Source organism: Larimichthys crocea, chromosome XXIII (genome assembly GCF_000972845.2).
Source record: "Larimichthys crocea isolate SSNF chromosome XXIII, L_crocea_2.0, whole genome shotgun sequence".
Classification (NCBI taxonomy): Eukaryota; Metazoa; Chordata; class Actinopteri; family Sciaenidae; genus Larimichthys; species Larimichthys crocea.
Genome location: NC_040033.1, coordinates 19,501,448 through 19,630,153, shown reverse-complemented (window position 1 = coordinate 19,630,153; position 128,706 = coordinate 19,501,448). Strand labels below are relative to the sequence as shown.

The 128,706-nt window shown below is 42.4% G+C and overlaps 3 protein-coding genes across 3 annotated transcripts in view; 2 read left to right on the top strand and 1 right to left on the bottom strand.

Annotated features, from left to right (window-relative positions):
• The first annotated feature begins 24,150 nt into the window (after positions 1–24,150).
• Positions 24,151–78,614, top strand: tgfbr1b (transforming growth factor, beta receptor 1 b). Its single transcript, XM_027274176.1, has 9 exons — positions 24,151–24,242; positions 54,848–55,099; positions 60,140–60,406; positions 62,742–62,972; positions 63,784–63,951; positions 64,590–64,746; positions 69,194–69,318; positions 69,534–69,664; positions 75,607–78,614. Exons 1-9 carry the CDS (start codon positions 24,179–24,181, stop codon positions 75,730–75,732), a joined length of 1,521 nt encoding a protein of 506 aa, XP_027129977.1. The 5' UTR covers positions 24,151–24,178; the 3' UTR covers positions 75,733–78,614.
• A 27,779-nt stretch (positions 78,615–106,393) lies between these two features.
• LOC113744487 (uncharacterized) lies at positions 106,394–107,859 on the bottom strand. The gene is made up of 2 exons (XM_027274283.1): positions 107,535–107,859; positions 106,394–107,418 (listed from the first exon to the last, which is right to left on the bottom strand). Exons 1-2 carry the CDS (start codon positions 107,624–107,626, stop codon positions 106,413–106,415), a joined length of 1,098 nt encoding a protein of 365 aa, XP_027130084.1. The 5' UTR covers positions 107,627–107,859; the 3' UTR covers positions 106,394–106,412.
• A 6,547-nt stretch (positions 107,860–114,406) lies between these two features.
• The window catches only part of lancl2 (LanC lantibiotic synthetase component C-like 2 (bacterial)), a 31,076-nt gene continuing 16,776 nt past the window's right edge, over positions 114,407–128,706 (top strand). The window contains exons 1-5 of the mRNA XM_019275621.2: positions 114,407–114,940; positions 115,931–116,136; positions 123,120–123,237; positions 123,315–123,522; positions 124,401–124,548. Of these exons, the coding sequence (XP_019131166.1) occupies positions 115,972–116,136; positions 123,120–123,237; positions 123,315–123,522; positions 124,401–124,548 (639 nt within the window). The 5' untranslated portion in view covers positions 114,407–114,940; positions 115,931–115,971. The remainder of the gene's footprint in view (positions 114,941–115,930; positions 116,137–123,119; positions 123,238–123,314; positions 123,523–124,400; positions 124,549–128,706) is intronic.

The following is a 128,706-nucleotide window of genomic DNA, read 5'->3' as shown; positions in this document are numbered from 1 at the left end:
GGCACAAAAAGGATGGAAAAATATACTGCACCAAAACAATGGGGAGCATTTGACAGTTAATTAGGTTAATTGGCAACAGGTCAGTAACATGAGTGGGTATAAAAGGAGCATTTCAGAGAGGCAGAGCCCAGTGTTGCAGTACTTGAGATCGGTCTTGCGTCTCGGTCTCATCTTGGAATGGGACTGCATTTTTACTCTTTTGTCTCGGTCTCGGACAAAGCGGACTCAGGATTTTATTTTAATCGGTCAAGACCCAAACTGTGGGGTATGAATTATGCCTGTGCATTTTTGGATTAACTTGTTAATACATTACTGTGATTTGCGTAATTCGTATTGCTTAGAGTACAACCAATAACTTGACTCATTTATCGTTTGAATTTTTTGTCACCGTTAACGGCTGTCACCCCTCCCGCCCCTTTCACACGCCCCCCACAAAAGTGCATGTGAGTGACAGGGAGAAGAGGCCGTGAGATGCTGTAAGATGTCAGGCCAACTCTTCGATAATAAAATTTGGTTCCTGAACCATAAAGACTTTATGTGCACAAATACATTTAAAGAAAAAACAGTGCAACTTGTAAATTCTGCAACGGAGCGGCTGGGACCACGCCACTTTTGGGCACTTAGAGAGAAAGCATAAAGAAAGGTAAGCTAAGTGTAAGAAGATTTAGTGAATACTAGCTGAACACATTGCTAACAATGTGTATGACTGTAGACTTCAGGAACGGTTACCTCACTGCATTACCTTTGTGTGAGGTCTTCGATCAACTATATACGTAAACGATACACGCCACGCTCCCTCTCCTGGTGAGATAGCCGTCTCCAGATGGAGACAGAGTAACATAATGCTCCACGTCTATGAGAAGTTACACATAAATATGCTTGCCTGGCTATAAGCATATTTCACATACTTTAAGAGGGCTAATTTGGGGATTGAATACACAAACAATAATAACTTCATGTAGTCAAACACTAGAGCTTATGTGTGTTTAAGTGTTGTAAGCTACTCTCTCTGGCTCGCTCAATCACTCAAGTTTTCTCTGTGTTAGTGGGTGTTTAGAAAATACAGTACACATCTGTCCCTTTTATCCCTTTTCCATGGACACTTCACATTAAAGATGATTTTATTTTCGGTATTATGGTAACACCATTGACTGGTTTGGCCATATTGTACCATGTCAACCATACGTTGTGTAACTTGTTTGTTATTTGAAAAAACTATTTGGTTGCCTTAATGCCCATGCTGTATTGATCCCCACATTTGTGTTCTAATCCATACACAGATTTTACATTCTAGTTATGAGTTTTGTACTTTACTTTCTGTACATCTTTATTCATTATTTTTAAGATTGCTATATGATGTAATTGTTTCAATGTCACCAATATCTTACGGATTCTTTCGCCTTATATTGTAGGTTCCTGGAGTACAAGGCGGACAAACACACAGTGTCACGCAGCCATCTATTGCATCTTTTGCCCAGAAAATGCAGGTCTAGGGTCTGCATTCACCAAGGCAACAAGCCATCATTGAAGCCATCATCCAGGATTTGGTAATTGGGTGTTGCCTGCTTCTGTCACTTGCAGAAAATAAACATTTTAAACACTTTCTTAAGATATGGACAGTAAGTACACACCAATCACTAGAAGAACAATTTCTGAGAAACGGATACCAGATGTTGGTAAGGAAGGTAAGGAAACTGTTTTGAAGAAAGCTGGAGACCCGGTTGTCTGTGTCCTTAACAACAGATCTCTGGTCTGATCGCAGGCTTTGCTCTTTTCTTGGAGTGACTGCCCATGTGTGCTCTGAATCAAAGGATTCCTGGTGCAGTTAAATCTTACCTGTTGGACTGTAGGCATTTTACACATAGTCATAGTGCAGAAAAATTGCTTCTGCTTTTGAGGAGATAACAGAGGAATATGCTATCACCAGAAGATAAGCCATATCATCACAGACAATGCTGCCAATATGAAATGCGTCTTCAAAGTTCACATGCCACAACAACCAGTCTGATGAGTGAGATGAGGAGGAGAATCGAGATGATGAGCAGGTGAACGGCTTCTCTGTCTTGCCCACCCCCTGCAGTTAAATGTCAATGACGGCCTGAAGGAGGTGAGGTCAATCTCCCGCTCCATAGCCAAAACATCATGGTTCACAACTCTGTTACATAATAGCTCACCGTTTGAGGCTATGTTTGACGCAAATAAGACTATCCAGCAGCAAACACCACTCGTTGAACAGCACGTTCAACATTTACAGGCCCTCACAGCTCTGGCACCCAAAGCGCCAACGCTCATCTATCCAACAACAAGGCAGCTGTCTATCCTCATGGCAGCTGATTCTGGTTTTTCTCCCTCCTCATCCTCCTCGACCTGACTGCAGCCTTGACACCATCTGTCACACCACCCTCATCAATAGACTTTCTTCCTTTGGCATCACTCAGACTCCTCTAAAATGGTTCAAAGGACAAGGTCAAAGGTCAAAACTTACTAATGATACTAACTAAAAACAGGCATGATTCTCGACTGGAAATCACTGCACGGGCTTAGGAACACTTCCAGGAATCACTGTCTATAAACACAATTCGTCGTACAATCCACAAATGGAAGTTAAAGCTGCCTCATGTAAAGAAGAAGTCATATGTGAACTGCAGAAATGCCTCCATTCTCTGGCCAAAGCTCATTTAAAATGGTCTGAGGAAAAATGAAAAACTGTTCTGAGGTCAGATCAATCAAAATTTTGATTTTTTTGTAAACCATGGTGAGCTGTTTACTCATTTTGGTATCGTGACAACTCTAGTCCTGTGCACTAAAGAGGAGAAGGACCATACAGCCTGTTATCAGCGGACAGTACAAAACTCTTCATCTCTGATGGTATGTGGTTGTATTAGTGCCTATGTCGTCAGTAGCTTACACATCTGGAAAGGTACCATCAATGCTGAAAAGTACATAGAGGTTTTAGACCAACATATGCCGTATGTATGATGTATCTTTCAGGGAAGGCCTTACGTATTTCAGCAAGACAATGCTAAACCACATACTGCATCCTTCACAACATCATGGCTTTGCAGGAAAAGAGTATGGGTGTTGAACTGACCTGCCTGCAGTCCAGACCTTTGACCAATAGAAAACATTTGGTCTATCATAAAACAAAAAATCCAGCAACGAAGGCCCAGGACTGCTGAGCAGCGAGAATCCTGCATTAGACAAGAAAGGGACAACATTCTTCTTCCAAAACTCCAGGAAGTGATCTCCTCACTTCACAGACATGTACAGATAGTTGTTAAAAGAAGAGGGGATGCTACACAATGGTTAACATCACTCTGTCCCAACTTTTTTGAGATGTGTTGCTGCCATCAATTTCAAAATGAGCTAATATTTTCCATGAAATGATCAAATGTTTCAGTTTCAACACGATATGTTGTTTATGTTCTATTGGGAATAAAATGTGGGTTTGTGAGATTTGCAAATCATTGAATTCTGTTTTTATTTACATTTTACACAATGTCACAACTTCATTGGAATTGGGGTTGTACAATCAGATGGATTTAAAATAGGAATGAGTCAAAGCAAGCCACCAAGATCTTTATGAGTCTTCTCTCAACATGCCTGGACAAAAAATAAAAACAAAGCAAGTGAGGCAAGTCAGTTCATGACTGGAAATAAATGTGAATCAGATTAATTCATAATCAATTGCTGAGACGCAGACAATCCATAATCCGCTGTAGGCATAGGCAGATGCGAAAACAAAATGCACGCAAATAACACAAACCAACAAAATCAAAACTCTGCACACACAATGTGCCAATTAAAAAATGCCTGTCCTGTCACATATTTAAAATTAGTTTATAAAAGTGAGCTAAGTAATCCAAAAAATATATATACCATTAAAAACAATACAGGTTTGTGCAGTGACCTGAAGGGTGTTGAAGTGGGTTTGTGACCTGTTTATTGACACTCAACTTCAGAGGGCAACATACTGGAAAGTAAAGATATCCAGTGGAATAACACAACAGTACATTTATACAGCAGCTTTGTGTTACCTACTCCTCACATTATGTAAATGAAATGTGCTTCCTGGCTTTAGTTTAGTTGATCTGGTACAATCATAGAAGAAAAATATAAAATGGAGACGTGGTGAGGATGTAGAGGGAACATACGAGAGGTTTTGTCAGTGTGGGTATGAACAAATATAAATCATCCAAGAAGAACATTTATATAAAGCATCTTCAAGATTGATCAGATTGGTCACTGATGATGTCACTGATAATTCTACATCATTACAAGTAATCATTTGATTCATAATTGTTAAAAAAGGTTGAGTCGGCGTGGCGTTTAGCTCAGTAGAGCAGCCGCCACATATGTGAAGGCTTGCTGCAGAGGCACAGGTTCGAATCCTGACCTGTGTAGCCCTTTCCCGCATGTCATTCCCCATCTCTCCCCCCACGTTTCCTGTCGATCTCCAGCTGTCCTATCAATAAAGGCAAAAGGCAAAAAAAAAAAAAAAGGTTGAGTCAACAAGAAAAACTAACAAAAAATAATCCTGAATTGTACTGACTAATGTACTTCCATATGCTCATGATTAATGTACATAAAATGTGCTAGTTTACTGTATTTACATTGTACTTTCTGTATTGATACATGTAATATATAATGTATATGCTACAATAATATATATATTGGGTGTGGAGCTTGGACATCCAGATGGAGCTCAGAGGTGCCAGCTGAGGTGCATCGGGCCTCTGATTAGGATGCCTCCTGGGCACCTTCCCTTGGAGGTGTTCTGGGTACATCCAGCTGGCAGGAAACCCTGGATTAGACCCAGAACCCGCTGGAGGGACTATATAGCCCATCTGGCCTGGTACACCCACGAGGAGCTGAAAGTGTTGCTGTAGAGAGGGATGTCTGGAACAACCTGCTGACCACAGGTACAAGTACAGTACAACTTCATATATGCTACACTGAAGTGTACTTGGCTGTCCTGTTTAAGTATACTTAAGTATGCTTTCTGGCTGTTTTTACCACATACTATCAACTTTAAATATGAGAAGCTGTTAGCTAGTCTTCAGCTTTATCTCAAGGCTTCCACCTTCATTTCAGAGCTGCAGATCTTAAAAAGCAGTTGTGCCAAATTTAACTGAACTGTTGGCACATCAAAATCAGTTTTAACTATGAGAGATGAACATATTTGGTAGTATGTTGTGGTGACTGTACGGTGTAGTATATATTTCAAGTATGTCTAAAGTACAATAAGTGTACTTTTACACATCTACAGGAACTTTGTTAACAGGGTCAAGTCAAAGTCACTTTTCTCAGCAGTAAGTTACATTATAACTGTTATGATTGCTCTTTTACCTGAAAGTGAGGAGTGTGGGATTGAATGTGATGCAGTGTGAGTGTCTAATCAAGTCCAAACACGTAGAGATTACTTCCAGATAGACCATAAACCCTAAACAATGCCAGCTTGAGACTAATGTTTTGAAACCAGCAGTGAGTCACAGTGGCCCAGACATGACACCAGCTCCAAAATCACAAAAGAAATTCCCCAAGGTCATCTATCAATGATAAATGCATCACTTAGAGTCGACCAATGAAAAGGTCACAGCTGTCTGCAAATAATGGTAGGCTGGATTAAACCATGCTGTTTGTTTATGTTAACAGGATGTGTCGTTCCTCAGAGGATATTACAGCTGAAAGGAAGTTATTGTCCAGCGAGGGTAAATACAGACGGCGGGACATCCTACCAGAAGCCTTTGGGTGACATCACCAAAGCTATTTAATGTTTTCCTCCTTCTGCCTGTTGCCACTTTATCTAATCCTCATTAACTGCATCTGCATCTTTCTGGTTGGTTGGCTTGTGCTGTGGTGTGGTCCAAAGAAAGCTTTACCACTGAATATACAGATATATGTTTGTACATGAACCCAACAGGTTATAAGAAAGCTTCTGTCTCTTCTTTTTGGTGATTGAATTTTTCATTTTGAATGAGATGAATAGATTGCGTCAGCCTTCTCTTTAGAAACCTCTCCAACACATTTGGACAAGGTCAGAAATGCAGGAATTCACTGAGACATTTCTTTCTTCGAAGCATATAGAAATATTACCTTCAACTCCCAACAAGTACATTTTTCTCATCCATTCCAGCCTCATGTCACATTACAACGAGCACAATTCAAAGAGTAATAATAAATGCTCAACACTGAACAAAAGACACGACTCACATCAACAAAACAGATACTGAAAAGACACATGATGACCTTCAAGCTGTGACTGTACACTAAAAAAAAAATTGGCAAAAATGCAGGACTTTTCAATTACATAGAAAGTTTCCATCCATTTGAAAGACATAGTTTAAATATAAATTAACTAATAAACTTTATGTGAAGCAAATAATAGGATTTATGTAATAATGATCAGAGATAACATCTTTGGTCTTGGTTCTCTCCTCGTATGACTGCAGATACTAAAGCTGCTGCTACTATGCTAGAGGTGCACATGTTTGCAAATCTACCATCAGGAAATGACCCATTTTGACTGTACTCAGACTTACTGCAATAATACATGTGTACTTAATACACGTGTGTATTGATAGCTGATATGCAGCATGTACAGACAGCTGGATAATTTAAAAAATACAAAAAAAATAAACAGAAATGACAACCCTTCACCCAGCTGAGGAGAGTCAGTCTGTTGTACTAGAGTAAGATATGGACACTGGGAAGATAATGTAGAAGTGCCTTGTCTGAGGACACAGGCTTCATTCAGCCCACCACAGGTCCACTGATGTGTGGACCTGTGGACCCCCCCGAGGCGAAGTTTTTTTTTTTCGGTCGCTCATGCGGAGATTGCGCCCTGGGCGGTCGCCCACATTGCCCATAGCTAAGACCGGCCCTGGCATTTAGTATAAAATCCACAAGTTGTTCTTAAATACAGCATGACAATCATTTCATTTCTTTATCCCTCCATAAACTTGGACTGTGGTGTAGATGCCCATTTCCATCAAAAACATACATACAATCTTCAGTGTTATTCTGGTTATTTCAACAATGTAAGATACACTAAACCAGAGGGAGTTCTGATTTCAGGAGGTCCGGATAGAGAACATTTGCTCATGTTCAGGTCTGCAGCATCATCATGTTGAAGTTGCATAATTTAGTTATACATAACAATTATTTATTATTATTATTTATTTATTTTTATATATATATAAATATATATATATATATATATATATATATATATATATATATATATATTATATATATAATATATATAATATATATATAGATATAATATATACACACATATATATAATATATATATATATCACACATACATAACACCACACACACACACCCCTTTATATTTTTCTCTCTCGTGTCTCCTCACACCTTTATATTTTTCTCTGCGTCACTGTTACTGCCACTCTAATCAGTGAAGGCCCACCCTACCCTGCCTGTGATTGGTTGACATTCTTGACCTCACCTTGACCAATCTCAGTCCTTGTGCCTAAACCCAACCAACTCCAACCCAACCAATCTCAGTCCTTGTGCCTAAACCCAACCAACTCCAACCCATAAAAACAACAAGTACTGGCCAATCAGAGACAGGTAGGATGTCCCTTTCGCTGAGTAGCGGTGTCAGAAAAAAAGAGTCGACAGTCAAAATGTAATCTTCAACAAAACTGAATAAAACTCAGTGATATGTTGTTTCCGGCTCTGGGTCTGGACAGGACAGAGACTGCAGTCTGCCTATTAGTGACCTGTGCACTGAACTAAATGAAAATCAGGTTCCAAAATGAACACCATCCTTTAATCAAGCATGGACAGAATTCATCTTGGCAGTTGCATGCCATCATGGTCCAAACCTACAGTTTTTCATAACCGACAAACATTGCAACAGTTGATTTCATGAAGGGGAAATTACCTCTACAATCAGCTGCTGTAGGGTCTTGGCAAGAAACTTGCTGACTCATGGGTCAGTGTAGCGCATAGCTGCCATGTGCATTTTTTTTGCATTTTACGCTCTTTAATAAACTGCCAAGAAAAGCTCAGATGAGAGAAAATGAGGCTGAAATCCCAACAGAGAGAGGAGGACATGATTGGAGTAGTATTTGGCTGCAGGGACGTGGGTGGAAGGCCTTTCTATTATCAGCCTCCCACAAGGCTTGTCTCTGTGGGAAGCAAAACAAAACCTTGCTGTTGGATACTCTCATTACCAAGAGTGATCATATCGACTTTTGTTTATTTGCTTTTTGATTCATGAGGAACACACTGTACGGGCACTTTGTGGGCCAAACAGGCAGGGACTTTTCCACTTGGAGATAAGAGCATGGATAATAGCTGCTGAAGCTGTCCTATGTGCTGTATGCCACAGACTGCTCTGCCACTATAATTAATGATCTGATGTTTGAAATAAATGGAAAAACTGCTGGTGGAGAAAAATGTCACAAATTTCCTGTAAATGGAGTTAAAGTTCTGACCATCTTCTTAAACTCAAGAAAAGATATCTAGAATCAGAATTAAGGTGTCTGCCGTCATGGCAACAGCTGTCTTCCTTTTTTCTACCTCGGGCTCACCTGATTAATGTATGTGCTGTGCTCATCAGCTGACAGTCCTGTCATATCTCCTTGTTTGTCTCTTTTGTTTCAGAGGTTGTTCTCATAAATTGTGCTTACCTTTTCACTGCTGCCTCCCCATCATAGTCCTCTCATCTTGCCTCCCCAGATTTAAAATTTCTTGCTTGTCCATACCTATTTGTCCTGAGACGTGGGCGGGCTGGAATATATCCCCAGCACACACTGATTGAGAGACAGTTTAAACCCTGGACAGGTCATGGAGTCGCAGGCCTGACATAAATAGACACAGTTTAGTATAACCATGAACACTTTGCATTGGAAACCGTGTATCGCTCCTGATGAGCAGTTTGCATGGCAGCTTCTGCCATCAGTGTGTGAATGTGTGTGTGAATATGACAAGTGTTGAGTGTTCAGTTACAAGTTACACCTACAGGGACTCTGAATCTCCAATTCTCATAACCTGCATGTCTTTGGACTACCTTACATCAACTCGCTGCCTCCCAAATGATAATTAACAATTCTTTGGTTGAGTGTGAAAACTCATTGGGAGTTTCAGGAAAGTGAGGAAAGACTACAGCTAACCTGGTAATGCAGATGAATCTGCCAAGCTCATCACCGAGGTCTGACCACTATTTTATTCAAACTGAATTCCTCCAGCTTTGGATCTATTTAGACCACCATCACAACGGTTTATTTAATATAGTGTGGGTTTTATATGATGGTTGACAGCGGACTTTCACAGGTCCAAATCTGAAAAGTCACACAAAACTCAGACAGAACTGTCAAACTAGGCAGTGCTGATCAAATGTGAATAAAGATTCTGTTATTGCACCATTTCTCACCTCAAATGTTTAATTGAGTTACATTTATTTCATTCAATTTGAGAATTAATTACTGCAACAGCATCCTCTACAACATATAAACTACAGTACATCCAAAACTCGGCTGCACGTCCGCTCACTCACACCCGCACATGTGACCACATCACTCCAGTCCTCCAGAACCTCCACTGGCTCCCAGTTCCACAGCGTATACAGTTCAAACCTCCTGACTCCACCACTCAGGACCAAGCACCGAACCTGGAGCGAAAGGGCCTTCTCTGCAGCTGCCCTCCTCCCTCTGAAACTCTCTCCCCAAACACATCCGTGACTGTACTGATTTGCCCAGCTTTAAAATCACTTAATCAAAATCACTCTCAAGGAGAAAAATCAAAAGGCTGCAAAACATTAACTTAAATCTCTACTAGAATAAACGGGGAAGAAACAAAAACTCTCCTGTAAGGTGGAGGCTAGACAATACTATACACTAAAAACCAAGAACAGAAAATCTCTCCAAGAGAGTCTGACAATAATTTAACTAAAATAAACACTATGGAACCAAAAGCAAGACTAGAAAAGTTACAACAACAAAAAAAAATCATTCTGGGACACACTGGGACTACAATCAAGGCTATGGAGCTGGCTTGGGTGAACGAACAGAAGACGAAACACAGAACCTATATAGACACACACAGATGGGTAATGGGGAACAGGTGGAGACAATCAGGAATCACGGCAACAGGTGACACACAAGGGAAGGGCAAGTGATCTGAAACCAGAGGGCAGGTACATTTCAAAATAAAACAGGAAATGACGAGACAGATCAAAAACCCAGCTTGACTTCACGTGACAACATCACACGTTTTGTTGCTCTAAATCTGATCCAGGCTACCATCTCCTGCTCCTGAGCTGATTCCACAAAGACACACATTGGCTTCCTCTCAAACTGTGCACACTAGATTTACACAGTCGGCATTATGAAGCCTTTTTGCACAAAGCTGCAACAGTGTAAAATTTTACTGCTCACATAAACAGGTTTAGAAAGAAAATTACTAGTCTTGATCATCTGCAGCCTTACACAAAATTCAGTTGAACTAATTAATCTCTGGAATCACTGAATTCCATCCAGCAATATTGATGAAATACATTTTTTTCTTTTAGCAGGCCCCACATTTCCATTCTATTCCTCTTCCTGTTTTTTTTTCATTTACTGTGTTCACTATATTTCTATATTTATTTGTTTGTATGCTGTTGCCAGTCTTCCCTCATGTATTGTATTTTATACACTGTACGTGCTTTTATATCTGTGCGTCTGCTCTGCATGTTTCAGTTAGTATTGTCTTCAATTTATAGTTTATATGTGCATAAGAATTGTGAGCCTCTGTGTTGAATGTTTTAAACAGGACAATGTCTGATGCTTCTATTAACATCAGTCATTTATTGGATCTTATTATTGTTCTGCATTTCTTTCCACTGTATGTCACACTTGAAACAGAGGATGCATACACACATCGTGTCATTTTAATGTGAATTTCTTTTAGTTTAACGTTTAAAGTGCAATATGAATATGAATCTTAGTATGTAGAGATTTGAACAAATACAGTTTTCAAAGTAACCTCAGCACCTTGAAATTATTCATCAAAAATCTGCTTTGCTGTGACAGCAAAGCAGCAAAGCAGATTGCTCTTTTAAAAGTGTTTAGCATTAATCTGGACACAAAATAGATGACAGTCTCTGTAAAAAGGCATAAATGATAGAGTAACTGATTAATTCTACAATACTAACTTTGTCTGCTGAAAGGAAGAGAATTCATAATGCAAGAACAGGCTGGTCTTTCAATAAGGCTTTTTACACTGTGTCTCTGACTCTACATCACTGTCAAACTTTCTGCTATGACACCAGCACTGAGGGGAGAGCTGATTAACACTAAACGAGAAATAATTTGATATGAATATTAAAGGTGGGGTCAGTCAAACTGGAGATAGACAAGTTTAATTCCCAAGTCCTTCCATATATAATTCTTTAGGTTGTCAAAGCGATAGTATCCCAGTACAACCTGGGAATGAGACTCAATAGTAAACTCTCTCTGCAGAATGACTGACTTCAACCTAGAGCCTTGACCTTATTTCCCCATGTTTTTGTGTCTAAGGCACTAATGGGAACACTTCTTAAAATTTTACTGGTCCAGTATGAGTGACAGTGTTGCAGCCAGCAGCTGTAAAAAACAACATGAAAAAAACTGTAATTTTACATGGCAGAACTTATGTAAAGTTACAGTTTTTGTCACTGGACTCTGGCAGCTTTGAACAGAGTGATATAACATCTAGTCGGACATTTACTTTGAAATAACAGTTTCAAAGTTAGATTTTTTCATAAAGGACATATAATATGTCTTCTTCAAGAGTCTGTCCAGTCTAAAAAAGTTAAACTACTAAAAGGAACAAATCCGCAGTCCAGCAACAAAACTCAAATTTAGCCTGACAAGCAACACCAAATGACGTGTGATGAAGATGGGGGATAAAATTTTCCCCTGAAAAGAAACAAGAATTTGGAAATAGTTGTCTGACTTGAAATTAGCATTGCACAGAGAACTGAGGATATATCGTCAGACATTAAGAGACAAGTGGGTAACATGGAAGTGAATTTAGACTTTTGTCTCTTTAGACTGCGATGAAAGCACAGACACATCTGACACTGCCCAGCTGCTCATTTTAAGAGCAGTTGATGATGAAAGTAAGATAAGAGCTGCTTGAGCTCCAGAAAAGAGCAGTGGATTCATTTGCATTGTCTGTTCAGCTGTTGATGAAATGAAATGAAACTACCATGGAATAAATTTAGCAGAATTGTTACCGAAGAAGTAGATTATCCACTCTGATGTGTTCTCTGACAGTGTATTATTCTGTTATAACCACCAAGGGTTCAAGAAATATAGCAGAAATGAAAAGTAACAAAGGCAATCCTTGACGTACATTGTCATCAACGTGTGTCATCATTTCTTGTCTTCCACATAATAAGCAACAGTCTCAGTAGTGAAACCACCTTCCAATCTAGTTGATAAGACTTTGATTTTTTTTTTTAAATCCACATTAATTAGAGCCACAGGATTAGAAATCAACACATTTCTGTGGATCTCTACCCTCCTTTACGCAATAAGGTAATAACCACCGACCTCTTTGTGGAGCATTTTAATAGATGACCAATAGTATTGGGGCAATACCATCTACGTTTTTCCTATGAACATCTACTGAAAAGCCATCATTCCCTGTGGCCTTTCCTATCCTGTGTTCACAGATTGCTTTGTGGATTGCTTCTAGATATATTCCTCCTGGAGTTCTTTTACATCCTGTGCTAAAACTAGAAGTTCAACTGAGGAGAAAAAACTTTCTAATTTGTTCTCAGCTAACCCCCCTGAGACATACAGTTATTGGTATAAAAAATGTACTGTTGTAAAGTATTTGTATCTCTTTGGTTTGTTATAAGGTTATCAACTTTTTCAGAAATGTGTAGAACAATATTTTGAGTAGTTCCGTAAACCACTACACCACCGAATGGGATGGAATGTTTTCTAATCATTTTTTTATTTCTTATTACATCAAATCTTTTCATTCTGGCTTGTCGTAGCATGACAGTAAAAAGGGTTTAAATGACTTACGATGTGTGAGGGGATGGCAAGTCAGCTCTGGTATGTCTGTTCTGTAGTCTTTTCAAAATACATTGATGTTGGGGTATGATTATGTTTGTGACAAAAAACTTCATTTGATTTGGTTTGAACTCTCCTGCTTCTTCCACTTTTCCTAAACCCCAGACACGGACAGGTTCAGCCTGAAGCTCCCAGACACATCAAAGACTACCTTTGTTGTCTCTGGGAGGTTCTCTTCAGAGAGGTCAGTCTCCTCTAGAGGTTTGGTGGTAGATGCGTTTTCACTCCTCTGGGACTTTCTGACTTTCCTTTTCACACAATGACTGTTTGACCCAGAGAAAAGCTGCTGTAGACCATAGACTCTATGAAACATGGACGTAGTCTCTGTGACATCAATCACAGGTTTCTCAAGAGCTGTTGTGAAGCTCGTAGTATGGTTGCCCTGGTCTTTTCCATCTTGGCACTCCTGTCTCCTCTGGTTACCAGCTAATTCAAAAATGGGTAAAGACGTGGAGCCTCGGTGGACCAAAGTCTTGGTAAAGACCAAGACTTAGAATAAAAATAAGACCAGACAGCATGTAGCCGTCTAGGTAGCTAAGGTGGCTACACGCTAACCAAATTATGTTCTTGAACTATTTTTAACAACACATTAAATATTAAAATTAAGAAATGATTAAGTATCCTGAATTGACAAACTGTTAACAGTTTATTCCTGAGCAGGCAACATGTGCAACTCTCAGTTTAAACCAGAGCAACATAAACTGTCCTAAAACTGAACTAGTAAACATTCATTTCTTTTTTTTAACAAGCTGCTTTAAAAAGTTTGAGTTTGAGTTTGATTTGTTTGACTTTGCAGCTGTTGTTGGCTCGTGGTTGTATGGTTAAACCTCGACCGAAAGTAAAACTGAAACTTAAGTTCAACCATAAATGTCAAAGCATTTACTGAAACTGTGGGGACAAACTATTGTTAAGTGAATAAAGGTAAACATTGGTGCAGGTGATTCTGAGAGCAGCTTGAGGTACTATACAGTGCTTAAATCCAGTGGTTCCCAACAAAGGGAACAGGCTCCTCTCAGATAAATCTGAGGGATTGTGAGATGATTAACGAGGGAGGAGAGAAGAGATGCTCAAACATTTAGTTCATCTTCTCTCTAATATTTGCTTTTTGTGTGTATTATTGAATCATTTGATCTCGTTTGATCTCAAATGCGAGACGTTCAGAGGGGAAATGTCTCGTCTTAGAAGTGTCTTATTATATGTTTGTCTCATAAATAAATATAAATGAATAACTGTTGTGGCCAGATAAATGTAGAGGAGTAAAAAGTACAATATTTACAAAGAATTATGAAATAGATGTAAAATGTGGCGTACTAAAATTAAATACTTCAAAACTGTATATGAGCACAGTACCAGAGTAAATTTACTCAGTTACCTTCCACAGTGCTGACCATAGCACGAGCTGGAGAGCAGAGGTTTCCTCTGTTTCTACTGATTAGGAATGTAAGCTGCTTATTGACATCACAAAAGCAGGCTTGTGACCTTAAGTGAGAACAGGCTAAAGTTAACATGGCAGTTATATTTCTTAGTAACCTCCTTCAACAATGTTCCAAAAACACAAAGCCTAAATGTTGTCTAGACTCAAATATGGCAAACTCACTTAAGCAGTCATAAGACATCAGACTATAATCAGCCACAGTGTGAATATAATTATTTATGCCCTACCATGTAATTCTCAAAACAGGCAGAATCAAAGCAGCTCTTTGTAGTTTGCATATTTCCCCCTGCCATCCTCACGCAGACTGATTACCCCCACTGCTGTCTCATCTGCTAAAAGTGGTGTTAGGCATGATATGCCACTTATAGCTTCAGAGAAAACGACATCTGGAGAAAAGCAAAGGTGCTTTTAGTCTTCCCTCCATCCACACACTCTTAATATTTGTCTTCAGAATCAGCACAGAGATTCTTGAGAGTGTCATTTAGCAGGTTTTTAAAGCTCCTACCACTCAGTGAGGTTATTAGTCATGAGGAGAAGTGTGGAAGACGATTCCATATATCAGTTTCTCTTCAAAGCAACTAACTGCGAAGGCAGCATACAAAGAACATGATCCGATGGGCAAGGGCATTGCCAGGGAATTAATGCTGTGCCATAAAAAGGTGTTAATTGCTCCGCCTTAAGCCTGAAGCCTACTTTGGTACAGGACTGCTTTACTGCCCGGTACAATATTACACAACACTGCTGGATTAAATATGGCAGGAGCTACTGTATCTGGTCAGAGCTGTGGCTGAAGAAACAAGTCAACAAATGAAGTCCTGTAACAGCTTATAATAATCATTACCGTGAGAGCAAACGCTGTGAATTTGAATTATATACAGTAGCACTCAAAAGTTTGGAAACACCCTCTCATTATTATTATTTTTCATTATTTGTATTACTTTCTACATTGTGAAAATATGAAGTAACCCATATGGAATTATAGTATGTGGTCAGTATGGCACATGTGCAGGTCATCACCTCGTATGATTTGAGGAGTTTGAATATATGCTGAGCACTTGTTGGTTGCTGTGTTCCAGCTCATCCCAAACTCTCTCAAAGTGTGTAAACTACGAGATTATGGAGACAACGTTACCTGACGCAGCACCGTCCTTCTTGGGCAAACCACTAGTTAAGTGGTTAAATGTGCCTTGAGTTTTAAATAAATCACCAGCAGTGGACAAGTGAACAGAACATATACCCTGGATTACATTTTCTATTAACATGAAGTGTATATATACAGTGTGTCTATAAAGTACAGTAAAGTCACAGATACTGAACTTATCAGTATAATGTTCACTGAAAACGAATCCTTGCTGTGGACCAGTTTATAAATGCAGTGCTTCATTTGCTCTTTCTCAGGGCTGTAAGTGTTGGTCATGTGTTAACTTTTGGCTTGATTGCAGGTGACAGAGAAAAGCTCAGGGGGTACCATGAATGTTCATACCAAAATCTCAAAGCAGTTTCCCTGTGGTTGTCAAAATGTCAAGATGCCCTCAACAAAACTGTTGGACTGACAGAAGCACCAACTGGGAGACTCTTGATGGACCGCTATGACCTGAAGGTAAGGGTCACATGACTGACAAGGATAGACAACTTAGCACGGCCTGTAGCGAGTCAGTCTCATAGGACATTTACTACCAGCTAACCACTTTCCATTTGCAATGTTGACTGTTGGCCTGACAACGCTGACATTTTGGGAGTTCATTGTTAAAACTCTTGTTGCCTTTTTACTTTTGTAGCACTCTGCTTTCTTGATTAAACGACACTTCTGCAGCCAGAGCTGATGGAAGTCATTTGCTGGTCAACAGACCCACACAGTGTGATAATACAGATGTAATATGCAAGTAACCTATAGCTAATAGCAACAGACATAATAAAGTATATCTTAAATTCATTTTTTAAGATTGGATTCAATTAGAAATTATGTTTGAATGAATATTCTGCAAGTTATTTTGTTTTATTAATATTTTTTGAATCAGCAAGGTCTTTAATCAAAACTAAATAGTAAGTTTTATTGCCTTTTCCACTCTGCCGTAGTAGTTGTAAAGATAACTGTGTCTGCACAACTTCCAAATTCACTGATACTTTTCTTACAATAAAAGTAGCAAGGTTATGGAAAAAAAATGCTGCCTTCAGGTGTCTCAGGTCTGTTGCATTTCTCTTGCTTTGTAAGTGATAGCGGTTCCACCCTCACACACATTTTTCAGCAGCTCTCTGTGATTTCAACTGCATCTCTGGGGTCATTAGGTTGTTTTTTTGTGTGTAGCGGGTGGAATGAAGTTTGATGACATAACATTTCAGATATCCGAAACATGACTTGTAACTGTCAGATTTTGGGGTCAGGTCTGACGAATTGACAGGTCCGTCTTTCTAGAGCCCTCATGTTCCAATCGCACATGCACATTCTCAACACTGCTGTGTCCTTCAGTAAAGAACACTGTTACCAAAAATACAGACTAGTTGTTTAGTGAGCATACTGTCAATTCATAGCATCAATTAAAGCAGCAGTCTCGGTCAGTTTGAGGGAAGAAAACTGCATTACTATACAAAAAGCATTCACTGAGCATTACAGATTGATGCTATCTAACAGGGAGGATTTTTACAGTTGATACATTCCAGCTCTTCTTGTCATTATGCACAACAATTACATTGAGGCAGTCTTTGGCAATGAAATTCTGTTTTCAGGCTCCCTATAACAATACTCATACAATATGTATGAAAAGAAAATCACACAGATAGAAATGTGAATCTCAGATATAAAGACCAAATAGTGCAGAAATTAAAATATAGAAAGAAGATATTTTTGTCTGTTTATACAAACGTGGTATATAATATACAAACAGTGCATACGTACTGTGCCATATGGATATCACATCTCCTATTATAAGCTGGCAGGGTGAAAGGCTGTACAGACTGTAGAGCTCTTTGAGACAAATTTATGATTTTAGGCTGTACAAATAAAATGATTTCAATCAATCAATCAATAGATAGATAGATAGATAGATAGATAGATAGATAGATAGATAGATGAGAGCTATAATATAATAATTACACTGAAAACTATATTTAGGCTATCTTTGAGAGTTTGAAAGTCTAAAGCCAAACTACAATAGATTGTTTCTTTAAAATTGGCAGAACGGCTCATATCTCTAAGTGCTCTGGTGCCTGTGTTGCCTGTTGTTTGGATAGAGCTGGTGCCAGACTCTTTTGTAGAGTCAAGACAGTCTAAAATAAAAGCAGAGGGGTGGTATGACTGCCTGAGCTCCATCCACACCACCAGATATCAGGGTAGGGTCATAGAATGATCCCTGGACATGGTCTGTTCTCTTTGGTTAAAGACTACATGACATAGTGTGTATGTGTGTGTGTGTGTGTGTGTGTGTGTGTGTGTGTGTGTGTATTTTAGTCTACCAAGTAATACTCATCCAGACATAAAGACTTGCATATGTTGGAAACAGCACATATGACACTGCAGTTCAGAAGAGTTTTAACCATTACACATAGAGTGAAATATTCATCTAACTGACTGATTATTTATTAACATGGACTGAGGCTTGAACAACCAAGAGGCATTCATTACGCAACCCAGTTTGACCGAGATCTGTACTTCACAAGGCTGGCAGATACTTTTCCTGTGGTTAGAGTTTAGAGATAAAATAGCATTTTCTGTATTTGATGATTTCGACTGAAAGTCCGCTCCACCAACAGAAAAAAACCTTTCGAATAAAATATACTTAATGAAAGCGCCCCAAATCAATCAAAAACTAATTCACAGCAGTTCATGTTGATTCCAATTATTCAACACAATAATATACTTCAAATCATCTGGCAACAAATTGGAACTGAAAAATTAAAATAAGCATTAGATTAAAGTGCACAGTACAAATAAACAGAAATGATGATTTTCCTATTCATTTAAAAAAAAAAGATAAATAAGAAACAGTGATTAAACCAAATGTTTACTTTGATGCTTGCTATCAAAATGCTGAAATAAAACAGATTAATGCAGTCAAGATAAAAAAAAAACAGCATATTCTTGATTTCTTTGCCAAAGCTCCAAGTTCAAATTCAGTTTAAATGTCACATATCCCAGCAGTGGTACAATGGAGTTAAAGCATTGATAATTCAACGTCAACTCCTCTGCCAGCTCTCTTTGTCCTCCCAGTCATTTCAGTGCATGTATTAATTTTCAAGAAATATGTGTTGTCTCCAGCCTGATAATGTAGTGAATCAAATATGCTTTCTATGTGAAAGATGAATGATGCCAGTTCCAGGCCCGGTCCTGTGCAGGAACTGATCTAAGGAGCTTAAAATACACAAGACCAAGAAGAGATACTTGATTGAATGAGCAGTGACATCCCATCAGAGTACACCTCTTCTCTCTCTCTCTCTTGCACATCATCTCTTGACAAGTTAGCTAAAGGTCAGCTGCATAGACATGTTAGCATAGACATGTAGGCAACATAAGAGGGTGACAGCATGTCCACAATCACAATAGATACAATATTTATATACTCTTTTCTATTGACACCATCTTAATTCAGCATGTTAGCACCAAAGAATTGACCTGATGATTGTGCTAGATGAAAAGTCAGAGGATGAGTTATTCTTCATATGTGTGTACCTATTTCTTTGGCAATCTATCCAATAGATACAACACAAATGCCAGCATCATGAAGGAGCAAGGGGAATGATCAATAGACCATCCAAACTCATTAGGATTTATCTTATCTGCAGTCAAAGAGTGATCAAAACCATCGACTGTGGCTGGTCAGATGTTCAGGTGGTAGGATCTGGGAGCAGCACTACAACAGTTTAGAAGAAAGCTGCAGCAGTGAGAGGGCCCTAATCGTATTACATTCTTTGCCATTGGACCTTGTCCTTCTTACCGTCAAGGACTGCGTGGTGACTAACTGTGCACCAGTCTCTTCATGTAAAAAGATCCCATGCACAGACATTCTCCTAAAGGTCTTTTCCCACTACCAATATAATAATACCAATGATAAACTTGATTTATATAGCACCTTTCAAAACACAGTTACAAAGTGCTTTAAATAAAGCAGAACACATTAAGTAAGTAAGAAGGGACATGGGGTATGAAATGATCAGCTAAACAGCTTGGGGCAAGACATCTTAAGCCTTTATAAGTAATCACTAAAATCTTTAAATCAACTCCATAAGCAACAGACAGCCAGTGTAAGGAAGCCAAAATCAGTGTGATGTGATCATGTTTCTTTGTCTGAGTTAAAATCCTGGCAGCAGAGTTTTGAATGGAGTAAGGAAAGGGTAAAAAAATATAATTTAAGGAACCAAGCCAACCTGAGGTGTTTGAAAGCTTGAATGACAATATCCAGATTTCTGGCAGTCAGAAATGGTCTGATCCTTGAAATCTTTGGTTAAAGTTTTGATTTTTTTTTAAATGACACCAAGGTTTCTGCAATGCTGAGTTATTGGATGGGATAGACACCTGATACTGTTTGATGACATTTGATAATTTGCACAATCTTGACCTCAGACCAAAATACTGTTATTATCAGCATTTAGCTGCAGGAACTTTTGTGAAATCCACCATTGGATATCATGAAGGCGTTCTGGTTGTGATATCACACAGTGATCACAGCTTATTGATCATCTGCAAACTAGAAACTGGAAATGGAATCAAACATAAAAATATGTCTGATGAATAATGTGGCAAAGCAGGAGCATGTAAATGGAAAATAGAATTTTGGACCCAGCACTGAACCCTGGGGCACCCCACAGTGAACACCTGTTGTAGCTGACCGAGCATTAACAATGACAAAGCAGAAATGCCAGTCTTTCAGGGAGAACTCAGGTTTCCAGACAGTCCAAGAGAATCTTATGCTCAATAGTATCAAATGCTACACATAAATCCAAGAGGACCATAACCAGATTTATGGCCATCATTGTTGGCCAGCAGTAAGTCATTTGTGCACTGTCTCCTATATTCTATTGCAATCAAGAAATAGTGATGGGAGCAGGACAGTGCTCCTTGACATGCATAGCCATGCCCATAGGTGGTGGGTGTTTGCAAAAGTCATCTTGATGTCTGAACGCAGTCACAGCGAGCATGACTCCCAGCAGCCTTATTCAGCGTCTACTCTGCTAACCCCACATGGAGAAGGGGCTAAAAGGGGGGGCTATTAAAGTCTGCCTCATCAAAACCTGACTGGTATGATGCAGCTAGTGGGTTCACTATTCACGGTTCATAATCATCAAAAACAAAAAAACTATGAATGGACAGTACCTCTAGTGATCAACCTGAACGCAAAACTGTGACTATTGCAAGGGAGCTGAGGAGGTTTACGATTGACCTTGTTGCCCTAACAGAAACCCACCTTTCCAGAATGGCAAAGTAGTGGACGAAAAGTAAGGTATGGGAAAAAAAAACACTAAAATGAGTAGCTCATGTATTTGCTTCTGAGGTTAATGAGCACCCAGATCACTACGAGTGCCCATGCCACATAGGATGACTCACAGAATGAGAGTATGCATCACTGGACATTGTACTAACAAACATCCTAAAAGAGGACAAGACCCTCTTACTCTGTGATCTCAATGCCAATGTAGGCAAAGATCACAAGATCAGGAAAGGTATGATTGGTGAGGACCAACAATGGTTTTTAAAATGACCATGTCCACATCATTTCCATACATCCATCCATTCATTATCTGTAACCACTCATCCTCACTGTCTGGAGCCTATTCCATCTGACTTTGGACAAGTTGCCAGCTCATCACACGGCACATAGAGACAACCAATGATTCACCAATTTACCTATTAAGTGCTCGTCCTTGGACGGAGAGAGTTCCCAGAGAGAACCCATGCAGACACAGGGAGAGCATGCAACTCCATGCAGAAGTCGAAGTTTGAACCAGGAACCATCTTGCTGTGAGGTGACAGTGCTTACCACTGTACCACCGACCCACCAACACTCTTTTCCAGCAGAGAAATTCGGTCAAGACATCATGGATATATCCCTGATCCAAGTGCTGGTATCTTATCTCGTTGTCATTCTGCTGTGTTATGTTGGCATGTGTGATATATATTAATAACACATTAATATATGCCAACAACAACAAAGTTAAATCACAACATGCTGTAAGTGTTTTATCATTTATATTTCTACAATTATTAAAGTTTCCTGGGGCGGTGGAGCAGCCGCCTTATGTTCAAAGGCTCCTTGCTGTGGAAGCCCAGGCTTTGAATCCGACCTGTGGCTCTTTCCCGCATGTCATTCCTCATCACTCTCTCCCCACATTCCTGTCACTCTTCAGCTGTCTCTATCAAATAAAGCTTGAAAAGGCCAAAAAAAATAATCTTAAAAAAAAAAAGGATTAAAGTTTCCTGACTCAGTCAGAACAATTAGGGACAGACCAGCACCTGAAATGGAATATACTTGGCCAAAACAGTTAACAGCAATCCATGTATATTGTGTGATAAAATATTGCAAATGTATTTGAATACGTTCTCTAATGGGTTGTTATTCATGGGAAATAATGAATAAATAGTGTGTATATGCATTCTGGGCAAGATTCACTAATGACACACACTTGGCTTTGAAGGTTGTGTCTCAAGTAAGTTGAGCCGAGGTTTCAGACTAATGGAAGAGCACTTAAGAGTGCAGCAGAGATTCTACTGAATGAGAGTGCCAAAAGGAAGTGAATGAGGACATATAAAAATGACTGATGAAATAGAGCTTTAGTCATCTGGACTCTCTTCTGTCCTTCCCAGAGATGGGGAGACCCTTGGCCTTCTCACTCCAGACAGAACCAAAGAGGGGGTGAAAATATATTTACTGACGGCATATTCACCCGCCTAACTGAATCTCCAATCGTTGATTTTGTCCTGAAAAAAACAAACAAATTTATCTCTGTCCTTGACTTATTTTCCTTGCACCATTTTTTGTTATTTTGGAACATCATTCTGTGCTCATATCAGACTGACCTTTACACTCCTTACTGTTGGTTACTTGTAATTTTGTGATTAAAAATCTGAGCTTTTTTCTTCTGCTCCACACATTGCAAGTCACTCTGGATGAATGCGTCAGCTAAATGCCGAAATTGTAAATGCAAATGAGACAGGTTCAAACGCTAAAACACGAACAGAATTTGATTATTGCTAAGAGCAGGTGGTGCCTTTGTGTGTGTGTGTGTGTGTGTGTGTATACGATGTGTGTATGTTTAAGGGGGATGGGGTGTCAGAGGTGCCTCTGGATTTAGCAACATCGCTTAAGTGAATATATTCTTGAGGATTTTCAATTTCCTACATATTTTGTCTTTTGTATCACATGATACATCTATCTTAGTGTTACTCAGCTCATTTAACCAGCAGTATAATCTTTATTCCCCGTCATTTAGGCAAAAGTACAATAAATATGCATGAGTGTGTGTGTGTGTGTGTCTGTGAGTGAGTGCGTGCGTGTTTTAGCAAATGAGCGTGTATGTGAGTGTGTGTGTGCGCGTGTGCGGGGCTGTGCAGTGCTCAGTTGGACATGAAATAATAGGCCATCATCAATCTCTGTCACACTCTCTAGGGACTAGGGAGTGTGTGTGTGTGTGTGTGTGTGTATCAGTGTGTGTGTGGGAGTGGGAGTGCGGTTTAGAAGGAGGGGGAACGGGGGCCAGGTCAAGTGTATGTGTGTGTGTGTGTGTGTGTGTGTGTGTGTGGGTGGGTGGGTGGGTGTGGGTGGGTGCGCCTACTCCAGAGATGGAGTAAATGTGGACCAGACAAAGAAAGGGTTATGAGCTTTAGAACAATGTACGAGGGATATGTTTTTGTGTGTGTGTATGGTGCGGTGATTGTGTCAGGCATCTGTCTGTGTGTGTGTGTGTGTGTGTGTGTGTGTGTGTGTGTGTGTGTGAAAGACTGACATATGGACAATGAACACGGGTCTAGCCACAGCATGTCATTGAGGATATCTTATCAGGGAAGTGTGGCAGCAGTAAGAATGTTATCTGTGTTTGCTGATGTTATTATTATGATATGTTCCTTCAGTCAGAACCACGGTGACACCATCTCTCTGTCTGTCCAACAAAACCACACATCTGTCACCTATCTCTCTGTCTTCCTCTGGCACAAAATAGTTTTCCCCTTGCATACATACATTTTGGATTCTATTTAAACTGTAAGAGAGATGTGAAAATACATCATACATGTGCCATCTGTTTAGCCTTTGACCAAGTGGAGTTTGTGTTCAGGCTGAACATGAAATAATTGAGCTGAAATAGTTAAAAGTATGGAAGTTATACGCAGTGATAGGTTCATTGAGGTTATCAGTTTTGTTTTTAATATGTTATCAAAAGATTATACTTGAACTAATCATCTACTAAATCAAAATGTATCTTCTTATCAAAGTGCAACCTGAAAAAATGTATAAATGATTATAAAGTGAATAGCAACAGTGTTTGTTTACAGCAGGGGTCGAGTCGCTACAGTGGGGCGGGGTGTGGCAGGTCTCTCCGCCAATCATTATCGCTCTTCCGCCGAGAAAACGCTGGAGAGGCGGGACTCGTGGCTCTATCGGCCAATCAACGGGTACCTTCCTCAGCTCTGGGAGAAGTTAGCATTCGGCAGTCAGTCTGGTCCGTAGCCACGATGGATGCAATACCATGCCTTCTGGTCGTCCTCCTATTCTGGACAAGGATACAAGAAAATACCGGTAAGTCCTCTTAAACGGACAGCATTGGGTTGTGTTTTGTGTTTCTCGCGTGTTTCCAGAAAGTTCCACTGTCGTGTCCGGACAGTTTCGCTCGAAAAAAGCTCTTTGTTCAAGAAGCCTGAAGAACAGAGTGTGTCTAACTAAGATGGCGCAGGGTCGGTGGCCAGGCTTCTGCTGCCTGTCTGAGGAATGTTTATTGTCTGTGGGGGGAAAAAAAGGAGCAGGGAGCTAAAAAGTCACATTGGGCTTAAAAGGGGCCAACGGCCATAGCTCAGGATCAAAGCTGGCGTCTGTTCGGCTTGCAGCTTTTACATTCCGCTCTGCCAACAAAGAAGAGAGCAGAGAGGAGGTCTGTCCGGAGGAACAGTCCCCAGTTTCGCAAACCCAAAGTTGGCAGCATCATAAGTGGATGTTTGCTTTTTGCCGAGCGCTGGTTGTTCATTTACCCTGTGCTTGAAGCGTGTTTTTTTAGGGCGCATAGCTTCAGTTGAAGTGAAGTTTGTGTTGCCCTGGGGCTGTCGTTTTCCAGGTGGCCGTTATCTCTCGCCGTTTCACATCACGTTTGTCCATCACTTACTGTTTTATCATGTCAGATAACAAATGACAATGACCGCCCGGCTCAGACACGTTGGACTCTCGGGGGGGGGAAAAAAGTGGGCAACTTAAAATTCCTGACTTCTTCTCACGGGCTAACATTGGTTGTGGAGTATGGTGAACGTATGTTACACCGTGTTTACTCCGCGGTGTAGTCCGTTAGCTCACTAACAGCCCGGTAACTGCTGCTTTAACTTGTTGTTGGACGCTAACATCCTGACAGACACACCGCGTTAGCCTGTTAGCTTTGTTGGACTGTGACAGAGTTTGTCCGTACCTCACACACGGTGTAGTGTGTGAGCAGTGACGGTGTTTTCTAGTAAGAAGTGTTCACGTCGGTCGTATTCGTGAGGGGTTTGCCCCGCAGACATTCGCGGTTAAACAGCTCGCTGTCAGGAGATGTTCGGTACTTGTTTATCCTCCCGGTTTAACGGCACCCAGCGTTCAGTGTACGCCAAACTCCGTTTAAATATGCCGGTTCGCTGCTACCGTGAAGGTATTTCTCACCGTGTTCTGGCGCATTGGACTAAAGAAAAGTCCACTTTGAAGGCGGCTTCGCGCTCTGAAGTGGACTGCGTGTGGTTGCAGTGCAGGCAGACTGCAGCTGAAACGTTAAAGAGCCGCTCGGTGTCTTTTTCATTCACGCTGAAGCGACGGGAGCCTCCTGAAGACTCTCTCGGTAGAATCCCGTGTCGTGTGTGATTGTCTTTGTGGTGACCGATGAGCGCTGCTGAATTCCCCGCAAGCTTTTGTGAATCGGATCGGGCGTTTTGTAGCTCCTCGTTAGAGAACGGACTGATGGAGCTGCTGCCTGCATGCTGCTGAGATTTTTTTTCTTATCGTTGAGCAGCGGAACTCTGTTCTAGTGGTCAGCATATTGCAAAAGGAGAAGGCTTTGATTTTCCACGTACACAAACAGCAAATAGTGTTGTTTCCTCTATTGACTGGCGGACTCATGCGTTTCCTTTGTGTGACATTCCTTTGTGTGTGTGTGTGTGTGTGTATGAGTGGAGGAGCATGCTTCTCAAACAGCATACATAAAGATCTCACGCCAAAAGCACCACCGTGTCCTCACATACCCCACCGCTGCCTCAGATGAAGGCTGGTTATTAAATTGATATGTTGGCTCAGGCACACACACGAAGGCTGGGAATTCCGCTTTCTTTGTCCGGCAATGGGATTGTCATGGCGTGGGTCCACGGCTGAGCAGCATCATTTACATCTGAAAAGAATCCAATATTTTCGATGCAGATAATCTGACCCAGAGATTAGAATCAAAGAGTCAGAGAGCCGGCGTGCGGTGCAGCTGTTATGCATGTAACATGAATATCCAGGCTTGTGTATGAGACGTACAGATGTGATTTTATTATGATTATTATCTGTTATTTACACCTTCTCGTGTCACGTTGCTGCTCAGTGTTCAGGAACCACACCCCTGCAGCTCGCACACACTTGCTTCAGCAGCATTCACACACACACACAGCAGTGCACAACACAAAAGCATCCACACACATCCGACTGCTGGCAGTGGGCTGAAATAGGTGGTGTCACCATTCCTCTCCCCATCCTCCCGCCTAATAGCCTCTGTCCTCACGCTCTGTCACCCCCCCCTTCCCCTTCCCCTCTATCCATTTCCAGCCATCCCACCCTCCAGTTTCATTTGTCCGCTCTGAGTCTTGTGCTTCTCCCCCTGCCCCCTTCAGGCATAGTAAGTAAACGGGCCACATTTAGCTGGAGTGGCTGCTATCGTGTGTGTCAGCACTCTCAGTCAAATGCAAGCCACTGTCAAGGGAGAGTCCAAATCAACTATGACTGTCCCTGACAACAGAGGGTGTGTGGAATCAGTTTATGATGTTATCTCGGCTTTTCTTGCCCCAGGGTGGTGGCTGCTGGTTCTAACATTCATGAAATAAGCATGAATGTCCAGAGGTGTACCAGCCGTGTGGAGATAACAACAGTTTGGAGCAGGAAGAAGCTAATAGCCAATTCATTCTGAGGCCTGATGATATTATAAGATACAGTGATGACTGTGATGGACTGTAGCAGTTTAACTAGCAGTCAGGGTGTAAGTCTGACAAAAAGGCCATGCTGAAAGGCATGGGCTCTTATTAAAGCCCACGTATTTCAAAAAGCACCGAATGCTCTGTGTAACACACAATGAGTGTCCCTTTATCTCAACAAAAAAACTCCTTTGGGATCTCAGGAAGCAAACAAAAGTACTCAGTTTGAGACTGTAAGCCAGCGAAAATGATCCCGAGTAATGCCATCATATGTCACGCTCAGTGATTCTGCAGTAACCTCATGTAGTCGGGCTGGTGTGCTGCCGTCAGCTCAATATAGGAGACACGCTCTGCCAATAAAGTGCTCATTCACTGTTTGGTAGGGAAGTTCCAGTGTTTCTGGCACTTTGAATGGATTAAATAACAGGAAATGATACAAGGCATGAGCTGGAGCTGAAACTGCAACACACTTTGTCATCAGAATACACCTTCTCATTTCTGATATGAGCTATGTCTGTCTTTCATTTGTCTGTGTGTCATTCTCGTGATTTGAGAGCTGTCTTACGTGTCCACAGCTTGTCTCTGAGCAGCTCCATAATGATATCCCAGAACAACATAACCATCACCTCAGAGTAGGGGTGGGCGATATATCGAATATACTCGATATATCGCGGCTTGTTCTACGTGAGATGTATGAAATGACTATATCGCGACCATCGAGTACTTAAAGCACGTAAATGTTTTAAGCCGTCTGCATTTAATTCTCCGGAGTTTCGCCTGTCACTCACTCCTGGTGCTCCTCACAGCACGCAGCACACTACCCCGCCCACCCAGAAAAATCCCCTGCGCGCATGCGTACTTTCTGTATCAAGTGAGGAGAGAAGTGAAGAGCCCAAGCGAGTTAATTGAAGATGGAGACGGACGACTTGGTTCCGAAGAAAAACAACTGCGGTCACGCCAGCCGTCTCTCGTTTTCCCGTGGTCACGTCAGCTGCTCCAATATTTTCAAGTGCGCCCTTATTGCGACTTTATGTCAAATACTTTGAGAAAACTGGGAAAGTCAGCGCGAGCTTACTGCAGCGTGTGGACACTTCCGGTTTTCAAAATAAGACGTGGGTGTTAAATGTATTAAAGGTTTATTTATAAAATATGAAGAATGGTTAAAATTTGATTTAAAAAAGTGTGTCTCATAAGCCAAGTATGATCCTGCACTGCTTCAGTGCTCATATGTACATTATGAAATATATTAAAAATTCATAAAAAATATGACAAGTGTTAAAATGCTATAAAAAGAGGTGTGTCTCATACAGTAAGTGTAAATCTACTGTTCTACATTGATTCTGAGCAATTACAATGCTATCAAGGTAATAATGACATTATTATTTATTAGAAATAAACAAAACAAATATATATCGAGATATATATCATGTATTGCGATATAGCTTAAAAATATCGAGATATTGGTCACAGGCCATATCGTGCAGCCCTACCTCAGAGTTTAGAAAAAACACGTATAGAGAAATGATGAATCAATAAATGATTGTCAGGTTAGTCAGTGATGAAAATAATAAGTTGCAGTCCTACTCCAGCAGAAAGGAGGATGATGTGGCAGGTAAAACATGTTAGTGTTGTCAGTTCATGTAATTAGCCAGTAAAGTCAAAAATGGAACCAACGAGAAATGTGAAAACATGAAGCCTGGCGGTCACACGTGTTTGGTTTGTGGCTGCATTAACATGGTTCATCATCAGCCTGTAGTGAAATGAGGTGCCGTTGTGTTGAGGAATTAACATAGACCCAATTTAAAACCACACCGAAAAATGAAACATTCTTATTTTTGTCATTTTCCACTACCACTCAAAGCAGGTCAGAGCCAGTTTAAAGCGTCCTCTGGGGGTCATTGCCAATCATTGAAACTTTAAATTGATGCACTAAAATTCATTGAAAGTCCCAGGGATGTTGGAACCCACTGAAATTGTAGTTGAGACCCGAGTGTTCACTTCTTTAGAGAAAATAAATCAGGGAGGAATATTTTTCAGTGCACGGATGGTCATGGGACCTTCCATCAAGGCCACTCCCTTTCACAAGGTTCAACAGATGTAGAGCTGTTTTTTATTTCCACACTGTAAAAACTGTATGGAAATACAGTATTGAGAGTTCACGCACCTTCACCCCCTCCAGCCGTTGGGACATTTTTCTGTGCGTCTGTTGTGTGTTTTCTACGAAATGCTTGTGCAGCGTTGTTTTTCTGGGTGCTGTCGCTGCCGCTGTCAGTACTAGCGGTGGAGGAATGCCAGGCATGCGGGTGACCCTGGACGCCCGTTGTCCCGGCGCAAGGAACCACGACTAATTTGAGAGGTTGTAGCCATGCCAGTGGCCAACGGATTCAAAGGCACCAATGCGTTAATGAAAGGCCCCCCACTCTGCTCTCCTTCACGGGGAGGCCAGGGAATCACAAGCTCTACTGCTGATTCTGTGTTTGTGAGAGGCAAACGTTATGCTTGGACATGTCAGGTGGGAGTAAGAATGAGAGCGACTCTGGTAGACCTGATCAGCTTCTGTTACTTATACTTCGAGGTGTATTAGTTTGAAGAAGTTCAGAGCTGGTGAACAGTATTTTCATGCAGTGCTTGTATCCATCAGGTACAAAGAAATTGGCACGCCGTCTTTCCCGTGTGTATTGAATGCACCATTACTCCAGCGAAAATACAAGCGAAGCCCCACCTCAGTGAAGTGATATATTGTTTCACTCCTGTCACAGTGAGGTGCTTTGAATTAAGGCAGAGGTGAGGCGGCAGCAGAACTCTTTGGAGCATTTCTTTTCCAGCCTCGGCTTTGTGTCAGAAAAAAAGCCTCCATCTCAAACACCAAGCCTCTGCCCAAAGCCTCTTCCACAGAGCCGGAGCGCGCCGTATTAACCCGGCGTTTGCTCTGTCAAAGAAATGGAGCGACTTTGACTGAATGTCATTATGTAGTTCTGTCTGATGTGTTTGTGCAGGCATTTCAGTAAAGTGACTGTGCCTCTAATGAGGGACCATTTTGAAGGCAAATGGAAGTCAGTGTCTGTATTTTTTTGTAAAGGTCACAGTGGACTAAATTTAGTTTTTTCCCTGTCACCAACAAACTAGGTGACCAGTTTTTTTTTCCCAGCATGGCAGGACTGAACATTAATGTTTAAAAGTGGCGGCCAGTCATCAGTCTTTGGTTGCTTAAACTGAAAATATAGTTGCCATCTTTAGTCACAGCAGTTCTAGTCACTGTCCAAAAGTGCTGCCCGGGGGGCTTTTGGCATTATACATCATCTTAATAATGACATCAAAGAATGTTACAATTAGGGTGGCAAAATTCAGGGAATTTTCAAAGTTGGATGGTTTTCATAGGAATTAACAGATTTATGGGAAGGAATTAGTATATAAAATATATTTGAGCATCATCTTGACTAAAACAACCAGATTTCATGCAGGTCCACTTGAATATCTCCTGTTCCTCCATCACATGCACATAGCACACCAGACTGCAGGGCAATTGAGGCCACGCCCCCTACCTGCACAGGTGATTTCTGTACCTGGACCACACTTTAGAGCCCCGAGCACACAGAGACTATTGAAGACACACAACTGAGCTACATGAAGTGAAGTATATTTTATGGTATTATGGGGTAAATATATGTAATGTATGGTATTAATGTTTAACCTGCAAACAGCACATGAAAATGTATTCATACAGTAGATGGCTAGCTGATAAGTTAGATGTTAAATAAGCTCTAGTTTTGTCAAACTTCCTTCTGTTTATCTATGTTCAGATCATTCCAGGAACTTGTCTTCTTTGTCAGAAATCTACAAATGATTCATCATGTAATGTGGAAATGCAGAATATTTCAACTGTGCAAGATATTAATCCAAACAAGGCCGATTTCTAAAGATGGCCATTACTGTGGAGCCCTGCATTGTTCAATGGGATCAGCAGCAATGATTTTTACTGCAGGGCTCACCCATGGGATTCTACTGGTCTATTATTGCACTGAGGTTTTGTGATTGTTGGAGGCTTTCTGTAGGAACACCATTTGTGAGATGTCAGAATCATGAGAAACCTTGACAGGGACCCACAGATAATGCAGCTGTATCTCTGCAAAGTTTATTTCATGGAGTTCAGATGGAGAGTGGAGGCTCACTGTGACAGCCATGCAAAGGGTTAAAGGTGCAACCTCGTATCAAAAATAGTCCAAATAAAGCTTAAAATGAACCAATAAGCTGAAGTCTGAAATAGATGGCTTCCACAGCTGAATACTAGGTTATCTGTCAGAAGCATGCTCACAATGTATAGTGTGATCTCCATCCAGGGCCTGTATTCTCACCGCACCACCAATCCGAATGTTAAGTCCAGTGTAATATCTCACCAAAATATAATGACAGGAAGAAGTTTAATTTGATTTGTGTCCGATGATTACAGACAGACAGACAGACAATAACAGTGAGCGAGCACCGGCCTCGATAAAGCTGTCATTAATCAGAGAAATAAAATGTTATTTCCTGATTGTTTCATAGCGGTTACATTCAGCAGGTATAGACACGCCCACCACCAGCTCCCCCTAGCCTTTATTATTATTTTGGTGATAGATTTGTAGTCAGAAAGATTAGGCTGAATTGGTGTTTATCTATGGTTGTTTTTATCGTTACTGTGATAAATATCAGAAATGATGGTGATAAATATTTTAGTCTATAACGCCCTTCCCTAGTGGTGAGGGAGACAGCACTCTGATTTCAGTCTATAAGATTCTTCACCTTCACGTGTTTGTGTTTTCTTCTGTCAGAGGGAAAAAACAGCTGACAGCTCGAGCACGGAGAGAGAAAAACAAACCTCTTCAACCTTTTAGCAGACACTTTGTATCAAGAAACTTGGAGATGGTTGTCTTTCTGCAGCGTCTCACATTATTCTACTTTGTGATGACTGTGCTGCCTTCATATGCGGCGGGTTAATGAATAATGGTTGGACAAATACAAGGCTGGTGACTGCTTCTGACACCAATTCTTTGAGTATGTTTGGTTTGATACGTCATGGCTCAACTGAAAGTGTATTGATGGTGTGTTTGTCTATCATGTCTAGACTTGTATTTGCTAGTCAGATGGTTTCAGATCTGGATGTGAAGTGGCCGTTTGACTCTTCATATGAATGGAGGGTAATAAAACGGTGTGGAACAAACGTCTTTCCTGTTGTCGGGCAGGGTTTGGATACAGGAATGTGTGTGTCGGAGGTAGAGACAGGGTCGTGATGATGGTGAAGTCAGGTACATTTTGGGAACTTTAGCAACAATGTGGTGTACGGCTGGTGCTAGAACACAACAGACAGGAACCTGTGTTTGTTCTGTTTCTGCTGCTGAGGAAAGTTATCTGCCCAGGTGGACCCATCATTCCAAATCCAATCACAGCATTGAAGGAGGCATGACCCTAAAAGACGAGCATGCGTTACCTCTAAAATACACTGCATGCGAAACAGCTGCAGAACGGCTCCGCTCTGGAACGACAGGAAACTCCGCCGTCCGCCAACTCACACGTAATGTGTTTGTGATGTGCACTGGTGCCGCTCCGGCAGCCACCGAGCGTCGCAAGAATTCACGCATAATCGTGTGATATTGCTGGCTGTAGTCTCTTTGACTCCTGCAATGGCATTCCACACCGCATCTTTTTTCTGGTGTCCTTATAAAAAGGATGTGAGGTGTCATAAATGATAGGTTGATTTTGGACCTCCAGAATCAACTTCTCCTTATCCATGGTGTCGATGGGGTGAAAAGACACCTGAAAACCTCTGACCTGTTGACTTCAGGTCGGCCCTGCCCATTATGACGTGTTCTTGTAATGAACACGGAGTATTTTATTTTGAAAATCAACCAGGGTTTTATTTTGTATTCTGTAGCTGATTTCCTTCCCCGCACAATCTGCTCTGCTGAATTTATGCGCTGTGAGACTGTGTGAGCTGACACATTGACTAACATTGAAACGTACGCCACGGCGACGGAGCATAAAAGGATGACACTTCTCCTCACATACCTGTTGGATCTAACTAAAATTTCCAATATCTTTTTTTGCTTTCTGTTTCCAACCATGTCAGATAATTATTTTTCTTTCTAGTAAACATTATGAGGTGTAATGTGATACACACCACAGAAGACCTCCATCAACAGCTGTGGATATGTTGTTGTTGTTAATAAAGTAGGCATACAGACAGATGGCAACATCGATAGCTGAAGACTACCAATTTTCACACAAGTACTGTATTTTCTTCTTGCTTTGGTATTTCTGTGTCACGGCGCATTGATTGAAATTCTAAGACGGCGTGCAGAACAGTGAAGCCCAACATCAGCTGCGTGATGAAAATGCGACCTCTGGAGTTATTTGGGCGCAGAGCTCATAGCGTAGCAGAGCTGCCTGTAAAAACCCCGGCGTGTGGTGGAGGTAGGATGTGGGGGCCCAGGCACCAGAGCAGCCAACCAGACAGTCAGCAGGTTGAGCCTGAGCTGTGAGTCAGCTGCTTCAAACAGCACCACCCCTCTCTCTCTGGCCTCCATTAACTTCCACCCCCGCCTCTTCCATTATCCCCGTCTCACCCTGGAAGTGACGTAGTCGTTTGTTTGGACCGCCCAGGCTCAGACGAAGCTGAGTGAAAGGAGAAAGGTGTGCGGTAAACACAGATTGTAAAGGCACAGAAAGGAAGATCTGTTGTTGCACCTGCAGTCCTGCATACACGTCCTGTGTCATAATATATATTGATATTATGTTTGCAGAAACATCTCACACTACTCTTTCTCTGCCCGTGTGAATCGTGCTTGGGTATAAACCAGGCCCTCCTCTCCGTGGTGCCGAAACGATGAGTTGCACGATCTTTTCTGCTGGAGTGGATTGGACTCCACAACAAAGACAGCCTTGCCTTGTCTAGAAGTGTGACCTCTGTGGCCAAACACTGAAGATGACGAGGGCGTGTAGACCACTGATTATTTTATTGGACTCAGTGATCAAGGGCTTTACCTTGAGGTCTGTCTATCGCAAATGACTCTGTGTGTTTGTGTGTGTGTGGACACGGTGTCTGGGTCGGAGCAGCTGCCAGGGTGCAGCCTGTCTAACCTTTGAGATCAAGCTGCTGCATATTTATGCGAGCAGAGGCGGAGACAGATGCACTGCCTCCCGCTCCCCTCCCGTCCTCACCCTGCACAGCCGTCCACACCTTCCTCTTTGTTTTGTGGGAACAAAAAAACCTGCATCAGCTTTATTTCATGTTGTGTGATGAAGCAGGCAGCTCGCACGGCTCATGCAGCTGTCAGCAAATGCAACACAGAGATACAACCTCTTTCCCTGTTTTCAGCACGGGATTCTTGCGCCAATGGATAGCTAATATAACGTAGAGAACCAGTGCGTGCGCACACACACACACACACACACACACACACACACACACACACACACACACACAGGGGAATGCTAATCTCTGTGTATCAGATGGTGCTGCCTTTGTGGACCTCTCAGGTCGATGCAGATCGGGCAGAGTGTGGCATGTCGCTTCACTTCCTCATCAGGCTACCTCCCAGCAAGCCTTCTTGTCCAAAAACTGACAATCGATCTCCACCTCGCCCCACGCTAAGGACAATTGTGTGTGTTTGTGTGTTACAGTGTGAACCACAGCTCGGTTTACACCGCATCGTGAGCCGCGGCTCCAGCCTCCACCTACAAGGACAAACAGTTCAGCGGGGCAGATAGCAGCCATGCTGCTCTGCTCTGTGTTTGTACGAGAGGGAGGTTCACCCGGGTCTGGGCCGGTGGGCCCCTTTCTCTCACACACACACACACACACACACACACACAAAGAGAGCACATCTGGTATGGACAAAAGGCCGGCCATAATGGAGCTGGATGGGGGGATAGGGTGGATGGGGCGGGTCGGGCCATGACCTATGGAAATGACTCTGGGAGCTGAAAGGTCCCACTGAATAAGGGGGAATATACACACACACACACACACATACACAAAAGATCTAAGGAATGGAGTGGGGGCAGGGCAACATGTGGATGGTAACATGTCGGCCCATGGGGGTGTGATGTCTATGTGCAATTGAGCCTAAACTCTAGCAGCGTGCTTGTACCAGGCTCTAATAATGCTGGCAGTGATTGGCTGTCTAACGCAGAGCAGAGAGGGGGCTCACTGCTTACCTGCACAGATAACTATGTGAACTTTGTGCAGCTTGTTAGTTAGCCGGTGCAGCTAACCTGTGTCTGCTCGGCTGCCAGTGTGTTCACCACGCCATCCACCAGGAGGGCGGCGTCCTCTCTTCACCACCTCGCCAACACAACGATGATAACCTGGAGCCGAGGCATGCAGAAGAGTGTTTCTGACTGCAAACATGCTGCAGATAAAAGAAGAGCCTGGAGTTCCACAGCAGATGCTTGTCAGAGCCGCAGAGACAATAAGAGGTCTCACTCTGCTGCTATTTCCCAGTACCACAAATGTAGTCTTTGTTTGTCCACCATGCCACCACAAATGTAGTGATAGGAATGAATGCCAATGGCGTTGATTCCGTCACTGATTCCTGACACATCTTCAGTGTGGGGGGAAAGTGGGCACAGTTACTACTGTTGTCATGTTTTTGTGATTTCTCACAAAAACATGTCAGCATGGATAAAAAAGAATGGCACATTGCTGCCATACTGTTTGTAATAGTGTTCCTTTAGACAGTTCTTTATATGTTCTACACAGTAGTCGATGCTGTAGAGATATCCCATTGGTTTGCTCATTTTAGTCCACTTCTCCAGTTTGAGTAAAACTCTTGCTGCAGCTCTTAGGGCAGCCTCATCCTTTGAACTCTTTGGATTGGATTTTATAAAACTGGTGTTCAGGAGCTGGTGTCAGTACTGGTATTGAAATCTTTGAACGATACCCAGCGCTTGTTTGATGTGTTGTCTCGTGGCGATGCCTGCCCTTCTGGTCCCAGCTGGATCAGAAAACCCTACACAGCCTCTCTTGACTGTTTCAGGATGGCTTTATCTTTCTCAAGTAAAGTCTCAGATGACACACACAGTTTTGGGAAATCAATGTACATAAAGTAGATGTCATGCCGCTGCAGCATGTTCTCTTAGCTCATCAAAGGAGGGGGGGCAGTTCCACTTAAAATAAAGTATTGATTTAATAATAATAAAAACAACAACAATTGGGTTTCTCAGAGTAATACCGTACCGTACAGGAGAGCCAATCTCGTTACAGAGATTGGGGTCGCCATGGTGATAAAAGCAGTTAATTCAGCACCCGACTGGGCTGAGGAGAGAGCGCTCATGTGACTGCAAAATCACCAAGGTGTTGTTGGTAAAGCAGATAATAGCACGCTGTGGGTGGGGGTAGGGGTGGGCGATATATCGAATATACTCGATATATCGTGGCTTGTTCTACGTGAGATGTATGAAATGACTATATCGCGACCATCGAGTACTTGTCACGTAAATGTTTTAAGCCGTCGGCATTTAATTCTCTGGTGTTTTGCCTGTGTCACTCACTCCTGGTGCTCTTCACAGCACGCAGCACACTTCCCCGCCCACCCAGAAAAATCCCCTGCACGCATGCGTACTTTTTGTATCAAGTGAGGAGAGACAAGGCCCACTGGCCCACTCCGGAGGCATATGTGCCAAACGGCTGCACCACGGTCACCGGAGCAGACAGCTGCCAATCTAGTCAATAAGAGCACTCACACAGGGCGCGTCGCGGAGCGTCCCAGAAGTGTCTCTCCGCGCCACGGCGCGAGCATTCCGTAGCATTTCTATTTTTGACACGAGCCGCTGCTAAACCTCATAAATTTCAACAGAGCACTTCTCACCAGACAGGAAATCCGACACAGGAATCAACATAATAAACTTCCGCCCCCTTTCAAAATAAAACACAGTACGCAGTTCATGTAGCTTATCACTACTTCACATCAACGTTACGTCATGACCGCTGGCAGGTGAGCAGTCAATCGATTAAAGGGTCTCAACATGGACAATGAGACTAATTGTTGGAGTGGAAAAACACACAATCATTTATGACACAACAGATGCTTTTTATAATCTCCACGTCGGAGAAGCAAAGTCAGCTGTTTGTTGTTGTTTTCTTTATACACAGTTTATTGCGTGGTCTCATGTACGCCCAGGATTCTCGCATGATCTCGTGATCTTGCGTGAATACGGCCGGCTTGCTACACTGCCAAGACGTGCCCGGTGTGAGTTGACGCAGGGCAGAGGACGCAGCTAAAACGCAGCACAGCCGTTACTAATCTAATAGAAGGGTCTACTTGAATCATCCTACTGATGTTATTTTTTGCATCAAAGGGTTAAATTTAACCTTCATGGTGATTTACAGGAGAAATAAAAATATCGAGATGTATATCGTGTATCGCGATATAGCTTAAAAAATATCGAGATATTGGTTATAGACCATATCGTGCAGCCGTAGTTGGGGGCGCTGCACCCCTTTCCCCTCCACTTTGATTAAAGGCATCATTATGTGACATCACCATTACGCATCTTTCACATGCAGGTGATGACTCACCTGGTAGGGTACGCACCTGATGTACAAAGGTTAAGTCCTTCCCACAGCTGGCCAGGATTTGTTTCCAACCTGTGACTCTCTGCAGCATGCCGACCCCCTCGCTGACCCCACTTTCTTGTCGCTCTTTGGACGTTTCTATCAAATGAAGGTTCAAAAGCCATGGTTGCTGCCATGTTTGTAGTCCTGCCTCTCACCTCCCAGCTAATCTAAAAGACGTGGATCTTCGATCACTCGAGGAGCTGCCGTTTTTGGCACTTCCACATCTTCTTCATGGACACAGGTTTCGGCTTGGTACAGTGTTAGGAAGTAAGTTCTGGAGACATGTGCCTCGTACTTGTACTGGCTGATTCAGGCCAAATCAGGTGTTGCGACAAAAACACAGATCCTCAACTGGGGGTAGTTAATGGAGGCTTTGGCGGTGGAGGTCGCAGGGTATGTCAACTTAAAGTGTGAACTATTGGAGCGGGACTGGAAAACTTTGCTCTAGCACCCTTATTTCCTTTTGTGTATATTGTGCAATAAGAGGCTTTGGTTGCTGCAAACACAAACTCTGATTCCAGACACAGCAAGAGACAGAGTTTTTAAAAAAATACCAAAAAATGATTTTTTTCATGCCCATCAGGGACAAGTTGCCTCACTTTTATTTCTGTTTGGTTAGAAGCTTCAGTGACGTGCTGTCTTTTATCTGCCTGTGTTTCATAATAAAAACTGTCAGTCTGTATTATTTGCCCTCATCGGCAGAGACTTTCCTGACAGCAGCTTCATCTACAGGGGAGATGTTTTCCTCAAAAGGTTTGTCGAGTTCAGAGGCATCCTGCTTGCTGATGAAGTGAGTCTGTGATGTGAGCTGGGTGACGGTTCAGCCGGGACTGTTGTTAAATTCAGGACGGGTGTTTGAAATGTCTAACAGCGATGCTCTTACAGATCCCAGGGAAGCAAAGCACTGAACATTTTGATTATCATTCAAAGTGCCTCATGTCAAACTTTTGTATTTGTAGAGCCTGGAAACAGGACTTTACTCCTGAGTGGCACAGAGAAACATTCTCCACGGAGGGAGGACTAAACGCTTGAAAAGCGTGCTTTCATTAAAATCATAACTGTCATCCCGACGGTTTGAGACTGATTATCTTACCCTCCAGGAATTCTTGATGTTGCGATTTGCAATTGCGAGTTCAACGCAACTTCAGTAAATCCCCGTGTATTCAGGGCGGTGCAATTTTAACCGATCACCGCGATTTTTCAGCAACTTCCGTGCAACTCGGCGGGTCAGGGACAGCCGCACGATGCGGAGGATCCCCTCGTGGGACCTCTCCCCGGCGCTGGCTGCCGCCTGTAGGGTGCCTTTCCTCCCCGGCGGTGCGCCGTGGCCAGCTCTGGGTCGGCTTGGAAAGGCCGGAGTCGCGAGCTTTACAGTGCCCGGTCCGCGCTGCTTTCCGCGGCTATGGACTTAGTGCTCACTGTGCCCTCTCCTGGCCCCTGGCACGGCTGTCGAATCGCAACTTATCGCAACTTTCACTTCCTCCCGCAACAAAATCGCAACAAAAATGTAAAAAGCACCACAACTTTCAAGGCAGTTTTTTTTTAACCCTCATGCAACATCAGGCATTTCAGGCCGCAACTATTTTTTTAACCCTCATGCAACATCAGGCATTTCAGGCCGCAACTATTCCAAAAAAGGCTTGTGAAATCCTGGTGGGACTGGATTATACTGTGGAGTGGACCCCATTGAAACAAACTGCCTTCATGTCCTCACAGTGCTCGCCCGTACCTCCTGTCGCAGGCTATAAAGTGTAACTGAATCCACACCCTGAAAGATGCACTCTGAGAATTGGCATGTTTTGTTTTGACTGCTACACGGGGGCTAAAAGGGCAAATCAAGAATGCACGAGATCACATGAGGATGTTGGCCTATTTGTCGAACACAAAGAAGAACAAGACCGAGTGGAAACTCTGCAAACAGTTCCTCAAGTGTTCTCCACTGTATGAAATAAAGGAGCCTTTAACATTCACAGTCATTAGTTTTACAATAAATCTGACAAGACATGAACATGACCAGAATCAGGTTTGTTACACAGAGGGAATTTGCCTATGCAAATGTATGTACAATGTTTTTAAGTGGAAAGGGCTGTACAGTAGGGCTGTAAACGAATATTCTAAATTCAAAAATATATTGGAATATAAAAAAAAGGAGATTCGATTGTGAAAATTACCGTATTTTCTGGACTATAAGACGCTACTTTTTCCCCACGCTTTTCTTCAGCTGCCACGGAGCGCTCTAACAGGGAGTGCAAAAACGAGACAAACAGGGGAAGCTTATAGTCCGGCTTATATATGTAATTTTATTTAATTAAAAATATATATATATTTTAAAAAATATTCAGGTGTGCCCTATAGTCCGGAAATTGCGTTAATATTCGAATGTCATTTTGGAGCAATCTTGACAGCCCTCTACAGTACAGGAATGTGCACAGGATTCACCAGCAGTGTGCTAAAGTGGACAGTATGCAGAGTATTTAACAGTACACATACCTGCACATGCCTTCATAATGACGTGTGGCACGCGATGACAGTGAATCTGTCAGCTGCATGTGCTCCACATTACCACCCAGGTGTTCCGCTAAGCTTTGTACAATCTGTGTTTGAGCTCCTCGATGATGAACCACACCTGGTCCCAGGTACAAGCTGTACCAGACCAGGCAGGCTCATTAGTTGTCAGCTAGGAAGACACCTGGGATTTTAATGACACTACAGAAATGCACACTGTAGTTTATATAGTGTGCAGTGACAGGTGCAACGCACGGTCTCACTCCACTCCCACACCTTCCAGCATGGGTCTGCTGAGACGCCTGACAGCAGAGGAGCAGGCTCGCAGCTTCCAGTAGACTGCTGGTAGAAGAGGAAAGTCTAAACGTCTTAATAATGCAGAGACAAAACAGTGTAGTAGTTTTTAGTTTTCCACTGCAGGGAGAGCGTGGCTGAGCGAGTGACGGTGAACAAAGGGAATGGGGAGCTGTGAAGTCAGTCTGACAGTGGATGTTTCAGGATGTCTGCGAATACAAGCTGCAGCTTCTCAAGCCCAAAGCAACACTTCCATGCGTCTTAGTGTCGCCATGACGATCAGCTCCATCTGTGTACCAGAGGTGTATCTGCAGTGGAGAATGAAGTGGAGTCGTAGCAGGTAGTGGAAAAAACATCTTCTTTCAAAGACAGATGGTTTATTCACACTCTGGATGTTATTTCCGTTTATTTTTTCCTCCACAGTGACTCATTGTCTGCTCAAGGCTGGACCAGGTAGATGTCCATTGTCAACCCACTGACACACAACAGTGGACTGGTCTCCGCGTTTTGCCGTTTAAGACACCTTTAATTAAAGCTCAGGCTTCAGAGACACACTGTCAGAAGAGATGATCGTAATCATAAATTCTTGCTGACAGTTGGCTGAGAGACGTGACAGATTACACGTTGGACCTCGACCAATCATAACCTGCTATCTTTCGAATACTGCAGAATTTATAGCCGAATGTAGCGTAGCCAAGCCACACAAGGAGAACACACAAAATGAAGCATTGCATCCGTTACCGACACACGTAAACTTCAGTTTAAGGACCACCTAAAAAATCTGGACTGAAAACATGTTTTCAGCAACTATTGTCCAACATATTTCTTGTGTTTTTAAGAAAACATTTTACCCAGACTTTAATTAATGCACACAATCATTTGAAATGATTCTGAATGGACTGATAACCTTTCTGCTCTAGAGAACACTTGAAGCTCTCTTACAACACTTGTCACATTCACCTATCCACACACACACACACACACACACACACACACATTCAGACAGTGCTGTCATGGCCATCCGGATCAGTTTGCTTCACTATCTTAACTCAAGCACACTTAGACTGGACCGGGAGAGCCCGAATGGAACCAGGCGCCCGATAACTAGACGACCCGTTTGACCAGCTGAGCCACAGCTGCCCCTTTATCAACAATACGGCATCGCCATAGCAACGCAACTGGTTGGCTTTGCTGTCCTGCTATTCAGTCGGACAGTTTGTTGTTTTTCCTATGCTGTCCGTGTGCATGTGAATGCAGCACGGGCCTTTTGTAGTGTCTTTATCGAAAAGAAGTATCACACACTCTGCAGACTCTGGAGGCATGACTCAGATTAACTTCAGAACAATATTAAAATGATGATGATGATGATGTAGCAGTGTGTCTCTGTTTGAAAGAGTGTGGATGAATGGATTTTGGTGGAGTTTTCATCCTCCTCTCCTCTGTGCTGTATAGAGCCCAGCTCTCAATGCTAGATAATTCAATTACTGCCTTTCAAGGCTGTGTGTGTGTGTGTGTGTGTGTGTGTGTGTGTGTGTGTGTGTGTGTGTGTGTGTTTGCCCAGGTATGTGTAACTTTGTTTTTTGCGTAGGGGCTGTGGAATTGAATTGCTATTGATTTGTGCTATATGAAGCCATTGTCTTTGGTGTCACCCCCCCGCCCTCTGCTGTGAGTCGATGTATTAGATTAAACTTTATCCTCTCTTTTCATTTGAGCGTCTCTCGGGGCTTCTTCCACATGAAGCTCAGCCACGGCAATCCGTCTTCTCCTCTCCCTCACTTTTCCTCCCCCCTCTCGTCATTCTCCCAACACTGTGAGGATAATAGCTTCTGTAGCTCCAACCAGACTGTCCAGAGTGGCATCAGGTTCATTTAGAGGATCTATAGATGTTCACTGACTGCACAACACACGCCTCCCAGGACCTGTACAGACCTCATGTTTGGATCTGGATCCATGCAGACTGTTTGAAATGAATTGAGTCAGGTTTCAGTCGACACCTGCTCATGCATGCGTTGTGTCTGTCTGAACAAAATCATATTGTAATTTGTTGGCATACTTCTTATCCTCCACAAAGTACCTGGCATGCCATGGCACGGCACTCTTTTTTTTTTTTGTTATGCTTTGGCTCACAGTATACTTGTGCGATCCATCCATGTATTGGTAACCTCCAACTGAGTGAACGCGCTCTCACATGAACATACTACCATGTTTTCAATGTGTGTAGCTCCAGCAGTTGGACTATTATTATTTAGCTCTCAGCAGATATGGTTTAAGTGCTGTCTTCAGATGTCACCATGCAAATGTTTTAGTAAAGGCAAGTGTTCCACGGGTCACTCATTTAACATAATTCATAATTGCACTCCAGCGGCGTTAAGCTCAGACTCCGGTGAAAAGGTGACACATAATGGACTGCAGTGAGCATTCTGTGCTGTTTTAGAAAGCAGTAATGTGTAAACCATTTCTGACTTTGGATGTAGCCACTGTGCCCACTGCTACTACCATTAGCATTCTGCTCTTTTATTCAAACAGCTAATCAGAGCAGCTGGAGGTCAGAGTGTTTCTACATGGAAACATTTTCAACCAAAAGCTCTCCACAGGTCAAAGAGTGGCACATTTACACACTGTGGAAGAAATGTGAAGCAGGATAATAACACTTCTCATTATTAATTACTCTAATTATGTTTGTGATCGGTCAATCAATATTATGGCCTGTGAAATATCATAAAATAGTGAAGCTGTTCCCCACACGTGCTCACACAGTGACATCTCCTGTCAGATCTCAAACACATTCAGTTGCTGTGGTGCTGGAGCTGAAACAAAAAGGTGGTGTTACTTTCTTTGCTTGCATAATGAGAGTTCATGGACACTGCAGGGCCTGCTGTGTTACGCTGGATGTTTCCTGTCAGACAGTCACTGTGTTTTTTTCACGTTCTTCCTCCACTTCTTCCTGTACTTGTGTATTTATTCACCTCAACAGGAGGTGGACTTGCTTTGCATAGAGGCAGACATTTGTCTGGTTGTTTTTGATAATCACTGTCATCATGTGAGGAAAGTGTGTGGAAGCTCTGCTGGAGATACAGTGTCTTCACTGTAAGGGGAGCGTATGTATGTAGTCTTCAGAGCTGTGATGAGAAGCCCGTGAAGGCGTGGGCGCAACATCACTCTACATTTACTTCACCACTTCCACCGGCCGTGTGATTCATCTGACCCGTGGAGACCTGCTTTCTGATTGGCCGGCTGCTCCCACGGAGTATAAAGAGCAACCGAGATGTGATTTTAAATATCTTTAAAGGCTTTTAAGCTCATGCTTATTTCCATCCAACCCTTTGAACACACTCTGGACACTGTAATCGACACCACTCAGCTTTTGTGCATCGAGGTGAACTCGTTGAGGTGTGTTCAGAATTTGGATGTGACTGTGGCATCTTTGTGAAGGCCGACTTTGGTGTGTGTTCACATTAGACACAGGTCACACTCCAGCCTTCCTACATACAAGGGCCCCCTTTATACCGTAGACCTGACACCACAAAAGCAAACCTTGTGAAGTATTGCAAGGCTACTCCAAGGCTGTTTCCATTGCTGTTCCGTGGACGTATGGCCCTTTCCTCATCTCATCCGTACACAGCGGTATCAGCCTCAGCGCAGTGCTTTCCCCTTGGCTCTCAGGGTGTGTCTGCAGTACGCGGCGTTCCTTTACCTCAAGAAATGCTCCATTGTTTCATGCAGACACAGGAACACTTTGCTTTGTTTTTCATTAAAAACATTGCCTGGATTTTCAACCCCCCACCCCACCTGTGTCAGAATGGTGCTCCAACCCATTTGCACAATTAAAATGCTATATTTAATCTCAGATCAGCACACCTGCCCCACATACACTGTGATTATCTGTTCCTCTCAGCACAGGGAGCTTCATTAGAGATGTGGCAGACGACGTGTTTGACACCAGCCTGACGACTGACGGCTCATCTCTCTGTCAGCTCTTTGCACACATTACATACCCATGTTCTCCACTCTGCAGTGTGACGCTGCAGCTAACTGACACGCTGGCACATGTTGTCAAGGTGTGAGGATGATCAGAACTACGGCCCGGCGCTCAAAGAAGCCATCTGTAACAGCACCCACCTGTCAATCAAAGCGTCCATGCTCTTAACTCTGCAGAACTTTAAGCCTTCATATCATTTGCACATTTGTTTTTTTGGTTCATGTTTCCACCATGAAAGAATGGTTGAACCACACAGCCTTCACATTCTTTCGTCTTTGCTGAATCTGCTCTTACTGTAAACAGCACGAGACGGAAGCAGTGTGAGACGGGTGTGGTGCTCAACAACCGCAGCCACGTGACTACCAAGACGCTGCAGTCTGCAGTTATCTGATAAACAGCAGAGACATGAAAACACACTGGCAGACAGATGTGAAGTGATCAGTACTGACTGACTGATATCTGCAGCTCAGTCAGGGCGATAAAGCCTGAAACACGTCACATCTGAAGCGGTGGTTGGAGGTTGAGGTTAGAATGTGTTACCACGATCTGGTGGTGTGCACAACCTGCGTCTCATAATGGAAAATGAAAGTGCCCTGTCATTGGCTTCCATCGTGGAAGCAGTCTTTGCGTGTTAATGTGGTACAGTCTTCTCAGACTCGAGTACAATACGATCCTCCAGTCGGAGAGCTGCATGTAAAACCTCAGGAGCTAATCTCCACCTAAATGATGGTGTGTATGAAGTCATTCATCATGTGTAGTAGAATTGAGGGCAGTCTCAGTCAACAGTGGATGAGGACTTGATTACAGGAGGAAACGTACTGACATGTTCGGTCTAGACCAGAACGAATTCATGGGGGGCCTCAGGTCTAATTACTGTCACCAGACCTCCTATGATATAGACAGACAAGTTTAAAGTGCAACAGGAAGACGCTCTTGAATCAATTTCTCCCCTCAGAGAAGTTTCTCAGCCCCCAGATAGAATCCTGTGGAGGAAAACCAATTAATTATTGATACAAACTTTGATCCAGCAGACTAATTTTGTTCACCCAGCCTGTTTTAAATGCCTCAGCCTCTGGCTCCCTCATCCCTGCCTCATATGAAGCAGATAGGAGCGAGACGCACCGAGACATGATAATCATTAAAACGGCTCTTGAAGTTGGCCTGATAAGACTAATCAAAAGTGTGTGTGTGTGTGTGTGTGAGGGGGAGCCGGAGGGAGAGGCAGCCGGGAACGGGCTAGATAAGGACAGGCTTTTTTTTTTTCCAGTCATTTGATTTCACTTCATTGGTCCACACCACAAACTGGTCTCCATCACGTGTCCGCGTGGTCTGAAACTGAGTCGAGCAAACCACCTGAGCAGATGATGGCAGAGCTGCAGTTGTTCAGGGCTGATCATTCCAATGAATTCAATTATTCAGAGTCTGTCTTTGCATGACGTGCCAGCGTGCACGTTGAGTCATACGATAGCTGCTGTGTTGAGCCAGGACCTAGCCCTGCAGGTCATTAAAAAACTAAGAAATGAACGTGAGCTTGTTCTTTTGAATCTGTGTTTTTTCCTCACAGGAAATAACTCAAAAGTCCAGCTCATAAACACATGGATGACATTAATAACACTGGGGAACACAATAGTTGTTGAGTTAGGTCTGACAGCTGTTTTGAACTCATTTTTGGATGCAGAATCCAAAACTGATCTCAGATTTTCTCTATCACATCAAGTTTTTGAACTATGGGATCCTGTTTTCTTAAAAAATCAGAAAAATACTGTACTTAACAGATATGTGCTTGTTTGTTGAATCCTCGTCAATTTCAAAATCTGCATCATTGTCACTGCGTTCTTCAACATCACTCAGATCTTCCAGAGCAGCGGTCCCCAACCTTTTCTGCGCCACCGACCGGTCTCATGTAAGACAATATTTTCACGGACCGGCCTTCAAGGTGTGGGGGGTAAATACGACGAAATAAAATGATGCGACCGGCATAAAAACAAATATAAAGTGCATAAAAATACAGCTCACCATTACACTGAATTAGTGGGAGCCCTGAGCTTGTTTCTCCCCAATGAACCGGTCCCAGTAATGGCAGACAATGACACCCGAAGTGTGTTCCTTATGTCCAGACTATTCCGTAATTTAGTTTTGGTCGCTGAAGAAGCTTTCCAAAGATGTTTGTTTTTTACTAATTTTTGCTACCTTTGAGGGCTTAACTGGGGTAACGTATCACGTTACCACGATGAGCGTCTTGACCTGTCTTAGCCTGTGTCAAGAGGCACAGACGGATGGAGTTGGGAGAGAATACAGCCATTTTTCAAATAAACCAAAGCAACAGTCTGTGCAATGATCTTTTTGGGGATACCAAATGCCAACTTTACATGTGTTCCTTTGGTCCACATCCGTAAACTCTCCACACACTGCTTGCACACTTTGTGAGGGGCCTATGGCTTGTCTTGATCACAGAGTTTTACTTTAAAATATGCAAAATATGCTTGTTTGACAAATGCACTGATGTTTGCTTTCCTCTGACTTGGAATGGTTAAACTAGCACAAATAAAGCAAAAGGAGTCAGGGTTGTTTAGGCATTTACGACGAGAAGTATCAGGAGCAGACATGATTTGGAACAAAGGAAATATATACCTATGGAAATCAAACACTAAGATGGAATAGTTACAGGCTTTGAAAACTACAAAAACAGCATCAAACCAAATAGAACTTACAGCGGTATGCCCATGGTGACAAGGTGAAGAGAACAGCCAGCACAAATCCTCTTCATTCTACTATGCCAGCTTTCTGTGTGCAGATGTTGATAGTACTGACCTATTGGGAGCTGCACACACCTCTCACCACACTGTCTCAATGTGACTGCACAAACAAGTTGCCACGTAGTTGTAGATGAGTCCAATCGTTATCAGTGCTAGAAAAAAAAAAAGTTATCTGGTATAATGTTGCAGATGATCACAAGACCAGATAAAAGAACAGCAAACACACCTGTCATTGGTTTCTGATTTTTGCTACGTCATCAATGACATGCCTCCTCCGCCTGCAGCTCACCTGTGGAAACAAAAAAATGTGAGTTTTGATTTTTGGGCGATTTCATAAAAATACAGCTGTTCCAGTTTGGAACAGAGGATGGCTGCGTGTGTGTGTGTGTGTGTGTGTGTGTGTGCAGTAAGAGACAAGCAAAAGCAAGGTCATCGGTGAGAATGAAATAGTAACATGAGAAATAAAGTCAAATCTCCCGTGTGGGGACCACTGAAACTGGGCAGATTGTTCGTTTCAAACATGTTTGTGGAGAGCACTGGACTTGTTTCTGCCACAGTATCCAGAATTGTTTTCTAATACTGGTTGTATTGACGTTTCAGATTCCGCTATGGTGACAGCTGTACTGTACCCAGCGTGTTGCCTCGTCTCTGTGTTTTTCTGTCAGCGGAGTGTATTCTCAGAAAGAGAAGGACAACATTCCATCCCCTGCGTGTTTCTGCAGTAAACGTATTGATTTGAACGAAGGCTGCACAGCTTTTTGTCTGCTGATAACTCAGGCCATCCCAATGACCTTTCCAAGAGTCTCTCTCTCTTTAGCAAATTTAAACCTGTACACCAGCACGGCTCTACAGATCCAGTCGGCCCACCCTAATTAATAGACTTTTTTTTCACTTCACAGCAGACATTTTGAGTCGTCGGAGCAAGGAAAGCACAACAGCACGTTTTTGGTTAACAATGGCTCAGTTCCATCAAGTGTCCCAAAATACCAGGCCTGTGCGGCTAGCTCACCTCAGTGGAATGCAGCTGATGTTAACGCTACCTGAACGTCTGCGGTGGAAACAACAGGACCAGTTTTTGTGTTTCAATGTTCACAACATGAACAAGATTAGAAGCATGTCTCTGGTCAAGCTGAACTGTTGCCCACAGTCATCAAGGTTCCCTCAAGGTTGAGTTTGCACTTTAAACATGCACACACACCCAACACCACTGCATCCTTTACAAATCCCAATCACCCAGGCCCATTCACTGCGAGGTGATTTACATGAACAGCCTCCAGAACAATGTGGAGTCCCACACCAGGAGCAGGAGCAGCCTGAAGCACAGCTAGGCAGATTACACGCAGTTCATTTCATGCTCGTGTCCTGAAATATTGACTCGCACTGTCCGCAGCTTGTAGGCTCCTGTTTTGTTTTATTTGTTCTTGACACCTGCCTCTGTGATTTCCCTTCTATTGTTGTGGGGATGAGAGGGAAGGAGGGAGGGGGGGTAAAAAGAAAAAAGGATGGAGGGGAGGGAGGGGGATGTTATTAAGAAGAGAGGAGGGGCAGGTTAGAGCGGTGACTGTGGTCCGGCTGCTGGCTGCTGACATAGGCTTTGTAATGTATTGTTCCTGTGTTGCCTGGCTACTACACTGCCCACAATGCACAGTGCCTAACGTGTCTATAAAATAGTGTTTCATGGATCAATGCGGAGGCCATGATGGGAGGCAGGTCCAGCATCAATTCAATACTGTGATATTTTAGCAGGTAATGAATGAAATGACTATAAATAAAAAGAATTCTTTTCAGACTTCAAGATTCATTCTTGACCGAAGAAAACGTAGATTGACCAAACATTAGGGATGCACAAAATCTATGGAGAAACAATCCATTGATGAGATATGTTGAATTTTAGATCTTCACTTATTTAGAATTTTTATGCAAAACACTTTCTATGTTCTGTAAAAAATATGTATGTTGTATGTTTGAAGTTTTTGTGATGCATAACATAACATAAAATCTGTCTGTCTGCGCACACACACACACACAGCTGATTTTCATAATAACATCATGAATTGTGCAACAGTGAAGTTCAAAGGAGCAGCGCCCCGTGTGATGCTCTGCAGTGAGGGAAGAGCGGGGTTGGCAGCACGGGGTGCATATTTCATCAGTTCAGAATCGGATCCTTTACGTCTTCCATAATATAGCATTTCTATCATTTCTAATAGATTATCAGTGTTCTCAGGCCGGACTTGCTCAGGCGCACATAGAGTTGAAATATGGCCCCACAGCTAGGCGCAGAGCTCTGCTTCACAGCCTCTGTGTGGACATCCTGTTTGGTTAACGTGGGCAGAACGGAAGAGGCGGGTCCAGTGTGCTAGAGTTAGCGGTGTTTGTGCATGAAACATGCAGAACGCAGAAGGTGCCATCTCAAGCCAGTGTTACATGGTGGTTCAACATACAAACATCAGCTGATAGATTTGTTAGAGAGTGTAGAGATGTCCTTCAGCTTTAGGATTCAGACAGTCATCTTCTGAATGACTGGAAATGGTCTGGCTTCCACTTGAAGTGTGAACAACTGGCCTACTTTTCCCACTCTCTGCTTTTTTTGCACTACTCTATTTCACAGCCTAGTGAACTTTAAACATGAAGGGAGAGGAGCTGGTTGTAAGCTTCAGGGCTCCACAATAATCCATTCCAAATGGAAAGGCTGGCAAACGATAAAATGAAAGATGACGTGAGAATAAAATCTGAACGCCCCCTGCTCGATTTCATCCCATCTCAAAGTCCTACAAAGATCTCCACCTGATCCAGACTTTAAAGGTGACGTAGCAGTACCCTGCCACAAGGCTGGGGAGTGGCCTGCTACATTTATTCAGCTGATGCTTTTATCCAAAGCAGCTTACTATAAGTAAGTTCAACCATGAGGATCCGGTCCGAAATCTGTCAGAATCACGGGAAGCGTGTTACACCATTCATGATATTCACGCTGAGCAGGAGCTGAGCCGCCTTCAGGGCCAGGAAGCGAGGACGGCGTAGATGGGCTGAGGTGTCTGGATTGACCACACAAGATTTTAAATGAGTCCAATCAAAGCATGCTCCAGACACACTGGATACTACACTTCCCATGATGTAGCTTGATCACTCTTGACCCCCTCCACAGAATTAGAGTGGCCAGGAGGACACACACACACACACACACAGTGACAAACGGTCTGCCTTCACACCTCACTGACTTGTTGATGGGCAGAAACTTCTCTCAGGTGCATGCTGTGTAACTACAGATCCACTCTGTGCAAGCACCTTCACCTCCCTTTGGAACACACAGTCACTCACACACACACACACACACACACACACACACACACACACAACACTTCACCCTCTTCAGTTCATATGGCACGTCTCACGGGGGAATTCATTTCCTCATGTGTGCACCGTGAGATGTTCAGCCTGCCTCAGTCTGTCACAGTTCACACACTAAGTCACATTCTTTCAACTCCAAAGTGAGGAAATGAAACCAAATCTGCATTTTATTTCACTTTCCTATGTTCAAGCTGCAGGCCTCTCAAGTCAACCACACACACCGCTTACGTGTGTGTGTGTGTGTGTGTGTGTGTTCAGGAAGGAATGGAGAGACTGAGACGTTACATCACTCCAGCCGTACTTAACACACATACAAACAAACACAAGCCTACTGACTCACTTCTCTCCAAAAGTCTATTTATTACTGACAGGAGACACACAGACACACACACACACACACAGCTGTAGTACAGCTGGAGGAGACACACAGCTGATGTCAGAATCAGCCCTTTAGTCCATTAAATTCTGTCTCACTCACAGCAGATGGAAATATTCATTTCTTTGAATAGTTTGATTTCATTTTAGTAACAAACTGTCGATTGTGTAGGCTAGACTTTATTCTAAAATGAACGGCTACTTTTAGTCAAGTGTTGATGTAGAAAAGATCATTGAAACTCTTCACACACATCAGAACAATATGACAGATTAACGTGAAAGTTTCCTAGCCTGTCTGCACACACACACACACACACACACACACACACACACACACACACACACACACACACACACACACACAGAGGCTACAATGATATTATGTTGTCACAGCTCACAGGTACATTTGTGGATTCGAGGGGGCAAACAGCAGTGCTGATTAGGGTTGCAAAATTCAGGGACTTTTGAAAGTTGGAAACTTTCAATGGGAATTTATGAAAATAAACAGGAATAAACTGTGAATTTAGAAAATTAAGGGTTGGCCCATTAACAGTAAACTTAATTATAGTTGGTGAAAATATATTTGAGCATCATCTTGACTAAAACAACCAGATTTCATGCAGGTCCACTTGAATATCTCCTGTTCCTCCATCACATGCACATAGCACACCAGACTGCAGGGCTATTGAGGCCACGCCCCCTACCTGCACAGGTGATTTCTGTACCTGGACCACACTTTAGAGCACACAGAGACTATTGAAGACACAAAACTGAGCTCATGGACTACATAATATTGTTCAATAAAATAATTCAAGTTTGATAAAGTACTATTTACAAATAAATCTGTTGGGAATGTTTTTTTTATTGTTTTTTTATTGTTCTATTATTATTTTTGTTTTATTATGACAAAACTAAATGTTTGGACATCAATTCACATTAATTCCCATAAATTTCCAGAATTCACATCTTCACACATCTTCTGATTTGGAATATTTCCAAAAATCCCAAGCTTAACTTATCATTGAAAATTTCCATAAACTTCATTTCCTCATGAGGATAAAGTTCATTTAGTCAACAGCAGCCGACAGGTCTGCTGATTCACTGAACTTCGTGAAGCCAAGTTGGCTGAAAGAGGAACTCACTGTTTATAACTGAATCTGAGAAATGTTGAGAAATGTATTGTGCTGGGCCTTGGACCAGCCAATTACACACTCCCTTATCTTCTGCATTGCTAATTAAAGCTAACCGCTAAATATCACACACACACACACACACACACACACACACACACACACACACGATTGGTTGAAATATGTTTCAACTCAGCTGAACTCCGTGGGCTGCCACTCACTCATTCAGACACATGTAGAGAAGTGGGTGTGTGTTGAGGAGCCACAGGTCGTCACCTCTCCACCCTGACAGACAACAGGCCAGACACCAGCACAGCCGGGAATGTGCTTAACGTAAGGGAAGTCTACTTATCCATCCCCTTGGCTTCAAACCGTTAGTAATGCTGTTATGGAGAGCTATGAATAAACCAGGTCACTCCCTCCCTCTCTCACTGTGCATCTCTCCACAGTGTCCTTGCCCCCAAACACAGGCCAGACACAGCGATCAGAGTCTGCTATCATTATGCAGCTCATGCACAGCTGGCCAGGTTAAAGCAACACACGACGAGACTTCTGCATAATTAACAGGACAGACAGGCAGGCACGCAGTCTGTGGAGTTAATGCGCAGATTGTCTCAGTCTCTGACATGGACACACAGCGGCAGGCGGTGTTAACAGTGTGAAAGGTACCCCGGTGGAAAAGTGCCCTGCGGTGCAGCATCTTTACAGCGGTAACGTAAGGATTTAAACATTAGAGATGATTCAGTTAATGCCAGCAAAAGTGTCTATTACATTACTGTGAGGAAACACAGCAGAAGGTTCCAACATCATGCAAAGCTTGATGTAATAGCAGGCATCCTCACTCGTGGAATTCATGAAATTGTCTGGAGGTGAATTCCAGACAAAGTCAGGGAGGTGCAGAGAATTACAAGAGCAACGCAACAACAGCGACCGTGTGTGTGTGTGTGTGTGTGTGTGTGTGTGTGTGTGTGTGCAGCAAGGAGGGAAAAACAGAGTTCTGTGGACAGCGGCAGACAGTTAAACAAAAGCCAGCTGACAGCAGTCTGCTCTGAGTCAAGCTCAGAATGTCAGATGTCTAGACGAGCAAACAACTAAAAAGTTCCACATGTTGCATTAAAAGTTAGCAGCGAACAGGAAGTGCTGGTCTGACTGTCTTCCTGTTTAGACACAGTGTAAACATTGTGACTGTGGATCAGCAGTGACAGACATGAACACACAGCCTGTATGTTGAAGCTAACGGGCTCAGGACAGACGTCACAGCACTCAGTGAGCGTCTTTACTCTGCCAGGTGTTTGAAGTGTGAGAGGAAAACAGTTTGATTTAACACGAGACACCAAAAATAATTACAGCTCATCCTCAGAGTAACATGAAGCTTGTTCCATTTCTTGTTCCTGTGACATTTCACTTGTCGAGGTGGTGTTAGAGGAAAGCGGTAAACGTCACCTCTCTGTCCCTTTAGCCCACGATGAAGCCGCTGATCTTCCACATTCCATGTGTGAACAGAGGCTACTGAGCTCCACACGCAGGTCGTGACATGCAGATTGTGGAAATGACTGATAAAGGGCCAGACCCGGCCTGGGCTCCTCCAGCAGATCCTGAATCAGTCAACTCTAAGCAGACATGCAGGTCTGTAGACACAGACAGCCTCCGTGAGTCGACACAGGAAAACAAACGAAAACAAACGCACCCATTACCCTCTGGACAAATGATTCCTCCGTCCTCTCAGCTTCTCTTCCGTCACAAAGTTGGCACAGTCTGCACACCTCATGTTTGTCTCATATCTTTGTGTCAGGAATCGACATGAATTCATTTCTTCAGGAGGAAACACTTCTTCTGTCAAAGTCAGATTTTCACTTCCCTTTGTTGAGCAGAGACAATGACAAACATTTGAGATGAATACTTCTGAATATTGTTGATCTTTTTTAATATCCACTGTCAATAGATGACATGAAACATTAGGTGTAACCGTTGATACTGGTGAAGGATCAGTTCCATTGAGTGCAGCAGAGGCTTTAGACATGCAGCACAGCAGCACCCTGCCTCTGTTTGAAGTGAATGGAACACCTGTGTTTACTATTTCACTATTGTGACAAAAAATAAAGAAATCTAAGAAGAATATATTGTCAACCCGTGTGATAACTGACTGATTGTTAGGATGAGTTCACCTGTTCCAGCTCGTCTCCTGTCTCTTTCCTATCAGTGTAAAGTGAAGACCTTTGGATCATTCCTCTGGGTTGTGGAAACATTGTTGTTATGTGAGTGAAGAAATCTACCATCCATGGGCATATCTCACCAGCATTCTGCGTCTGCTTCTAATACTGTGCTCTGACCAAACAGAGACTAAAAGTACAAGTGAATGTAGAGAGCAGTACAGTACATGTGAGTGAATTCAATGTGGATTCAATCTTCATTTAGCATTAATTAGTTGCCATGACAATCCCTAACCTGAACAGGTCAGTACAGGAGTATGAGTATATTTACAGAGGTCACACTGGATGAGAGGAGGATCATGTGTTACGCAGTCTAATGAAGCCCTACAAACCTCAAAGATCTGACACCTGTTGAAAGAATGTGGCTCTGCTGTAATAAGGACAGTTAGTGTTCAAATAAGCATTGAGACACACACACACACACACACACACACACACACAGTGTTTCTGATATGACAGAGGAAGTAAGAGGGCAGACAGGCACAAGGCCAGGCTCCTCCAGTGTGTTCAGACAGAATGTGGTCGACTAATCTGAGACGCTTAAGATGACGCCAGGCAGCCCGCCAGACTAAACAACACAGCACGGACCAATAGCCCGCCTCGCTGATCCCAAGGCTGCTCTGGCCTATTTTAATATATGAAAAGTGTGTGTGTGTGTGTGTGTGTGTGTGTGTGTGTGTGTGAGAGAGTGAGAGAAATGTTCCTTAAGTGCACGATTAACTGTTAAACAGTGGATTTTGTTTGCGACTACTTAGAAACAAGTGGAGCCTCATTCCTCACTTCTCATCTCCTCTCTCCTTCCCTCCTTCCTTCCTTCCACCAGCCCTCCAGTGTTACTGTGACCGCTGCAGTGCCAACTCCAGCTGCACGACCGACGGCGTCTGCTTCGTCGCCATCCGCAAATCGGGCAGCAAGCTGACCACGGAGCAGCGCCAGTGCGTACGTGAAAATGAACTGATCCCCCGAGACCGGCCCTTCATCTGTGCACCGTCCGTCAAACACGACACTGGCATCTACCCCATGTGCTGCACCACGGACTACTGCAACAAAGAGCCCGACCTCCAGATCTTCCCTGGTAAAAACACACGCACGCACGCACGCACGCGCGCACACACACACACACACACACAGACATTACGTGTAGTAACATACTTGAGGGCCATAAAGAGCAAACAGCATGCAGGGGATGATTGCACTGATCGGCCCGTTGTATGCAGGAAGCACCTTGGTCACTGTGTAATTAGCACAGTGTTATGTGTACGCTTTTTTTAAAGTTGAGCGGTCACATTCAGCTCGACTTCACAGCAGTTAAGATATGATAGACTTTAATGATCCCACCCTGCAGAAATCATATACACCAGGTTGATAATAAATTATTCACACATAAGAAATATCTAGAAAAAGTCATGAAGTCGTGCTGGTGCTGAGGAGTGTGACAGCTGCTGGAATGAAGGAGCTGTGGTAGATCTCCTTCTTACATGGTGGGAGTAGCCCACCACAGTGTCATGCATAGACGCCTGCCCTGCAGCATCCTCCTCGCTCCCACCTCCTCCATGCCCACAGGCCACCGACACATCAGCCTTCGCTCTCCTGTCCTCTCTCGCAAGTTAAAAACAGTCCAAAGTCACCAGCGCATCCACAGAGAGCCCACCCAGCCACGATGCTCTCCATACTCCCTCCGGAGCCTGGCCAGCACCGCTAGCCGTTACCTCCTCCATGTTATTGGGTAGAGATCTTGCATTCCTTTGATAACAGATGGTACGGACGTTTTGTAATGGGTCACCTGATGTATTCATGAAGCAGTCCATACAGCAGAAAGGCAAAAAAAAAAAAAAGGTATCTCCACAGTTCAAAGTGAATGCTTGCCCACAAAATGGCTGCAGATTGGGGCACAAAAAACCTGAGTTATTGTACTGAGTATAGTACTGATATTCCAGTGAATACTGAGTCATCATAATCCATCTCTCTGCTGCCAATCTTCTATGAGGTGTCAGTCGACACTGAACATGTGTGGTCATCTGAGCGGCTCCCCAAAAATACTGGTGTCTGATGTCATACACATAACTGTGTTTATCTTCATGTGCGTTGAAATGAATTATTACTGAACAAACCAACAGTGAAATTAGTCTGATTTGACAAAGCTAACATATTTAGTTGGATTCTGTTTGCAGTGACCCTGCATGTTTCATTATTTCTCCTTCTCCTCTCCGCCTGAGGCCAAGCTGCTTTTGTTCCTCACCACATTCCTTTCTATATTCAACATTCAGTTTCTTTGCCAACATGGCAACATAGACTCACCTACGAATATTTAGTATTCAGATCCACTGCACAGAACAAAAGAAAATATGTCGCCAAGAAAAACGCTTTGTCTGTAAATTCTTTTTAAACAGCGGTGAAGAATGCAGAGAAAAGTCTGACTGGTGTATTAACACAAGGCCAACTACCCAGAGTTACCTAACCTAACTGTGTGATGGACGGCAGATTGATGTCATCAGGTCAAAATATTTGAGCCCCCTGGACATGTAGTGAGTTGAATGTGTACCACGCAGTGTCACTGACAGGACATGAGTTCTGATTCAAACAACTTTCAGTGGAACACAGTCAGTTAACCAAACGGCAGGCACCAGGATTCCTAGGCAGCGCTTTTCTGACCCGACCAAAAGGAAGTATTTGAAGTCTGACAATGGTAGTCTTTGTCACAGGGAGGTTATATTGAAGTAGCTACCAGATGCTTCTTTTCATCCAGCTGTCGAAGACAGCAAAGAAAGATTTTAAAAAGGAAGAATGGCACGGGAACGTGTCTTCTTCCAGCCAGTTTGAGCAGTTCCACAGATGAACTCACACACCCACACACCTCAACTCAACTCAAACTTTATTTATAAAGCACATTTAAAAACAACTGAGGTCGACCAAAGTGCTGTACAGGTTGATACAAATAATATACAGATAATACATAAAGTGCCGTAATTACAGTGGGTTAAGACAAATGCTAAGATACACAACATGTCATTATTGGTAAGGTTAGCACAGATGAGCTAGATTAAAGGATTAGCAGTTTTCAGTCATTGGTCATCTGTGTCCAGCTGTTTAATCCCTATTGTTTGACACATTTTCAGTCAGCTGTCCACCAACAACCACAGGAAGTGATGCAAACAGAAATCTGCATAGCAGCATCTGTGTCTTTTAATTCCAGGTGAATCCAGCTGGAACATGTGATGTACCTCCTTGTATGTATGATTTAGTCATCAGTCACATCCTAACCCGTGTCGAGGCGTCTTCCTGGAAACAAAATCAACCCCTTGTGACAAATGACTAAAAAAAGGAAAAAGTCCAACTTTGTCCGCCTGAATAGATTCCAGTGGATTAGTGCTGAGCTCAGCTTGTACTTTAAGAGCTGTAAAGGGAATGATCACATTCCAGCATGGACATAAATGTAAGCTTTGATGGGAGTGGAGCATGCCGGCTTCAGACACGTCTACACAATCACTTTTAGAATGAATCTGTAGGTTGCCACCTCCGTCATTCCTATAAATACCCCCTCACCCTCTCATCCTCTTTCACTCTAGTATCCTGCACCCCAGTTTTCTTCCTGTCTCTCCTCCCCTTCCTACTCTGAGGATATCTGAGGGGTCCGTAGTGCCTGCTTCTACGGCCGATTCTCTACCCAAGTTTCCCCACATCAGATCGAAGACACTCTTTACTCACGCTCTTTTTGTCTGATTACTAAATCATTTGACTGTATCTTGTTGATGGAGTGGTCCTTGTTAGTGACTCAGAGACAACTCTCAGTTGCTCTGTGTTTTGTTTGCCAAAACATTTAGAGGGCAACAAGGCAAGTAGTTGCATTTGGGTGGATAGCAGATGAAATGCTTCCTGTACAGAGTAACAGAGGTGGTTGTTGTGTCGGCGCTCTTTGCTCTGCAGTTCAACTTCTGTAGCATTCTTCTTTCTTGGAGTCAGCCCTCAAAATGCTGTTTACTGAAGATATGAGCAAGGTTAAACGAAGCCTTAGAATACAGCTTGTCGTGCGTTGTGATCCCTTTAGCAGAGGAGCTAATCCCTCCAGCACTGCCTCTGGTCAGAGGAGCAGGCTGCTGACTCCACTTTCAGATGATAGCTTCCACCATCAGCAGTGCTTTTCAAATGTTAAAGGGCTTAAGCACTGCACACAAGTTTGGAGCTGCTTGTTTGTCACTATTACCACAGCTCAGTGGACAACAGCTTTTAATATCATAAAGATTAATGTAGCACGGTCCCACTGAAGCCCCATTCCAGCCATATTACCATTATAGAGGGGAGGCTTTAACTCATGGACGAGCAGGACAAAGGAGAGGGCCTCCTCAGGACGCAGGAAAGATGTGAGGTGAATGTGAGTCAGCTGATGTAACGTTAGCTTGTTCATTTCCCAGCCTGGTTACATGAGATGTCTATCTTAGTCCATGGACCAGAGCTGGAAGTCTCAGGTATCAGGATCATCTGAGGTGGCAAAGATCAGTGGTCCTACTTTGTCCTTCACGTTTCAGTGAACGCACTGATTTATGAACGAGCTGTCAAAAGAGGAGCTAAATATATTTTATAAGCCGTAATAGAAGAAGTGGCAGTAACCTGTATTCAGCGCAATACACCAAGTCACACCATGTGTCCATTATTGTACCACCGTCCTGTCTGCCTCCCAGTCTGAACAGTGAATCCCTTTCAGGTGATCCAGAACTCAGCGGCATGCCTGCTCTTCAGTCTTTAAAAGGTCCCATGTTACCACGCTGCGCATCCAGCTCTGCTGGCTACCTGCAGCAGCTGCTTCTACTACCTCCCTTTTTTTTTTCCTCAAACGTTGTCCTCCTCCAACGAACGTTGCCTGTCTCTGGCTCGCTCTGAAAATCCAGACTCTTTTCGTCTGTTCCCTGTTGGAAGAACGTCCTACCAGTTCCTACCAGATCAGGGGCATCCTTCTCTACCTTTAAAAACCTTCTGAAGACTTCCAGCTCTTCAGGGAGGACCTCTCAGCTAAAACTGGACTAAACTGTTTTAAAGACCACTGAACTCGTAATTAAATGCCATACCACCTTGACCAGAGGATTCCTCAGTCTTCAGGGGAGCATCCATCTTTCAGTTGGTTCATCTGTTTTTCACAAAGTCTTCATCACTGCTGTCCTCACTTGCTGTCATTAACCGTGGTGGTTCATCACAGAGGTTCTGCCAGGAGCAGCAGCTGATGCCTTGAAAGTGTTTTCTCCTCGTCTCTGCACTTAAGAACTGGGAAACGGAATGACCCAAACAGTCGGCAAGAGCATGTTCTGTTTCATAGAGAAGTAAAGAGCTCGTAGTGTGTACACTACTGGTTTCTTTATTTTTCTCCTAAAGTTCATGTAAAAACTTCACAAACATACTTCAAAAGAACTATAGAACTATAACTTCATCATCATATAATGCAGCATAATATATTATTCCACTATCTGATCATTTCTCAGTCCTGTTGGCTCTTTCACCTCGTAGTGTTTGAGCTAAAGAGTCTGCTCCGAGTTTAGTTTCCTTAAAACAAATATCTCATCTGAGTGTTTAAATATACATCATTTCTTCTCTCTCTCTCTGATATGGAGCAGCAGTGTATACTGATACTGAATATCAGACAAGCGCTGTCGTGTCTGATCAGAACCGCCACGGACGCAGCTCGTAGACACGATGAAGCTAGCAGTCAGTCTCTACAGTCACTGTTGAGTGGAGCGAGGTGGTGTTTACTTCTGCCCCCCTGCTGTGGATAGAACACACAGGGACAGATGTGGATGTATCCAGGCTCCTGTACGTTAGAGATCAATGTTAAAGTTGATGACAAAGATCAGAAATGTTCCTCTCATTCCCAGCGTGTGTGTGTTTGTGTGTATGTGTGTGTGTGTGTGTGTGTGCTACAGGCCAAGTCTCCCATCAGCCGAGCAGATGGAATGTGCCCCCGCACCACTTGGCCAGTTAGCTCCCTGGCTAGCACTTTAGCCCAGTGTGCTCAAAGTCGACCTCTCCACCAGCGCGGCCTCACTTCATCTCTCACATATCCACAACTGTTTATTTACTTTCCATGTGTCGTATTCTGATTCACTTTTTGTGCCTCCTCTCTGTCCTGCAGTCCCGACAAAGACCCCTCCTCTCGGTCCCGTCGCCCTGGCTGCAGTGATCGCGGTCCCGGTGTGTGTGTTCTGCCTGCTGCTGGTCTTGGCATTCTATGTTTGCCACAGCCACAGGGGTCTGGGGGCCGGGGGCGCCGGGGCCCATCACCACCATCACCATCGGGTGCCCAACGAAGAGGACCCCTCCATGGACCACCCCTTCATCACTGTTGGAACAACACTGAAGGACCTCATCTACGACATGACCACCTCTGGCTCTGGATCAGGTACGATGCTGCACCCTGGGGTCCCGGTCCCTGGACTGCAAATAATAATATGCCCAAAATCTGAGGCGCAAAGTTGTGTTGCTATGAGTGATCATGTCCTGGGCTGTTTCATGACCACCTGGAGTGTCCCCTGGTTGCCTGGCGACCTCATGGTGACAACAGGTGAGGCCGAGGCCATGAATCTTATTAGATATATTGAAGTCCTAACTGAAGATACTACAACGTGTTTGCAAACATGTCAGTCAGACTGTAAATGTCCGTTACATTTGTGCATCACTTCACTGTGCAGAGCTGTGACTCTGTGACAGTGCAGCATTTGTACCAGTGTGCTGTGCTCTCCATAAGTCCTGACCTCAGTTGGGACGGACCGGTCAAAGTGAGTCCAGGCCTGGTCCTGTTTGTGTTTTGCTGGTCTCAGGTCTATGTCAGTGTGTCTGAGGTTTGATCAGGTGCTGCATGTTTGTAAAGTTCAAAGGTTACAAACGAATATTCAGAATATTTCTCTTAAAATAAATTAGAATCATGTTTGCTGCTCCTGTTTGTATGAGTGTGTAACTGGATGTAAAGCACACACACACACACACACCTCTCTCTGTATGCACAGCCTGCAGCTGTACACATGTTGAACTACAAGTCTGTCCTAATAACTCACTCAGACACACACACACACTGGCAAAAGCTGTTCTTGATGCTAGCCATAAATTAGCACCTCTCTGTGGAGACTGGCACTTCATCACTGTGCCAAGAGAAGACTTGGATTCATTTTTTCTAGTTATTTACACCATATTGCACAATATGCAAGTGTGTGTGATACTGTGTGTGTGTGTGTGTGTGTGTGTGTTGGCAGAACCATGTGGGCTGTTGTAATCACTTCGCTGAGTCAGATTATGTGTGAGGTGCCTGTTGAAATTGGAGGAGGATTCTCCTTCCACTATCATTTTTCCTCATCAGCACGCCAAACACAGTGACTGTGTTACAATATTTTAAGTTAGTTTATTGTAACTTGAAGTGACTAAATTCAAAAAGGTGTGTGTGTGTGTGTGTGTGTGTGTGTGTGTGTGTGTGTGTGTGTGATGTCACCATACAAAGTCTGGAAAGGCCGGGGTTAAAGACACTGCGGCATTTTTGTTTTTATCAAAATGTGCTGTTCTGTTAGCGGAGATAAAAACCTATTCATCTCACTAAACTGGTAAATATCAAGTGTGATATATCAAAGGTGCATCCCCTGAGAAAACTCTACAGTATCTGTAACCATGGTTTCATTTCAGTGTGATGATGAATCAGGAGCACTTTGGATAGAAAGGGAAGAAAAAGGCAATTTTAAAAGTGGTCACAACAAAGTCAGAACATTACGAGGGGAAAATAATCTGATGCATCCAATCAACTTCCCGCTCAGCGAGCGCATTGCCGAGGACACAAAGAAGTTCAGTGTTGAATGTTAAGTAGTTTGGATGAGAGGTTCTTGAGACGGCTGCGAAATATCGCAGCAGACAGTCTGAGACTACAGTACACTCAGAGAGAGGGTGGAGGTGCATGCTCCCCCTCAGCAGCGTTGGTGTCAACTCATTTCAACGGTAACATTTTGATGGCCTACGAATGTTCTGCTCGGTAGCTGTCTACCTTCAGTGGATAATGTCGGCCCGTCCTCTGTTACAGCCTGGGCAGCAGCTATAACTTGGAGTAGCTTCATATCTTAGTAATAGTAATGACATCACAGGGCGTCCTGGTAACTCACCTGCTGCACCGGCCCAAGTTCAACCCTAATCTGCGGCCCTTTGCTTTCTCTGGCTTCCTGTCTAACTTTAGCTGTCAAATAAAGGCCTTAGAAAACAACAAAAAGAAAAAGTAATGATGGAACAGTAAATATTTCATTCATTCACTGGATGAAAAACTTCAAGTTAGATTTCTAGCATCTCCAAAATCCTCATTATGTTCACTGCTGATTTTGACATTCAGGAGTTAGGGTGTGTGCTGTGTGTGTGTGGGTGTGTGTCGTTGTGTGTTGTGTGGGTTGTGTGGGTGTGTGGGTGTGTCGGTGTGGGTGTGGGTGGGTGGGGGCACTCTCCAGCTCTGTGGTATTTAGAAATCTGCCAGCAGAAACGCAGGAGGCCGAGAACGTTTTGTACAAGAGCTGCAACACCGTGCTATTAAATGATGACGTAACACCAAACCACATTTTTAAGTTGCAAATTATATGTACAGTCACGTAATTACACTCTGGATTGATTCCGGTCCTGGTGTTCACTCCCACTGTAGTTATTTGCTTTTCCTGAGAGAGGCTGAAACACAGCTAGCCTTCCCCATCGCCACGTTTTGAAATGTTTTATCCCCCCAGGCCTGCCGCTGCTGGTCCAGAGGACCATTGCCAGGACCATCATCCTCCAGGAGAGCATCGGGAAGGGGCGCTTCGGCGAGGTGTGGCGGGGCAAGTGGCGCGGGGAGGAGGTGGCCGTTAAGATCTTCTCCTCCCGGGAGGAACGCTCTTGGTTCCGCGAGGCTGAGATCTACCAGACGGTGATGCTGAGGCATGAGAACATTCTGGGCTTCATCGCGGCCGACAACAAAGGTGAGGAAAAACCTCCAGAAGGTTCGTGAGAGGCTGAGACGGCACGCACACACCTGTGGGGGAAAGAGGTATGAGAAAACAGAATCTAAATGAGACTGGAGTCAGGAAAATGTACTGCAAAGACATGACTGGAAGCACGAAGCAAACTTATTGTGAGAAGCCAGTTTTGATTTAAGTGTATGGAGTCTAAACACTGTAAAGTATATGTTCATCGGGATGAGCTTATCATCTGCAAATGACACTGTGGGCTGCTCTAATTAAAGTGAACCTTGAGCTGTCAGAGCAGAAAAGCAGTTCGAGTGTTCGCTGTGAATAGACAGGGTGGTGGACAGTGTGGGGGAGTAACAGTTCACAGTGAAGGCCAAGCACACATTACCACACAGTCCAACAGCTCCAGCAGCGCGCCGCACGCACACATACACACACCACATAACTCACAGGGGTAAAGAGATTTGGTGTGTTTTTCACGTCTGAATCTATAAGTGGTGTGTCGGATATGAGGTAGATGTACTGCTCTGTTCTGTCTGAGGAGAACATGTGAGTACGTGTGCCATCTGCAGAAACTTCAGCTCTATTCAGAGGATAAACTTTTGAACTTTCTGAAAGCAGAGTGATGCCACTCTTTTTCTTTGTGACACAGAGAATCGTGCAGATAAATAAGGTTCAAACTGTTCCAGAACCCCGACGCTGATGGCACATCTGAGCATGTGACGGTGCCACAAGATGAAACCGGGGCTCTAGTGGAGACGAGGACAAACCCACCTTCACCTTTAACCCTTCCTCACCCTCCTCTGTGTCTGTGTTTTTGTAGATAACGGGACGTGGACTCAGCTGTGGCTCGTGTCCGATTACCACGAGCACGGCTCACTGTTCGACTACCTGAATCGCTACACCGTCACTGTGGAGGGCATGATCAAACTGTCCCTGTCCACAGCCAGTGGCCTTGCCCACCTCCACATGGAGATAGTGGGCACGCAAGGTGAGACACACACGTATTCTGTCCTATGTACGTACACAGCATGCCTTTTAGAAACAGTTTTTTTGGTTCAACTAACAACACACTTTAATTGTGCACAATGTCTGAGACACACTGACCAGCAGCACACAGTGAACGCTTCCATATATGACTGTGTGCAGCGTGAAACAACAAAGCCAGCAAAAATACACAAATAGAGATAAACAGATTCACTCTGCTGCAAGCCGAGATGAAGATGCGTCCATTTGTTAAAAATGTGTCGGCTCAAGTGAAGTTTCAATGTGTTTTGTGAGGCGTATGGATGTATAGAAAGGAGAGTGTCTGAGAGGAAGCAAGAGAGACTGGAGTTCCTCTAAGTGTCTTTAATCAAAACAGTCAAATGTAAACAGATCCAGAAGGTGTCCAAGACTCATTGTAGTCAGGGCGGACAGAGCGGACCATCCACCAAGCATTCAGTTCAGTTTCATCCAGTATGTAAAAGTCACTCTCATTTTATCTAAGTGTCTGTTGGTGCTCTGCTTTCACTTCAGCTCCCTCTCCCATTGTCAGGAATAAAAACTAAACTTCATACCCAGCTCGTTCGTAAGCGGTCTATTATGATGTCCAAGTACCAAGTGTCAAAGCAAACTCTCTGTCTCCAGGGAAGCCGGCTATCGCCCACAGAGACCTGAAGTCAAAGAACATTCTGGTGAAGAAGAACGGGACCTGCTGCATCGCTGACCTGGGCCTAGCCGTCCGCCACGACTCGGCCACTGACACCATCGACATCGCTCCAAACCACAGAGTGGGAACCAAAAGGTAAGCATGTGCAGCACACACCCCTTTGTTAAGAATGGCTCACCTCTGCTTAAATGTCCATTGTTTGTGTGAGCGAGTGTCGTGGCGTTTCACAGCACGTCTCTCTCGCTTCAAAACAAGCCACCACGGCGGATTGGGACTGTAAATAAAGAAGTCAGGCCATTAGAGCGACAGGCTTTTCGCCTCGGCTGTTTAAACTCAGAGAGCAACTCCCATTTCAGCTCAGGTTTATCAGGACTTCATCTCAGATTCAGATCAGTCATTTTGTCACTTTTGGCTAGCCGAGTCATTCCAGAGGCTGGAAACAGAGTCTCGGTTGTAGGGAAAGCATTGTTAATGCTGATAGGCTGGGCCACTCAGGACCCCGAGAACGTCATGGACCTCAAAATAAATGTTAGCAGAACTTGAGGTTGGAAATCGGAGGAGGAGATTTCCTTTGAATATCAATCCCTGATCACATTCACCCAATGCAGAAGCAACATTTCAGAGATAGACTGTGTGTGTGAGGGGCTTTAAGATAAATCTATCATTTCTTCTGGTAGTGTGAGGATGTGTCAGCGTATGCTGCATTCACAGTCATTTCCAATCAACCTTCTTCTGTCCGTTGTATTTTACAGTGTATTTAGTGTCCCATAAAGGTGCAGTACATGGTTAACAGTTGTGCCTAAAAATGCCATGATGCATGTGATATTTTTGGCCATGATAATTGTAGCATGAAAATGTGATTAAGAGTCACATGACTCAAGTCAGAGCTGATAACTGCAGTGTTTCGCGGCCGCCATGCAAATCTGTATTTGTTACCTCCTCCCTCTGCACCCAGCGGATACTTCTCCAGACTACAGGTGGCTCCTCACTTTCACTTTCCCTTTGTGAGTCTCTGTCCACACGTCTCTTGTTGTATTATGTAGACTTGTCTAGCCGCAGGGTTGGAAAGTGAGCAGTACATTGAGGCCACAGGCAGCACTTTTCTCTGACACTCTACACCTTCCTCATTCCCACAGGTGATAAGAGCCCCCCCTTGTTTTATGTGTTGTATTTTATTATTTTATCTTGTTTACATCTTTCTCCTTCCTCCTCTTCCTCCTCCTCCTCTTCCTCCTCCTCCGAGTGGTGGTTTGATGCTGCGGGCGTATTACAGTGCCACTAAATGATTCAGCAAGCCTTGGGTCAGTGGAGACAGAAGCTCTGCACTTGGCTGGAATCCATGTTACATATTGATGATCTCGGCCCAACAGAGTTTGTTTTTAACTTTCTATCATAATCCCAAACTTCAGCAAAGAATCAGAAAGTTTCACTTTTTTACAAGTGAAATGTAAAGCTATAGTTTTATTGAGGCGACATTAAAGTCTACTCTGACCTGCTTAGCAAACAGCAGCAGCAGTTAGCGCTTACTTTAGCAAAAGGTAAAAGATCTCTGTCCATCCCATTTCAGTGAATCAGACTTTATTTGTGTAGCACTTTTCATACAGTACGTGTAACAAAAATAAAAAACTAAAATAAATAAATAAAAGTGAAAATGGTCAACATTAAAATACGTAAACAGAAAAATATTTCAAAATGGTTCAAGTAAAAGCCAGAATTAGGTCTTAGGTCCCAGGAGCCAAACTCAGCAAGAAATCCACCATGGTGCTGTATTCAGTGTGTTTGTTTGCTGTGTTCTTCCTTCATCTGAATATGACAGACTCGCTCTTTTTTTAACTTCTCCTGTATGGATAGTACCCCCCCCCCCCCCCCCCCCCACACACACACACACACACACACACACACACACACACGTCACCAGCAAACTGGCAAAAAAATGGCAGTGTCACAAAACCATGCTGCGGAGAACAAAATCCCTTCACGTCGTCTGTGATGAACAGCAGCAGGTTCTTTTAGTGCCAGAGCGCAGTGAAGTTGTCCGTGTGTAGTTTCCAGTTTGTCAGTGAAAGAATGTGAAGTTTCTTAAGACTTAACACTGTGTGTTTCCTGGTTGTTTCCCAACTCCCTCTCTGACAGTGAGCTCTGCCTGTGATGAAAGGTTACTGTCAGAAGTACTATAGACAGTGGAAAATGAAGTAGAAGTGCCGGAAGCGAGTTGAGTTGTGTTGAGTCATGTTACGTGTTAAAAACACATCTTAAATATTGCATTAGTAAATAAATAAACAAGCCAACGTACTTTTTTATTTATATATTTATCTCCTCATTCATTTATTACAGGATTTATTTCTCAGCCATATTTATTCATTTCATGTTGATTAAAATGTCGTTCCATATTCTCCATCCTGATTTGATTCAAACACAGTCTTGATCAAACGCGCCTTCCATTTTTATAAAATAGACGGCGTGCTCTTTAAAGTTGATTAACTCGCTCCCCTGCTGTTCACCACATAATTACAGTTCCTGTGACTGAGCAAATATTGATGAATGTCTTTTGTTTTCAGCGCGGTGCTTTTCCTCTCTAATTGATCTGGAGCCGCGCTCGCTAACGGAGGCTTCCTTTCATCATTTGTACAGCGCTCAGTTAAAGAATTCAATTAAGACATGCTCTCTTGTGCCCAGAGTGGAGATATTTGATTACGCTATTGAATCCATCTCATTACAGATCATCAGAGGCTGTGTGCACATTAGTGCCCACAGCTTTAGTTGTTATGGATTTTTCAGATTTCTGCGTGAGCACAAACTCATTAAGAAATTAGGAGTCAGGTCAGGTGACAGACAAAGCTCCATGTTCATTCCTGTAGTGATTAATCGAGTAAACGTTGATGTGATCAGCTCCTGCTCCATGCAGATGTTGCTCTTAATCATAAATGAATGATCAAAACAAGCAGACATTTTATTTGGATGTTCTAATAAGTTAGATTTATACTTGTGCATTAAGCTGCACCTCCAGCGACGGCTGTTCCAGAGCGATTACACTGCAAAGCTCTTTCTCACCACTCTGTATGAATAACAAAACACAGCAACTCGGCCGTAGTCTGTAATTACTAACCTGAATGTAACTCCAGCTCTATGAGTGTGTGTGTAACACTCTATCACAAAGTGTGTGGAAGAATACAAACACAGTTCTTGTTAGAGAATGTAATTACATCACAATACAGCCTGATCATGAACAACACGAGGCGAGGCGAGGCGAGGCGCAGAGAGAAGGAAACAGTCCAAAGAAAGACGACAACGACAGTGCAGCCATACATGTAAAATGATCATTTCAACTGAGGTGGGCAGCAGTGTCTACACAGCATGGGCTTAAAATGCAGGAATGCTCTGTGTCCGACACATCTGTCACAGACAGTAAACATCGCAGGCTGAGCAGAGCGGAGCTTTTGCACACCTGAGTCTTCTACGCTGTGTTCAGAGACAATCAAACGCTTACATTGATGCTGTGGTGTCCTACTTTTTCCACACAGAAAAACTGATCAGGAATCAATGAGATAATCAGACTGATAAGCAGAGTCAGTAATGTCAATTACTGCTGAGACGTGGGGCTGGACTCCGGTTAACAGACTAAAAGTCCAGCTTCAGACGTCTGACTGCAAACAGTCAGGGTCTGTCAGAGAACAAACACCAAGGCAGCAAACATCTGTGGAAATTGAAAACAAAACACAGGCCGGTGGCATTTCAGACGATATCAAATCAGACAGTAATGGATTACTTTGATGCAGCCCAAATTTAAAAAAAAAAACAAGAAAGAAATTGTGTAGCCTCCACCTTCCTCCATCAAAGTGCTGAACTCATTTCTGTGATTATTGGTGTCTGGATGATGACAATAAGAGTGAAGGGAGGAAGACGCTGACGGAGACTGATGGGTCTAAATCAGTCAGTGGTTACACAACATGCAGACAGTTTGGCATTAGTCTATAATTGTTTGATTGAACACTTAGATATGCAGATAAACAGTCATACAATCAATGTATGATGTGGTTTTTGTTTGAAAAGGTTTAGATTTCATTTTTATGACTTGTCTTTTGGGTAAATGAGGTCAGCAACATTTAGCTCTGCATTCCCGCCTTTGCCAAGCTCACAGTGCTGTGGACATGAAAACAGCAGACAGACGGCAGAGAAGCATTGAGCGTCTGAACAAACCCATCATAGCATGCTTGTGCTAGTCCTTGTAGCTAACACCCACATCTCCACTGTGTTCTAGGCCATCCTCGTGTCGTATCTTCAGTGGTGATGCAGTTAAATATGTTTGAAGAAAAACTCTGCCGACAGCTCTTTGGTTCTTTGTTACCCCTATCCAAATATCCTTAAAGTCAGGATGGACCAGGATAACAGCTAGTGACACAAACAATTATCTCATTGTAAACCATATGTATATCATAGTACTACCATTAGGATGTAACTATGCACCTATGTGCAGACACCTCACTTGCATGTCTGGCACTCAGCTCTGCTTTTATTTAAGCAACCACCACATAACATTATGTGCAAAAATCACTCCATAACCGTCCATTGTGTTTGCTCTCAGGTATATGGCGCCAGAGGTCCTGGACGATTCCATAAACATGAAACACTTTGAGTCTTTCAAGCGAGCCGACATCTATGCCATGGGCCTGGTCTTCTGGGAGATCGCCAGCCGCTGCTCCATGGGAGGTGAGGATCAAATAAGTGATTGACCGACTGAAAGGAGCAGAGGCTGACGGAGTGATGGAGGAGAATGACTGATGAATGGAGCAAAAGAGGATGAGAGCTAATTATGGAAATATCGGCATAGCGCTATCTGCATGGATGGAAGGAAGATGTACGATCAGACAGACTGCCGTATGCATGCAGCACACAGTTTTAACATCATATTTCTTTTCTGTCAGGCATCCACGAGGACTACCAGCTGCCCTACTATGACCTGGTTCAGTCAGATCCGTCAGTGGAGGAGATGAGGAAGGTGGTCTGTGAACAGAAGCTTCGGCCCAACATTCCTAACCGCTGGCAGAGCTGTGAGGTAAGATGAGTGTCACCGTCTCTAACTGCTTTATCAAAGATGTGGGAGTTTGTTCTGTTCCATCACCATGAAGTGGATTCACTCCATCCTTAGATGGTGTTGTTCTATCAGTCATTTTATCTGACTTTGAAAATTCTGTGACACAACGTAACTGAGGAACGTCTCCCCAAGTGAGCAGAGAGGTAGTCATGAGGCAAAGATGCTGCACTGAGTAAAGCCACAGTGTGCTAGTATCAACAGGATTTTGTATGTTATTCTCCTGGCAGTGGCTGCAACACAGCGCTCATACCCTTAGCACCAGATCTGCATCAAAAATCACACTTCTCTGTGTCATTAGTCAAATCTGAACCTCAGATATAATGTAGACATATTTTAAATTCAGTGTGACTCTCACTCTCATCGTTATCTGTGATGTCTGTCCATCATAATCCACTTATTAAAAAAGGCGATCATAGATCACTGTAATTCAGTGATGGTTATCGGTACATCCAGGGCCACACTGCTCTTATGTTTGATGGCACCAACTATCTCAGTACGCTCGACTTTTTTTTTTGGGGGGGGGGGGTCAGATAGAAGCTCATGGGCTCACCTGTGGCTGCCTCAATCATTGTCCACGCCAAGAGTTTGGTATTTTTCGAAAGCTGTTGACCCAGCATTGATGAGGAGCAGAAAAAGAGGCAGAAAGCTCAATGAACTCTTTGACATCACATTCTGCACCACTCAAGACGATTGAGTGTGCCTGAAAGAGCACACTATCTATTATTCCCCATACTTCATTTTATTGTTATTCTTACGCCTTTTTTTTTGACACGTTACTCCTCCCGCATTTTGGTCGCACACACACAAAAAGGTATCAAAACGTGCGGCTCGGCCAGCCGATGCAGACTATTACTTTTATGTCTATGGAGTTTGACGAAAAATTGGTCAAAAGATTTTTCTTTGACCAAGTATTCAGACTTTCCAGGTCCAAACAGGAGTAGACCGCTGTGGTTTTCACCAGCACCAAAGTGTCACAGCAGTCTCTCAGTCTCTGTTTAAAATCTGCATACTGAAGTCTTGTTCTGCCGAGCTGTCCAGGATTCTGTTTTCAGCCTAGGTAGGCCAGTCGTATCAGCAGTAAGCCTGAACCTCAAATCCCTGGAGTCCTTCTCAATAACACTGTTCAATCATGTGATACAGACACACACACACACACACACACACACACACACACAGAAGCAAGCTTATTCCCATAGTCCCCAGAGAGGAAGCAACCACTCAGCTTGTGGGAGGAGAAGGCATGTGAGCTGCATCGCCTGCTGTCTCTGGTTTCAGTTTTAACAGTATTTTAGACACACACACACACGCTTGTGGTGTTTGATTTGTTTACTGCATTGGGAGTTATTTCAATTTAATTTGAGCTGATTGGATGAATTTCTGCAGCAACATGTCGTGAAGGCAGAGACACTGCAGTCTCTGCACATCCTTTACTTCTTTCATGTTAACTGTTGATCATACGAAAAAATCCATCGTTTGTGACTGCTGTGCTACAGTGAGTGTTCAGTGTATTAGTCATTTTCTTAAAGCCATTTTTCAGGAGTTGAAGCACACATAGACACACAGGAAATTACTGGCGGTATTGTTGTTCTCAGTGAAGATGAGATACGATGTCTCCCATTAGACCGCAACTGTGTGTTTTATACGATGCTACATTGGATGTAGTTTCACTAGCACTGTTCAGCCACTCAAATGATTAGATGATTAGAGAGATCAAGTTATTAATCACTGGGTATTTCGGCTCTTCTGTCTTTTATCTGATTATGTTGAGCAGTACTGAGTCTGTGTTGGGGCACTTTGTATTCTAACAATCAGGAATCCTCTCCTCTCCCCTGAAGGCGTCCTGAGAAGCTTCCCTCCAAACACAGAGTAATGAGATATTTCTCAGCCAAAGGCAGCGTATTGACTTTTCAAACTCCTCCTGTGCTTTGCTTCTCTGCTCGGCTACTTCCTGCACTGAGCTCAGTAACCAGCAGTCAACAGCTTGTGTTTGAATTATTCTCTCATGGTTCATCTTCTCAGTTATTAGATGTGAACTGATGTTCAGGGTTCACTTCTGTTCCACTAATCTCTATAAACAGATGTATGAATGCAGAATGAGTGTAGTCTGAGGGGTGTTAACCAATCATGTTTGAACAGGCTTTGGTGTATCTGTGTATCTATATAACAGAATGCTGACTGTGAACTATATGTTATGGATATTAGCTGAGTGTAAACAATGACCACCGCACAGACGAGGAAGTCTTGGCCCCAAAACGTTGTCTGCTACCCACACAGGTTAAATCTGTTTGATAGAACAGAATACAAAACCAACTGGAAAACATTCATCCAGATTGCATATTTGTACTGAGTATGGTCGGTCTCGACATCGCTGCTCCTCACTATCAAATCCAGGTGACTGTTCTCCATACATACATGGTCACAGTGTGAGAAGAAGCAGCTTTCATAACTTCAAGAACTTTCTCATTTTTTGTTGTTTCCACCTGTGCCCTCAACAGATACACGCCTTTTATTTCGAGTCCATTCAGACTTTATTGCCTTTTATGTTGATATATTTTTGGCCTTTTCAAGCTTTTATTTTGGTAGAGACAGCTGAAGAGTGACAGGAATGTGGGGAGAGAGAGAGACGGGGAATGACATGCAGCAAAGAGCCACAGGTCGGATTGGACCCTGGGCTTCCGCAGCAAGGTCTGAACCTTCACACGGAGTGGCTGCTCTACCAATGGAGTTAAACACTGCCCCCATGTTGAGTTTTTTCAAGTACAGTTCACACTTTATGGATGAAATTAATCAGCTGAACGATACACAGAGAATACACAGCAATAGGAAGAAATCCGTCCAAGTAATTTGGAGCAGTTCTGACTAATTCCAGCTACTTGTGATGAGGCAGATTTCAGCTTTGTGTATTTACTCCTGGACAGGTTAATGGACTTTGAGCAGCTTGTCATTTCACAACCTCACTGGGCCTGAAGTTTGCCCCTGACTTTGTCCACAAAGTAATGACTAGCATCCGGTAACCAACACGTCTGATCACTATATTCTGATCATGGTTGACATGAAACCAAAAGAGGAAACTCTGACCTGCAAACTGCAGTCATCAGGCCCACCTCTGAGTCAGCACCACCACCTGGTGTGGTTCATATAGTATATGCGGTTGGGATCTGGTTTCACTGTCTGGTCTGGAGGGAAACTCAGACACATCACACACTCAGAGAGCTGCTCATATTCACACAACAATGAGCCACAGACTGCAGCAGTGATACCCATCCAGACAGAACAACAGGTTTAACAAGATGAGAGCAGACAGTACCTGCAGATTCAGACCCGGGGAGTGTTTGTAAAGCCAGCTCAGTCCAGGATTAGCATAATAATGGAGAGTGTGGCACTCTGCCTGCCTCTGAATAGCCTGTTTGACCAAGCTGAAGAACCCCAGAATTTTTATTGTTTCTTTAGATCGCTGTTGGCTGTTGTGCTGTGTCGATGCTCTCTGTCTAGTGTTTACCCATTTCTGCACAGCATTGTTTGTAACTGAACCAGTGTGGCATCTTTAATGAGCCAGCAGACTTCAGCAAGGACTCAGAAGAAGTATAATCAGAAGAAGAAAATTAACAAGAGACAGAGTAAACACGCAACACAACTCCTCTCCTCCTTCCTCCCCCCCTGCCTTCCTCCCTCCCTTCCTCCCTCCCTCCCTCCCTACCTTCCTTCCTTCCTTCCTTAGTTCCTTCCTTCCTTCCTCTCTTTTGGTTGGTAACATTCTATTTAACATTTCATCTGTGTGTGAATCACATGTACTTGCACACACTTACCTATATGTTGTGTATAGGGGAGAGTGGGTGGAGGTGTTTAGAGTGAGGTTATGGCAGTAATGCCTCCAATTAAAATATGTACATGTATTTCAGGATGTGGTGCATCTGCGAGAATAATAATAATAATAATGATAATGATAATGATGATGGTTTGAAAAGAAACAAAGGTGGCTGAACTTACCCCACACTGGGACATGTGAGCCACATGGGGGTAAATTGTGCCGTTTATTGTTATTTCCACCTCATAATGCTTCATCAAGACTAAATGACTTCTCAGGCCAACTTATTCTCGTTCTAGCAGCATAATTCTTATTAAATCTCTATTTATTTCCTCCCACACACGCACGCACACACACACACAGGCGTGCCCTGCCTCACCTCTGTGTCTGCTCTGTAGACTTTCCTCGACTGTTCGGAGAGCCACTATTTATATAACTAGACTTCAAGTTATTAAATCAAACTATTTTAATAATGTAATATTCCTGCATGCACCAGCTTTATAATTAGGAAAGTATTTTCAAGCACACATTAATTTCACTCAGATATAGTTGCACCTCCATGACTCACTAGACATAAATATTCCAACACATCCAAACACACTCTAATCTCCCACATATAGGTATTGCATATGAAGTAGTGTGAGCAGTAATTAAGCTTGCATGCTTGGTATCTAACCCTGGTTCATTTCCAGGTGCAGACACTTGTACAAATCAACACTAACACCTGAAATGTTCCCATATGAGTCCTCCTGATTAATTGTGATCAAGTGGGGTCTATGTGAGGATCCTTGACAGAACATTAAGATCCCCTGGTGTAAGAACCACTCATTCAGAGTCAGGTCTTGTAGATGTGTTACTGTGTCAGTGTTTAAGGCATTTGTTTTAACAGCAGAATTCCCACAATGCCTTTCTTCACTCTGCTCATTATTTAGGCTGTAAATCAGAATGTCAGATTAAAGTAAGCAAAGCCATGTGAAAGCCTTTACATAAGTAGCGAGCTGCAGCTAGCTCTGCTGAAGGACGCCATGCATATGTAAAGTGTGTGTGTGGAAGATTGCTTGTCTGTGGCAGTGTAGAGTTGGCACTAAGCCACCTGATGAATGGTGGACTGGAATGTGTCTGCTGTCTTAATGAGCACTGTAGGAAGTTCCGTAGATCGAGCACCAGCAGTGTGACAGACTGAGACTGAGACGCACACACAGACATGTTGACTCATACATACCAGATGCTGTTTACAGCCCCGCCAAGGGTGAAGGAATTAGTAGAAACTCTGGAGGCTCTAACCCTTTTTCAAAGCCTGTTTCAAACATGTAGTCGGAAGTCACCACTTTAGTGAGGCGAGAGCTAAGACTTTTGTTTGAAAAAAGTTAGCTCTGACCACATTTCCCAGAACACTAGATCAAACCAAAGCAATGATTAAGGAAGGAGAACTGTAAAAGAACTGACTGAGAGACATTTGCTGGTTCAAGCTTTAGAACTGTGATCAGAAGCACCTAAATGTGTCAGGAAGCTGATAAATGTTCATACATCGGAAGTACAACATTTCTTTTCTAATCACCCTAATCATTGGATAAGAACTAATAAAAAAACCTTATGATAATGACAGCAGTCTGTTGTGGAGCCCAGAACTGTGCTCTCAAGACTTAAGGGGACCATTTAATTTACACAGAATCACCAACTGCCTGATGGAAGATGGAGCAGAGTTAGTAATGAGACAGATTTCTGTGGAACAGCAGCTGTTGTCCTGCTAACAGCTAATGTAGGTCCAGAACAGACAGACATGAGGAAATCATAAATACCTAAAGTTGAGAATGAGACATGTTTTAAGGCAAAAAGACAATCAGCCTGACAGGCTGAGGTCGTGTGCCGTAAAGGTTACACGCATAGATTGATAGGTAAGCAAATAGCAAATATAAAGAGACCAAGTACTGAGCCTAGAGGAACCCCACAGATCACAGCAACTCCAGATTTAATCATTGTTTTTAACACAACCATCCTCTCACCACAGTCCACAACTGTATCATCTCTATGTAGAGCTGCAGGTCCATCCTGTTGTAGCTGAGTCATGTTAACTCGTGGCTCTTCCTCTCCTCTGCAGGCCTTGCGGGTGATGGCGAAGATAATGAGGGAGTGTTGGTATGCCAACAGTGCTGCCCGACTCACCGCTCTCCGGATCAAGAAAACTCTGTCTCAGCTCAGCCAACAGGAGGGAATCAAGATGTAGACACACAACTACCAAACACCCACACATACACATACACACACACACACACACACACACACACACACACACACACACACACACCCGTACGCAGGCACGCACGCACGCACACACACACACACACCTGACTGGCATCCATATTGTTAGCATTACAGCATTATTATCTTCGTTATTATTCATCGATTGTTCCTCCCCTTTAGTTTGAAGGGAAGTGAAGACTTTTTTTTGTGCTCTTTTTTTCTTCTTCTTCCATTTCATTCATTGACAAACTGATGAGTCCTGCAGCACAAACTGTGGAACTGTGTGTGTATGAGTGTGTTGCACTGGGCTGACATACACACGCATGAATGGATCTAATGAGGGATGGTTGTGCCTGAAGGGGATAACAGAGGTCTTAAAGGAAGCTGCCGCTCATTATCCTCCACCTTCCTTTACTACATTCATCACATGAAGTTTCTAAAAGACCCATTGGGGCAACTGGTGCACATTTGAAGTCCCATCTCCACTGCTCATCACACACCTAACCAATAAGAGCTCAGACCCCATTAGGGAATTACCCGGGGGTCCTCTGAGCTGCCGGAGCTTCGCTCTCATCTTCTCTAATCTTCATCATCACTCTCTCATTTGTATATTATCATTTCATTCTTTACTTCCGAAAATGAAGCTACTCATGAGTAGGGCTGCAAGCTGCTCATCTACATCTTTGAATGATGTCATGAATCATCGTCAAATTTCAACTTCAGTTTCAACAAATTACAAACGGAACAGTGTTAAAAATGATCCAACATGTTTTCAGGTTAAACATCACAGTGAGGCATGTACTGGAGCCATCATGGAAAAAACAGATCAAATTTGACTATTTACAGATTTGACTGACTGCAGGTCAGCCGTGAAAAGAATTGAATTCACCACGTCAATTTAGACAGAAGATCTCCAAACTTCAATGTGTCAGTGCTCTGACCTCAGAGGTGTTTACATTTCAGAATGTAGCTGAGGTTAAAGTTTAGATTTGAAGATAGAACATTGTCATTTTTACAGCCCTTTATGGCTTCCGTACGTAGGGTGCATTGTGTGGTGTAACATCAACAGCACCAAAATATATGAGAATGATGGCTGACCTCTTCACGGTTTCCCCAGTGGTATGTTTTGACAGGGCCCCGGGCCCCAATAATGTTATCGATCAGTGGTTGTCATTCTGATGTTACAGAGGACGAGGTGTTCGCCATCAAATCCAATATGTGGTTTTGTTGGCTTTAACACTTAACAAGCCATCACAGTAACATTTGTGATGGCCTATGATAGTTGGAAATGTTGTGTTGAATGTCACTGATCTCAGATCTGCTGTTTTCCCATAGTGCATCCACATTTTAACCAAAAGATGATGCTGATGAGCATCCACCCATCACATCTGTGTCCAACTGAGCGGCCCAGCTGTAGCTATAATTTAAAAAAGTCTTAAAATACAATTTTTTAAAAATCTAATTCCCAGGCCTTGTGAGGGGCTCCAGCTTAGGCGTGGAGGGCCGCTGGGCTTGCGATGTATTGGTGGAAACCCTGCTGTTTGTTTTTATATTGTGCATTTTCCATTAACATGCTTTGTGAAAATTTACAGAAAGCGATGATTGATTTGTCAGCCCTGATCAGAGGGATTTCAGAGAATAAAGATGATTGAGCACAGAGACAGATGTGAAGCGGTCTGCAGCCCTGCTCCTGAGTCGTGTTACAGTAGCACGGGGAACTGAAACGAGGACCTGGGAGTTCTGGGACAGTCTGTAAGCTGCCCTGTGGGGTCCAGACAAACAGTGGCTTCATCTGTTCTTTATGTAGTGCAGTCCTCATCTCTGCAACAGTTTTGCACCTGTTTGTTCATTTGTTACTGTTGTATTTCCCCGTCTCCCTGCCAACACACAGGGAGACAGGGGACAGGTCAGTTTAATTTATTGTGTTTTTTTAATTTTCTTTCTGGTGGCAGGGGATCTTTTTTGCAAAACAAAACTGGACATGATGACCTCATTCATTTTTGGCAAACATGCTGCAACATATGCAATATACAGTAGATAAATGTGTCTATTTTCTATACTCTGCTCTGCTAAACCACAAACAGCAAGAACAACAACACCAACAATCAGCTGCCACCATGCCTTCAAAGCCAGCTGTTACCGGAAAGTGCCAGTGCTTTAAAAAAACCCGACTCCTCTCATGTCGGCTGCTGTGGAGTGCGTTTTGCTCTCACCTGTATGCAGCTCCGTGTGCGTGTGTGTGTCAGAGGAGGCCCGCGGGAGCCATGCCGAGCATACAGCACGCTCGTACTATGCACACCCAAGAAGAAGGGACGGAAAGCAAGAAGGGACACACACGCCACGTCTCATCACCCACAACCCAGCCGACTCTCTGGTGCCATTTCAACCCCCGCCCCCCCCACACCCGACCACCTCAGCAACAACTCATCGTACAGCTTCTCCTCCCGGTGTGGACAGAGTCTGGAACCTGAGCTCCAGCACCTCAAACTGTGTTTGGTTGGAAAAACGATGCCACAAAAGCTCCCAGCAGCTTTTGAAAAGAGACACAAAGACTTGTAAGCATTACTGATGTTGCCCTATAAATGTAAACTCTTGGATTTCTGATTTTCGTTCTCTTCATGTGTTTGCGCCGTCGACAGCGCAGCAGCGCAAATCAACCTTTCAAGCGTTTTCTTCTTTGTAGGATAATCAACAAAAATGAGGTACATTCATTTAAATATAGCAAACGGATATTTACTAAGCCATAGGTTTTCCAGGTTGTGTATTATTATTATTTTTTATTTTATTTTGTTTCTTCTTTTTTTTGTGGCAAGGTCTTTTTCTACTAGAATGTACATTTACGAAAAACAAAAGATGAAAAAAATATGCGTAATATTGACAATTTTGTCATTTCAGCTTAGCAAGCCTTAAGGGACCAACGCATAAGAGTCAGGATCTACTCTTATCATCATTATTATTATTATTTGATTTTGTTGTTTTTTTTAAATGAAAAAAATATATATACACACGTATAATTATATATATATATATATATATATAGATATATAATAATATAGATATATATATAATATATATATATATATATATATATAATAGATTAGAAGTACGATGATAAAGGTAGTGTCATTATTCTATCTAAAGGACAAAAAAGATATATGTAGCACCTGATTTAACCGTTTGTTTCAGTCAAGTGTTTGTCCTGTTGCCAAAATTGCCACACATTGAACCTGTCTGGTGTTATTTTCCAGATTTGCTCATTTCTTAGTTTCATCAAAAACAAGTCTTTTAGTCTACAGGTCCAAATTAACTCCCACGGTTAGGTCCAGTTTAAATCCACAAAGTGACTGCAAACATCAATAATTCATATAAGCAGTAAATTAGATCTGCCACGCAGTGATATACTCAAAAGAAATCCCACAGAGTCTCTCGATTGTTCAGCAATAAGTGCACTTCTGAACCACTGCAGGGTTTACCTGTGTGGCAATTTGGATGTCGGTGAGTCTGTCTGTCTCCATTGCTTTTCTTTATGGATACATAACGTATTGATGTGCTGCTACTTAGTTGTCCACCTTGCTTTTCCCGAGTCGAGGTGAGAGCTGCCGTTGGATGTAAATATCCTCAGATTGCCTGAATCTGATTATTCTGTGCCATGTTGCTTTGACGCAAATCCAGCCCATCGTCATTCTGATAGGCAGTCCTTTCAAAGATTCGCTGAAGTGTGTTAAAGAGTTCTTATCAGCCACCATCCATGGAAGAGCAGGCGTCCATCCCATCACCTTCTGCAAGCAGCAGCAGCTCATTTCACTGATGAGTTTTTCCTCTCTGGTTCAACATGCAGATCAGTTCAATCACCTGCTTTAGTTTTCAGTTAGAAAGGAAAGCTCCAGCCTCCAAAAACACGGTGCCAATCTACCGATGAGCATCAAAGTAGCTTGTCCTCTCTGCTTTGATGCCCACACTTTAAATAGAGTTGGAAATGCATTGAGACATATTTTTCTCTATTAGAAGTCCAAGTGTAGAGGGGAGGAGGGGGTGGTGGGGGGGCAAATATATCCAATTATTTTTGAGGGAGTGATTTGTACAAATTGCTTGTTCTCTTTAAAAACCCTGTTGATGCCCCTGTAGCAACTGATCATGTAATAACGATGGATAATTTGTTGTTTCATTCGCAGACAGTGGAACAGCAGTTCCAGTGTGCCTCTTCTAAAGCCATTATTGTCAGAGGAAGCATAGCACTCTTCACTTTTTGACAATTCCTGCTTTCTGGCAGTCAATCTGAAATTATCTGGCAACATCAGTTCCCACTCCAGTGAACTAAATGTTTAAACCAATCACAGCAACACTACAATAAAACAAAGCCACTGAGTCAAGCTAAAAGTCATATTAACTTCTTGATCTCTCCAAAACCTCTCCAGTCAAGGTCCACTCACTTGTTGCAGAGATGAAGTGCAGTCAGAGGAACACACGTTGAACAGACTGTCATGCGACTTAGGGCTGACAGTTTAAAGTCTGTGTAAAGGCAATTTAATGTTTTCTTTCAAAACACAATAAATATGTTGGACAATAGTTGCTGAAAACACGTGAAAAGACTTTGAACGATACATTACTGAAATGTGGAGTTAGAGGTTCTAACTGGTTTTCACTAGTTTTCAGTCCAGGATTTTTTTGGGCGGTCCTAAAACGAGACCACGTGACATCACACAGTGACCACCAGGCTTAGCGCAACGGTATAAAAGCCTTCAGCGCAACCGCGGAAAACTGAGTGGGAATGACAAATGCAGAACACAAAGAAACATAAATGAGTTTAGGATTCTTGGATTATTTACCCAATATTGTCATGTCTATATTATTAACATGTAATCAATAATTTGTTTTTTAAATATTGTGGTAATTGTATATCTTGACACCCCTAATGGTTAGTGTTGATGTTTGGTGTCCAGACTGGCCTGACTAGCCATCACTCCCCAGAAAGCTCAGTACAGCAGGGAGTGGGGAGTGACAAAGGGTTGTACCTGGGAGAGTCCTAAAAGTGCTCAGAATAAAGTAACGTTTGAACGTCAAGCAGCAACAGCAAACTTCATTTACTAATGTGTGTTACGGTCAAAAGCTCCAGAACAAATGAGTGGACCCTGAATGGAGATAAACATTGTTAAATGTGAAGATATACCTAATGTGACGAATCCATTTTGGTAAAAATTACATCATCAGTTGCTACAGGCTTTATTCAGTGATTCCCTTGTTGTCCTTTTGTTATAAAAAAAAAAATTAAGCAAAGTTTGACCTAAAGCAGACGAGTTGTGATGTACCCACCAGTACAGTTCCACTGTTCAGTCGTTCTTGTGAATGAAGTATTCTTAAATATGTAGAAATAGTCAGCAGTGGCAGATACACTGTGTAAATATCTTAAGTAAACAAAAGAAGAAAGCTATCCTGATATTTGTAGAAAGTGACGTGGATATCGCTGCTATGTTGAATACAAAAAGGGTGACTGACTATGCTGAATTCAGTGTTAAATATGTACAAAAGTGGTCAAACAAGTTGGGAAAACTGGGGCTCGCCAGGGAAGACCAGGGCCAAGAATCCATCTTTCTAAGTCATGTTGGGTTTGTGGGGGTGGGGTTGATAGTGGTGCAGGAAACTAAATTTCAAGATCTCAAAGTATCCCTTTAAGTAAGCCCTGGCTAGCCCTGCTTGGCCTCTGTGTGGGATTAAGACTGTATAGTATGTGTATTCCATTAGCAATGTCATTCTCTGGGACATTAGCAACAACAAAAGCTCAACTCAACAGCACCTCTGGTATGCCTCTACTAGGACAACCTTCATTCTGTCTTAAAGTCACCAGCAGCCTTGTACTTTTTCTTTTCAAAACCCAAGATGACTTAACTGTAAAAAGACGTTTGCACCCAGCTGTTTATCTCTTGTGGTCTTTATACAGCAAGCTTTCTGTCCTTGACTCTATCTTGCCTTTCTCTCTTGTCATTCCATGTTCTCTAATTGACTTAACAAATATCTACTAGCTACAAGGTCCACACTTCACTGCAGCCAATTCCCCGGTGTCACAGCTTTATACTGGGTGGAACCAAGTCACGCCCATCCCTGTTACGTTTTTATCTCTCTAAAGTCAGATCTTGGATGTTTGAAACAAAGTTAGTTTGGACAACGCAATGAACCGTAGAAACTGGGATAACAGTACAAACTTTGGCAGTCTCTCCTCAACGATGATCATGGTGTTGGACAGAACAACTGACAGAAGTAGTTTGCTTGAATTACAGAGAGCTCGAGAGAGAAGTTCTGATTTTCTCACCTCTGCATACCTGGCAAATCACTGAACTGTGTGCTAGTCGGATTGACAGGTTCAGAAAGTTCCACAAGTAGTTGGACAGCCCAGACAAGCTCCAATGAGCACTTCATTGGAAGCATACTGATGCCTTTAAAAAGTACTCAGTCCGAATGTACAAAGCTTTGCTGCAGCGGCCTAGGGTTCGAATCTGACCTATGGCCCTTTGCTGCATGGCATTCCCCATTTCTCTCTCCACATTCCTGTCACTCTTCAGCTGTCTCTATCAAAAATAAAACTTGAAAAAGGCAGAAGTCAGTTTAGCTGTGCACTCACGAATCACAATGAACTGTTCAAGTGTTCTGTCCTTCATCGTCAATGTTTAAGGGTGCTACAACTGAAAATAGTTTGTACATATCTGAAAACGCCAATTCAACAATGACTACAATGGACTTTGAGGAGTGACTGTCTGAAAGCATGCTCTGTTATCTCTGTATTTAAACGGTTGTGTCGTCTTGCCTGTCTGTCTGAGGGCAGGCTTGTTACACCTTTTAGCCATATTTAACAGCTTTCGCCTTCAACAGGACCAGACAGCATGTTGCACAAACTAGTCTGTTTGGAACATGCCGGGGTTAGGAAGAGGATATATATAGCTATCTACGATAGATATATATATTATAATAATAGATATATATATATATATAATATATATATATATATATATATATTAATATATATATATAATATATTATATAATATATATATATAAACTCCCTTTGTCAAGAAAGATTGGAACTAAACCTTTAAAAATGTTTCTTCCTTCTTTGTTTTTTTTCTTCAGTAATTCAGTCACTATTTTGGCCATACCCATTTTAAAAATCTACAAAGAAAATGCTGTACCTCCTCTTTGAGAATCTTACCTTGCCTTCTCTGTCCATAGCTCAGATTAAAAGAGGGGAGGAGGTCACTGTACACTGTCGATATGCAGCCACCATGCAATTTCAAACCTCGGTTCACTGGTCAACTCATTTGAAGGATGTGAATTGGAAGCAGCGATGTAGCTGAGCCGTTTGGTGACTCAAACCCGGATGAATGAGATGCACTCGGTTTTGTTCGATCTGGTCAAATATGCAGCCTTTCATGCCATTCTTTCTACACCAAGAAGGGTTAAAAACAAGCAGATCTTTCTGCTGTGTGTGCATTGATGGAGGGCCAAAACAAGGAGGTAACAAACTATGCCAGCAGCTCTCGCTTCAAACCACGCACTGAGTAATTCCCACAGCTGTGAATGTAACGGTCCTCTCTCAGAGTCTACAAACCAATCCGAGCACAACCTGCATAACTCGGCCCAAAGGTCGTGGCAGCAACTTTGTGAGCATGCAAATATCCACAGCACGGGTCTGTTTCTATCTCTGTCTTTTCTCTTGTTATGCAAAAGTCTGGGCCAATCGTGTCTGCCCACTCAGTCCCTCTGGATCACACAGGTTGAACGACCTATCTATGCTAGCATGATCCACACACTGTGACGAGGAACGCGTTAGGGTCAAACGATTATCACGTTCTCCCTTCATGGATGCCCTCTATTGTCTCACAGACCGGCTGAAGTCTGCTGAAGCATCTTGCAATGACGTGTTCAGGCTGACGTGACATGAGGTTTGGGTCACTAAATGGTTCAGGCTTTGCTTGGCTTAAAAAAAAAAGTTTCTCTCAATGCTGCAGTGAGGCCTTTGTGGCAACAAGGGTAGCAGAAAGCTTTATCACGTTTTATTTGGTGCCTAAGTTTGACAAGACTTCTTTTACTTTTCACCTTGAATGACAAGACTGCATGTGATTGTGTCTGCATTGATGTCTGCATTACCTGCTTTATAGATGTCATCCAAAAGCTGAGAAGTATCTTAAAAAGCATAATTAACATATTAAAAAGGTCACTTAATCAAAAAGAAAATACCTCCTTTTAAAGACCAATGTGTTTTACCTCACTGTATATATCTTCTCGATTTGTTTACTCCAAGTTTGCAATTTATCTTTCTCTTTTGTTTCTATGAAATGCTTAAAAAAGTTGAAGAGAATAATTTTTCTTTTCTTTTCAATGGTACTTTTTTTGTCAGATGGCATTGTATTGTGTTTGTGTTGTGCCCAAGCAGTATACTATTCCTCTTTTACCATGCTCTGTATATGACCTGTTGGTTGTGTTCTGCGTGAGCTGTACAGTCAAAGCGCTTTACAAATGTCCAAGCCCCCTTCTGAGCTCTGGTACAAATGCCTTGTTCAATATGTTTCTTTTGTTTAATGAAAAAAAGAAAAAAAAAATGAGTCAAAGTGGAGGTGGAGGAGGCTGGAAGTGAGGGGAGGGACTATAAAGCGAAAACCCCTCGACAACTGTTGAACCCTCCTCACCTCACAACCCTCTTGGATTTCTAAACATATTATAATCTTGACTTTTTTTATATAGTGTGTACAGATGAATGAGAGAGCAACATAGGAACTAGAGGATTGACACTTATGTTAACTTCTAACATAGCTGGAGTAGAAAATTGTGTGAATAAAGAAACAAAGTTTCACTACAGCATCTGTGTTTGTCTGCTTCATTTGGTGATCTACTAAACTCACAATTTATTACAGTGTCTGCAATAGCAGTAATATTTTTCAGTTGAATTGAAACACTAATGCTACCATACCCTCAGTACAGTTGTCATAAACGGGGAAATTAGCTACAGAGACCAAAACAGTTTTTTGTACCAGGCTGTAAACATGTTTATTTCTGCTGTGAACTTGGACATTTGGACACATTTAATGTTTGAACTCTTGGTACTTGCATAGAACCAGAGGTACTGTCAGGATTTCAGGAGGTAGACTAGAAGGGGGAAAGGGTGAGTATATGTGCTCAGACCAAATGAATAAATATAACCAAAGAGAGATAAAAAGATAAACAAAGAGTACTCATACATAGAAAACTTCCTAAACAAAACTGGAATATCACAAAAAAAATCCTTATCTATACCCAAAAAAAGAGAAAACAGCACCCCTGGAATAAACTAGTTCCCAAACTGCACCCTGCGGATTGGAGGACTGGACTGGTTGCTCCTTCACTCAAGATTCTCCCACTCTTCAGGAAGTGATGACGTTGATCGCCACGCCTCACCATCTGGAGCCAATCAGGAACAGGGAACCACACACCTAGCTCACTACAAGAACATAGGCACAGGCAGCCAGAACTGAGGTATTTTTAAACTATACTGGGTACAATATGACATATAATTTCTGAACAACAAAGCTGAAAGATGGGTAATTACTTCTGTAATACTTTATGAATTTGCTTTTATTTTTATTTTTTTTAAAAAAAGGACAATATACTACTAGACAACATTACAACAGTTCTTTCTTGTCACATGCTCAACATTGACACTGAAGCACCCCACCACACACTGCTCACAACAGGATGAAATGTTTTAGGTTGTGTTTGCTTTGGTCCGCTGTGCTCTACATAGTGGTTAGATGGAACAGGTTTAAACTGCAGTGCTAACAGGGTGTTACATTCAAGACACACATTCACAAAGTGTTCAACAGCTGCAGCATCAGACAGGAAATCTGGAGGCAAAAAACTGGAATTTGCACGCATGTACTTTTCTCCTTCGTTCATTTGTTGTACTGTTGCTGTCCTACTTTTCAGTCAGTCGTGGATCATCAGCTACAAAACATTTTGGCAAGCATCACATTATATATATTCAGAAAGCGACAGTGATTTGGATTCAAAGCAGGGAGCCACCTCTAAAAACTGCTTGATGAAGCTGAAAGTCGAAAACACCACAGGGTACCTTTTAACAAGCGAGGAGCCTAAAATCACAAATCACAGTTTGCCTCAGGGGGCTTTAAGGGCTGTACACGATTCAACACCCTCTGTCCTCAGACCCTTCATACAGCTGTGCAAAACGAAACCTCAGAAAGAGCCACAGAGGAGGGATGCTCTCAGAGCAGACAGGGTTTGATGACAGAATGAACAGATGATGTCGCTCTTCTCCTGACTGATTTCATACATTATATCTAGAGCCTGCCCGATAGATTAGTTGGTAGTCCTGCCTCTTCTGCCACCTTGCTAATCTAAAAATCGACAAAGATGTGGATTATCAGCAGGCCTGAGGCAGGCTGAATGACCCTTGACGCCATCTGTAATGGCACCTACCTGTCAATCAAAGCATCCATGCAGGTAATTACCCATAATTTTGCTGCGAAGTTGGACATTTTCACATGGGGGCTTATAGAGGTTGAATTGTTCTGTAGCCAGCTAGGACTGCAGTTTGTGGCTTTTCTGCCACATATATATCATATGTGTTCAATTATTTAGCATGTTCACAACATCAGCATCATATCACTAATCAGTGAATACTTCCCATTTAAAAATCAGCACTGATTTCAGTAATAATAAATCATAGTTATTTGTTTCTGATTGGTTGAAGTAATTTTTTTTTTAACCCGTCCTTCCAAATGGTTCATAACAACAGCTTGCCACCAGGTAACAACCTCTTCATCATGGAGACCTGCAGGAGGACAGAGCACAGAGCTGGAGGGTGTGAACCAGCAGCAGAGGAGACAGCACAACACTCACACACACACGCCTCCACATGAACGCTGATGTTGCTCTGTATGCTGGATGTGTAGATGGTGACTGTAACAAGTTTTTATAAGGACCACATTTAAAATCCTGCCATCACGTCAGAGAATATGTCCAGTGGAAGAATGCAACATAATCATGATGTCTGAACACACCAATTCATAACTGCACATATAATAATAGTGATCAGGGCTAAAAGAATGAATACATTTGGTTAGACGCCTCATATTTATCGAGAGCAGGTAAATCCAGAATATTTTTGTGTCCTGGTTCTTCGTCATGGTGGTCTCTGTAAAGCATACTGAGCAGCAGGCTGGTGCACTGGGAGTGATCAATACAAATCCCCCAGGGGGAATGTAGGGAACAGAGTCTGCAGGTGGATGCTAACAAGAGGTCTGTGTGAAGAAAAATGCCCCCAGGCAGCCAACAGAGCAGCAGTGTAGCAGCAACAGGTCTGTGCAGGCTGTCTGTCAGGGAGACACTTTGACTGGGAGGATAACTATCACTGGTTTGCTTCATTTCACTTGCAGAAGGCGTTTATTAGAATGTAGAGTTGATTGAAAACCGTTAAATTGCAGTTCATTTCGGTGCCGTTGCTCTGTGTCTCATTGCTCCCTGTAAAGAGCAGCAGATGGGAGCACGGGGAGCGATCGATGCAAATCCCCCCAAAATGCACCAAGATCACAGAGCGAGACGCGAACACGGCTGTGACCACAGCGGAGTCTGCATGTCTGCATCAACACTCATTAGAGAGATGACTTCTGTGTTTAGTCAGGATGCACTTAATGTCGAGAAGTTAAGACACTGCTGCTGTGTATGTGTCAATTTTATTGATGAGGATGGAGGCTGGATTTACAGGCATGCCAACATAGAACATTAAACATGTTTAAAGTGTGAATCCCAGGGTCCATGTTGCATGTGCCACATGTGGTTCGCTTTAGCCAGCGGTGACTTAAGATAAAAATTAGGATTATACTGGGGTTCAAGATGTTTTTAAATCATATACTGTGTGTATGTGTTTCTATTGTCTTGTGGACACTTCCCTTTATTTGCGTTTTTGCTGAGGCTGGCAGGGAGAGATGAAGTTCAGCTGTATGTATAAGTTGAGGAAGTTCAGAACAGAACAAATCCCACTGTATTCCATTGGTTTAGACAAAGAAACAGCCAGTGTTAGCATTGGGTTTCTCATCCAGGTACTTCTCATCTCCTGCAACCGGTTGCAACAGATGGCTGCCAAGGTTCTACTCAAGGTTTCAAGTTTTTCCTTGCCACCGTCACCAAATGTTTGCTCATGTTGGGAATTGTTGGGTTTGTAAATACTATTATAAAGAGTACAGTCTAGACTATTGATGATTTGGTGCTATAGAAATAAAATTGAATTGAGTCCTGCATGGATTTCTGTTACTCCCTCTTCTTCAGAGCCTCAGTTAATCACCACCGCCCTGCCTCTCAGTTCACTACACTATGACACCAACCGATTCTTTCTGTCTCCAAGCCATGGTCAAACCCTACAAACCCCTCCTGCCTCTGGATATTTACCATCCCATCAGTCTGAGGAGCCTGTGGTTGCTCGTTTTGGTCCAGTCTCCTCTCTGTTCTGGCTTCACGGTCGTGGAACGAACTCCACATTGACTCCATCTCCACCACAGGCTGGGAACCCACATGTTCACACCACACCTGTTAATGTTTCCAGTATTTATCCAAGACCGATATGTTAATGATATGTGTTTCTTATGTACACCTTTCCTGATTCTGCTGATTAAAGTCATTGCTCAGATATATTTAGGCTTTAAAATCGTAAACATAATTTTTAGAAAAATGTGATCAGGCTAGAGGATGAGGAGGTTTAGACAACACAGCTTTGACTCTCTGGCCTGGCAGATCAGACTGTGGTCGCACTGGGCACCTTCCAGGTTTGAATGTCAGGTCAAATAAAGGTTTGCAGAGAGTTTCCAGAGTGCACTTCCTTTGTGTAACCAGAGTTGTCATCTATTAGCTCTGTATTAACTGTTAATGTGCATTTATTAGGAGACTGAAGCATTAAAGCTGGTACTTAATACAAGTATTGATTCCTTTGACACGGACTAACCTGAGGCCAACAGCTCATTTGTGAGAGGAATTGAATGCAGGTTGTTCTGATGTTGACTGAGCCTTGGAGTGCAGCACCGAGCCTCATTCTGATCCATCAGCTCCACTGATCGCAGTGACAGAGCTGATTAAGAGCAGCCGGCTGACAACTCTGATTTACAGGCTACCAAACAGAAAGTGACGCTGGAAACAGGCCCATGTCTGCTGGCTTTGAACTTCTGACTGCACACACACACACACACACACACGCACATATTTACATGTACTTACCTCATTCATCTTTGTCAAAGAGGATGGAACTTTAACTGTGTCGTCTTCTTTTGCTCTATTTTTACTCCACTTTATTTTTACATTTCCGTTGCTATTCCTGCCTCCATTGTTCTTCTCTGTCAGGGTTTTTTTTCTTTCTTTCTTTCTTCCACCACCCTCCTTCCTCCATCATGTGCGCCACTAAAAAAAACCCCACCTGGATTCACATGGGGCCTTGTGTTTCATGTCACATTTTACACTTTCAAACTAGTCTCATGTCACCTTTACCTCATTGGCTCATAAGGTAGACTGAAGTTCGAGCTATGTTATACCATTCTGATGCTCCCAGATTGTCTTTTTTAGCACAAAGGCGTGTGATTACACCCTGAAACATCTCCATTGCATTGGGATGGAAGCAGAAGTGTGTGAGGCAGTTCTCTCTAAGCCAATACTATCTGCATGGACAGATCCCACGAGAGGAAGGTGAGAAATCACATCTCAACCTCTGCAGTACCCTGCACTGATTACTTACTAGCAGAGCTGTCTCTAAGATTTTAGAATTACTGAGGTCATGAGTCACGCCATCTAAAGAACAACACTAGATTTATTAGATTACTTTTTTTTCCACACTTTTTTTTATATCATCTCCAGAAAAGTAACTCTAACTGTTCCAGAACTTTGTCTCGATTCCCTAAAATCATTGTTAAATTTGTTGGATGGAAACCATTAAGATGACCAACATGAGGTCTACATACTGGTTGAAAGCCATCTCCATGTGGGCTGGAATCACATTCTATATCTTGGTGGTCTAAAATGGAATAGTGTTGTTAAACTTTCTAAACGTGGATTGGTCTGCTGCAGAAAAAAAGCAGCTCGAGTGTCACAGACAGTTCAGGGAAGTTGGAGGGTATTGATAGAAGAGAGAGACATTGTTAGTGAAAAAGAAAGGAACACTGACAGCTAAATACTTTGCAATCACTGGCTTCTACATTGTACGGTGAATAGTCTATTCTACTCACAACAATGATTCAACACAACTTGGAAATTTAGATCAATAACTAATTATTTAAGGATTCATAACGAACCAGACGAGGTGAAGCAGGTCATGACGAAGACGCTATGTGCCTCTGAGTTCACGGTGTTCTCTCTCCCCTTGTCTGTCTCGCTCTCTCTCTGTTGTGTGTGTCGATGTGTGTGGCTTGACCTCCCTGACCACCTCACCACCTTCTCCCCATCATCCAATCAACCCATGAACAAGAAACAGCTGGCTCAACCTCCCAGACTCCTCCTGATCATTCAGTCACCAATAACGTAACAAATGGACTTTCTGTGTTCTTGTTGCTAACTCTCTGTGCTTCAGGATATTCTCCTGCCATCCAACTGCCACCCTCAGCCCTGTCTTGTCTTTGTCCATTTTGGACCTTGCCATCATGTATATCATTCTATGGGTGCAGTTCAATAGTCAAATTTGCTTAGAAACTTTCCTCACTGAGTGAAATGACCCAGAAGTATAGTAACGTAGCCAACATGATAAGAGCTCTTCGAGTTCTCTAACTGTTCAGGAAAGGAGCTTCAGTGCTTCCTTTGTTATCTCCTTTAGCATAGGATACACTGGACCATCCTTTATGAAAGGAAAGGAGGTAATGCTGCCCCACAATTCCTTGCGGCAATGACAAAAAAATCAACGCACCATTTGGTTACATGCAGCGTCCTCAAAAGTCAAAGTCAAAGTCAACTTTATTGTCAAAGCTGCTATGTGTACAGGACATACAGAGCATCGAAATTACGTTTCTCTCTTGTCCAAAACAGCATGGACACGAGTATAGTAAAAGATGTAAAAGAAAAGTATATAAAATATATATATAAAAAATAGAAATATACAAATCTAAAAATATATACAAGCAAAAGACATCTGTGAGGCAATATGGCACAATGTAAACGGAGTTATTAGTATAAATATAAGTATGGTAATATGGCAGTATGGACAGGATTTACAGTTATTTACAGTATACATGTACAATCAACAATGAAATATTTGAACATTAGACTGTACACAGTGCAAATGGTGTGCAAATATATTTTTGAGTCTGTAAAGTAAAGTAAAGTGGCAGGTTGGAGGGGGGGGTGATGCAGTGATGCTGCTCCAGGAGAGGTCCTCAGTGATGAGCACACCCAGGAACCTGGTGCTGCTCACTCTCTCCACTGCAGCTCCATTGATGGTTAGTGGATGGTGCTGGGTGGAGGCTCTCTGGAAGTCGACAACAATCTCCTTCATCTTCTCCACGTTCAGAGAGAGATTGTTGTCTCTGCACCACTTGGCCAGTTGGCTTATCTCATCCCTGTAATTTGACTCATCGTTTTTGTTGATGAGCCCCACCACAGTAGTGTCATCTTAAAACTTGACGAAGAGGTTGGTGTTGTGTGTTGGTGAGCAGTCGTGGGTCAGCAGGGTAAACAGTAAGGGGCTGAGCACGCATCCTTGGGGCACCCCCGTGTTCAGCGTGATAGTGTTGGATGCGTTGCTGCCGACCCGGACTGCCTGTGGTCTTCCGGTCAGGAAGTCCAGCAACCAGTTGCGGAATGGGACCTGCAGATCATCATGAAGTTACTGTTGATTATTAATCATATATCTTTGTCATAACTTGTTAATGTGTTTCTGTATGAGTGGACAGGAGGGTGAGTGACCACACCAGCGTAACAAACACTTCATCTGACTTCTGTGACAGGTGGACAATATTTATTTATTATTTAATTCTCACGTTGATAATGAAGTCAGATTTTTCACAGGAAACAACACGATCAGAGCGCACAGGGAGTATCTAGTAAGTCTTCTGGACTTTGTAGTTTTCCCACAGATCACGTCAATAACATTCACTGACGCATCATGACGTAGTCACAGAGCAGTCGGATTCTCTGAACGCTGCTGTCGTCTTCTCATAACTCCTTATGAATTCTCCTTCACATCCTTTCTTTCTTAACCTTGTGATGTTTTCCATCAAGGTAAAGGAAAATACTTTTAATTATTTGACTGTACGATATATATCAGCACAATGGTATGGTGAAGAATGTGCACAGATCCCAAAATAAACAGGATTTCATATTTCAGCTCAGACATCATCAGTGTCCAAGAAGATTCATTGTGTAGGAGTCTGTTTTGAAGTAAAATGATACTTCATATACTTACTTGTACATTGATTGTCTTCATTTGATCTTTAATATTACAGTGAAGTAGCAGCTCTGTTTCTAATGTTCTTACACACCAGGCAAACGCCTAAAACACAGCAGATTCCCTGTATCTTTCCTCTCCCTCTCCTCTCTGTGTTTTTCTGAGTGTGTCTCAGTCGAGGCTCCGAGCAAGTGCTGGAAATGAAAGGTCAATAGCAAAATGAGGAAATCGATGCAGTGAATCATTAAGCGAGCTGCTGCTGCTGCTGCTGCTGCTGCTGCCTGCACTCAAACACACTGCAGTGCTGCGGTGTGTGTTCAGGCCTGCCTAGAAGCCATTGAGTTGAGGATTGCAGCAGTGCTGCTTAATGTATAAAAAAAAGTGCAAACTACAGTGGACCCTGAGGGGGATTCCATACGGAGTCACACGTGTGTGTGTTGTGTTGCAGGCTGGACAGATTTCCCTGGAGAGAGAGAAAAGTGTGCCGCAGCAGGTTTCTTCATGGGCATGGTGTGTGTGTGTGTGTGCCTCTTCCTCCATTGTCCCTTGATGGTACTGAACATTTCCAGTTCCTCCTCATCGGCACAAACAGAACTTATAAATCATTCACAAACGGTCTGATTAGAGCTCTGACACTCTGATCCATCCTCCAGGAGCTTCGCTGTCTTGCCACCGTACATTTGGTAATGATGATATTTCACCTGCATTGCATTGCAACACTAAAACGTGCCTTCAGGAAGGGGATGGGGTCTGGTAAGTTTCCTGTGAAGCAGGGAGTGGTACTGTATTTTTCTCCTCGGTCTGTTTGTGCAGAGGCTAAGAATAGCCTGACAGGCTCTCTGCAGATCGACAGTGATGTATGGATGCTGGCCTGATGATGCTGCTGCTGCTGCTGCTGCTGCTGCACACACAAAGTGCAGCATCTGTCAGCAAGCCGAAGAGCTGAGCAACAGTTATGAAAAATAAATACTGCGTTTAGTCACTGTTTGAGCAGCTCATCCATTAGTAATTATTTAAAATGTTTGATTATTTCTTTAATACTGGAGTCTGGTGCTGTCACAAAGATACTAAGTTATCAGGTGACTCTGCACCATCTATACTGGATGTTTCTGCTGACCATATTCAAATGCACTCCACACTGTGAGGTAGTTTTTCATTTTTTGGATGCATATTTCCTACAGTCCAACAGATCCATGTGTTGTAAATGATTTCCCTACAGCATTAAAATCAATGAGCAAACTCTTGCATGATCCATCATGCTGGATATGAAGTCTGCTTTACTTTTAGTCATTGTCGTGTTATCATAACTTGGCAAAGTCACTCATTTGAAAAGTCTGCACACGTTAATGAAGGCTTGATGCTCAGTGGAACAAACCACACAGCTTAAAGGGAAACTCTTATCCAGCATTTATCAGCAGTGTATCCGTAAATATTTAGAACACTCTATACTGTAAGCAGATATTAAGTTATTAAATTTCTCTTACGAAGGCAGATTTTATATGATTTCAACCATGTTTTGTGGTTTTTAATTAGAAGGACTTAAATGAACAATCTTAAAGATTTTATTCAAATATATTAAAGGTTTAGTGTGTCAGATTTAGGGGATGTACACAATATAGTCTTCATAACTCTGTTTTCATTAATGTATACTATATGAAAATGTATATCTTTATATCTGCAGACACTGTGGATCCTCCACCATGTTTCTACAGTAGCCCAGAACAGACAAATTCAAATCTGACTCCAGATGGGGACTTTCTTGTTCATGTTTCTTTCAAACATTTCCCACTGATGCAGTTTAACATTAAAAGCAAGTTGACTTTTATTAGTATCAGTAAGCTTAGCACTGACCAACAGATGGTTTGGTTGTTGCTGTTGTTGCAGGTTATCAGTTTTATTTTATTCATATAGTGCTAAATCATAACAGAAGTTATCTCATGACACTTTCCATACAGATCAGGTCCAGACCGTACTCTTTAGAATATTATTTACATAAACTTGCGAACACTTGGCGACTGTGGCGAGGAAAAACTTGAGGCACAATAAAACTGATTTTCTTTGTAACTATGAAGTGGAAGCTGAGACTTGTCTCTTTTTGTTCTGGACAAACATTTGTAATATGTTTACACCAATAAAGTGAGCAGCACATTTGTGTGATGAAGCTGACAGGTGCTGATGAGTTTATTGTTGCTGGAGGATGACGGGCAGCGATGAGCTGCAGCAGAAACACAATCTGAAGATTTACACTTCTTCTTCTTCTTCTTCTTTGTTTGCTCTTGAATCACACTGTTTCCTCGTGACCCCCGTAACAAATGTTGCTCGGCTCGGTGCAGGTGGTCGGGAAGTTCTGCTGTAGGTGATCTGGACAGTTTTGTCACCATGTAATATGAGACACATGTTCTGGACCGCTTAGTGGACTAAATAAGGCTTGAAACAGACCTGAGATCAGAACTTCCCACAGCCAGGGAGGATTATTTAGAGGATGTCAGTGAGGTCATCACTGTCCATAAAAACTAACAATACTCTCATGGGCTGTGGACTTATGACTATTTTCATTGTTATTTTCTCAGTACGTCGATTACTTTGTTTGTTGATTCGTTGCCATTTTTCCGTTGATTGACTTATTGATGAATTGACATCTCTTCTCACTCTTCTCTTTATATTCAGTCCTCACCTCGTCTGTTTGAATCATGTCTGATCATGTCCACAGTCTGCTCAGGAGGTGGACTGGACTCTGCCTGTTTAATGATCACCATCTTGATTTGTCTTCATTGACCTGTTTGATCACTTGGTTCATGATTGACTTGTTGCAGAAATTCACCACTGGAGGGTGCTACTGTCCATCACATCACTACTCCACATCAGCGTGTGTGTGAGTGTGGTTTTTTTGTGTGTTTTAAGTACACTAAGACAAAATCAGACATACCTTACATCACTGCTGACTGTCACCGTCATTGTTTAGACTGATCCTCCACCTTCCAGCCGCGGTTTATGATCAAAATCAACCTGACTTGAAGCTTACGTAAGTATCTGCAAGAACTCTGGCTAGTCGAGTGCTGTTGTGCAGCACAGTTAGGCTCCTGGCAGCAACAGTGCAAAAAAAACCGCACCTTATAAACTGTTTCAGAGATATTCACAGATATGTAAAACTTACGAGGCGGATCCGCCCAATCCGTCCCCAGACGGTTAAATAGCTCCAGAAGCATGGGAACCTTTCTGGACTATAGAACGAAGGAAACCAAATAAGGTTTTTACATTTTCCTAAAAAACGGGACAAATTGTGTCCCAGGAGAGATTTTTTCCCCCGGGACAGCTGATGAAAAAAGAGAACAATTCTGGGAAAAAAGGAACGGGTAGCAACGCTAGCACGCATAAAGCAGTTTTTCCCCCGATTCATGGCGGGTGCCAACAAATGACCACTATGTTAAGAGATGTTTGTCACAAAAAATTGAAATTGAATTGTGAGAACTGAATTTTGGTCAACACTGTTGTCTAGTGTAATAGTTTAGACCAGGGCTAAGTCTGAGACTGTGGGTCTCTCGTCAGACTGAGCTTGGAAAAAGGTGCTCCATTACTGCCCTGTGATTCAGTTGCTTAGTTTGATCCCAAAGAGACAAAATGGACCTTTTTCACAGCAGCTATTTTGACAGAGGTGTTGTTCCAATGTTACTGGTTAAGGTTCAGTTCCATTTAGTGCAGCAGAGACTTTCCAGTGAGGCCACAACGCCCTGACTCTGTTTGACCTGAATGGAACGGAACCTTAATGCGTTGACCTGCCACTTCATGTCAAAATGGCCGCTGTGGTGTTCACCATGGAGATAATCACAGTGAGGTCACAGTTAAAATCAGACAGGTTTGCTGAAAGATGGTTACCAATAATACGACAATGTCGCCTTATTTTTCTTTTTTTCTTTTGTTTTTAGTTGTATTTTTACAACTACTGCAGTACAGCCGACAATGAATGTATGTACTCCATGCTACAGGTTGCTCATGTTCCCTCCTTTTAAGAAGGAGGAAGAAATATTTGAGGATAAGATGTGATGACGTGATTATATGTTGGAACTGCAGAAGCGTCTCCTAGTGTGCATTCCTAATGTATATGTTACATGTATGTATGTATGTTTGTCATTCATGTGCAATAAAAAAGAAAGTTAAAAAAACCCTGTGTCCTCATATGAGGACATTAGAATTTGGCTTCCCTGCATCATAATACTGTACTTTATTTTGCTCAGTTTCTGACTAATAAAAGAGGGAAACATATTTACTCTCTTCTATGTGATCTCTTTTTGATAACTAAAGTAACTAAAACTAATGTTTTTTTTTCTGTTGGCTGAGCCTTGTCTAATAGTTTGGAAGTCCCCCTGTGGAGGCTCTCCTCCCACTTTGAAAGCCTCTACTACAGACCGTACCATGCTGTAGTCCATACGTATGCACCAGTTCCATTCCTAAAGTCATCAGACCTCCTACAGTAAATCAGACTATGAAGTGGACTTTGTTTCTCTTGGTGACAGTGCTGTGTTTGGATGTTACCTGTCACTTCTTATTTGTATGTTCCTGCGAAGAGAGCGCGCTCACTGAGTTTAATGAATGGTACTGTATGTAACTGGACTGCAGTATTGGTACAGTGTCCTTTGTCAACATAATGTGGCCTCAGAAATCTCCACCTGAACTGTCATAAATAATAGCAAGGACTGACTGAATGCAGCCGTTATTAATGTTATTATTAATCACATCTAGTCCTCTCCTGCTACGACTCGTCAACACACCTGCCATGAAAAAAGCCTTCATCCATCACCCCCACCCCTTTTTCTTCTCAGCCTCTCCCCACCTGTTTGTCCTCTGATTGGATCGGTCAGGATCAGATTAGAATTGATTGTTCTCTATTGATCCCTGGGAAAGAAACCGAGTCGCAGTCGCCTCCACGCAGATCCATTTTGTGTCACTCTGAAACAAAGAGAGCTCGGCACATTCTTCTTTAAGCCGCTGTGAGCAGACATTTGATGTAATTACAACATTTTTCAAATCTTTTTAATGATTATGTTTTGTTTGTTGGTGCATGAGATGAACAAAACATGGATGATTTACAGAAAAACATCTCTGAGCACTGCTGAACTCCACAGACAGGAAGCAGTCTGTTTTAGAACCAGTCTGCTTGATTGACAGGTATCTCAGCCTGTCATATCCAATTGATGTATTTGCTGTTGGGTCCTCAGCTTCAGCTCCATGTCAGGTTCTGCGCCCATCTTTGCTCAGACTCTAGATGTTCTGACAAAGATGTCAGTGAGAGCTGAACCTGAATCCAGGCGTCAAAACGTTGATAGTCATACGTGATTTGACTGAATGTTTATCGTATCATTACCCAGTAAGCTTGATCTGACACAGATCATCTCTTGACCAACAAGTGAATCCTCAAACCGCCACTCTGACTCCAGAGCGTCATCTCAATCTGTCCAACAGAGCCATGTTTGTCTTTCATCAGATCAGTAATCTTTGCTCTGCTGGTTGAATTTTGGATGTTTACTGGAGCCATGTGCTGTTATTTGAAGACGTTTTGTGATCTTGCACACTCTGAGATGGAACCAGACATTTGGTAACAGGGGTGTGATCACAGAGTAAACGACCGATCAGGGTCAACAGGTTATGGAACGTCAAACTAATGTTGACAGTAAACATTTCAGTGTTCAAGCTTGTTACAAAAAAGACAAACTGCCAAAAGTGTGGTCCAACTGAAGACACTGTGATTTGCTGTGTGTGTGTGTGTGTGTGTGTGTGTGTGTGTGAGAGAGAGAGAGAGAGAGAGAGAGAGAGAGAGAGAGAGAGAGAGAGAGAGAGACAGAGCGAGAGAAAGAAAAGAATGGGTAAGCACTGGCACAGTTTACTGTATTTCCATGATGTTCCATGACTCCCTGCTCTGATGAAAGCAAAAATACACATCAGACAAACCCTGTCTGAGGTGTGTGTGTGTGAGTGTGTGTGTGTGTGTGTGTGTGTGTGTGTGTGGCAGCTGAGTTGTTTGTAATTAGATGAGAGATCAAGCAGCGCTGCCTGCCGAAACCAAAAATTGTTGAGTCTGACACCACCCGCCTCGTGGAAGTGTTTCCATAATTGGAAGTCTGTGTCTCAGTCTCTTTGTCCTCTGTGTTCCTTTCAGCACAAATGATTTGGCAGCAGCATTCACACAGCTCTTATGATTGCAATTAGTGCAGGAACATGACGGAATGCACTTTAATGTCAACCTGACCTGTAAAGCTTCATAGAGCGCTGGATAATTATCATAAATGGCAAAGATGAATTAAACAATATGAATATAAATAACAGTGAGGATCAGAGAAAACACTGTGTGCTGGATACAGTCATGATGTGTCAGAACTATGTGAAAATATCTCTACACAACGACAGCCAACTTTGACATCAAGAAGCAGAAGTGCACAAAACATTTCAGATGGTAAGTCCAATTTAAAACGTACTGGAAGATTCATTTTCTCATGCAGTAACACACAAATCCAACAATAAGAATGGAAACAGAAAATGTCAAAATTATAGAAAACATATTGTGTTTACCAAACATTTACTCTCACTTCATATGACACATGAAGCTTCCTGTTAAGATACAGTGAAGATCGAGGAGCTGCCATTAGCTACAGGAATATAATGTTCAATCAAGATCTATTAAAATGACATGTATTTTGTATTTTATTAGGTTGTAATTACTGTTAATAAAGTAAATGGACCTCTGATAAACACGGGATTGTTCTCTTCATATGACAGGACACACTTTTGTTTTTTGTCTTGTTCAAATAAAACGTTAAAGGTCCAGTGTAGCTTCTATTTATGCAATGTGGCTGAAATGTAATATAATATGAATAAGTATGTTTCATTAGTGTACAATCACCTGATATATATATCTACAGACTGCCCAGCTCTTCCACGGAGTCCTCCATGCTGAACACCATGTTTCTACAGTAGCCCAAAATGGACAAACTACACACTAGCTCTAGATAGGGGGTGCGGTCGAATAGTAAAAAAAAAAAAAAAAAAAGCCCCTAAGTCCTTTCCTAACCACTTTTCCTTGACCTCAATAGAAAACATCACAAGGTCAAGGAAAGGTGTGAAGGAGACGTAACAAGGAGTTATGAGAAGACGACAGCAGCGTTCAGAGAATCCGACTGCTCTGTGACTACGTCATGATGCGTCAGTGAATGTTATTGACGTGATCTGTGGGAAAACTACAAAGTCCAGAAGACTTACTAGATACTCCCTGTGCGCTCTGACCGTGTTGTTTCATGCAGGAAATTTAAACGTGGACAACCCGTGAAAAATCTGACTTCATTATCAACGTGAGAATTAAATAATAAATGAATATTGTCCACCTGTCACAGAAGTCAGATGAAGTGTTTGTTACGTTGGTGTGGTCGCTCACCCTCCTGTCCACTCATACAGAAACACATTAACAAGTTATGACAAAGATATATGATTAATAATCAACAGTAACTTCATGATGATCTGCAGGACGCTGCATGAAGCAGTTCTTACTGTGTGTGTGAACGCAGCTTCAGTCAACAACAGAACACACTTCATGATCAAAGTTTTTACATCACGTCAACACGTATGTTCATATTCACACGCTCTCTGCTGCAGGCTGCATCACACTGTTTAAATACACTGATGTTTTAATGTCTGGTTATGAATGACTGAACAGTGTGTCAATTTTTTGTCACTGCCACAAGGAATGGTGGGAGGGTATTACCTCCTTTCCTTTCGTAAAGTATGGTCTGGTGTATCCTATGCAATTCACTTGGTTGCAATCTGCAGCCTCACCACCAGCTGTCACTAAATCCTACACCATACTTGTACATAAGTTAATAATATATGTATAATAAGGTTCAGTATAAATAATAATGTGCAGTATAAATAATAATATTAAGTAAATAAAGATGTGAACCTAACTTACCGTAAAGTGTGCAAAGTGTAGTATTTACAATCTTACATTGTACAAAGTGACCTAATAATAACTGCAGAGCTTTACAGCACTCTCTTCATGCTCTATAAATCTTCACATTTCCATCCACGGACTTATGATCCACTGTTCAATAATGAAGGGTAATAAACACAACAAAGTGCTGTGTGGGTAAAAAATGAGCTCTGTCAGTGTTGTTGCATTTCCTACTGATCGCCAACAGAGGTCAGAGAATGACTGGAGGAGAGAAGGAGAGAGAAGACATTATGAAGGCAACGATAAGTTGATTTATTATTTATTTATTTGAATGTCATTTCATTTTTTAAGAGTAAGAGTGATAAAATGAATGAACTAACTGCTGTGCAGTAATAACGTTATGTATCCTTAATGATAACCGGTACTGAACAGGATGTAGACTACAGTATGAATATAAATGTATACTGTGATGGGCTAACAGCTTGAAAACAGTAGTCAAATAAATAAATATATATTTAAGCATATTGCAGTGTGTGCAGGTAAGTGTCATAGTAATGAGGTTGAGAAGCTCAACAGTTCACTGGTCTTATGTCCTGCGGGATGAAGTTGTCCCTGAGCCAGATGGCAGCCGGCAGAACAGTGGCTGCGGTGACTCCAGTCCTTTTATTCTCAAATCCAGCACTCCTCCCCCTGTGGCCCCTGCAGGGTTTTTAATGACAAAGTGGTGCAATCAGTGTGTTCATTTCTTGATTAAGATGCAGAAACAGACTTGAGTCAAAGGGAGGAGCTGATTCTGAGTGAGAAGATCTCAGCAGGTAAAGCATAACTGAAGTTAAAGTGTATTTAACTTTCTCACTGTGTTGTAAAGAGTCCAGATGTTCTCAGGAAGATTTTGGCTGTTTATTTATTATATCACTATATTGCACATGTTATAATACAACTATATTGTTTGTTTTCTGAGTTACAGACAGACAGTAGTAGTAGTGGGTCAAATGATTCATAGATTAAGGGAAAATATATTTTGAGTGATCCATTAATAAAAACAATCAATTAGTTTCAGCCTGGATCTAAAACTCGATATAGTTTAATCCTTCAATCACTGTATCATGCTGTACTAGTCTACAGCCAAAAACAGACCCCCAACATATGAACTAATGACTTTGAACCTTAGGATTGTATCTCTGTTTTTTGCAGATGATGTGGTTCTGTTGGCTTCATCGGACCATGACCTTCAGCACGCACTGTGCTGTGTTGTGAAGCAAGCTAGGAGTCAGGACCTCCTACGTTCCAACCTTCACCTATGGTCATAAGCTTTGGGTGGTGACCAAAAGAACGAGATTGCGGATATATTATCACGGATAATGAACTTCCGCCACTGGGTAGTCGGGCTCAGTCTTAGAGATAGGGTAAGGAGTTTGGACATCCAGAGGGAGCTTGGAGTAGAGCCACTGGAATTTGATTAGGATGCCCTATGGGCACCTTCTGTTAGAGGTGTTTTGGACACATCCAACTGGGAAGAAACCCAGGGCAGACCCAGAACCCGATGAAGGGACTATATAGCCAATCTGGCCTGGGAATGCTTTGAGATCCCCCAGGAGGACCTGGAATGTGTTGCTGGGGAGAAGAATGTCTACAGTGCCCTTTTGAACTGGCTGCCACTGTTACCCAACCCCAGATAAGTAGAAGACAATGGATGGATGGATGGATGGATGGATGGATGGATGGATGGATGGATGGAAATGAACTATTGCCTCCTGTTGGTTTTGGTCTTTCTGTGGGATTTGTTGAAAAATTAAAAAATAGAACAACCCCAGACGTACAGATTCACTGGAGTTTCTTCAGACCTCACACTGAAAGCCTCTTTTCAGGGACATTATTGCTCTGTTCACCCCACTTCAACTCAGACTGTGAATATTGAAGTCATTAAATGTCCAGGCCTGCAGGATGAGTACTGAGCAGAGGTCATTGTCTCACTGCTTGATTTAGCATGTGACCCACTTTTCTCTCTGACTAAGTTGTGTGTGTGTGTGTGTGTGTGTGCGTGCGTGTGTGCGTGTGTGCGTGTGCGCGCGGGTTTGTGTGTGTGTGTATATATGTTCTTGTCACCGTGTCTAGCGGTTGCCGTGGAGATAATCACTCTCATCTTGTCTACAAACTAGGACCACAGAGCTTGTAGATGCAGCAGTGCTTGCTGGGAAAATAGAATGACAGGGTGGGATTTGGACACACTGTTGAATACATAGACCCATGTATTTATGTATATTCATTTTCATGCCAGATTCAGTTCACTATTAATGAGGACATTTTGCTTTTTCATAAGCTTTTTCAGCAGTATGCCAGTTCATATACTGTAAATGCACTGAACCCTGTGAACTCATTGTAAACAAAGCATGAATAAAAATAACAATATAACAATATTACACTGGGATTGTTAAACATAACCAACAATTACAATGTTTCAAGAATATTTTAGAATGCATTGTAATGTCAGGTAGTCTCAATGTGGTTTCTTTGTACTGCTGTAAGTAAGCCAAGTTAATATTATATTACTTTATGTTACAAATAACAATTTGCCTCAAAGGCTTTTACAATCTGAATCTGGATTCAAATAAGGAAAAAACTCCCCCCAAAAAACTTAACCCTAACAGGGGAAGAAATGGAAGAAACCACAGGAAGAGTAACAGTTACCAACATAGTAAAATTTCAGTATGGATCAGTCAAACAGCTTCCAGGTGCCACCTAATAGGACCACACAACCTCCTCTCCACAAATAAATGTTTCGTCAGCTGCATATTTTAGTCTCTATAGAAGACAGGCTCCTCATGTTTTTCATCATTGTCCTGGGCAGCCTTCTATGATATAAAAATCCACTTGCATGGACATTTAACTTGCCTGTCAAAGATAGGATAGGTTATTGTCGTGTGCTAATGCAGTCTACTTTCCACTTCTTCACTTTAAAGGTAAACTAGGCTTTGGAAACCTGACTCAGCCGTATAGAGCCAATATTGCACTGGTATAGAAGGACACAGCCAATAAATGCTGTTTCATTGTGGATCTATTCATTCTTGCCTGTGTGTAATAAATGTCCCCATGAGAATGGTTAATGTCAAGTGACCCTTATTTCACTTGAGCCAGAGCTTTAGTAATCCTTGTTCTGACAACATCTCTCTGGCTGTCTAAGCTCTGGATGGAAGCTGAATAGTCAGTCTGGGGTAAGTGTCGTTTTGAGAGTTAGTCAGGAAGCAGACAGAACAGAGGCTGGAGCTCCAATAAATTTATATCCCCCGGATTAGGGTATAGTGATAAATCATGCTGGTCTTGGTCTTAAAAATGCTGCAAAGCCTGTACGTTTTCAGTAAGGGGTTCCAAAGGCTAAACACTTGGATTTATGGGACTTCAATATCCAGACATGCTGTAAAATGATGTCATCCTCGGTGGTGAGGTGAAAGTGGTGAAAGATCCTGATCACATCAGAAGACAATTCTATGGAACTAAAAACTTTTACTTACTTTATTTATTTAAAATGCACTGTGAAGTGCATGAAACCGTGACCAAAATGATCCAACCCAAATAAAAAGCAAGATATCAGATTATAATTGTGCAGATCACACATACATTTATATTATAATAATGCTAGGTGACACACGGTGCCATTCAATCAAATATGGCAAAAATTCCCTCCAGTTTAACAAACATGAAGCTGAAATAATGAGTTTATCATGTGCTACCTGCTCAGCACCAAACAGCAGACAGTGAAAACTGGAGCATCCATTTTCTCAAGAGTTGGTGGAGACCAAAACAATGCGGCAAGCATTCCTGTCTTTCTTCAGCTGCTCCTATCAAATAAAGACAATAAAAATACTGCAGAAGTATCTCCAAAGACTTATTCGAACAGTGGATCAGGCAGCTGCAGCTTCTTAGCGTAGTCCAGCAGCTTTCTGCAGCTAGTCCTTACTGAGGCCAAGAAAGAGGAACACATCACTCTAGTTCTCAGATCTTTGCACTAGATTTTCATGTGTTAAAGAACTAAAATACTAATGTTGGTTTATAAAGCGCTGAATATCTCTGATCAGCTACATTAGGAACCATCCAGACCTCTCAGATATAGAAGCAGTCTGCTTACTCTCCCAAGACTCAACACAACACATGAGAAAGCATTTTTTTTTTTTTTGCACCATTGTATCTGGTTTACTCCAACTCTCAGTTCTTCTGTTTAAATCTTATTAATGTCATTTTAAATATATATATTTCATGTTACTTTAACCCTCTGCGGTTCAAGCAATCACCCACGATTGCAAAAGCAATTGATAGGGCCATTGTTAGGACCCCAGAGGGATTTATTAACTTGTCTTAATACCTTCCTTACCGTCTTATATAAGCACTTTGAATGATTGTTATATCTTTTGGAAAGGTTGTTGTCAGGCAGTGTGCATACACATGATTGCTTCATTGCATTTAGAGAGGATCAGTAGATGAGATTTTCTCTTTCACCTTTTGCTCATCTTTTGGGATAATCTCATAAACACATACATCCACAAATGCATAAACACGTAAATGAAGAAATATGCTTATGCACAGTGCAGTTACAGTGTTTAGCATATATGGTGTATATGACAGCTGTGTGTGTCACGCTTGGCGAGACGCTGACGAATTAGCTTTCAGTGAAGTGAGATAATGAGCAATTTGAAGCTCTGCCATAATTCTGCATTGGCTCCGGTTTTCAATTTACCAACACATCTGTCTAATCTGCAAAGCGATGCTGGATCAGAAAACACAACCAACACAACAGCAAAACATTTCTCTCACCATTACTGCAGCAATAGCTCACTGATATTATATCAAACCTTTGAGATGACTAAGGTAAGACTTCATCTCAGTTCACACATACAGCAGGAGAAAAAGCTGAGCCAGCAGTTCTGGCTCTTGCAGTAAGAGCTGCATATTGTTATAGAAATGAGAAGCAAATGTGTGTCATTGGCAGAGGAGCACACATGAGAATGGATCTCCTTGTTTGAGAGTAAAAGTGTCATAATTTGTCAGTAATGACACAAATGTCACTCAGAATGAGGCAAAAATCATGATGACATTTTTTCGTTTCTAGAGATAGGTCCATGGTGTGTTTAGCCTAGCTTAGCATAAAGACTGGAAGCAGAGGGAAATGCTAGCTTTGTATGCAACCTGAATTCCAAAAAAGTTGAGACACTATGTAAAGCTTTAATAAAAACAGAATGTGATGGTCTGCAAATCCTTTTCAACCTACAGCCAATTGAATACAGTTCAATGACATTGTTAATGGATTGTTAATGTTTTGTTTGGGGCTTTGGGAGTATTTTCCAATTTGGGAAAATGTATGCTACCAGCTTCACCCTGCTTTGGGTCATTGTGTCTGTACTGGATGCACAGAGATGAAACTGATATTCTTCTTATCTAACTCTGGAGAATTCATTCATATTTGTAGATTTCTGTCTAACCAACTACACACTGTTAGGCATAATGAAAAGCACTCTCATCTTTAGTATGCTTTGCCATCATACTAACATAGTTCAAACTGTAGAGAATTCTTCAGATTGTTCACATGCACAGAAATATTTGCAGATACACACACGTGCTATTGAAATATTTATTTTATTTATTTTTCACCAAACAAGTCAGTGCAACATATGCACAGCAGATATATTTACATTGGAGTGAATTAAAATATGATCACAAAACAGTAAGCTGAAAAATACAATTGCAGAAAAAAATTAAAAAATAAAGAGGAAAGCAAAATAATTTGACAACACTGCTCTACCCCGACCTCTCACTCTTCCTCCCCCTCTCATTCAAACCCTCCCTCTTCCTCTCTCAGCAATGTCTTCCATTGTAAAAGGAAAAAAAGATTACAGTTTTTTCTGATAGCTAAGACGCAATTTTTGAAACTTTTGGCTTTTTTTGCAAAACTGTACACACAAATCGCAAAACCTTTCACCCAAATAGCAAAACACAGTAGATCACTTGCAAAAGCATGTTTTTGTACTGTTGCATAAGCACTTTTTGCTAAACTGTTCACACTCTTTTAAAAATAGTTATTTTTGTATCCGACGGTGCACACAACTCATAATATCAGTAAGCACACAAAGCAGCCACTGCACACTGACAGTAACAATGAAAAACTCATTTGGCTTTTGCTTATCCTGTGTGCAGGGCATATCGGTTTTCAGTACCTTTTACAGTAACACACAGGAGTCAAAGTGAATGGATATTTATTTACACACATCCAAATACGTAAACATAAAGTGTGTTTTTCAGGTCAAGGCACAAAAAAAAAAAAACATAAAATAACAAAAATCAGTCTTGTCTTCTTACTTGGTCTGGCCACAAAATCTCGTCCACATCACATGCAATGTCTTCCATGCTAGGCACCGGGGAAAATATCTCCTGGAGTGTCGTATCCAGGCCTGACATGACACCTGGTCAATGTCTCCGCATGCCTCCTCCATTGCCTGTAGAAGGGCTATGCGCTGATGGGGGTGACGGTCATAAACCTTCCAGCGCCAAGCAGAGAAAAACTCTTCAATGGGATTTAGGAATGGAGAGTAAGGGGGGAGGTAGACCACAATGAATTCCGGGTGATCGGTAAACCAGTTGCGGACCAGAACAGCGCGGTGGAAACTAACATTGTCCCATATGATGACATATCTGGTCGGCTCTGGTCTCTGAACGAGAGTGAATATGTCATGCAGGGTGTCCAGGAATGTAAGAATGTGTGCAGTGTTGTATGGGCCCAGAGTTGCATGATGGTGAACAACACCGTTTTGACTGATGGCTGCACACATGGTAATGTTTCCACCGCGCTGTCCTGGGACATTGATTATGGCACGGTGTCCAATAATGTTCCTTCCCCGTCTTCTGGTTTTGCTGAGGTTAAAGCCTGCCTCATCCACAAAGACCAGCTCATGACCCATGGCATCTGCCTCTAGGGCCATCACTCTCTGGAAAAGACAAAACAAATGCAGCACAGCAGGCCCATGCACAGCACACAGTATGCACTTCCAGATTGAGTACCAATGATACAGTAAGCTTACCTGCACAAATTCATATCGCAGTTGTTTCACACGTTCACTGTTTCTTTGAAATGGGACCCTATAGACCTGCTTCATCCTTATTCGGTTTCGTGCCAGTATGCGAGATAATGCAGAGATGCTCACATTATTTATGTGTTCGAATGTTGTGTCATCCTCTATTATGTGCTGCTGTATTTCTCGTAGCCTTATGGAGTTGTTTGCCAGCACCATATTCACTATGTGGGTCTCTTGTTCAGCCGTGAATAGTCTTCTTCTGCCCCCAGCAACAGGTTGTCTAACAATTCTGTAAAGTAGCAATTTCAGTATTTTTACAGTAAATGTATAGTATTGTTTCTCAAAAGAATATGACACTATTACAGTATAATGTAAAACTTAGTGTGAAGAAGATACTGTACTAACCGATTCTCATTTCGAAATGTTCTTATGATGCCTGCTACAGTGTAGCGGCTCAGGTTGGGTTGAACCCGTTGGCCAGCTTCCCTTAGGCTCATGCCATGGTTGATTACATGGTCCACTATTGTAGCTCTGATGACATCAGTGATTCTATTTCTTACTCGTACTCCTTCCCGTTCCTCTTCCCTTCCTCGTTCTCCTTGTGCTTCTGCACCTCCTCGTCCTCTTCCTCTAAGTGCACCTCGTTGTCCTCTTCCTCTAAGTGCTCCTCCTTGTCTTCGCTGTCCTCCTCTCCCTCTTGCTTCTGCACCTCCTCCTCCTCTGAATTCATTTCCTTGTCCACGTCCTCGTCCTCCTGCTTCTTCACCTCCAAGTCCTCTTCCTCGCCCTCCTCTTACTCTCACTCCTCTTACTCTTCTGTCTCCTTCCATTGTTCTCCACACAAAAAGCTTACCTGTGGCTTATTTATAGTGCTCAGGCTGATTGCAAAGTGAAATTATTATAAATAATAGTTTTCACATGTGAAAGTGTGGCCTGACAGTTGGCAGAATTGTGTAAAAAATAGCCATAAATATGTATAGTTTTGATAGGAGTGTGTAGATCATCTGGAAATTGAGTGTAAAACAGTGGAGCTGTGGTTACAGTTTTGCAAAAGGAGTCCTGTGCAGTGAATTGTATTTACACACATACAAAGTGTGTGTTACGAAATTGCAAACTAAGTGCAAAGCAATGTTTGTGCTTTCAGTTTTGCAAACTCTGTGAAGGGTTTTGTGATAAATATTAATAGTTTTAGAAATTGTGCTATAAGAATCCATGTAAGTGTTTAAGCCATCAGAAAAAACTGTAAAGTGTTAACAATTACATAACACCATGTGCTACCTGTTTGGTCAGGTGGAACATGTAGTGTCCAATGAGCTCATGTAGTGTCATTTTAAATGGCGTGTTTTGAAATTGCAAACATGTGACTTTATGTCAGATTGTTGTGTCTTATGCAGAGAACCTCGTTCAGTACACTTAAAAAGAGCCACTTTGAATTGCAAAATGTGTGTAAAGCAGAAAATGTGTTTAAAGTTTTGGAGATTTGACATGAGGTTTTGCTCCCTGTGTGTCACTTTAAATATTTGTGCTATCCATGTCATTTCAGTGTGTTAACAACTGGACAAAACTGTAATAGCTCCACCTGAGAGACACTATTGGTCAGGAATGAATATTGTGTCTTCTCTCCTCTAGTCTGACAACTAGATGTGTTTGTAATGTTGACCATTTAGAGCACAGAGTATAACTTCTGACACTTTCTACTAATTGGGAATGAAACAGAGAGCACACCTTTCCCACCCATTGATCTGATGCAGTGATCCTCTCAAATGACAAGTATGTAGTTTAATCCTGGCATAAGGTGTCAAACAATAGCAAACAGTGTTGATTATGTTCAATATTTCTCAAAAACAACCAAAAATAGTTTGAAATCCATACATAGCCTACTTTCTATTTCAGGAGGTTCTCATGATGTTGTCCTGCATATGTCCTGTATTTACTTTTATTCCTCCTGTACAATGTTCTTCACACATAAATATAGTGTGTGATGTCTAATTTTGGAATAAAGAAGAGGAAATAAGCATCACCAGTCAGCCTTCTGTTAGCAAAATGATCAAGAAACTCTTTGTTGATTCAAGATGTTGATGTGTTTTTACTGTAAAATAATTGACACAACTTCTCCAGGTATATAATTCTCAGGTGTTCACTAAAAGGACTCAGTGAATGAGTCTGAGTTTACAAAACTAGTGAAGGAAGTGCTTGCAGTAACTTTCAGGATGACCTTGTGTAACCTGTAAGTCACTGCAGGTTCACCACCACTTCCTCAGCTCCCTGAGAGCTGCAGGGCACTGGAGCTGCTGTCCTTTTCCACTTCCATGTACAGTAACCTTTGCTTCTGCTTCCCTTTTTCTCCCACTTCCTTTATCCCCTACACCTGTCTCTATATAAAGGTTAGTTAAATGTTCAAGTCTGTACAATAAGGAGAACAGTTCCAGTGCTGCTCTAGAGAATACTAGAGATTGCTGAACTGATGAGACTGCCACAGAGACATGGAATTATCACAGCATCTAAATGTGTTTTGAGCTGCTCTCTGAGGGAACATCATTACAGCCCTTCCTGGTTTCATCTCCCACTGAGTACTGGATAGAGGTGGAGGAAGTGCGCAGTGAACGCAGTGATCAGACAGAAGCACTCTGTTTATAGTAGGATGTGGTGAAGTGAACCATGTTAATTGCTCAACCAGCACATGTTTCAAAGACGTGACATGCTCTCCATAGTCAGCCTCGTCAGGCTCCTTGGGCTAAATGCAAAAGGTTAGCCTACATATCTGTTCTTTTTCTAGCATCTGCTGTATTCTCATGAAATGTGTGCATGTGTGAATTGGACACCAACAGATGCTCGAGAAAACTGTCCTCGCAAGACAGATTTTAAAAAAAGAATCACAGTGAATTCAAGCATTAATCTTCCTTGTCAGAACCTCTATATTACGTCTCTATATACGTCTATATTACCCACAATGCAACTGGACTAAGTGGCTAAAGTCTGTTTTTTATTTGTTTACACATATGCAGAAAAGATACAATGTAAGGGAGCAGTGGGTGTAGGACAGGGGTCGGCAATTAGCGGCCCGTGGGCCAAAACTGGCCTGCCATCAATTATATCTGGCCCGCTAAATGACATTAATTTATTTAAAAAATTAAAAAAATAATTAAATATATCTTTTAGAGCTCATGTTTTCTGTCAAAAATACATAAATTCCACAGATTTCACAACACTATTGAAGTAGCTGATAAGTAACGTGACAGCAGCCAGAACATCCTCGCAGCCTCTTTACTTGACGCACAGGTCGGACACTAATTGGCCACGTGCGTGCGCTGTAACCTGTGTAAAATAAAAGTGTCCTGTGTCCCTCTTGCAACGGACAACGTAACAAATGTGTTTCATTAATAAAAAAAAAATTATTAAAAAAAAACAAACAAGGTCAGCTCAAATATCAAATAGCCTAATTAAAAAATGCGAATGCACATGGTGTGAAACTCTGCACTGCTCCTGCTAGCTACTGCGCTGTTCCTGAATTAGCAATTAGCACTGGATTCAATTTTCTGTGTTTGCGCCTGTCTCGAGAGCATATGCGTTTTTGAAGTGGCCTGCTTTGTCTCGTGGTGCTCTTCTAATATGTATTCTTCACAACGCAACAATCTTGTTGCAAAGGACACGTCGGCTTGGCATTAATAATGCAGACTGGTCCTGTATTTGGAATCAACTTTCTTTTCATGGCTTTTGACAGCGTCATTTTGCATCGATAGCTAGCAATCTTCAGCTAATGATTTCCACAGCATCCAAAACATAAAAACTGGCAATTGTACTTCGTTACGGCAGGTTGTAGGGTATTTTGCCTGTTTCATGCAGACTCCAGGAGTGCACAGTGGGCGTAAAAACAGCACATAGAAGCAAACTGATGTTTTAAATTAAATTAAATGCATTTTATATTTTTATTAAATGCACAAGTTAAATAACGTTTATTTTTAATAATAGAAAATGAAAAAACTTTTTTCTTTCCAGTAGGAAAGCATGTCCATGGCCCGCGGTGGACTGTCAAAAAATTCGGCCCGGGTCCAAATTTATTTGCCGACCCCTGGTGTAGGATATTAGTGGCATCTAGTGTGTAGTTGCAACCCCCTCACCTCACCTTAGTTTGCCTGGTATAGCAACCCGTTCTCATTCCCAACTATGATGGAGGGTGCAAAACAACCTCAGAGACATATTATATAAATACCGAATTATAATTAAAAATAAAATAAATAATATTATTTGTAAAGCCCAAAGTCACAAAGTACATTTGCCTCTGAGTGCTTTACAATCTGTACAGGGAGTGACACCCTCTGTCCTTAGACCCTCGGTTCCAGTGAGGAAAAACTTGCCCACAAAAAACCTTTAACAGGAAAAAAGGTGGAAGAAACCTCAGGAAGAGCCACAGAGGAGGGATCCCTCTCCCAGGATGGCAGACGTGCAAGTATGTCACGTGTACAGGACAAATTAACACAAACATATTGTACAAATACTGAATGATGATAAATGACAATAAATTACATGAATGATAAAATTTTACAGTAGCAGTGGAACCTGGATGAATAGAGAGAACAAGATGCACGCAGCAGCAAATCATTAAACAATATATAAACTGTAATGGAGATATGGTAGCAATAATGACAGTAATAATATGTGTAGTGGACGTCATGCAGGACCACAGCAGCCATGATCCATGAGAAACTTTTGGCAAGAGAGCACAGAAACTCCAGGGAAGAAGTTTAGTATTAACATGCATTAATGAGACATGAGAGACAGAGACAGACAGAGAGACAGAGAGTTTTACGTAAAGGGAGATGTGACTACATCTTCAACCAATACCGTGCCTGACTAGGCATAACCCTGGAGAGAGAGAGAGAGAGAGAGAGAGAGAGAGAGAGGAGAAGAGAGGAGAGAGAGGAGAGAGAGTTGTGTAGGGAGGGGAAAGAGGGAGGGGGAGTCCCCTGGCAGTCTAATTCTATGGCAGCATAACTAAGGGATGACCTGAGCCAGCCCTAACTATAAGCTTTATCAAAAAGGAAAGTCTTAAGTCTATTCTTAAAAGTGTTGACCGTGTCTGCCTCCTGAACCCAGAATGGTAGTTTGTCACCATGAGCTTGACTGCTCCCAATCTACTTTTGGAAACTATAGAACCACAAGGAACCCAGCATCTGAGAGCACGTGTTCTAGAGGTAGGGTAGTAAGGTACTATGAGCACTTAAGATACAATGCGTCTGATTTCGGCAATGTTATGTAAGTGGAAGAATGCAGTCCTCGAAATTTGTGTTATGTGGACGTTAAAGGACAAATCCTGATAAAAAACAACTCTGTTTCATCCAACTTTTTATATCCTTAAGGCATGCTTGGAGTTTGGTTAACTGATTGGTTTCATCAGGCTTGATCAATAAATATAATTGGGTGTCGTCAGCATAACAATGAAAATTGATAGAGTGATTCCTAATAATGTTCCCTAAAGGAAGCATATATAAACTAAATAGAAGTGGTCCTAGTACAGAACCTTGTGGGACTCCATGGCAAACTTTGGTATGCATGGAGGATTCATCATTGACGTGAACAAACTGAGATCGATCTAAGAAATACGATTTAAACCAGCTTAGGGCGGTTCCTTTGATGCCAATTTGATGTTCCAGTCTCTGTAAAAGAATTTGATGGTCAATGGTGTCAAATGCAGCACTAAGATCTAACAGGACAAGTACAGAGATGAGTCCTTTGTCTGATGCCATTAGGAGGTCATTTGTAACTTTGACTAATGCGGTCTCTGTGCTATGATGCACTCTAAATCCTGACTGGAAATCCTCAAATAGACTATTGTTATGGAGAAAGTCACACAGCTGATGAAGCTCATGAAGTCATTACTACTTAGACCTAAAGGAATATATGGCTCAATAGAGCTGTGGTTCTCTGATAGCCTGGCTACAGTGCTGAAAAAATTTAAATAATTATATTAATATATATAATATAATATAGATATGTGTCACTCACATGTAATTTCAGAAAGAAATACCTGACAAATGTTTTGTTTGGAGGACTTAATAGGCTTATGGGGGCTGCGTTGTTATTAACTACTGGTAATCACAGGGCAGACTGCTATTCATGGTACCCAGGGAATTATGCCATTTAATTTCAGTGACCCTCCCTGGCCTTTTGTCAAGTACCACCATCATTTCCACTGACATAAAGAAAATATCAAAGTGCAAAGAAATGTGATAACCATATTCATGTTCCTGAGGGGATGAACCCTTTTCACCTTTTAACCACCCTCGGGACAAACTTGGCATTTGCTTCCGGAAAAGGCAAATGTATCATCATGTTGTCTTCCATCCCAGTATTCCATGGATCCATATTGTATAATTCACACTGGGGACAGTGCTTTAGTATTCTGTAATGACATTTGTTACATTTTAATGTCACAAACGTCTTTAAATTTTAAATTTGACCATTAATAAATGAGAAAATGAACATGTATTCAAAAGTTTGAGTGTCCAGTGTTCAACTCAAATTCAAAATCAAATTCCATGACAGTCTGGACAATTGCTTTTTTTATTTAATAAAAAAAAAGTTCAACTTCAGCCTCATACAGACAAGTAGCTGGTTTTATCTGCCCTAACATGAGAAATCCCATTTGTTCAGTTTCTTCATTCAGAGCTTGTGTACTTCCTCTGATGGACAGTGGTGTGACCGATAGACACCCGATAAGAGACTGGACAGCAGCGTCCCTGCTCGGGCTGCTGCTGCTGCTGCTGCTGCTGTAGATGGTTATGTTGCATATTGGACCAGATTACTGCAACTCTGCTCTGGAGATACACTGTATAGATGAGAAATAGTTGAATCAAAAGCCATTAGTGCTCTTATCTCACTAATTGTTCTAATGGTGAGCCTGTTTGGAAGAAGGGGATCGGGAAATCATAATTTATGTAAAGTGCTCTTAGAAATTATCATTCAGATGAAGCTAAAATGTGTTCCTTTATAAACTGTTGACATCTCTTGAGAATCATTCAGGTTTTGCTGTCTGTGTGTGTGTGTGTGTGTGTTGAGCTGAGAATAGATCCCAATGTTGGTTCTCATTTTGCTGAAAACCATAAAAAAAACAATGCCTATTGAAGCAGGGGGGGAAAGTGACAGAAAGGGAAAGGCGGAGGATGGATGAAAGAGGCAACAGTGGGTGGGATATGTGTGGAAAGGAGGGGTGTGGTAGTGGTGGTGGATTTGTTTGCTATACTGCTTAATCCAAGCAGCATCACACGCCATCTGTCACCGTGTGAAGTCAGCTGCCTGGACTGGACTGCAGGGTACTGACGGGTACAGGCGGGTACTGGCAGGGGGAAGGCTGGGGTAGTGGGAGGGCAGGGGAGGTTAGGACACCTCCCGCAGCCTGTGGTCTGTACAGAGCGTACGGGGTCTGTGTTTCAAGCCGGGGCGGAGGTGGAGGAGAGGAGAGGGGGGAAGGAGGGATTTGTGATTTGCTGAGCAGCAGCAGCAGTCTGATGGTTCGGTGCGCTCAGACTAAGAGAGGAGCGGGGAGGAGTGCAGAGGAGGGAGAGACTCTGTGATGCGGTGACACATGGCTGACTGTACCGCCTGCATGCTCTGACTGCGGCTTCCACTTTCCATTGACCGGGAAACAGGACCGGCTGGACACTGGGATGCTGAGAGAGGCTGCTGGGAGGCTGGAGGCTGCCGCAACCACCGACCAGGATCAAGCACAGACACACGGGCTGTGAAGAGACCGGGGACCAGAATCTATACTATAGACTGCTGATAGGACAGCCCGCTGACCATACTGCCTCTTGGTAAGCCCGATTCTGGCTCCACCTGTCATCACCTGCAGTGTTTGGTTTTTAATTGTAGCTGAGGCTGCTAATATAATGATGCATTTCACAGAAACACACAGTGCAGCAACAATTGTTCTGTTCCCACTGAGGAATTCATGCATTTCATTGTTCTTACTTTACCTTCACATGTTGTTCTTGTGCAAACGACCAAAACAAAGGAGGTGATGAATATTCAGCATTTTTTAAATTCCATATATTGTCGGGGCCTGTGTGTAAAGCTCAGCCTACTCAAGGTGACATTAGCTAAACTTTTCACCCTCAGCTCCTAAACTTAACGCCTCAGTAAGAACAATAGCATCAGCTGTTTTCATATTGTTCATAATTTATTAAAAACTTTAAAAATCGGAGTTAACTTTTTTATTTCCGGGTTTCTTAAAGGCAGTTTAACACACCAGTCTGTAGTCCAAATATGTGAACCACAATCATTCAGGCTTCTGTTCAATCAAAATAAGACAAACCTGGACTGACAGCAGTGAGGTTATTGTGCTTTTCTCCTCTCATATAGACATGAATATCAGAAAGAACAACGGTTATGGGTGTGTGTGTGTATATATATATATATAACAATTCTACACTGAAACTGTATGCGCTCTATATTGTTTTGTATTGTTTCAAAATAAAAGCACAGGCTATTTTGTCACTGCTTTATTCTTTAGCCCATATGAGTAGTTATTCTACAGCAATGACTTTGAGTTTTTTTTTTTTTTGCATGTTTGAAATCAAATTATTTGTTATTAATTATGTGCTGTCTTCATTTCCATTATGTATAATTAGTATATAATATGTATAGCATTTAATTTTGAATTTGCCCTGCGCCAGACTTGAAACACGTTTTCATGACCATATTTGAATCCCATAATATGAACTCGTGTCACTTTGGTTATTTTGTTTGAAAACATTTCATTTTCCGAAACGCGATTGCTTATTTCCACTCTGATGGCTGTGCAGTGTTGCCAGAGGATTCTTATCCCTGCCGGGCTGCCGTAGCGATGGGAGATAACATGTCCAAGCGGCTGAAGCTGATCTCGGCTACAGAGGCAGAGATGGAGGAGCGCTCCTTCCCAAACCCCCACCCTGACTGGGACCAAGGACTCCTTACCTCCACCTCCGGAGCAGACGTGGACTACAATGAGCCGTTTGACGCAGAGGGAAAGGTGAGCTGCTTTTATTTTGTAGCATGTTGAATGGCGAGTTTTATAGAAACTAATGCTAACGTTAGCTCGACCTGCACTTGTGTCGTAGTTGTTAAAAGCTGTCACTGTCAGTTCTCAGTTCATCTGCAGCCAAACATTTGAAGAGAATGGTGGACTACACTCTGCTTTTAGACTTTACCGAATATAAGAAACGTTCATGTTAGACGGAGACACTGAGGACGACGTGAGTCTCAAGAGATCTGTTTCTTGTTGAAGTTGACGAACGTTACTGTTTCTCAAAGTTATCTGTTTCCACCCAGACACACCGAGAGTGTGTGCCCGTTGGTTTGTATCACTGCAAACATAAAGTATGTTGCGTTCAGGGGCGTTTCTGATGCTGCATTCACGTCCTCCTCGTTGGGAAGTGCTTCCTCCGACTTCGGTGTGTTAATTATTGACACTTCATTGACGCTAACGGACCGCATCACTGTCGTGCCAATAATGACGTTAAAGCACACCGTCAAGTGTAATATTGCGATTATACAACAATTATTAACTTAAATAAAATATAAAAGCAAAAGATTTTCATTTCTTTGCTCGTCATTTTCTCTGTGCTCACTAGACTGTTTAATCTCTGACCTGCCGCACACAATCCAGGTTCACACCTGTGTTAACGAGGTACACACCTGTATTAACGAGGTACACACCTGTATTAACGAGGTACACACCTGTATTAACGAGGTACACACCTGTACTGAGGCGGTGTAACAGCTCCATAACACACAGGATATTCATTAAAGAAAGCTGAAATTGTAAAATCAGATTGACTTCAAGTGGACTTCTTTCCTATTTGTTTACTATTTTCAGGATGTGACAACATGGAGATAACGGAGTAATATTTTTAGTGATGAGTCAGGTGTGCTGTCATATGATTAATCAGTCAAACATTTATTTTAAAAACAATGTTTTTTATTTTTATTGGATAAAGACAGAAGAACCTGAGGAAAGAGTGAGGGAACAATATGCAAGCTGTAATCAAACCTGGGCTGTAATGGTAAGGCTGAGTGTCTTATCCAGAAACCCCACCGGACACATCTCTGTAACATCGCGTCTGTGACACGTTTAGCCCGCCAGACTTTGTTTACTTGCTCAGATTTGGTCATTTTCCTGATTTATGTTCTTGTAAATATGCTTCTACATGTGTAAATATGCTACGTAGTTTCTCCTTTGTCTGTTTTTATGACCGGCAGCTTGCACGGGAAAATCCACTGGATTCTTTGCTGTTTCTGTGTCATCGCTTGAGGTGCTCTGTGTAAATTGACGCGGTCTGCTCGCAGCGTCCGTCAAAAATAGAACAGCCGTGTATTCAATGTGGAGCCGAGCGGAGGCCTGCTGCTGGGATGCGGAGCCGGTGGGGTGGTGTAACTCTCACGCTCATGCAACGGGCACGTCTGCGCCCGGTGGAATTTGGCTGGGACACAGATGTGGCACAACACAGCAGCTGTGCAATTCTCTGTGTGTGTGTGTGTCCATTGTAACAGTTTTTTCCTTCATTCATTAAAACTACTTAGAACTGTGTAATTAAAAAATGTGTGTGATCTGTGAATGTATGAGTGTGTGAATGAGTGTAATACCTCCAGAGGCAGTGTGGTGCAGCAGAGCAACCTTGTGGGTGTTTTTATATTTCACATTAAAATAAATCAATGTGTATCCATGATGCTGCACAATTAACCTACGCTTCCAAACCCTGCAGAAACAACTTATATTACCAGTTAGCAACTGTGTACATGTACACAGTGAAGGTGACACACAACCACTGTTCCAAAAGATGGAGGCTGCGGTCGAATAGTCTAAAACATCATGCCCTTGACCTAGATGAAAAACCCTGTGAGGTTAAAGAAAGCTTGAAGACTGAAGACATTCACAGTGCTCAAAGAACAAGACTGCACGTACACAAAGCTATGTAATTATGCAACAGTGGATGTTGATATTTGACAACCTTATGAAAAATGACTTCATTACCAAGTTTTGGTTGAAAATATAAATGCTTAAGTGATAGTAACTTCCATGATGTCCTGTATTGTGTATATTTGTGTATAAAACATTCCAGTAGTAATGACAGTGCAGCATTAGGCTCTCAGCCCTGTGTGTCATTCCTCCTCATGCTCTTGCTTTCTTTGTCTTTCTCCACTGCTCTTCTGAACGTTCATTGTGATTCTAAACAGTAACAGTTCTTCTTGTGAAACAATCCTGTCTGTCCCTTTGCCTCTGCTTTGTTCTCTTTCCTCCACCATTGATCCCTTCATCCATGGATGACTGCAGCAGAGACAACAGACAGGCTTTCTCATAATCCTCCCTGTTTGAGGACAGAGGGCAGACGCTGGTCAGGCTGCCTGGGTTTTAGCCTTTACGACTGTCTGTTCTATTGGACTGGGGGAAAAAAGACTTTCTGAGTGATGAGCGACTGATATGAAGCACAATGCAGACTAAACAAGGACAGACCAGAGCATGCAGTGTGTGTTTATTAGTCAGTGTAAAGGCAATTCTGAGATTTCTTTCAAATACATTAAATATGTTGGAAAATAGTTGCTGAAAACGCGTGAAAAGACTTTGAACAATACATTACTGAAATGTGGAGTTAGAGGTTCAAACAGATTTTCTCCAGTTTTCAGTCCAGGATTTTATGGCCGGTTCTAAAGGGTGGCTCGATGACACGCTGAGGCCACCCTGAGCATACCCCTGCACCCCTAGCAGAGAGACAGAGATGGATTCATCTCACTCAGAGTGTTTCAAAGTTAGTCATGTTAGTCATGCTTGACTGCTCGCATGAGTCGGCGTGGCTTCAGCACATTCAGAGGACACGCCCCCACAGTCCTGGAGCTGAGAGCTCATTTTTACATGATTTTGACACCTCATTTCATAAACTGGTCCATATTTCTAATCATTCAAATTTGGCTTGGTGGTTAATAACACTTTCTACACAAACTCAGAACACATATTTATTCTTACTTTACATGGATTTAAGTAATTAGTCCAATTATTGACAGTTGAATCAGTTGCTGTTGATACTTCTGTTGAGCCTTTTTCAGACAAAAGCGAGAGTGTACGTGCCATGTGCAGCCTTGGCGTGCCGTGTGATACGGATGCCAGGGTGAGGACATCTTGTTAAAGCACCTGTTTTTACTGATGGCATTGTAGAAAATACTTTTAGTGACCATTTCTTTTGAGTGGTTAGGATACTCAGTTATACAATGAAGCTTAACAATGAAAATGTTAAGGGTTAGTTGAATTTTTCACCTGCGCAGTCAAACAGCTGAGCTGGCTTTGAAACACATGCCTGTGCACACATGAATAAACGCACCAACACACCTGCAGTGTTGTCTGCTTCCTGTTCTGACTGTTACAGTAATATTTACGCATCACTACTGCATCAAAGATTTAACATGCATTTGTTCTGTGGTGCACAGTCCCTATTTTTGTATGTTTAAAAAGTGGTTGTCGCTCATGGCCACCAAAAGCAAAGAATTGGTTGCCGTGGTTACAGTCGAGCCCTGCAAAGTGGTTCAGAGCCTGATGGGGAAAAATGACAAGAACGATGAAGTGAAAGCGCTTTCCAGTGTCAACAGATACCAACAGCTCCCCAGGAGCAGATACACATACTGTTCCATCTGTTCTTTCAACTTTCACTCTGTACTCTTGTGTTTGTGGGGAGGGATTAGAACCTTCAACAGGGGGTCAACTCCAAGAACTATGGACACATTATACATGTGAGGTCCCTGCTCTGTCTCTCTATCAGGCTTGGTCTAAAAAGAATGTTAAGGTCAATTAATTAGTAATTGACTGCAGATTAATTAATGCTAATTTTGATTAATTTGAATTTTCTTGTTTGAAATAACTTAGCAAACATTTGTCTTTTCTTAGATTCATGTTATTGTAAGGTGAACCCTGTTGCCTTTTTGGCTTTTGATTTGATCACTAATGACAATATATAGGGAAACATTGCATTAATTAACATGAAGTCCATCATGTGAATATGTCACATTTAGCCATACAGGCTATTTTTTTCATGTGCAGCCTGTATCAGTTTACCCAACCTTATATCCCATCATGCAATGAGTCAAATGGTGACTGCAGATGCAGAGTGGTATCAACTTGAAACATGAAACAAGTGTGCACATGACTGCTTTCACTAGCAGCAGCAGCAGAGACTGGCCTGAGCTAAGGAACCTATTCTCTAAGCAGCTCCTGTTAATTTCTCTGGCCAGTGGATCGAGTAAATGAGCCTTGACTCCAATAGCTCCTGCTTTTTGTGTGTGTGTGTGTGTGTGTGTGTGTGTGTGTGTGTGTGTGTATATAGAAGTGGCTAGTGAGAGACACTCTCTATAATCTCTGTAGCTGCTTTTAACCAGGAAGCTCCCCTCCTCTTCCTTTCACACAGTTCACACCATAGGCCGAATGTGAATTCATTAACTCGATGATCAAACCGGGCTTTGAAGCCTGGTCTGACCTATGCTGCTAAAACTGTAAAGGGTAAACACAGCCTTGAGCCCTGTGAAAAATAACCTCATTAACATAGTGTGTTTCCTGAAATGAATCCTAATGATGAAGAGTCTGGATCATAACCTGAGGTCTGAGAAATCATTAGGCCTTCCACCGCAGACAGACAGGATGCACACATCACATGATTCAATTAAATTAAATTTTATTTATGTAGCACCATATAATAAAAGTTATCTCGTGACACTTTTCATCCAGAGCAGGTCTAGACCGTACTCTTAAAAATATTATTCACAGAGACCCAACAGATCCACCATGAGCAAGCACTTGGCAATGGTGGCAAGGAAAAACTTCATTTTAACAGGCAGAAACCTCAGGAAGACCCAAGCGACACAGATGCACAGCAGCAGCAAAACATTTCTGTACTATAAACTGTAATGGATTTTAAATTATATTCTAGATTTAATAGGCAGCCAATGCAAGGAAGCCAAAATGGGAGAGATGTGATCTCTGATCTTGGTTCCTGTCAGAACACGTGCAGCAGCATTCTGAATTAACTGCAAAGTCCTAAGAGACTTATTGGAGCAGCCTGATAACAAAGAGTTACAATAGTCCAGCCTTGAAGTAACAAATGCGTGGACTAGTTTTTCTGCATCCGCTTGAGAGACAATGCGTCTGATTTTAGCGATGTTACGTAAGTGGAAGAATGCAGTCCTCGAAATTTGTTTTATGTGGACGTTAAAGGACAAATCCTGATCAAAAACAACTCCAAGATTCTTTACAGTGGAGCTGGAGGCCAGGGTGATCACGTCTAAAGTAATTAAGTATGTAACTAACTATAAGAACTTCATTTAACATCAGAAAATTGTAGGTCATCCAACATTTTATATGGTTCAGGCATGCTTGGAGTTTAATTAACTGATTGGTTTCGTCAGGCTTGATCGATAAATATAATTGGGTGTCATCGGCATAACAATGAAAATGAATGGAGTGATTCCTAATAATGTTCCCTAAAGGAAGCATATATAAACTGAATAGAAGTGGTCCTAGTACAGAACCTTGTGGGACTCCATGACAAACTTTGGTATGCATGGAGGATTCATCATTGAAGTGAACAAACTGAGATGGATCTAAGAAATACGACTTAAACCAGCTTAGGGCGGTTCTTTTGATGCCAATTTGATGTTCCAGTCTCTGTAAAAGAATTTGATGGTCAAATGCGGCACTAAGATCTAACAGGACAAGTACAGAGATGAGTCCTTTGTCTGATGCCATTAGGAGGTCATTTGTAACTTTGACTAATGCGGTCTCTGTGCTATGATGCACTCTAAATCCTGACTGAAAATCCTCAAATAGACTATTGTTATGGAGAAAGTCACACAGCTGATAGGCTACAGCTTTCTCAAGTATCTTAGACAGAAAGGGAAGGTTTGATATCGGTCTGTAGTTGGCTAAGACCTCTGGGTCTAGAGTGGGCTTTTTAAGAAGAGGTTTAATTACAGCTACTTTAAAGGACTGGTACATATCCTGATAATAAAGACCGATTAATCATATCCAATAAGGAAGGGCTAACTAGAGGTAAAACATCCTTGAGCAGCCTGGTTGGGATGGGGTCTAAGAGACAGGTTGACAGCTTGATGATGTAATTAGTGGTACAGTGCCAGCTGTGCAGGTGACAACATCTGTTTGGGAAGCTCTCTGTTCCACTTGTTTCACTCTGACATGTGACAGAAGGAAAAACACGGGAATAAATGATGAAATGGATTATGGCTGAATTCATTGAGCGGCTTCACTTTGGAGACTGGTCTGCTTTGATTGGTTCATAGAGCACAGAGGAGCATTTGCTGTTATGATTGGCTTGTGGGGTACATTCTTAGGAAGGTTCCTAACTGAGTTAAATGAAGGGGAAATATTTACGTAGCAGCTGTTTCAATTCTCTAAATGTTAAGGCAAGGAGCTTCTGTGCTTCCTTTCTTATCTCCTTACACACCAGACCATCCTTTATGGTAATTTTTTTTAACTCAGGTGACCATTCTCCACTGAAATAACTTTAATGCAGATGTATTTCTGTGCAAAAAGACAAATTACGTAAATTATGTAAATCTGATTTTCAGAACTCATAACAAGACAATTTGTTTATTTCTTCATACAGCTATTGTGGCCAAAACAAAAGATTATGTTTATTTACAAAATACAACAATAAACATAGACATTCAGTGTATTATTGAAGAGTCAGAAGCTGGCTGTGGTTTATAACAGGGCTGCAACAAATGATTCAGTATCCATGATTTTTTTTTTTTTTTTCGATAAATGGAGTAGTTTCTTTGGTCCATAAAATGTTAGAAAATCTTTAGATTGTTTTTTTTGTTTTGTCCACGGCCCAAAGATTACATTAGCAGTTTATAAAATATTCACATTTCAGAATTCAGTTGTCGATTTATTTAACAATTGATAATTATTCGACTGACCGTTGCAGCTCTAATAAATGTGCTCCCTCTCCTCCTCAGGTGAGTGCATCATTCCAGAAGAAGGTCCAGAATAAGATCAAAGATCTCCTCCAGCAAATGGAGGAGGGCCTGAAGACGGCCGACCCTCATGACTTCTCCACTTACACCGGCTGGACAGGTCTGTCACCAGCACCAATAAAACAGTGATGATCCACCAACCTATGACTGATCCCCCATCTGATGTTTTCACCACAGGCATTGCCTTGCTGTACCTCCAGCTGTACCGTGTGTCCCAGGAGGCCTCCCACCTGCAGAGGGCACTGGACTACGTGAAGAGGACCATGAGGATCCTGAACGGCCGCAAAGTGACGTTCCTGTGTGGTGACGCGGGGCCGCTCGCAGTGGGTGCAGTGGTCCACCACAAATTGAACAACACTGCCGACAGCAAGGACTGTCTGTCCAGGTGAGGGTCTGGAGCTGTGGGTGCTGGGATCGATGTGAATGTTCAGCATTCTGCATGTAATGTGAACCACGTCACCTTGATTAGACACAAGCATATTTTATGCAGATGTGATGGAAAGATTTCAGGCACGCACGGTTGAAATATTGTGCTGCCATTCTCTAATATAGCTTTATTGTCAAAAATCAATAATGTATCTCTCAAAACTCTCTGACTTAGCTACTCTCTGTGTCAGCTCCAAGCGCATTGATTCCTACAGAAGACTTAAAACTTGCAAATATTATGCACAGCCTGTTTTTTAAAGGTAATTTCTTGCACCAACAGGAATAAATCTTCTATTCTCAGCAGTGGATGGTTCCACATTTGGTGCTCTAGTGAGTATTTGGGGCAGCAGGACGGTGTGTCTGAGACTGAGTCAATATAAACTTAAGTGTGTGTGTTCATGGTAATGAAGGAAGATGTCACCCAGTGCAACAGTGTGGCTCATTAATGTGTTTTTAACAATAATGTTCTGTAAGTCTGTCAATTAAATAGAAAAATAACTGAAACCAACTTCATGACATGAAGATATGCTGCTGCATATCACTCTACAGGCCTGAGTACACAAGCAGAGTTTGCTGTGTGGCTTCTTACCATATGTTCAGTGACACTAATGATGGAAATGATGGAGAAATGCATGTCATGTAAATACTGTTGGACAACAGCACCCGGTAGTGAGTCTCAGCACAAAATCCCACCTGTTATGTTGTTTTCCATTTACATCAGTCTTTGACAACCTGTTAACGTGGTGACAGAGTTCTGATCTTTAGAACCATATTTCTGTCTCTTTGATGGAAACTGCAGGTCTTGAGCTAACAGTAGATCCTGTGTGTGTCTGTCAGGCTCCTCCAGCTGCAGCGGTCAGTGCTGAGCCCAGACTCCGACATACCAGATGAGCTGCTTTACGGCCGGGCGGGATACCTTTATGCTCTGCTCTACGTGAACAAAGAGATGGGAGCTGACACGGTGGATGAGGACACCATTACAAAGGTGACACACACACTTGCTTTTGTATAAAACTCCTGTGAAACTTTACTTTGTATCTACTCTTGTAATGGTCCAGTGTCAGATTTAGGGGGCTTTCCAGAATATAATATTCATAACTCTGCTTTCATGGCTGTATAATCACCTAAAATAAGACCTTTTATGTTTATGTTATGTTAGAATGAGCCTTTAATATCTACAGCCGGCCTTTTCCACATTCGAACTGCCATGTTTCTACAGTAGCACAGAACAAATGTTCACAGCCACCATAGTTTCTCCATCACACCAGGACAGAGAGGGTGAGGCGAGGAGATTGCAGTCAGCAACTGCACTGCTAGATGCCACCTGAGTCCTACACACTGCTCTTTTAAAGTATAATGAATCAAGCACATATTGCATATTGTCCACTGAAAGCTGATGTTAGGTGAAATGCTTATCTGATTGATTTGCTCATTCGACTCTCTGCACAAGGAATCCATAATCAATGACAGGTATTGACCAGAGTCGACCCTGCATACAAGCACAGGGTTCAGGCTTCATTATAGGCTACATTCAGACAGGATCCGATACCGTGACTAAAATGCAGGTTTATCCATTCATTTGAGTGAGGGCGGTGAGTTTTGGCCGCCAATCACACACTCAGACCGGGCAAACCTCCACAGTCACAGTCATGGACTAAACTCTGATACTCTACCTGTGACATGAAGAGGTTTGTGAGAAAGATACAGTGAAAGTAAGGCTGGTCATCAGCAAAATAAACCCTGCAGCAATTTGCGGCAGTGCCGCAGTCTTTTATTGAGAATGTGCAGTGAGTTTTATTCACACTTGAGTTATTTGATCATTGTTAGTTTTGGTCTCATTTTAGCTAAAGACAGTTCATCTTCATCTAATGTGGTGGTTCTCAAACTGGGGGCGGGGCCCCTCTAAGAGAGCATAGTACAGACTGCAGTGAACCATCATTTTTCATGATGGATAAAGAGGTGGGCATCAACTTTTTTTGACCTCTGAAGGGGGGGCATGCTATAAACAGTGTCTACAACTGGCTCCATCTCTAATGGCTGGTGGACAAAGTGTAATCTAAAAACACAGGCACAAACGTCCTCAGACATGTCTCTGCACTGCAATTAGTTTCAGCCACTTCTTGGCTGTAAACGCTGGTACACTCGATACTTTGTGTGGGCAGTCGACTCTTTTTAAACAGCACCAAAATAATTTTCTGCTGCTCCGCTTGTCAGATCATTTTCAATCCGATAAGGAGGTGTAGACATGTCGGGCCGGGCTCTAATCTTTTTCTATTTTCACCTTTACCGCTGCTCCCTCTACAGCAGAGGAGGTCAAACTGTGCTCAGGAAACATCTTCAGATGATAGACATTTTTTCTGTGTAAGGCTGCTGTAATAACCATCTGTTAGACATCGAGCTGGGACAAAAGTGGACTAGTACCAGGACACACACACACACACACACACACACACACACACACACACAGAATTATAATCCTCTGCACTCTATTTTGATTATTTATTTAAGCTTGCACACACTCACTGCAGAACCTGCAGGACCAGCTGTCCCCTTTGGTAAAATGCCAGACCAAAACACACACATTGTACGCACACACAGACACTTTCACACACACGCTTGGACAGAAGGGCTGAGAGAGTAGGTAGTGTTGAATAGAGGTATTATTATGACTAATGAAGGAATAAAAGTGTGAAGCTTTAAAGCTCAAGTTCCTGCAGCTCTGCACTGCTGTTCATCCCACCATCATTTGTACTCGTATAGCTGTCACCATGCACACACACACAGCAACAGCACTCTGTACACCAAGCAGTGTGTGCGCTCCAGGGTGCTCTTTGTCTCTGGACTCTTTAAACCTTGGTGGTGTCCTCTCTGAAGCTTTGAGACTTTTTCTTCTTCATGTCAGTTTTTTTTTCACTCTCCTGCTCACTGGAGTATTTCAGTTTTTTGGGGTCTGTTTTGAGCATTTGTTTGTCTTCTGACTGGCGGCTTGCTCTATAGACTGCTGAAGACAACATTTCAGCTCAGGGTTCTGTGTTTGAGGAGTTGGTGTTTTTCTGCTGGCAGATTGTTTGGGTTGCAGCCACATACAGAATTCACACACAGTTTGTGTCAGCTTGAGGAAAAAAAGTGGTCGTGTATGTGTGTGTGTGTCATTTTTAGCAGTGCAACTTATCATTTTATAATGTATTCATTATAAATTCAGTGTTTACTCTGGGTTGGAAAAAGCCTGGGCGTAAGACTCTGATCAGAATGTTGCTTTTGTATCAGGTCCAAACTGATGGACCGTCACAGAACAACAGGCTCCACTCACTGCTTATGGCATCATATACTGACAACCAACCCTTCAAGCACCTCTGGGTCTCTGTGTCCCCATCAGTCTTGTCCTCAGTAGGATCCCACTCCACATGGAAGTGAATAAGTTTAGCAAACCATTAGTTTTGGATGTGGTCGGCCTGCTCGTCATATTGACAGCTTGTAAATGAGATCTGTCCTCTTCAGTCCTCTTTGGTGAATCTCAAAGGCTTTAGTTTGTTTGCAGTGATTCATTTACACTTCAGACAGATTACGTCCCCTCCCTAAATGAAATTTTCTCCCTTTAAGAGAGACAGTTGATTGCTTATTGAGGTGTGTGTGTGAGAGAGAGAGACTGGAAGGTTTGCTGGGTGGTGCCTGCCTTGACAAGACACAGGAGGAGATTAATTATGCACATATTAAGATTAATGTGCGCATAGATTTAGATGAAAATGTCACTGAAGTGTACATTGTGAAGATGAGCTTTCGTTTGGGGGGAAAATGGAGCATGTGAGGCAAAGAGAGGCACGGGTGGCAGTAGATAAGTATAGATGTATAGCAGTGAAGGGACGTGGAACTGAACAAACTGGCTGTAAATCTGCTCTGTCAGGAGGGAGGCAGTGCTGCTGCAGCACTGTTTTCCTTTCTTTTTCACTCACTCTTCACTATATCCTGCATGGGGACTGCATAAACTGCTGACTCAGAACCCCTAGACACACACACACACACACACACACACACACACACACACACACACACGTATACACTGTATATAGTGTAACCGATAGAGCTATGCAATAATGGTGACAGAAACCCACAGTATGAGGTTTGTGTAGTGAAACTATTGAGAAGTATATAAATGTCATTTTGCGTGTTCGTATTTCATAGCAGTTTGGGCTGCAGTGTGATCACGGCTTCAGCACTGAAAGCCCAGTGTATTCTTGTTGTGTATCAAGTAGAATCATGAAATGGCACACCCGTCCTCCTGACACCAGACTGTATGCACCTAAAACCAAGACCAGAAGCCCGTCTGTACCTGTGTCTTTGAGATCAGACCCAAAGTTATGATTTGGCTTTATTGTGGCTGTCAGATAAAAGTGGAAACACTGTCTTGTTTCTTCACACCTACTAGGCATGCATAAACACAGGTTATTGTCACAGTCAGAGAGAATAATGAGATGGCTTAATAAATGATGAGAAAATATCCAAATCCAAACTCGACCTGAGGCCATGCTTAATGCAACAAACAGGCCCAAATCTGACCTGAGACCTGACGGAAGTCCACCCTTTACCGGTAACCTCTTATCCTCATCAGGGTCACGTTGGGCCTGGAGCCTATCCCAGCTGACTGGGCGAGAGGCGGGTACACCCTGGACAAGTCACCAGTTCATCACAGGGCACATAGAGACAAACAACCATTCATTCTAAAAACCCTAAAATAACAATATGCCTGATCAAACTCAAATGAAGATTATAAAAGTGCCTTTCAAATATGTAGGGCCTGCAGTGGACAGGAGTCGACTGGTTCAATCAACATCCACACACTTCAGTGGAGCGGACAGGCTGTATTCTGATATTCTAATGACACATATTGTCAAAACACAAAAGATGTAAGATCAAATTCAAATGAAGATTTCTGTCACATGTGCCTCACTGTGTTTCAGACAGTGAGAGCAACCAGCAAATGACGCGCTCATTGTAATATTCTGAAATATAAAGTCAATGGGTTGATGGCAGCAGCCCATACATTATTAATAAAATATTTTTAAAAACTGTTATGTTTGATTGTGATAATCAAAGCTCTAATGTACAGCAGGTTTGTATTGTTGCTTTCTCGAGATTTTAGAAGATT

What these genes read in the sequence shown, in the direction of transcription:
- tgfbr1b (XM_027274176.1), top strand. Translation starts at nt 24,179, where the DNA reads ATGGATGCAATACCATGCCTTCTGGTCGTCCTCCTATTCTGGACAAGG. An exon ending in CACCTCTGGCTCTGGATCAG is followed by an intron (nt 60,407 to 62,741) that starts GTACGATGCTGC and finishes TTATCCCCCCAG; the next exon opens with GCCTGCCGCTGCTGGTCCAG. An exon ending in CACAGAGTGGGAACCAAAAG is followed by an intron (nt 64,747 to 69,193) that starts GTAAGCATGTGC and finishes GTTTGCTCTCAG; the next exon opens with GTATATGGCGCCAGAGGTCC.
- LOC113744487 (XM_027274283.1), bottom strand. Translation starts at nt 107,626, where the DNA reads ATGAGCCTAAGGGAAGCTGGCCAACGGGTTCAACCCAACCTGAGCCGC. An exon ending in ACATTTCGAAATGAGAATCG is followed by an intron (nt 107,419 to 107,534) that starts GTTAGTACAGTA and finishes GCTACTTTACAG; the next exon opens with AATTGTTAGACAACCTGTTG.